At 56.3% G+C, this 120,324-nt stretch overlaps 6 protein-coding genes and 3 long non-coding RNA genes across 26 annotated transcripts; 5 read left to right on the top strand and 4 right to left on the bottom strand.

The window, feature by feature from the left end:
- Positions 1-2,061: 2,061 nt before the first annotated feature.
- On the bottom strand, positions 2,062-11,009 carry LOC120615434 (uncharacterized). 2 transcript variants are annotated; one of them, XR_005656271.1, is made up of 3 exons: positions 10,831-11,009; positions 8,666-9,022; positions 2,062-7,948 (listed from the first exon to the last, which is right to left on the bottom strand). It is a non-coding gene; the product is annotated as an uncharacterized LOC120615434 (long non-coding RNA). The 2 variants fall into 2 exon arrangements; XR_005656270.1 differs by having other exon boundaries at positions 2,062-3,299; positions 8,757-9,022; positions 10,831-11,005.
- A 113-nt stretch (positions 11,010-11,122) lies between these two features.
- RANBP3 (RAN binding protein 3) lies at positions 11,123-63,966 on the top strand. 11 transcript variants are annotated; one of them, XM_039878472.1, is made up of 19 exons: positions 11,123-11,279; positions 29,627-29,682; positions 34,993-35,181; positions 43,209-43,245; positions 43,340-43,426; positions 45,310-45,381; positions 50,489-50,554; positions 51,431-51,523; positions 52,463-52,581; positions 53,705-53,824; positions 55,686-55,789; positions 56,213-56,291; positions 57,286-57,388; positions 57,879-58,003; positions 59,563-59,683; positions 60,300-60,464; positions 61,731-61,873; positions 62,267-62,450; positions 62,579-63,966. In XM_039878472.1, the coding sequence occupies exons 1-19, from the start codon at positions 11,258-11,260 to the stop codon at positions 62,620-62,622; spliced, it is 1,929 nt and encodes a 642-aa protein (XP_039734406.1). In that variant the 5' UTR covers positions 11,123-11,257; the 3' UTR covers positions 62,623-63,966. The 11 variants fall into 11 exon arrangements, with proteins under 11 accessions (XP_039734406.1, XP_039734408.1, XP_039734407.1 ...); XM_039878473.1 differs by having other exon boundaries at positions 11,124-11,279; positions 57,894-58,003; XM_039878474.1 differs by lacking the exon at positions 45,310-45,381.
- LOC120615436 (uncharacterized) lies at positions 12,779-22,116 on the top strand. The gene is made up of 2 exons (XR_005656273.1): positions 12,779-21,087; positions 21,491-22,116. It is a non-coding gene; the product is annotated as an uncharacterized LOC120615436 (long non-coding RNA).
- Positions 63,967-64,357: 391 nt separating the features above from the next.
- LOC120615432 (calcyphosin) lies at positions 64,358-71,233 on the bottom strand. 5 transcript variants are annotated; one of them, XM_039878487.1, is made up of 5 exons: positions 70,160-71,233; positions 65,395-65,499; positions 65,143-65,320; positions 64,747-64,950; positions 64,358-64,673 (listed from the first exon to the last, which is right to left on the bottom strand). In XM_039878487.1, exons 1-5 carry the CDS (start codon positions 70,348-70,350, stop codon positions 64,572-64,574), a joined length of 780 nt encoding a protein of 259 aa, XP_039734421.1. In that variant the 5' UTR covers positions 70,351-71,233; the 3' UTR covers positions 64,358-64,571. The 5 variants fall into 5 exon arrangements, with proteins under 5 accessions (XP_039734421.1, XP_039734418.1, XP_039734420.1 ...); XM_039878484.1 differs by having other exon boundaries at positions 64,358-65,320; XM_039878486.1 differs by lacking the exon at positions 70,160-71,233 and adding an exon at positions 65,574-68,639 and having other exon boundaries at positions 64,358-65,320; positions 65,395-65,527.
- A 98-nt stretch (positions 71,234-71,331) lies between these two features.
- Positions 71,332-77,491, top strand: NDUFA11 (NADH:ubiquinone oxidoreductase subunit A11). Its single transcript, XM_039878490.1, has 4 exons — positions 71,332-71,514; positions 75,788-75,880; positions 75,992-76,114; positions 77,310-77,491. The coding sequence occupies exons 1-4, from the start codon at positions 71,418-71,420 to the stop codon at positions 77,420-77,422; spliced, it is 426 nt and encodes a 141-aa protein (XP_039734424.1). The 5' UTR covers positions 71,332-71,417; the 3' UTR covers positions 77,423-77,491.
- Positions 71,812-75,787, top strand: LOC120615435 (uncharacterized). Its single transcript, XR_005656272.1, has 2 exons — positions 71,812-73,296; positions 74,238-75,787. It is a non-coding gene; the product is annotated as an uncharacterized LOC120615435 (long non-coding RNA).
- Positions 77,492-93,937: 16,446 nt separating the features above from the next.
- On the bottom strand, positions 93,938-95,331 carry LOC120615468 (neurturin-like). Its single transcript, XM_039878552.1, has 2 exons — positions 95,256-95,331; positions 93,938-94,431 (listed from the first exon to the last, which is right to left on the bottom strand). Exons 1-2 carry the CDS (start codon positions 95,329-95,331, stop codon positions 94,007-94,009), a joined length of 501 nt encoding a protein of 166 aa, XP_039734486.1. The 3' UTR covers positions 93,938-94,006.
- Positions 95,332-98,999: 3,668 nt separating this feature from the next.
- On the top strand, positions 99,000-100,442 carry LOC120615429 (3-galactosyl-N-acetylglucosaminide 4-alpha-L-fucosyltransferase FUT3-like). The gene has a single exon (XM_039878467.1). It carries the CDS (start codon positions 99,000-99,002, stop codon positions 100,140-100,142), a length of 1,143 nt encoding a protein of 380 aa, XP_039734401.1. The 3' UTR covers positions 100,143-100,442.
- A 2,372-nt stretch (positions 100,443-102,814) lies between these two features.
- NRTN (neurturin) lies at positions 102,815-115,155 on the bottom strand. 3 transcript variants are annotated; one of them, XM_039878470.1, is made up of 3 exons: positions 115,045-115,155; positions 106,193-106,400; positions 102,815-103,416 (listed from the first exon to the last, which is right to left on the bottom strand). In XM_039878470.1, the coding sequence occupies exons 2-3, from the start codon at positions 106,359-106,361 to the stop codon at positions 102,992-102,994; spliced, it is 594 nt and encodes a 197-aa protein (XP_039734404.1). In that variant the 5' UTR covers positions 106,362-106,400; positions 115,045-115,155; the 3' UTR covers positions 102,815-102,991. The 3 variants fall into 3 exon arrangements, with proteins under 3 accessions (XP_039734404.1, XP_039734405.1, XP_039734403.1); XM_039878471.1 differs by having other exon boundaries at positions 106,193-106,433; positions 115,045-115,105; XM_039878469.1 differs by lacking the exon at positions 115,045-115,155 and having other exon boundaries at positions 106,193-114,805.
- Between the last annotated feature and the right edge of the window lie 5,169 nt (positions 115,156-120,324).

Below are 120,324 nucleotides of genomic sequence, written 5' to 3'. Positions count from 1 at the left end.
GCTCAGTTCTCAGAGCTGAGCCCAGGCTCAGGCGAACCTCGGACTTGTCTCCTGGTGAGCCAAGGAGAAAGCAGGCAGCAGAGGGGCCGATCAGCAGTAAACCATTTGGATCCCTCCATCTCTCACTTCCAATCCTTGTACTAGGAAAAACTCCAAACTCCTCACCATGGCTTACGAGGCCCTGCCCTCTCGTCCTTGACCTCGCCTCCTCACTCTGCCCTGGCCACACCAGACTCCCGACTGCTCCTCCAGCTCGCCAACCTGGTTCCTGCCCCAGGACCTTTGCACTCACTGTTGTGTCTAGAATGTTTCTCGTACAGATCGTCTACTAAAATGTCGCCCTGACCGACAAATCTAAAGTATCCCCTTTCTGTCACTGTCACAATATGCTGTTTTATTTTCTTTGTAGCACTAGTCACTATCTCAAATTAGTTTGCTTACCTATTGGCAGTCTCCCCACAGAAGAATGCAAAGCCCCGGAAGGCCGTCTCATTTCCTGGGCCCCAACGTGCAAAGCAGGGCCTGATTAGTAGGAGGTCTGCTGGATCTATGTTTACATGTATCCAACTTCGTGAGCCATAACAGCAGCCCCCATGTGATTTCTCTCATGGCTGGATTTGTGGTCTGTTTCAGCTTCCTTACAGCATGGCGGTGGGACTGCTTGCATGGTAGCTGAAGGCTTTAAGAGCGAATGTTCCAGCAAAGCAGGTGGAAGTTACATCCTCCGTCCCTGGTATGACCTCGCCTTGTTAGAGTCATTTCTGCTGGACTCCGTCGATGGGCCGGTTAACAAGCTCAACCCTATCCACGGGAAGGGCAGAGACCTCACCTCTTGTTGGGAGGACGGTTAAAGAATTTGGGGCCAGATTTTAAAATCACCACAGGTGATCAACAGATTTTTTAATAAATATTGACGTTAATTTGTTGGAGGAAACCTGATAAAGAAAGCAAAGGTATGCCCAAGGGGCACCAAGGTAGCAGCCACCAGCACTCTCGATAATTGTGAAACTGGTGGAAATTCAGCTGGCCTGTCGGCTGACAGGTTAGCATCTCTCACACGCCTTGAAAAACCACAGCGTGTTATATTTAGCAAGCGATGACATGTTGCTGGGAGTTTCCCAAAGTGTGGGATAAACGTGGTGTATGAAATGACTTTAGGGGACATGTAGACATGGCATTAAATGACACCAAATCACATGGGTTACACTTAGGCCATTTTCAGTTCTCTTTCACGCCTCCTCCTCTCATCCAGGAGAAAGTTCGGATGAGTGATAACACACCTTTAATCCTCCCTAATACTTTGCTAATCTCTCTTCACATCAAAGAAAAGGCAGGCAGGGGCTCAGCGCCTTGGCGCCTTGGCGGATAACAGTATCTACCCAGAATTTTAAAACCTTGTTTTGTTTTTCTCTTTGTTTACAATGATCTATTCATGGCTTTGTGGTTTTCTATTTTTTTGTGTGGTTTTCCATTTTAAATGGGGATACACAGTATCTAGTTAATGTAAATTTCAACCAATACAAAGGCAGAGAAAGAAAAGTATTAAGTCCATCAAAGGTCATGAAATATAAGGGCTACAATGAAACCAACCAGCTAGACATGAGGAAATCTAAGTCTACACACTGAGGGCCACGAGATGGACTTGAGAACCCCCAGGGGCCTCTCCAGCACTGACATTCTAGCTGTTCCTGGAGAATTTCTAACTCAAGGCCTGTGGCCTATACCTCTAGCCCGGTGGCAAAATCCAGAGTAGCGGAACCCAAGTGTCTATTAAATAAAGTTGGGGGAAATTTTTAATATTATTAAATATACCCCACTCCATCAAAAAATAAAAGTTCATTTAAGAGTTCCTGAACAGTACACCCCAAGATCTAGGGTGCATAAGAAGACCCTGGGTCGCTCATTAAAATACAGATTCTAACTCAGGATTCTGTATTTCTAACAAGCTTCCAGGTGACATGGATGCTGCTGGTTTGGGGACCACCAAGCAGCAGCAAGCTCTAGGAAAACACCTACTGTGCTGCTGCTGCGGGGTTCTCAAACAGTGATGAGACACCGGCGTTATAAGCAGGAAGAGCGTTTATTGATGCCGGCACCGGCTCAGCGGATTCTCATCCAAAGGCTGAGGCTCGATTGTAACATGGCGGGCAGTTTTACGGTCTCGTACTTCCGCTCCCCTACACAGCTACAGATATTTCACATAAGGAAGGAGAACATAAGAACATTGATTGGTTGCCAAGCCGGAGAGTCTTGGGGGGGCAGGGGTGCAGCAGGGGACAATCAGGAACAAACTCGTTGGAGCAGGAAATGGCCAGGCAGGGTCAGGCTGCCACATTCCCCTTTGATGCTCAGACCCAGGACGGGGTCAGAGAGCGTCATCTCCTTCTAATTTTTGGTTTAGAGGCTGCTACCTCCACAGCAAAGAGGGCTTTTGCTGCGTTTTTCTTTCTACTACAGCCTCTAAGAGGGAGGTGGTTGACTGGATAATAAGAGGCAACAGGCACGTGGGTGGGGGGCGGAAGCAGGTACCAAGGGGGAGGGGTACACCCCAACTAAAGTATTAAAGCCACCGAAAGTGGAGCATCAGCCTCCAAAGAGGTTCTTCCGCAGGATCGGGGGGTCTAGGTTTGGGCCCAAGGCAGCCTTTAGCTGATCATATATTTGTGGGCTCTAGGGCCCAGGAGACGGTGTAGGCTCAGGTGTGGTTGGATTACGCAGCCATTGGACAATTTCTCCGACTGCTGGCCCCTCTGCGTGGTTATGGACATTTCCCCCGCTTGAGGTCCACCGCCAACACGCCCAAGTTTCCCCTAATTTTTCAGGCTCTTGGCAGGATTGGCCGCTCTCGGATCTAACCTTTATGTACCCCATCCAGTACCGGAATCCCCAGTGAGCGCAGAGCGTGGCGTTTAGGGCACAGCCTCCGGGTAGGCCGGTAACGGAAGTGAAGCCGGTGGCAGTGTTGGACCCCACCCTGAACCTTCGCATGCAATGGGTACAAGGGGAAGAAGAAGGGGGCAGACTGGTGCCACACACGTGGCAGAGGAGGAGAAGGAAAAGAGTCTTCAGGGCTGCCATCCTCACGGGACGTCGTCCTCAGGCTTCTGCCGCGGAGACTGGTCAGCTTCCGGTGTGACCAAAGTGGGGCCGACGTCTCCCCTTGGTCTGTAGGCGCAGTCGGTGTTTTCTTCCGGAGGGTGCCCTCGAGGGGCCCAGAAGAGTCTGGAACTCACTCTCACTCTGCAGCTGTTGGTTTAGTCTGCTGTGATGGATCCAGGGTGTTATTTCAGCGACCTTAACTGCAGTGCGGGTAGACAAAATGACAGTAAAGGGGCCTCTCCACAGGGGCTTTAGGGGCTGAATGTCCCACGCTTTTACCCAATCTCCTGGCTTGAAGGACGAACTCAGTGGTTAAACTGACAGGGAGCCTTTCCCTAACCCATTGGTTGAGGTCTGGAAGGTGGTCCCTAGCGCCTGAAGCTGTTGTCTCAGAGTCAAGTCGCCTATTTCCTTGAGGTCTCCTCGTAGTCCCTTGATGAGTGGCGGTGGCCGCCCATACAGGATCTCGTAGGAGGAGAACTCAGTCTTCTTGGTTGGGGCTGACTCGCTTCTTAATAGTGCCATGGGGAGGACTTCGTCCCAATGTAGATGTGTCTCCTGACATAGTTTGCTGAGTCCTAAGGGTCCTATTCATGTGTTCCATTTGTCCTGAACTCTGTGGTTGATGGGTGGTACACAATTTCTGCTTAATATTTAAATTCTTGGCCAGTAGCTGCACTATTTCTGCTACCAGGGCTGGCCCGTTATCCGAGCCAGTGGTAATTGGTAGGCCAAATCGTGGAACAATTTCTCGGAAGAGTAGTCTGGCTGCTTCTCGAGCCTTCTCGGTCCAGGTGGGGTAAGCCTCTACCTGACCGGAATAGGTGCATACAAAGACCAAGAGATCCCAGAGGCCCCGTGATCGAGGCATTTCAGTGAAGTCTACTTGGAGTCCTCAGGGGGGGTGCCACCGACACTTTGGACCCCCGGTGGGGCACACGGCCCTTGCCTGGGGTTGTTGTGGGCACAGCCTTCGCACCATTCACACCCCGCTCGGGAGATGCTAGAGAGCCGGGGGACGGAGCAGTACCGGCCCAGAGTGGTTTCTAGGGCAGTGCGACTGAGGTGAGTCCTTTGGTGAAACTTCTTGACAAAAGCTGGGGCGAGGGTCCTGGGAACCGCCATTCACCTGTCCCTGAACTTCTACCATCCACTGGGGAGAAGGCTCCCCTCTTCAGTCTTAAACCAGGCTTCTTCTTGAGGCGAGTACTTGGGGTCCCATTCGGCTAAGGGACTAGGAAAGATGGAAGCAGCTAGAGCCGTAGGGCTGGCCATCTCCTCGGCCGCTGCCGGTTTGGCAACATGGTCTGCCCTGCGGTTGCCCCGGGCCGTTATGGTGTCTCCTTTTTGATGTTCTCTGCAGTGCCTGACTGCTCCTTTCTTGGGGGCCCATAAAGCATTTACGAGTTCTAGAATTTCCTTTCCGTATTTTATGTCTTTTCCCCCTGAACTGATTACACTCTCCTCATTGTACAGGGCTCCGTGTACACAGTGAGTGGTGAACACATACTCAGAGTGAGTATATATGTTAGGACACACTCCTACTGCCAGCTGAAGGGTGTGGGTCAAGGTGATGAGCTCTGCCTTTTGTGCTGAGGTTCCCCTTGGCAGAGGTTTTGCCTCAGTGGTGGAATGTAGGGTCAGCACAGCATATCCTGCAAGACATTCTCCTCCCCTCACAAAGCTGGTACCATCGCTGTAATATTCTACATCAGGGTCTTTGAGGGGCTGGTCCGTCAAGTCAGGTCGGCTGGAAAACACTTCATCCATGACTTCGATGCAATCGTGGTCTGGCTGGCCGGGCCCAACGGGTAGCAAAGTGGCTGGATTCAAGGTTCGTACTACCTGTAGGCGGAGGCGTGGATTCTCGCACAGCATTCCTTGGTGTCTGACCATCCGGGCTTTAGTTAGCCAATATTGTCCCTTGTACTCCAGTCATGTTACTACTGAATGTGGTACTCGAACCGTCAGTTCTTGCCCCATAGTCAGTTTGTTGGCCTCTGACACAAGGAGGGCCATGGCTGAGAGTGCTCACAAGCAGGGTGGCCAGCCCTGGGCGACAGAGTCAAGCTGTTTGGAGAAAAAAGCCACGGGACAGTGCCAAGATCCTAGCAGTTGGGTTAAGACCCCCTACTGTGACGCCCATGCGCTCGTGTACGTACAGAGAGATTTGGTTAAGTCTGGGAGTCCTAGTCTGGGGGTGCGAGTGCCCGTTTGATTTCTTCAAAGGCCTTCTGGTGTGTAGATTCCCAGAGGAGGGGCTCCCATTCTCCCCCGTTTGTGGCTTCACAGAGGGGTTTGGCCAGGATGGAGAAATTAGGTATCCAGATTCTGCAGAAGCCAGCTGCTCCGAGGGATTTGCAGACTTGTCATCAGGTGGTAGGGATGGGAATCGAGCAGACTGTTTTTTTCCTTCCTGGGCCGAGTTGGCGTTGTCCCTGCAACAGGTGGAAGCCGAAGTATTTGACTCTTTCTTGACAGATTTGAGCCTTTCTTTTAAAGACCTTGTGACCTGCTTCCCAGAGGAGACTGAGTAGATGTGTTCCTTCCACGCATTCCTCATAGGTGTTTCCTGCTAAGAGGCGGTCATCCACATATGGAGTATCATACGGCTATGTAGTTCTGCCAGCAAGGCTTTTAAATCCGAGGCTAGAGCGGTCCAAAAGATGTTTGGGGAGTTTTGGGACCCCTCGGGCAGTCATGTCCATGCCAACTGGCCCTTGTCTCCGCTTTCAGGGCTTTCTCATTGGAAGGCAAAGATTCGCTGACTCTGAGGAGCCAAGCGGATGCAGAAGAAAGCATCCTGGAGGTCCAGACAGGTGAAATAGGCAGCCTCAGCAGGGATGAGGCCTAGGAGGGTATTTAAGTTGGGGACAACAGGGTGCAGGGTGACCGTTGCCTGGTTGACTGCTCGTAAATCTTGGACCGGCCAGTATTCATCGGTCCCTAGCTTCTGAACCAATAGGAGAGGCATAGTCCAGGACAACTGGCAGAGACAGAGAATTCCATACTTCAGAAGTCTCTCTAAACGCTTTTGGACACCACTTGTGCCTTATGGGGGATGAAATACTGTTTCTAGCGGGCTGACTCAACTCCTGGTTTTAATGCCATCACCACTGGAGGACTATGTTGGGCCAGTCCTGGAGGGCTGTCTTCAGCCCGCACTCCGGGCGCTTTGAAGGGGAGCTCGGGTTCCTGTTGGGACCCTCTTATGAGACTATACAGGTGCCACTCTTCTCAGGGAACCGTGAGCGACCTGATCCTTGCTTCTGGCCTCCCCAGGGTTAGGGCTGCTTGGCCACGTGAGTCAAAGGTAATCTGAGCCTGGAGTTTTCCTAAAAGTTCTCGTCCCATCAGTGCCACGGGCAGTCGGCAGATATAGGAACTCATGGACGACTTCTCGTCCTCCTAGGTTGCACTGGCGGGGCTGCGAGGAGAAGGACTCATCCCCCAGTGGCTCCCATAATGGTAGCTTGTCTTTGAGAAAGGGGGCCCATGGGCTGAGTTACACTGAGTGTTCAGCTCCGGCGTCAACCATAAAGTCAAGAAGTCGGCCCCTGACTTTCATTTGGACCATAGGCTCCTTGGGGCCTAGCAGAATGGAGCCCGGTCTGGTCTAGTCATCTCTGAACGCTTCCAGGGTGGCAAGGCCAACATCACTAGAAGAATCTGGTGATGGGCAAGTCGGCTAATAGCGCCCTTGTACGACTTGGCCATGTCTTCGGGGGCCAGGAGCCGCTGATGGCTCACCCGGTTGTTGGGGACATTCGTTTTTCCAGTGGCCTCGCTGGTGGCAGTATGCACAGTGGTCTTTTCCCAGTCTCATTTTCATGGCTGACTTCTCTGCTGGTTTTGTCCCCAACCTCATGGGGCACTTCTTCTAGGGGGTCTGGACGGCTCTACCAGTGCAGCCACAAGTAGATCGACTTTCTTCTTCATCTTTCGGTCAGCCTCTCAGCGAGCCTCTTGGTCTCAATGGATGAAGACCTTAGTCATGACTTCAAGGAGTTGGCTGACGTTCATGCCGGACAAGCCTTCCAGTTTTTGCAGTTTGCGCCGAATGTCTCCTTGGGCCTGCCCGACAAATGCCACATTGACCATCCTCCGGTTTTCCGCGGCTTCTGGGTCAAAGTGGGTGTAGAGGCAGAATGCCTCACAAAGCTTCTCAAAGAACTGGCTTGGACTCTCTTCTGGTCCCTGGAGGACCTCTGAAGTCTTGCTCTTATCCATGGCCATCTTCCCATCTTCCTTTAGACCACCTATGAGAGCCTCCTGGTATCATTCTAGCATCTGAAGTCCCCTGTCATCATTAGGTTCCCACTGGGGGTCCCCCGCAGGAAACTGATTCTGGGTGTAGGTTTGCACGTTCACGGTTCCTTCCAGGTCATGTTTCGCTAGTTATTTCGAGGCAGCCTAGGAGACGCGCAGGCGCTCTTCAGTATTGAAGAGGGTCAGGAAGAGTCATTGGCATCAGCCAAGTGGGTTTGTGAGTCTGGATGATCGATTGGAGGAGGTCAATCGTGCCCTGAGTCTTCTCAATGAAAGAGGGGGGATGATTCCTCTACTTCAAGAGATCAGTAGTGGGGAAGGGTTGATAGGTGAAGGTGCGCCAGCCTCCCTGAATCTGACCGTCCTGATCGTAATAGATGGGGCCTCAGGTTTGCCACAAGGGCAACAGAAGTGCTTCCCCCCTGACTGGAGACACCTTGGGCCGGACTCCAACGGGGCTGTAGGGGGTCAAGGCAGGAGGTGGTGGCAAGTCGATGGAGGCTGGCGTGGATGGGGTCTCAAGAGAAGTCGAAAGGTCCAGGGTGGACGGCTCAGAAGGAGAAGTCGGCTGTTTGGGAGCCTTCAGAAGGGGCGGATGAATGTGTGCATAAGGCAGTGGGACCCCTTCTGCATCTTCTCGATTTGCTGACAACACAGGCATCTTTTTCTTCAACTGACCTCAGGAGGGTGCTAAGGCTCGGGCTAGGAGGACCCTACAGTTCTCCTCTAGGTGACTCTCAACCAAGGGGGTCGGGTGTGAACTATCGCCTCCCAAGAACTGATATAAGGGAATTGGTCTGGGTGGCCAGGTTGACTGGTAATGACTTGAGAGACCTTTGCAATGATTTCCCTATTGAGAAACCCTTCTGCTGGCCACCCAGCACCAAAGGAGGGCCAGTCGATCTCACAAAAGGTGCGGAGTTTCTGTGGAGTGAGTTTGACTCCATAATCTCCTGAAGAACCCTTTTTGAAATTCTTAAGCAAACACCTAAAAGTGTCTGTTTACTCTGTTTTCCACCCGTCGATGTCACACACGCACTCATTCACTTTGCCGGTCTCCGGCCGCTCCCCTCACGGGGACCTTTCAGGCGCCTCTTAGCCATTGGTGGGTCGGTATAAACCCCTGACTCGGATCACTGGAGTAGACTCCTCACGGAGATCCAGTGACACCACCCTAAGCTGTATGAGGTTCGCCACGGACATGCATATAGGGGCTCAACTCTCGCTTCGTAGCAAGGCCACATTTCAGTCACACACAAGCACACACCAAACACACTCCACCCTCCTCCCTATATACCTGAGAGGTCGCGGTTTCCTCTAACAGATGTTGATCACGCTCCACTTCTGTACTCTAATGAACAGGCTGTTCCTGGGACCCGGGTCCTTACCACTCAATCGGGCGGTGCTCCTGGGCTGGTTCCTGCGCCTCTCCAGATTCCGTTGTGTTCTTGGGGCCACCACTCCAGTCCGCTGGAAGAATCGTCTTCTCCTACAGACAACAGGTCTGCTGGTGTGCCAGGTGAAGTCTGCTTTTCCCAGTGTTCTGGGGTCCAGACCCCGAAGATGAGGGAGGCGAAAAACCGCAGTCTCCAGATCCTGGACGAACCCCCAGAAATGTTGCAGGATTCTCGAACAGAGAGACGGGTTACTGAGGCTATAAGCAGGAAGAGCATTTATTGATGCCGGCACCGGCTCAGCGGATTGTCATTCAAAGGCTGAGCCCCGATTGTAACATAACGGGGAGTTTTATACAGTCTCGTACTTTCACGTGCCTACACAGCTACAGATATTTCAATATAAAGAAGGAGAACTTAAGGAGACCATTGATGGGTTGCCAACCCAGAGAGTCCTGGAGGCGAGGGAGCAATCAGGAATTAACTTGTTAGAGCAGGGGATGGTCAGGCAGGGTCAGGCTGCCACACTACTATGCATCTCTTCCCAACTCTGAGCTGAGTGACTTTCACATTACAAGCTTGAAGTCAGCCGTGAACTATTTCTACCAAGAAAATCGGCATTACAAGCCATGGTTCAATTTATCGTTTTATTGTCTTCTAGATTTAAGAAAGTGATAGGAAAATATCAGTAATAATAATTTACAATAAACTATACACATATAAACACATATATACACATGCCCACCTGCACACACATTCTACCCCAGAGAAGCAGTGGTCAGACATTTACCACACCCCATTGGTCGCACGGTTCTGTATGGGACAACACTGTAGATACATGTGTCCTGGATTAGAGGTTGGCAAACTTTTATAAAGACCCCAACAGTAAATATTTTAAGTGCTGTTGGCCAGACAGTGTCTGTTAAAAGGACCGAGCTCTGCTGCAGCAGCTGGAAAGCAGCCATAGACAATATGTAAATGTGTTAAGTGTAGCTGTTCTAACAAAACTTGATTTATAGATGTTGCAATTGAAATTTCATATAACTTTAACATGTCATGAGATATTAATCTCCTTTTTTTCCAACAATTAAAAATGTGAAACCATTCTTGGCTCGCCAGCCAGATGTGGCCCACAAGCTATTGGACCTCCTCATTTAGATCTCTGGAGGAGGAGGCATGGAACTAGGACTCAGACCTAGAGAAGACACAGGACACGAAGTCCCAAGCAGAGGAATCAACCAATTCAAAAGTCCTGAGCTGAAAAGAGCCTGGAAGCCGTGCTCCAAGGATGAAAAGACCAGGTGGCTGAACTGTGGGCTGTAGAAGCCCAAATAAGAGGTTTAGAATTCGTTCCAGTTCAGCGGAAAGCCCCTTGGAAGTGTTAAGGAAAGATGTACCTGCGATCTAATTTATATTTTTAAAGGAGTCCTCTGCGTGCTGCTGTGTGCGGAACAGAGCCTGGAGCTCTGGAAGAACGAAAGGAAGGAAAGCAGAGAGGAGGCCGTCCAGTCTTCCCGGAGAAAACGAAGATGGTCTGGCATAGGGTGGTGACCGCCCAACTGGTGAGAAAGGGTGGATCTGTGCTGGATTTTGGCGACAGGCAGAGCCCTCAAGCTGAGCAGGTGAACTGAGAAGGAGTCCAGGGTGTCCACATTCTCACATCGGCCTGTGGCCTTGATCAGCCCATTTTACAGATGAAACTCAAGGTCCAGCTCCATGCCAGGCGCTGTTCCCTTCAGATCATCGGGGTCTGGCCATCCTGGAACTCTCATTCTGGTGGCTCAGGGAGATCAAGTTCCTTGCGCTGGGTCCCCCAGCCAACAACCTTGCCCCTCTTCCACTGATACACACCCCTTCGGCCAATGATGTTTAACCTCTGACCTCTGCTTCCTCCCAACCACCCCTACCTCTCCCTGTGGCCTCAAGAAAGTGTCTGCCCAGTTTCCCCTTAGAAAGGGAAACTGAAGCCTGAGGTGACAGGTCACCAAACCCCTCCAGCAGTCCTCCCCCTCTGGCCTTGGGCCTGCACGTGTGGAAAGCCCCCCTCTGCCAAGACCCAGGGATTTACCTAGAGGAAGGCCTCGATCGCAGCGCCCTGATGGCTCACTCTCCCATCACCGGGATCCCCCGGAAAACTAGCAGAAAGCACGGGCGTCGACCCGCAGCGCCCGCCGAGGCGCCTCACATAAATTTGGTTCTGTGTAACCCGCGAGGCGCGCAAGGACCACTGCGCATGCGCCCTGCCCTGTCCACGCCCCCCCCCTAGATCGGCGGGAAAAAGACGTGGGGGCGGTTAGTGCGCAGGCGCGTGCTCTGAGCTTGGCCGGGCGGGGACGGCGATCTGGAGCGCGACTCCGCACCGGGCTCAGCGCGCAGGCGCGAGCTGTCCGCCTCGCTCTGAGTCGGCTTGGGAAGTGCGCACGCGCAGGTTTCTGGCCGAAAGCAGGCGAGCCTGGGCCGGCGCGGGGCCTTGTGGGAGGGCTTAAGGAAGTAAAATGGCGGACCTGGCGAACGAAGGTAGGGGAGGCGCTGTCGGGGGCCGGCTGGCGGCCAGGGAATGGGCGGTGGGAGGTCCAGGGGCCAGAGGACGGAGGGGTGAGTACCCGGGGGTGCTGAGGGCCCATTTGCTACGTGATAGAGGCTCAGCGGGCCCCGCAGACGCCCCCTATTGCGTCCCCTCAGGCCCGACTCACCGGCCCGGCCCATCACTCGCTGCAGCCCCGACCCTGTCGCGGTCTGGCCGGAGGGCCGGGGAGGCCGCTGGAGCCGCGGCCCCGAGACCCTTCCGCCTGGCGGACCGGTCCTGGGGCTGAAGCGGGTGGGAGGCGCGGCCCCGGTGCGTCGGCCTCGGGTGTAAATAGACCTGTGGGCCTGATGGTGGGCCCAGCGCGCCACGCTCCCTCCCTGTCCCCTCGGGGACCCGGGTTTCCCCTCCTGCCCGGCCTGGCTGCCAGGCCAGCCCACTCTCTAGTCCTGTGGGGTTCTCCTCTTCCGCAGCCCTGCCCCACTCCGGGGACGGAGGACGCCGGGTCTGTTTTCATCCCCACCCCAAACTCGGCCCCCAGTTCCCGCCAGTTCCCCTGGATCCTTCGTGGTAGCCTGAGAGTCGCGCCTCGTCTCCCCCGCATTCAGGCTCGGCCTCGGGATGCGGGCCGCTGAAAGCCCTGGCTTCTCTTTGGCCCTTTTTTCCTGCACTCACAGAGAGAGACAGTCTGTCTGCCTCCCTCCTCTGTGGAGCGCTGACATCCCGCCTGAGCGTTTTCGACAAGGTTACAGTTACAAATCCCCCAGAGAAAGCGCTCCATAAGCCGATGTCTGCTTAAATGAACAGTGGTGTTATCGCTGTAGCTTCCGGACCTCCGAGGCCTATTTTTAGCTCCCTCCGTTTCTAGGTGCACAACTGCAGGCGCCCTACCTCCCTGCCTCGCCCCGACTCGCTGTACCATGCTCCGTGCTGTGAAACAGTCAGTGGCCTGAGGTTTCCATACTGAACTGCACGATGCACTAATGATAAGTGCTCACCCTGATGGAGCATTTGGGATGGTACCAAGTACTGGTCAAAATCTTAATCACCGTATATTATTTTGGGTAATAAATACTCCTCACAAAAGCTCCTTAAAACAGGTAGTGTAGCCCCCTGTTCTTGGAGAGGAAACTGAGTTAGAGCGATTAAGTGACTTGTCCAAGGCAGGTCATACGGCTAGTAAGGAGCAAGAATGTTAATCAACTAGGTCTGGCTTCAGAACCCCGTCCCCCCACCACCACCACCACACCATTTTATGCCCTATGTCTTTTATAAGATTAAGGAGCCCATAGAGAGTTGGACTTTCCATTTATAAGATTCATTTAAAGGCGGATGAGTGACTGGACAAATGGGAATATGACATACTTTATGTATTTACGTCTTTGGTCCATTCAGTTTCTTGCTTTCAAGACTCATATCCAGCTTCCCATTTGACAGCTCCATTTGGATGTCTAATAGGCTGACCAAACAAAATCCTTATCTTCCCCCCAAACCTTTCTGTCCCACAGCCTTTCCCGCATTGTAGTCAATGGCGAGTCCATCATTTGAGTCAGGCCAAAGCCTCGAAGTCACCCTTGACTCCTCTCTCTCATATGTCACGGCAGATCCTGTCCGTTCTATCTTAATATTTCCAGAGGGTGACCACTTCTCGCTACAAATACTGCCGCCCTTTGGGCTTCCTTTCTACCTTGAGCCATCTAACAACTGCTCAACCCACAAGCAGGAGTGGCCCCCTGATACTTCACTGTCCTCTCCCACCACTCTCTCCCCAACTCTGGCTTTCTCACTGTTTTCCCTTGAATGGTCCACATACTCCCTCTCTAATGCCCTTGGACTTGCTGGTTCCTCTGCCTGCATCAGTCTTCCCCCAGATATCCCCCTGGCCTACTCCTTCACCTCCTTCAGTTTCTCACTCCAATATCACTTTATTATTGAGGCTTTCTCTGACCACCTGTATAAATGATATCCACATTCCCTTTTCCCTTCGCCCTGCTTTTTCACCATCTGGCATGCTAGGTGGACTTGTTTTACCTTTCCATTAAAATATAAGCTCCATACGGGCAAGACATGCCATCTGTCATGATCACTGATGGATTCCTTATATCTAGAACAGTGCCTGGCACAGAGTAGGTATCCAAGAGACGTTTGTCGAATGAATGAATGAATTCATTAGTGAGGTACTTCATTGTGAGATATACCTTTGAGCATAAAGGGAAAATTACAGATTCCTATTTTCTGAAGATACCATTTCTAACATATATGACCATTTTTAGCACATACACTGACACTTGAGGGATCGATTGTAAATGGCATAGTTGAACGAGTAAGTATAAAATAGAAAATGGAATGTTTCATACTGAAAGTTTTTGCCTGATAAATGCCACACTCACCTAGTACTTTGCTTCTGACACTAGTTCTGGCATACATGTCCTCGGGAAATAAGCTCTCAGTGGCTTTTTATTCCTCACATATCCCTGCCATCCTTTAAGTGGTCATTATGTGTTTCTCAACTCCGTTTCTGGATTTGGCTTGGATGTTCACTTTCTTATCCACTGCATAAACTAAGACTTCTTTGCCTGCGCATGTTGAAGTCTCTACTGCCCCATCTGTGTTCTTTCTCTCTTGCTATTTAAGCTCTAGACAGTCTCTTGGCTTCTGTCTTTCCAGACTAGGACCCTAAGCTGGTCCATCCCCATACCCCCTATCTCTCTTCTACAGGCCATTGCCACCTCTGTGTGAGTCTGAGGCAGTGGCCAGCTACCTGGGCTGGGCATCAGGATCACTGGAGGAGCTTTCTTAAAACTACCAGTGTTCGGTCCCCACACCCCAGCCATTTCATCTGTGAGGCATCGGGTGGGCCCCGGGCATCTGTACAGCTAGAAAGCAGCACAGGTGTCCCTGATACGCATCCAGGCTTGACAACCACTGGTTCTAGTGGGACAGGTTAGGAGTGCTGTGCTTGTGCACAGAAAAGCATTTCCAGTGGTGTATCGGTAGGGCATCTTGTTGGCCCTCTGCGATGGTGAGCACTTCAGGGAAGGTGACTGCAACTCCCACAGCCCTTCCTTGGTGGTCCTGTAGTCCGTGGCTTTTCAGGTCCAGTCGGAATGCTTCTCTGGAGTGCGTGTGTGTGTTTTACACTTGTGTTTCTTGGGATATTCTCTTCTGCTTGACGCTTTGCTATTAATACATCCCAAATTCATGAATCCTGTCTCTGGAGTTATTCTGCCTTGTAGACCGACATCAGGATTTAAAGGCAGTGTTTTGACCTTGATAAAGGTAAAGAAGATGCCAGTAGTACACAGTCTCCTCTGCACCCCACCCGGGGGGCGTTACAACTAAAAACATCTTTGGACATCGCGAAATGTCCCGGGGCAGGGGGTGAGGAGAACCACCCAGCATTGTGATCCACCGATATAAAGTGATTGTGGGACACAGGCTTTGCCTTAGAAACTGGATTTCTGTTACGTCTCTGCCTTGTACTCTCCGAGTGACTTTGGGAAAATTCTTAATCCTTTTGAACCTCAGTTTTCTCACCAGTAAAATAGGAAGAATGATGATAATATCTAATTCGTGGTTGCTGTGAGCTTTGGATGAATTAATGCATATAGGTTATTAGCACCTGTCTCCACACACATTAATGAACAGTAAGTGGTATCTGTTCTCACCACAGTGGACTCACGTTGTAGACACATGTAGCTTAAGTGTTCAGCAGAGAAAGAGTTGAGAAAAGAGTCTGAATAGCATGGGTGAATCTACCCCACCGCATGAGATGGCCCTGGGGTGAGCCCGTGATGGGAGGCTGGCGGGAGCTGGGCTAGTAGTCCTCCCTAGTTTTCTGTCCTGCCTTTCAGTGTGCAGTCATCTGGCCCTGGGTTCTTAGCCTCAGCACTGTAGACATCTGGAACCAGATCATTCTTTGTCGTGGGGCTGCCCTGTGCATTGTAGGATGTTGATCAGCTTCCCTGGTCCCAACCCACTGCATGCCAATAGCACCCTCCCCACTCCCCCAGTTATGACAACCAGGAATGTGTGCAGACATTGCCCAGTGTCTGGAGAGGCAGGAGGACACAGTTGCCCCAGTTGAGAACCACTGATGTAGCCTGACCAAGTGTCAGGGATTTTCAAGGATGGTTCGGATTTTCACAGTTTTCACCTTGTTGACAAATCTAATCCCTGAGAGGATGAGTTGCAGCTGAATTGTTATTGAGGAGCCAGAACTCAGTTGGAATCCTCAGTTCACTCGATTCTCACCACTCCATTTCCCTACCCTAAACTTAATTTTTAGGATAAGCGAGAAACAACCGTTTTAAAACTTTTCATGATGTTATGATAAACATTAACTCTGGGATTTGTCCTGAGATCAGAGCGTGTATATGTGACGCTCACGTCTATAGCAGATGAGGCCTGGTAGTAGCTGAGAGGTGTCATGCTACCTCAGAGGCTGCAAAATCTTTCTACACTTTGAAGAAATTTTCAGTTTTGCCCAGGACCTTGTATATAGATGGAAAAGCTTGTAGTTCTGCAAATTTAAAACTTTTCAATCACATCTTCAGCCTGCCTCTCAGTTAACTGGAAAATGGAATTACCCCAGCGGTCCTATCGCCCTCACACACTCATCGGGTGTTAGGGCTAGTCAGGATCTGGTGTGCACCTAGAGTGGAGTTGGAGTGCTTGGAGGCGGTAGGAATTAGATGAGGTTAGAATGGCGATTGGAGGAGGGACAGTGTTTGGGGTAGGCAAAGGGGGCGTTTTAAGTGCCAGCTGAATTCAGGCCTAGTAAGTGAATTCAGGCAGAGAGTAGTCTAGGGTAGTGTGGGAGATGAGGGCCGTTCCAGGATCAGTGGGATTCATTCCAGTGCCCTGAGGAGGGTCTTTCTCATATACACGAGAAAGACAGATGGCAGAGGTAGCTGGTATTGAACTTGGCCGAGCCTCGGTAGCTCTCCATGGTACTTTGAAGCAGTCAAGAGGCAGAAGGGTTTGCATCATTATCTATTCAGGACCTGGTGGTAGTGTAGGCAGCAAGCAGCAGGGTTCTTTGTTTTATTTGAACAGGATTTATTTTTGCCACCTCTGCTCAGTAACCTCCCTGTGGTCCAATGGAGTCCTGTTCGGTGTGACTGTGCATTCCTACTTCGTAGCACCGGGCCTCAGAACACAGCCCTGCGTGTGCACAGTTTGCTTGGTCGTCTTGGCACTTGCTGCTGTCGCATAGCACTCACTGTGAATGTTAACCCAGGTTGCGTGTCACACTTGTTTGGGGAGGTGTGGAGGAAAACAGAAACTGATGCCTGGGCTGCACCATCAGATTGTTGCAGGAGCTCCAGGGGGATCTGTAGTTTTTAAAAGCCCCACATATGTTTTACGACATGAAGCCAGAGTCGAAAGCCATAGGCGGAAGTTGCGAAATTACTTCAGGGGCAAGCAGACGTGTTTAATTTGGCCCATTTAGGTTTTTCTTTGTTTTTAATTAGGAGCCAAAACTTAAGAATTCTGTGGTTTCTGGGGAAAAAATAATCCTGGTTTCTGATTTCTCTTGAAAAATGGAAGCCAGCCTCGGCCTGCGTTCCTGCACAGTATGATTCGCCAGGACTGAGGGCAGCTGCTGCCCTTGAGATAGACTGTGTGCCCTCCCAGACACCACAGTCTCCGCTGAGTGGTTTGGGGCCGGGCCCACTTCCTCCTTTTCCAGTGCCTGCCTGACCCGGGTTGGCATTTGGGTTTCCACTCGGTCGTACCCCTCTTAGACGCAGCATTCTTCCCACTCTGCTTTTCTCCAGAGAACCTGAGCAGAAACCTCCTGACGGTCCACAGTTGATTCAGGACGCAGTGTCCTCGAGTGCTAGTACTCGGAGAGCAGCATGTGGCAGTGGTTCTCCAAGATGATCCAGGGGCCCCTGGGAGTCCCCCAGACCCGTTCAAGGGGACTGCAATTCAAATCTATTTTCATGACAATACAGAGACATCATTTGCCCTTTTCACTCTCATTCTCTCATGAATGGACAGTGGAGTTTTTTCCCAGAGGTTATAGTAGCGACGGATGGAATGCACAAGCAAATAGAATCTAGCTGTTTTCTGTTAGGCCAGACATTAGACTGAGTTGTCAGAATGTCAACTAATGCCCCTTTTCTCACTAGTTTTTTATTTTTTCAAAAATTGTTATTTTTTCATAAAAAAAAGTATTCAGATAAACCTTTACTGACTTATTATCCTAAATAAATTAATACTTTGACATTTTTAATGTGGTGAGTATCAGTAGCTATACCCACATTTACAAAAGCTGTTGAGGATCCTCAGTAGTTTACAGGTATGGAAAGGGGTCCCGAGACCAAAAGTTTGAGAACTGCTGGCGCATGATAGTGGAGCCCCAGTGAGAAGGGCCTGAGTGGTGCCTGTTGGGAGATCCGCATGGGTTTCTCCCCTGTCTCTCCTGCCCCGGGGGAATTTTAAACTGGGACCGAACAGCAGGCTCAGGCAGATCACTTGTGGCACAGTCGAAGCGCCTGGATTGACTGTCCTCTGTGTCTTGCTTCTGCCACTCACTTGCGCAGGACCTTGGGCAAGTTGTTCGACTTCAGTTCCTGCATCTGTGGAGTGGGAATGATGCTAATCAAGTTCAAAGGTCATTGTGCGGGAACGTGGGTCATTGAGCCACTCGCCTGTGTGGGTACATGTCAGTTATAACTGGCTGTTGCTCCTCTGAGTAGATGCCTGGGTAGAGAAAAAGCTTCTTTGAGGTTAGAGCTGTGTCTCTGCACCTCAGCATCATGGAGAGTGGGGCCAGTGGGGGCCACTCCGTGCGTCATAGGGTGTTCAGCAGGATTCTTGACTTCAACCCACGTGATGCCAGTGGCACCCACCTACCCCCAGTCATGACGAGGAAAAATGTCTCTAGACATTATCAGATGTCCCTTTGGGGGCAGACTCACCCCCATTCGAGACCTTTCCCAGGTTAGGGGATTTCACTGACCCCCCTAAGAGACTCTGATCTATTAAAGTCCTAGTCCAGCACATATTTATGTTCACACACTCAGTGGGGGTGGGGGTAGGTACCTCACCCTGGTTCATACTGTCTGGCGCCTCGGTACGTGTGCTGGTGTGTAATGGGAATTAAGGGACTTAACTCAGTCTTTCTCTAAATAATTGATGCAGGGTTTCTCAACCTCGGCACAGTTGACTTTTGGGATTGGGTCATTCTTTGTGACTGGGGGACCGTCCTGTGATCCATGGGATGTCGAATAGCATCCCTGGTCTCCACTTGCTGGATGGCATTAGCAGTTCCTTCCCATCATGATAACCAAAAATGTCTCCAGGCATTGTCCATTGTCCCCAGGAAGGACAGAGTCACCACTAGTGAGAACTCCTGGGTTATAAGAGTAAGTAAAACTATCCAGGAATAAATTATTTGCCAACTAGAGTTTAGGGCTCACCTTCCCAACCATTTTCCATTGTGGCCTTTGGCAGCTAAGTAGGCGTCGTGGACCTCGCTACCCTGTTAACAAAGAGGAACCATTTTTTCCATGACCTTTCAGATCAAAGTAAGGACCTGACAGGATGTCAGAGCTGGAAAGGGCCTTCATAGATGCTCTGGGTCCAGGCCGTTCCTATCAGGGGCTGAAGCCTAAGGTGTGTGAGCAGAGAGAGCTGGCCGGTGCCAGTGTGCCGCCCTCCAGCCACTGAGTCGAAGAGCCCATGGTCATCCTTTCCAATGGACCAGTACCGTCACCTTAATAGGCACTTGTCCTCCCCAAAATTGCCCCACGTGGGGCACTACATTTGCTCTCACTATCAGAGGAAAATAAGAACTTGCAGAGAAGGTGGTAGTTACTCCATGCACATGTTTAGAAGGTAAGACTTGCTTCGGCGGTGAGTTTAAAATGCCTTGGCTAAGTTAACCTCCCCCAGGTTCGCCACACAGAAACTTGGGGCTTTTGGGACCCAGATTAATGCCTGTGTCGCAGTAGCAGCAGCGCGGGAGTGAGGAAAACAGTTCTTGAGAATCTGGCTTTCTGGGGGGGTGAGAGTGAGAAAACAGGCTCCCCTCTGCTCAGAGAAAGGCTGTTGTGCAGCACTGGGGGCAGTGGCGTCTGGGGGTCTAAGAGTGTGGGGCCTGGGTGAGTTGTCATCACTGCCATTGAGAGCAGGGGCACCCTGACAGGTCTCCTTGTCAGAGGAGCAAGAGTTCTTTCAGCTGCCAGCATCTGCCACTGAGAGAGCAAGACATGCCTTCACAGCCTCGTTACAGTCATCCCGGTCCCCACACCTAAGGGACCAGTAGGCTCTGTCTCCAAAATACTCAACCATCCACTGTGCCCCGTCTCCAAGGCCACAAGACTAGCCTGAGTCGCCATTGCCACTGCCACTTCTCACCTGGACGATTCCTAGAGGCTCCTCACTGGTCCCTTGCATCTACTCCTGCATCCCTGCGATCTGTTCTTAGCGCTCCCAGGATGATCTTGCCAGCATTTTATTACAGGACTTTTCTAACATACAAAAAGGGGAAGAATTTCATCCACACTACTGCCAGGACGGGTCTTTTAAAAATATAAACCAGATGGTGTCACTTGCCTGCTTGGACTCCTCCACCGGCCTCCCTTTAGACTGGAGAAACCCAGACTCTTCACCACCCGCACCCGCACCCCCCAGCTCCCACCTTTCCCTGTGTGAACTCTCAGCTGTGCTGGCCTCCAGGTCCTTTCTGCCCTCAGGACTTGCATGCTTGGGGTTCCCTCTGCCCAGGATGTGCAGCCTGCATCCAGCTCACTCCTTTACATCTGAGTTTCAGATGATACCTCAGAGGCCCCACCCACCTGCTCACCCTACGGTCCCCTTTACCCACTCGCTCTTTCCCACCCCTTGCTTTGCTTTATCTTCCTTACAGCCCCTATCTCCAGAATTATCTCTCATGACTCAGTGCTTGATCGTTTTCTTTTCCCGCTGGAGAGCTGTGACCTCTTTTGCCTTTCATCTTGTCTGCAGTGCTGAGGTTGGTGCCTGGCACATAGCAGGTGCTCAGTAAATCATGCTGCTGGGAACAAGGCTTGGCCAGTTGACTCTCCAACAGGTCTCGCCTCAGAAGGGCTCAGAAGGGCTCGAGGGATTCTGAGCTACTGAGCATTTGAGGTGTCCTGGCACCCAGGGAGCTGTTGGAAGGCGCCAAACGCTCATTCAGACGTCAGGCATTTATCATGGTTGGAGGTCTGGGAGCTGGGGACACGCCTCGAATCCAAGACCTAGGCTTTAAGGTGGCATCAAAGTATTTGCAGTCTTCTCCATATAATAATGCCAGTGAGGAATTCATATTGCATGCCAGCCGCTTCCCAACCACTTTATATGCACCGTTTCGTTCAGTCCTTCCTGCAACTGCCTGGGCTGTAGGTACCATACCTGTTGGGCAAATGAGGACAGTGTACAGAGAAAGTTAACTTGCCCAAGTGATTGAGACTGATTTGAATGCACACAAAAACTAGAGCCTGCATTCCCAAATTTCATCAGTTTATGGGCTGCAGCCTCAGCAGAAGTTCTGTAGTTTTTAGATTTCCTTCCTGTGAGGGGATTTCCGTTGTCTCTACGGGAACTTTTATCCGATCTTCAGCCACTTCGACCTCACCTCAGCTGTGCTGGGAGCCATGCCATCTAGTGGCAGAATAGAAAAGTGCTGTCAAAGCTGGATCCCTGAATTTCTCAGTAGTCTTAGGTCGAGTTCCTGATTTTGTGTCATTTATTTAATAGGTTTATGGGGTTTCTCTTGGATTCAAGGCACAGAGGTGCCCAGAGTGCAGGGTCTTCCGCCAGCAGGTTGGTCTGGGGGGAGGGGCAGGGGTGGACGGTTTGGCTGCAGGACCGATCAGTAGAAGTGAAGAAGGCACACTGACTTGGCCCAGGGGAGTCAGTGGCGACTTGAGGCGCCCGACTCGGAAAGTCAGGCTTCGGGTTCTGGTCCCACCTCTCCACTTTCCAGCTTTGTGACTTTAGGCAAAGCACCCGTCTGTCCAAGGCCTTTCGATTTTGTTTCATGATTTGCAAATTAGGGATGATAAATAATATCTGTGCCATGGGGGTTGTGATGACATTAAATGAGACTGGGTGTGTGGGGCACCTGCCACCGGGTCCAGTAAAGGCCGTTCAGCAGACGTGCGTTGTTGGAAGGCTAGGGGTCCGGCAGTAAGATGAAAGCACTGAAATTTGCCTTGGCTTTCAGTAGGTGAAGGTAACGGCAGGATGAAGAGCATTCCAGAAAGAAGTGCATAAAAGATAGCGTCATCTCCCCAAACTGTGCCCCCCCGTGATGTCCGTGAGACCAGTTGAGAGTTGCCCGAGGAGAAATGTACTTGAACACCAAAAAAGAATTCAGGGGCGTGCCAGCCTCCACTGGGTGGGCTGAGCGGCCACTGAGTATGCGGCACTCGAACATCGAGAGGCGTCGCCTAGCAACAGCATGGCTGAGGTCAGTGTCATTCTTCACCAAAGAATGAGTTTGGGAACAGAGTTGACACATTAGTGACAAATTCACCCTTATGTTGCTGCACAGAACTGTTTATAATAATTCCTGAGAAAAGAAATGACTTGAAGGGCTGAGATGGTGTCGAAGGATTAAAGCAGTTGCCACGTATTAATGCTGTTATTTGTGTTGGCAAGATGCTTTCCGTGTTTTTTGCACAGATAAGAAGATTAAGACACATAACCCCAGGATTAAAGCTCGTTTTATACCAGTAGTTTGCTGACATTCTAGAAATTCTAAGTGGCTTTCCAGAAAAGGGGTGTTTCCTGGCAGGGGTTCGAGTCATTATTTAGGAGGCGAATAAACAGAACAAGAAAGATAGTCCAGATTCCCTTGTCTGTGTGTTTTTCTGGGTCTGCATATTTTTCTTTTATTTATTTTAACGGAGATCCTCAGAGACAAAGGTTGGAGGCAGCCACAGGAGGGTGCCAAAGCTTGTCACAGGCCAGGCCTGCCTTTGGTCTTGGTGTGTGTTGCTCCCTCCAGGTGAAGAAGGGGAGTTTGCGTGAAAGGGGGGAGTGGAGCGGGTCTGGAGTCCACTGGTGCCACCTTGACCTTCCATTTCCCCTGGTGCACCTTGCACTCTGCTGCCTCAGCTTAGATTCTGAGTGTGTGATCAAAACGTTATGTGATTGAACATTCGACAGGTGAAGGCAGCACTGTTTGTTTCACCGTCGAGTGTGCACCTCAGAGTGAGTCCAGATTCTTTCCTTGAGGATCTAGAGGATCAGCTTTTGGCTTAAGTGCATATTTGACCAAAGCAAATGGTCACATGACTTGTCAGAAGCCTCGGGGCCCATCCCGAAATCCTTCGCTTGCTCTGTAGTTTCGTTTGTACTCTTCCACAGATGTGTATCTAGACCGCTAACTGACGTTTGCTTTGTTCCTGATGTCGTTTCTCAAAAGAAAAGTGTGTCTCTTAGGTTCAAGGCCCACCCGAGCAGAAAAGATGGGAGGAAGCAAACTGGGGTCGTGACTTCTCCCTTTTGCACTTGGAGTGTGTAGAGAGCAGAGTAACTCAGGTACCTGGGCTTCAGAGTCAGGCCCACCTGGATTGGAGACCCAGCCCCACCTGAGATGTCCGTCTGAGTCTGCTTCCTGTTCTATGAAAACAGACATCCTGTTGACCTGCTCCCTAAGGTGGTTGCAAAGATTAGGACGATGTCAGAGCAGAGATGGTGCAGATAAAGTGCCGGGCACCTGCCTAGCCCATAAATACTGCAGGCTCTATGACTGCGCACGAAACCGACCTGGGGCTTTGGGGAAGCGCATTTGGGAATGTTCTTGCTGTGAATAACGTGGTAGAAGCTGGGAGAAGTCTAAAGACAATCCCAAACCTCTGTCATCCTGAAGTTGAGGAACACTCTTCTCCTCCAGGGCCACCTCGGGTCCAGCCAGCTCCCTGCTGTCCTTCCCTTGCTTGCAGCACGGGCTCCGCCTCCTTTCCTCACCCACCTTCTCCCTGAGGCCTCTTCTTCCTTCTTAGACTGGATTGGGGCAGGGTCCCTCTCCATCCCCCTTCCTTGCTACCTCTGAAATAGACTCACACCTCATTTTGCCTTAAGGGTTTTGCCACCAGTAAGTCTCTGAGGAGAAAAGACAGAAAACCCTCGAGCCCCGTGTCTGGCCTGCTGTACGGGTGGTACTGGGAAGCGCACTCTTTTCATTCCCTCAAGTGGGGCTGTTTCAAACTCCTCTTCTCCACCGTCCTTGCCCATATTGGAGGAGGCAGTTGAGGGGCCCTCTCCCTGACGACGGCGTGGCACTCCAAATGATGGGCATGCCGTCAGCGTGGGGCTTTTAGACCCTCCTGTGCTCGCACCCGAGCCAGTTGAGGCCTTTTCTAGGTCCCGGGGCCCCAGGTTGGTAGTTTCTGCTTAGAAGAAGGGACCGCCTCCTTGGAGACCACCCTCCCACTGAGAGACCTGCGCTTCCTCCGGGGAGAATGGTCTGTGTCTCGGGGGCCTTCTTTTGAGCCATCTTTGGCTCGTTACCTCAGGAAAAGAACTGCCTGAGTGCCATTGGTGCCGGCAACCTGGATCACTCAGGTATGAATGCACAGCCCTCAGACCCAGCCGAGGGAGGGGGTGCGCTCTACTCCTGTTGCCCCCGGCCAGAGCAATCTGTTTTCCCATCTGTCCTCAAGAGTCTGGAGTCCACTGGTGCCACCTTGACCTTCCAGTTCCCCCCAGTGCGCCTTGCACTCTGCTGCCTCATTCATATCTGTTCCTGGTCACCTGGTTAAATGCTGCTCATCTTGCCACTTAAGTCGCACTTCCTCCGAGAAGTTTGCCCCAGTTCACTCCTTTTCCGCGGGCTCTCCGGATCGAGTACCCCAGCTCTGTGCTCTGTGTCCCTTCCGTGCATCCGTTGTGTTGTAACATTCAACTAAAGCCTGATGTCGAGGCCTGGCAGGCAGGGGACAAGTCTCTGTGTCACCACCACGCCCTAGAAGCCAGTACCTTGCCTGGTCCTCAATGTGCACTTGGGTATATGGCATGGCTTAAAGGTGTGGTTGCCACGTGAATGTTATGATTGAGTATGAACGAAGCAACAGGTGCACCTGGGGGCATGGGTCCTGGGCTCAGCTGGCTGGACAGAGCACGTTGACAGTCACAGCCATGTCGGCAATGCCTCTGGGAGCAGGGCCCCTCAGCAGGGGTGATATGGCGTGTGTGCAGAGGGGACCCAGACTTCCAGCAGAGGTTTGACACGAGAGCAGATCTGCAGCTTTCCGCGCCCAGGCCTACCTGCCCGTGCTCATCACCAAGACTGCAAAGACCAGATCCAGGACACAGGCCTCGTCCTTGGGGATCACAGCCAGGCTGCCCTACTTTGTATCTGAACCTCAACAGTCCAGTGGATGGTGGCAGGGGACGGGAGGGGGCTGGCTCTGTGGGCCAGGACATCATCAGCTGCTCCTTCAGCTTCTGGCCAGTGTCTTACCCCACCCCCGCCACACGCATAGTTTGCACAGAGGGGCAGGAGAGCTGAGGAAGCTGGGACTTTTCCCAGCTAGGGTGTGTGATTGTCATCTGGCGTCACAGTTGGGTTTGGGCTGGGTGCTGTCCAGAGTGTGGGAATGAGGAGGGTTTGGATCGAGCAGTAGCCTTCTTGGATTTGGCATGTAGCACCTTGGAAAGCAGTGGTGAGGCCAGGCCAGAGCACTTGATGTGTCCCAGACAGTGCCACTGGGGGGGGGGCTGTTGGAGGTGACTTGGGGGCTCTGAATCCCAGCCACTTCACACACCATTGTGGGCCACAGTTACCCACAGAACACAATTCTCAGGCCTCATCACAGGTATTCTGGAGAGGAGGGTTCCCTGGTCAAATGACTTGGGGAACGTTTGGTTAACAGGCCCCTTTACTGCTGGTTTCCTTAACCCTTCCCGTGCTGATGTGTGGCGCCAGTGCTCATGCAGACTGTTCTTTTACAAACTAGTTTGATCAGGGAGCATTTCACAGGACAAAAAAACACCTGATTGGCAGAATCTGGGTCAAAATAGTCTGCCTTTGATTAACATTCAGGCAAGTCACAGAAGCCTCGTTGCTTCTGTCCCGTTTGTTCCCCAAACTTGGGTTTCAGTTAGCTGAACAAATGCTGCTTATTCGATGACAACCAGAAGACCATCTGTGGCTACTCTGAGTGCGGGGCCGTCCTACTCGGAAGGGGGTGCGCGTGCTGTCATTTTGTAATACGAATGCTAATTTGCAGTTCAGGGAAGTCTGGCCCTGCTGAGCTGAGTAGAAGTGAGATGTGTGTGATTCTGGTGCTTTGTGTTTTCAGTAGAGAACTGACAAGTTCATTGTTGTGTTTTAGTGCAGCATTTGGGTTTGTCACGACCACCAAACCTGCCCTCTGCGGGGGTCCCAGTGGGACCCGAGGTGGGCCGCCAGAGCCCTTGCCTCCCCGGTCGTAGCCTTTGCAGTATAGGACATTTCATTCGCTCTGTAACTGCTCGTAGACACGTTCCATGTGTGGCTCAACACGTGAATGAACACAACAGGCCTCGCCCTTGCTAAGCTTGTCCCAGGTGTAGATGCTGCCAGCGAGCAGATAAACAGCCCCACGACGAGCATCTATGCAAACCCACCCATCCTTTAATTAGATGTCATACCCTAAAGTTTTCTGCCCCCAGCTTCCTGTTCTTATTTTTCCCATGATGCCTTGCACAGAATAAGGGCTTAATAAATATTTACGTACTTACACAGCAGCTGGCGTTACACGTGTGAAGAAGTACGGAGGGAGTTTAGTTCAAACATTTATTGGATGATTCTTACATGGTGCGCACTAGGGAACAGGCTGGCCTCGCTGGCAGGTAGCCTCAGTGTGACCCATGCAGGATATAAGCCGTAGCATGTTTTCGGAGCCTAGTTCAAACTGGGGGCTTCCTGAAGGAGAAGGTATGTATACATGAATAAGTGTCGATCACAGAACAAGATGAGAGTGTGTTCTAGGCAGAGGGACTAAACCAGGCAGGAGTCCAGAAGTGTGACAAGCATGGATGTGCAGGAGACAGCCATAGTAATGGTCAGGTGGGAAGTGGCCTGTTGGAAGGAGCTCTGACCCTAGGGGAGGACATCGCGGAGTTTTAAGCATGTGTTTCACACCAGTGGTTCTGGCTGCTCTGCAGAAGCCGGACTTAGGGGCTGAGAGTGAGGCAGAGAGAGAAGGAAGGTCTGAAGTATGGTGGTGGCAGGGGCGGGCCGAGGAACAGGAGCTGGAAGTTAATAAGGGCGGCTCTGCTCAGATCTCACCCTGCATTCCCGTTCCTCGGGTTGCTGCTCTCAGAGTTCAGACCCCCACGTCCCTTCCGTCGCCTCCCTCTGCCCCTAGCTGAGCAGTGTGCCCAGTTGTCATGCAGAATTGTTCTTCCTTCAGATAGGACCTTGCCCACCTCATGCCCGGACCCTGGCACGTGGTCCTGTCTTGTCCTGCCCCAGGGGCCCATAGGCAGCCCAGGCCTCCCACGGTTGCCTGAATTGATGCAGCCCCTCCTGTGTGCCTGCAGATCAGACAGCTCTTCCTCTACCATCCAAATGCTTCTCTCTCCGTCTTGTCCGTCCTGCCTAGCCTGGCAGTCATTTTCTCCAATGCCCTTCCGCTTGTTCATCCCTCCATCAAATATTTGTTGAATCCCTGCAGGGCACCAAGTACTGACCTCAGAGCACAAGCAGCGAGGGGAACCAGGCAGTCTGCCATCTCCTGGAGTTGATGTCTTGGTCAGGGAGACAGGCCGTAAACCCGTAAATACATAGCTTATCAGGAGAGAAAGCAGCTCTGCTACCCTGTGAGGCCAGTCCAAGGTTTCTCCTAGGGAGTATAGTATAGTGTGTGTCCAATGACGTCTGCAGCGGCGAGGCCCTGCCTCTCAGACTGGAGGCTGTGGGAGACAACAGAAATTGAGTTCAGAGTGCCTTAAGCAAAAATCAGCATCTCGTCTGCACCCGTGCCACCCTGAACAAGCCCGATTCCCTCTGATCTCGGAAGCTAAGCAGGGTCGTGCCTGGTTAGTACTTGGATGGGAGACCACCTAGGGTACTGTAGGTGTTTAAAAAAAAAAAAATCAGCATCTCTTGCCTTATCTGAAAAGTCTTGGGGGTGGGGTTAGCTTAGGGCCTGCCAGACCCGGGGCCTCCAGCAGTGTCTCCAGCCCTGCTTCCCTCTAGATTTGGGCGGACTCTAGTCCAGGGTCCCTTGTGATGACACATGGCTGCTGGCAGCCCCAGGGTCACCTCCCACCAGCTCAGCTGCCCCATCAGAGAGAGAGCTCGCCTTCCCCAGTAGCTTCAGCAGAAGTCCTGGGCCCAAGATTCACTCACGGTCACTGGCCTCGCCTTACTCACATGCCACAGTGTCCCCTGGGGTTGGGGGTACGTAGTACTGTCCACCTCAGGCCGGAGCCAGGGCTAGACTCCATCTGAACCATGGAGGTGGGGGTGGGCTTGCCAAAACTCTGGCTCCTTCCGTGCACCTCAGCACCTGGCAGCTGGCCAGGAGTCAGCGCGGAGGTGAGGCTCGGGCCTGGACCCGCAGCCCCAGTGCTGGGCTCATGGAGTAAAGGGCCAGGCCAGAAGGTCTCGAGGTGCCCTGTGGCAGACATGGGTGGAGAAGCTGCTGCTGTCCCGAGTCTCTCCCGCGTTCCTCGGCTGTCCTTTATTCCCTGGCTTAGGCTCGTTCCTTCACTCGCTCACTCACTCCCTCACCCACCCTGGTTTGTCGGGCAGCAGTCACGCAGCTGCTTGGAGATGGCGGCTGCAGGAAGCAGGGCGGCCTCGCCGGCAGCCTTTCTGCTCTTCCGTCAGCCCTTCAGTCGTGCACGTCATTCACTGTGTTCGCCGCACGTGGTGAGGGCCATGGTGGTGAGCCTGGCCGGCTGTGGTGCGGCGCAGGGGATGGGCGCTGTCAGTGGGCCACTTGCATCACAGTCAGGACTGGCGACTGTCCTGCTTCTCCGAAGAGCGGGAGTTTTGGGGGGGTGGGTAGTGGGATAGGGTCCGTTGTTCACCTCAGTCTTGTCCCTTTTCTCCCTCAAACCTCATCTCCACCCCATCTTTATTATGGGTAATTACTGTTGCCTCCTAACCCGTCTCCCCGCATGGCCCCCGTCCACAAGCTAATGTATTTTTAAACCTAAACCAAGCACCGCGCTCCCCCTGCCCCTTTCACAGCTCGTCCCAAGTCCTCCACATGGCGACCATCACACGCAGGCTTCGTGCCTTCACTCCTGCCGCTCTCCCCGCGGGCTCTTGAGACTCAGCACAGTCACGCATTCTCAGGGACGTTTCCCTGACACCCAGAGCCGCTCCCCACCTGAGCCGTGAACTGTGCTCCCGCCCAGCGTAGCAGTCCTGCTGGGGCAGCACTGTGCGAGGCAGCTTCCTGGTTGATCATCCCCCAGTGAGTGGGTGCCCCCCGAATTCATGACTCCCCTGGCTTCCCATTCACTTTCTGCCCTTGAAGGCTGAAGGCGACCTCGCACACACCCCACAGGGCTCACGTGTGCGCCAAGAGCCGCCGTGCCCAGGCCCAGGGCAGTGCGGACCTCCCCGTGCGTCAGGGCGGCCCGCACCCAGAGTCTTCTGGCTGGCGGCAGGGGCCCCCCCGGGCTGCCCCTGGTTAGGAGACAGATGGTGTTGCCCACTAACAACAGGGGCATTGCCCTGGTCCCGTCACATGACAGGACATCCCAGTTTCTTCAGCAGCAGCAGCCATGCAAGATGAACTCTCAGACTTTGGCAGCTCCAGAAGTTCTTTTTTCATTCACAGAGCTCACTAGCGGCGGTGGGGAGTGTTGGGCTCACTCATCCAGGGTGAGCTCTCCAAAGAGCATGAGCTGTGTGGCCAGAGGTTGCAAGCTGGTGGCCCTCTGGCCTCAAGTGGCCTGCAGATTTGAAAAAGATAAAAAGCCTAAACTGGTCTCCAACATTTGAAATTGGAGAGATGCCACATAAAGATCTGACTTCTCTGTGCCGAGTTTCTACAAAGCCACAGTTAGTGGGCACTGAATAGCAGCCACCTCGGATGCCCTCCCCACCACTCTCCCTTGATCAGTGACATGGCCTGTTCTAAGTGAATCTTGAAGCCTTTTTATTGATGCGTAAATGCACACAGAAGAGCACACGTACCCAACTGTTGCGTGTCGCATTGTCACAAACTGAACACCTCACGCCTCCACGTCATGAAACTGTTTTGTGAGCACTTTGATATTCGTTGGAGTTACTATTTTCATATTGGGTTTGTTTTTTGTTTTTAACTTATTACAAACAAATATAGCTTTGTTTACTGCATGAATGTAGTGTTGGGGGAAAAAACACCAATTTTTCTTTTTGCAGAAAAGCCTGCCATTGCTCCACCTGTCTTTGTGTTTCAGAAGGATAAAGGACAAAAGGTAAGGGGCCCGTGCGTTCTCTCGTCACATTCGTTTTCTCCCTGGGGTCTCCCCGGGTCACATGGCCAAGGATGCGTCTGCCCTTTAAGCCTTACGTTGAGCTTGGAGGAAAAAGGGCCGATGGCTTCCGGTTCCCGTGGTGAGAGGTTGAGATGGGTGTGTATGGAAAAGGCTCAGAGACCCTGCTTTAAAAACCGGTGGTAGAAAGCTTCCTTCTGATTGCCGATGATTCTATCTAGCAATGCTGCTGTACCTTGGGAAAACTGGTAGGACAGAAGAGTGCGAGAGAAAAGGGAGGAGGGAGAGGAGGGGAGGAGGAGGGACAGGGAGAGAGGAGAGGAAAGTGAACAGTGGTGGTTGGGGTGGGGGACAGCACCTTTAATGAAAGATTTTAGGGGAATTTTGGGGGGCCCCAACCAACTGGGCACAAATGCGTTTAGAGTAATTATTAGTTGGCTTGCGTCGCGTCTTTGCTGGTCGCTTCCCCCTTTTGGATTTGAGATATCCCGATCACACTCTCGTTGGAAATATCTTGCCTGCTGCACAGCGGTGAGCTGGCAGCCTGTCAGATGCCTGACTGGTGCCACAGCAGCTTTTCGACGTCGCGTGTTGTTTATCTTAAAGTCGCTGGTTCTGAACCCCTCTCCAACAAGGCAAGGTGGAAGGCTGGGGTCGTGTCCAAAGGCAGTTGATGTTCTGTGGCGACGCCTCCCAAGCTTGAGTGGGACTCACTCTATTATGTGGTTCCTTCCAACCCGTGCCCCAGGACAGCAGGTGTAATTTAATGCCCACGGCAAGATTTCAGAGTGACGAAGTGCTGCCGGTAGGTGTGCTGTGCAGTCCATTTGCAATCATGTTGATAAGAACAGCATTTGAGAGTCCGCTCAGGGCGGCCCCGCAGGCCAGGTACTCTGGTGGGTCCTCGGGCCCCCTGCAGGGTGGCCTGCTCAGAGGTTGGGGGCTGCGATTTGGGACTCTTGGCAGCCCAGTCACTGCTTCTGTGTGGCCCAGTTTTCCTGGGCAGCGCTCAAGTGCTGTGCCAGGAAGAGAGCATGCGAGTGGGGGGCGGAGGGGAGAAGCCGCTGCCCAGAAAATGCCACCCACACCCTCTCGCGGGGCGTCTTCTTGGTGGCAAGGCTCATTTATCAGGCTTGTTCGCCCATTAAACTTTCCCATCGTTAGCTCTTTGCTGGAGAAACAATCACAAAACCTGAGGAAATGTTCTTCTCATTTTGTTTTGGTTTTCCAGGTGGTATTTTTAAGATACCTCAGCCTCTGCTGTCTCCTCTCCCCAAGGCCCTGACACACACAGGCAGCCATCCCAATCCCTCCTTTGGAGGGTCAGTCGCTGTGAAGGGCTGATGCGTCTCCTCTAGCTTTTAGAAATGGCTGTATTTGATTTCTTTTAGATGTAAAAGTCATTTCTCTTCTCAGATTATTCGTTAAATCGAGATCATCTTTTGAACCACTTTAGTTTAAAGCAGGGGTGAGCGACCGAAGGCCCGCCACCACCGCCTGTTTTTGTAAATAAAGTTTTATTGATGCACAGCTACACCCATCCCTTTCGCTGTAGCCGAGGCCACCTGCAGGGTGTAACAGCAGAGTGAAGTCATTTGGCCGAGTCGGTATGGCCCACAGAGTCAAAAATAGTATCTGGCTTTTTACAGAAAAAGTTTGCCAACCCCAGATTTAAAAGGAGTAAAAGAAATTAATAATTATTTATGCCTGATGACGTTCAGACAAGCAGCAGGATGAAAAACTAAAATATAATATTCAGCTGAATTTCAAATGCTTTGAAAATGACTAACTCCTGTTTCAGTACTGTTTTCACAGTCGAGGTGGTTCCGTTTGTTTGCAGTCTGAGGGCTGACTTATGTGTGTGACGTTGATGCGAATTACGTGAACGGCGAGGTTTGGACCAGAAGAGTGGCTGGGAACGTGCAGGTGTGGTCCGTATCAAAATGCTGGCTCAGAGCCCACTCTAAGTCGGCTTCCAAAGATAACCGACCTCCAGCCCTTCGAAGTTCAGCTCTCCACCTCTGCCACACTCTGTCGTGAGATCACCGAAAAGGTGCGGGAAACCACACAACACAGCAGAAGCCGGAGGAGCCTTTGCGACTGTCCTTTAGGACCGCTTTCTGAGCTGTCAGGTGGATAGTGGCCAAATAGACATGGAATCTTTCTTTCTCTCTTGTTTATGACAGCTCAAGAGTGAGGAGGGAGTAAGCAGTAGCTCAGACAGCTCGCTTTGTTTCCCCCTGCGTGGCTTCTCGTTTCGAGGAAGACGGGAGGGCAGATCCTCAGGAAGCAGACCCCCACGATGTTCCTGACAGAGTTTGAGACCTAGTTTCATTCTATCAGCCCGTCCCTTTCTCACACTGCAGAAGTGGACTTGGGAAAAGGTTGTTTGGGCTGCCGTCGTTTTTTTCCGCACGAACTTTTTTCCCTCCTTTTCTCCTCCACTTTTTATTTTGAAATTTTCAAATCCTTGGAAAAGTTAGAAGCCTGGTACTGCGGACGCTTGGGGTATCCTTACCCGGCTTCACCGTTAATATTTTTGTCGTAAATGCTGGAAGTGCTCGACTGTAGGTTGTGCCCTTCCGATGTTTGTCTCTGAATAACTCCACAGGTGTCTCCCAGGAATAGGGTCGTTCCTCTGCATGGCCCCAGTGCCACTGTCACCCCCAAGAAAATGATCATTCATTCAGAAGTTTCCTCCAATATATAATCCATGTTTAAATTGTCCTGATTGTCACCAAAATGGCCTTTATAGCTCTTTTTGAGCCACTTCTGTATCCACAGATTAGGAAGTCCCAGTGCCGCTGTGGGGCCGTTAATTTCCTGGTCAGTAAATGGTCTCCAACCCTCCGTGGGGTGTGCTTCAAAGGATCTGCGTCCCCCGCAGAGGAGAGCGCACCACAGGCCCAGCTGTTACTACTGAATCGTGGTTGACATGACAGATTTGAAATGGAAAAGAAAAAAATTAAGCTGCCAGCCGAGGCGTTTTTCGTTTTCGTTTGGCGGTGAAGCCACACAGCATTTTCCGTCAACCCCATTGTCGGTCTGCGCTTCTGCAGCAGACAGCATATCGGTGGTGTGGCGTTCTTGCTTGCCTGTGGCATCACTTGTCTCAGGACTGGTTGTCAGTCCTCTTGTCCCATGTTCATGAAGATGTCAGGCAGTCTGAACTCCTGTCCTAAGGCCTAAACTGACAGCTAAGGAACTGTCTTTACTTCTTTCCGTGTCCCCAGGCTCCCTCAAGGTGGCGCTCTTTGTGAAATGCTTGCCTTTACATGCATTTGTTTTAGAGGCAAAAACGAAACCTTTTTACTAACTGTATTGAATGGAGATGGTTTGTTTTTTTTTAATGGAAAGAGAAGTTGAATCACCTTCTGTAGGTCGTCTTATTGTTTACGATGACCAAATGTTTCTTTCAGTTAGTTTATCTCCCAGATTTATTAATCTGTGGGAGGATAGCTTTGAGGTTGCATTGGCAAGATAATGCCAGTTTAGTAAAAAGAAAGCAGTTACAGAAACGGCGATGAGCAGAAAGTCTGGTGATGCCGAAAACATTGTATAACATGTTTAGACTTCGAAGCTTACTGTAACAAATATATCCTGCGTGCCTGTTTTTGTTTTGTTTTATTTGTTTGTTTGTTTGTTTGTTTGTATCAGCCACATATATTTTAGGCTGATGTCAAAGGCTGTTAAAATCTTGATGTCTGGTTTTAACTAACATGATGAAAAATGACAGGCCATACCTTGTTTTTTAGAGCTTACTTTTCTTGTCCAGCAGAAATATTTGGACACAAGTAGAAAATGCCGGAACAGCATTTGTATCTCTTTTCTGACCTCCAATTTAGGCTTCATCTTGAGTCCGCCATGCCACAGGGGCATTCGAACGTTTATGTTGTAAAAGCAGGGATTTTTAAAACATCCACATGGTTCCAATTAGAGAGAGAAGCGGTTTCCCACAGCGTTCTGGGTTTAATTTTCTCTGGTCGGGTGTTGAATCCCTAGCCATAAAGTAGCAGCAGGCTGCTCTGTGGGCCGGCCTCGGTGCCCTGGACAGGTTTGAGGGCCAGCCTGGAAAGGAAGGCGTTTGCGTCTGTGGGTCGCCCCTGGATAGGAAAAGCCCATTTCGGCAACTCTTTAGATGTACGGGTGAGTTAATGTGCTGCTTTTGCTTTCCTAAGGATGTTTGGAAGTTCTCCTAAATCTTCTTTATGCAGTTCCTTTCATCCGACAGGCGCACACGGTTAAGAGCCCCCACCCCTATTAAAGAGGTCTCAGTCACTTCACACTCAGAAGAAACGCAGCCGCCTCTGCGGGGAGGCGGGGTAGCCCCGTGGTCATTTAGTTCACAAAGTGAGAGAAACGGCTCCATGTCGTGGATGGTGCCAAGCCAGAGGTTTGGGGACCGGAGCCCATCTGTTCCAGGACACCAGCCTTGTAACCTATTTCTCAAGAAAAGAGTTGGCCTCAGAGCTCTCAGCCCATGGGAGGCCCCGTCCCCAGAAGCCCAAGAACCACCTCAAGGAATGCCTTTCAAGGACAAGGACTTCCGGAGCAAGCTCTGACCCTAGTGGTTTTCCAAATAAGCCCCTGCCCGAGGAGCTTGGGGTGAGCCTGGGAACATCCTAGGCCAAGGGGCTCCCTCCTCCAGCCGAACTCCCACCTGCCCGCCCAGTAATAGAAAACCAGCTCTTCGGTGCCTCTGCCAGCTCGTCAGGTCACCCCACATTTGACTCACTGAGATGAGAAAGGGCTTCCTTCGTCTCAGATTTAAGCAGAACAAGTTGAAATGCTGGAAGAGAGCCAGAGGGAGAAGCCTTTGACCCTGGGCACCCATTCTGCAGCTCGTAGTCCCAGGCCTGCTTCCCTGCCTCTCCTAGCGGCCAGGAATGGTGCGCAGGCAGCTCCCCTCATCAGCACCTTCGAGAAGATGTGTTAGTAACCTGATTTGCCGTAATTGTCCCTGTTCCTCCCTGATCGAGGCACTATGCCCCTTTGGCCACCAGGAGCGATTTTCCCCACTGAGCGGCCCCTAAGCAGAGTTGCTCCATTGTAGGCTGCCTTGTAGTTTTGAAAACGAAGGTCCAGACTTCCTGCACACCTCAGAGCTCCCTGCAGAGCCAAACAGCAGCAAGTCCATGTTCGTTTCCCTTTGCACAGGTCTTCTTGGCCCATCGTCCTGGGCAGCTGCTGCTGAAGGTTGAGCTGTCGCTAGCCCTTCGGTCCCCGCCCGTCCCCTGCCCCATGTTGCAGCCTTTATTTACATTGAAGGAAAATTGTCTTTTTTGCTCCCAGTCCTCTGCAGAGCAAAAAGACTTGTCGGATTCGGGAGAGGAACCTCAGGGGGAGGCTGAGGCCCCCCACCATGGCACAGGTCACCCCGAGTCAGCTGGTGAGCATGCCCTAGAGCCTCCTGCCCCCGCTAGCGCTTCAGCCAGCGCTCCTGAAGCCCAGCTTCCTCCTTTTCCGCAAGAACTGGCAGGGGTAAGTCCGCCTCCACCCAGCATTCCAGGCCGGGAGTCCCAGCCCAGACCGGCCCCTTTCCCTCTGGGTCCCTCAGACCCAGACCCGAGGTCATGAGCAGCTGATGATAACTGAAAAGGAGACCAGGATCTCTTTAGCATTCCTGCTGCCAAAGAGTCAGGGAAGATGAGGGCCCCTTTTACATCGAGACTTCTCCAGCTGCGGGAATATTTCCCCATGCAAGAAGCTAATCTTGTTTCCTGAGAGAGACACAAGGGGTCAAAGAGGAATTGAGGAATGGGTAGGACCTTCCAAGTCAGATTCGACCTCTTTTTCTTCCTTCTGTTTTTTCTTTCTTCCCTCCCTGAATCTGAGCCTTCAAGTTCATTGTCTTAGAAAAACAAGGAGCTCTGACTTCCTTAATCTGTAGGAAGAGAAGGTGTCCAATGCCAGTTGCTTTGCAAGCCGGTTGTGTCTGGACTGTGGTTAGGCTGTGAACTGCTTGTCTTCAGTCAAAGCAGGAGGAAGAGGAGACTCTTCTTTGACTCCAGAGGGAACCCCTGAGCCCTTTCTCTTTGTGTTAAGAAGGCTTTTGAAGACAATAGGTGGAGAAGATTGTGAACTTCTGAGGACGAGGAATGTCCTGAGTGTTTGGAGTTTGATAAATTGGGAAAGGTAAACATCATCATACATTCAGGATTGAAAACTCCGCCCTCTATGTACCTCGTGACAGGGTCCCCCATCCTCATGACAGGGAACAATGACTCTTTGCAAGAAAACAGAGGACCCCACCCTGCCGTGCGGAACACCAGGCAGCCTTCCAGGGCGTCACAATCCCAGACCTTTAGTGATTCCTTGTGTCACATCACCAGTACCCTGAGTTCTTCAGAAAGCCATTAACATTCAGTTAGAGCCACCAAACCCTGGGATACAAGGAGGAGGTCGTGCTCAGCCGAGATGAGGTCAAAGTCACGGTTTAACAAGGGAGGAATTGGTGTGCGGTGGAGAACGTCTTTACCGTGGGGTTGGATGGGGGGGCAGTCCTTCCTTGCGTAGAAGTGGGTTTGGGGTAAGGTAATGTATTCAGAAGTACAATAAAGAGTCCAGCCAGGAAGCACGTATTCTAGAGTGTTCTGGCAGCACAGCCCTCACATGAGAGCCGACACAGCAAGAATTAGGAGGTGATCACTGTTTTGGTTAGGGGCGGAGCAGCTCCTGGAACCTTCTCGTGAGTCAGGTGTTGTGAGTTATTGTGCCTTCGGCCTTCACGCACACGGGACAAGGTGTTCTCAGTGCCCTGAGGATAGGTGACTGTCGTGCGGATCTATCCAAGAGGTCATGTGGCCTTCTGCTGCTGCCTGATGTGAAAACAAAACTTACAGAGGCGTCTCTGATTGGGGAATGTGAGAGTTTTTAACTGAGACGGCTAGATGTCAGAGCTCGTGGCACAGCACCTACTCTCCCAGAGGCACGTGGCTGTTTTGGGGCCCTCTTACTCCTAATGCCCACTTGGTGAGACGGGTGGGTCCCCACCTCACAAGAGGCGTGTGCAGGAAGTGCCCTGGGGGCTCTCACCTTCCACCTGCGAGCAGTCTAGATGTTGGTCTCTGAGGCCCGGCCTCTCCGTTCTTGTGTACTTTGGGTTGGAGGCTCTAATCCTGAGAAATTCAATCAGTCCCCAGATTGGCAAATGTGAGGTTAAGTGTTCTGGCAGGGAACCTGAGATGGGTTGTGAAGTCACCGTGGGAAAGAGCCAGGACTCGGAGGAGCAGTTTATGAATGTAACAGCACAGTGGCAAAGGCCATCCATGTGACATACACACATGAATTGTTTAATTTCAGCATTCGTAACGATAGGAATGCCCAGTTCTGTCAGAAGTCCCAGCAGGCGCCACTGTCGGCATCGGTTGGGGACAGCTCTAAGGGCTCACCCAGGGCTCACTCCATGGGGCTCTCAGCAGAGAAAACCCTGGCTGGTTGCTAATGGCTCCCATCAGTAGTTGGCTTTCTCTGCTGATCGGGCATGTTCAAGGCAAAGTACACTTTGGTTTTTAGGTCAATTAGGGCATAAATCAAGGCGAATAGAACCCGACCCCAGCTTCTCGGGCTGAGATTTTTCCTTGGTTAACTCATTGCTTTTGCATCAGAACAGACTTGGATCTCGTTCTGTACGACACTGGAGTTCAGGAAACCGCCCACATGTAACTCAGCAGGTCTCATCCATCACGTCCAGTCTCTTCTCTGCCACATTCTGATCCCTCGGGGGATTGTAAGCGCCAGCTCCTCATAATAAATAGTGGCTCACTGAATCATTTCTTATAAAGGGCCCTGATCATCTTTCAGTCTCATCAGCTCTCTGGCCATCGAAGACTCAGTAACAGGAAAAAGTCTCTATATATCAGACTTCCTGGCTTTCAGAAGGCAGTTTGCAGAAGACCAAACCACATTCAGATTTAGTTCTCCGATCCAGAGAAAGCGAGCAGCTTAGTGCTTACCCTGAGCCTGGCTGAAGTCTGCTGGACTGAAGCTCCGAGCCAGGACGCTGACGAGCCTAAAATCTGTTTATGAGACCCACCAGGAAGCTTAGAAAGATTCTGGAACGAGCCCCCTGGCTGGACAGCTTCCCTCATCCCCCAGCTCCTGACGGGCTCTGACCCTCATTCCACCCCCGCCCAACTTCACATCTTTGGGGGCCACCTCTGCTGTTCTTCTCTCAGTTTGTGCCTTTTTGGTGAGAATCTCTGAGCTAGTTGCCTCAGTCACAGAATAAACAGCATCAGATTGGCCCACAGTCTATATGAAAACAAGGACGCGTCGGCAGGTCCCGCTCTTAATTGATTTTTCAGCTCACAGCGGCCAGACTGTAACTGGTCGGCGCAGACTGGAGTCGCTGAGGCCTAGGCAGGCCCAGTGGTGTCCCGTGTGTCCTGGAAGGAATTTACCTGACTCAGTCTTGCTTTCTGGTCTTTTCCAGGAGGTCAGGAAGGCAGCGGCCTTCACTCCTGCATACTACCTGTGTGTCTGTCGGTGTCAGCTTCTGAGACAGTCTCCAACTCCATCCCCTGCCCTGGACTGGCACCTTTGTCCCCCTCGAGGCCACACTAGGCAGCCTTACAAGAGCTATGTGTTTTTTTGGAGGAAGATGATCTTTAATAAATGTAACAATCGTAATTTTCACCATTTCTTCCTTTATACGAAGAACAGAAGCTTCCCACCCCTGTAGTCCCATCCTGGGTTAGACATCACCTCCAATTTTGTACTTGGCGATGGGGACTGACACGCCTCCTAGAGCGAGCTGCTTCCCCCGGGAGTCCAGCGGCTTCTCTGGGGAGAGGACGGCTGCCTCCTGCCCCTGCCCCTGCCCGGCCACAGGGCTGCAGGGCTGCCCCCGACGCATGCAGTGAGCGGCTCCTTCCATTCTTGCAGGCCGGCCTGCTTCCCAGGCTGCAGCGGGCGCGCATGCGCACACGCACACACGCACAGAGCTAGGAAGACTTCCATCTTTTATGAACCTGTTTCATTCGTTCACACTGTCCCGATGCCAGAGAAACCAGTCAAAAGGTTATCTTTGTTCTTTTTCATTGCCTCCTTATGTCAGAGTTAGTTGGGGATCCTTTTGTCATTGAGTCCCAAATGGGTGCTGACCCCAGCGTCCCCTAGCTGTCATCCTCACAGAGGTGCATTCCAGTGTGGGAAGAGGCGGAGGAGGAAATGGGGCTTCTGCACTCGGCTTTTGTCCTCGCTCCCCGCACTCCCCCCCCCCTCCGGGAAGCACAGGTCCCGAAAGCCTGTGTGTAGACCCCTCCTCCCACGAGGCCTCGTAGGGGTCGTCCTGAGCCTTGGGTTGCAGGCCTCAGGTCTGAGGAGTTCAAGTCCCAGGCATTGTTCTAGACTGACCCCTGAGTAGCTGCTCCCTTAGCCCCCAGACGGCTTTGACACGGAAGAGGTCCTGGCCACCAAGCTGCTGTATCCAAGGAAAGTGTTGGTGGAGCCAGCATTGGCCTTGTGTGGGTTGGGGCAGTGGGGCTCGAAGGGGGATTACTGCACCCCAGACCTTTTCCCGCTTTGGGGGACGACAGCATGAGGCAGCTGGACAGCAAACTCAGCCCTTCTCCAGCGGGATGTGGGGGGCAGAGCACACCTCACATGGGCATCTGTTGAGGATTTCTAGAAGAGTCAGCATATTCAAAGGCACACAGAAATGACTTCGCCTTACATTCTGTCCTACTGCTTGCTCACACTAGTTTCTTCTGAGGAGAGTTGTCAGCATCAGTTTTCTCATGGCTCTGAGTCAGCTGTTTCAGACCCAGCACGAGGGTCTAGCAGTTTCTGGAAAGTTCTCTGGGTGAGGGTGTCTTCCTGTGTCGTCCTTCCCAAGCCCCGGCCTCCCAGCTTTTCCAGGACTAAGAGGCTTACCGCATGCCTGTGGGATTGTTTTTAGAAGAGACTGAAGGCGAGGATTTGAGGGTATGGGGTCTAGGAGTTTCTGAATCTTTCCTAGCCAGGCACCCTTTCTTCTCCAGGTCACCAAAGGGGTTACAGTGGAAGACGCGGGCTCCAGGACTCGTCAGGCATCTTTTTGCACCGTGTCCGGGGTGTGAGCTGTGAGCAGGACAGACAGAGCGGGGCCCCGCAGCAGGAGAGAGGCACCAGACAGGCACATTAGATCATTTCTGACCGTGACACGCAAAGCAGTGTAGAGGCCCAAGAGAGGCCGGAGGGTGGAGAACTGCTCCCGCTCTGGCAGCAAAGTAGGCAGGGGCGGGGCCCTGGTTCACCTTGGAGGAGGATGGGGGGGCCCCGCGAAGTGGACCTGCAGGGGAAGCTTTCTAGGCCTTGGGACTAGCACATGGAGAGGTAGCCCTGAGGTGGGAATAGTGCTGACGTGCACAGGAAACAGGAAGGAGACAGGCTGGAGTGTGACAGCAAGGACAGGTGGTGCGAGATGGACCAGGCGTCCTGGTTAGCAGTCCCGGACCCTGAGAGGTGGAGTGAAGGCCCAGAGGCCCCATCTCCTGGTCTGGGGAGAGGGTCCTTAAGCATCAAATGCTTAAGGTAATCCGAGTACCTGAGGTTTTGGATTATCATTAGCAGGGGTAAGGAGATTGGGTGTGGTTAAGAGAGCCCCAAAATACATGAAGCAAACCTGGCAGAACTGAAGGGAGAAGCAGACAGTTCAGTCAGGACAGTCGGAGACCTCAGTGCCACACTTTCGGTTGTCGGTAGGACACCCAGACGGATGGGGACGTCGACTCGAACAGCACAGACCCAGGCCGCCCCGGCGTGTCTGCAGAGCGCTCCACCCGGCAGCCGCAGAGTAGACGCTCCCCTCACGGACACGCGGGACGTTCTCCAGGGTGGACCACTTGCTAGGCCGCAGAACCAGTCTCCGAATCTCAAAGGATTGAAATCATACAGTCTTCTCCGACCATTGCAGAAGGAGCCCTGGAAGAGTCACACACGGAAACGAACTGCGCGGCCAGCAGGGCAGAGGAAAGCTGGGCGAGGCGGCCTCTGCGGCAGCTGAGGAAACACAAGGAAACATGGGCCGTTGCTCTGCCGCAGCCTGGGGGACGTGGGCTTCCACGGCTGCTCCACGGCCCCTTATTGAGCCGATGCCGAGCAGGCTCCTGCTGTGTGGGGCCGCGGGCCAGTCCCCCGGGAACTTGGAGGCTGGCGGGGACCCTGCCACAGTCAGAGTGAGAGGGCTGCCAGAGGACCAAGGGCTTCGTTCTCACACGGGATGTCAAGGGGAAGGAGGGCATCGGTGGATGAGGGAGCAGTGTCTCCAGAGTCCAGAGACGGTGGCCGTTTCCAGGTCCCAGAGTCAGTTTAGGAAGTGGCAGATCCCACAGGACCTGCAGAGTCACAGGACTTGAGGATAGGGGCAGAGGTGGGCCTGGGATGGGGGCCCCGCCGCAAAGGAGTTGGAGGGAGGCCGGAGCCTGCACCCTCATAATGCTACTCAGGGACGGGCGTCATCCCGAGAGAGAAGGCCTGACGCGGCCGTGACAGCTCTGTGCTGCCGGATGTCATGCTGGACCCTGGCCTGCAGACTCACGGTGCTGCGGGAGTGCATCTCAGCCCCCATGCTAAGTCCCGTGCTCCAGACCTTCCTCTTATTCTCTCTGAGGGTCCCCAGACCTGGCCCCTCAACTCCCATCTGCCCCCAGAACATTGCTCCGCATCCAGCTCTCCAGTTCAGGCCTAAGCTCTGAGCTCTGAAGCCCCGCCCAAGAGTGAAGGTCCAGCAGACTGGAGCCTGCTGGGAGAGGGTGGCCACGCCAGGTGTGTGGGGCCACAAACGCGACGGTTACAAGGCCAGGTGCTGGGCTGAGCAGGCATCACCTACTTATCCTGTTGACCCCTTGCCACCTCCCTGTGGGGGAGATGTCAGCACCCCCTTGTCCAAGGGAGCTACTTTGCCAAGGTTTCTTGTTTGGGCAGTGGCAGAGCTGGGGGAAACTGCCTGGGTCTACAAGCCTTCAAGGGGATGTCGAGCAGTTCACGCTCTTTGTGGTCCCCGTAGTTAGTTCACAGCTGCCCCGGAGACTGTTGAACCCATTATCCCAAGGGTTTACATTCTCCAAGCACTTGGATGGATGGTCCTCTCTGAGCCTCCCAGTCCGCCAGGTCACACTTGGAGACAGTGTCATTCTCACCTTCACAGACACTTCTAGGGAGCTCTTAGGACACGGACTTGGAGCAAGAAGCCCAGGCGGGCTTTTCTGGCTCAAACTCGACTCATCAGCTCACACAGGAGAGGTGTCCAGCTTAGGACCCTTCGCTCACTGTCCAGGCTCTCACCATCCTACAGGACACGGATCCACACGCTCCGGATCCAAACACCACCACAAGCTTTTTAAAAGATTGTAAAAACAAAAACAATATATAACATGGCCCACGAAGCTGGAAATGCTTTCTGGACCTTTATGAAAAAGTGTGCTACCCCCAGCTTTAGGAGATTCTCACCAGTGCAGAATCTGAGGTCCCTGCCTTCAGACGGATGGAGAGAGAACGCCAGGTCACCAGAGTCCAGCTGCCCGGCTTTAGGAGGTCCCCCGGGCTCCCTTGTCAGCAGGGAGCGGGTTACTGCTCCACGCCGTTCGGGCTTCACGTGCGCCGTCTGGGTTCATTCCTCACAGCTCCCCCAGGCAGCTGGTCATCATTTAGCTGAACTTGAGTCCTAGAGGCTTTTCTGGAAAACTGGCTTCTCTGCTGGCCCTTAAACAGTGCCCCAGGAGGAAAGGTGTCCACCCTCCTTGGTTGGCTTTGGCTGCTGAGTTCTCGAGAAGCACAGGTCCCTGAGAATGGATGGTCGTGCGAGTCGTGTGTTGTCCCGGATTGGGAGGGGACTCATTTTAAGGCATCTTAATCGCTAGTTGTTCACATTCTGAAACTAAAGGTGGTTACGGAGATTCTCCAGCCACCTTCCCTCCCAGCAGGCGTTCATTCCGTGGGTTCTGTACTCTGCTAAACTGTTGACCGCACTCGACGGTCCTGTTCCCAGTGCTTTGCAGCAGACTCTGGTCCACGGCGTCAGGGCTCCGAGTTGCCCTGGAAACAGCAGTCTACCTTGAAATTATTCTTACCGCCTGTTGGATGTGCCAGGGCAAGGCATGGAGACCACCACAATCCTCTGTTGTGCGACCGTTTTAAACAGTCCCGCTGCCCATCAGAGTGGAGAGAAGGTCACTCTCCAGCTCTCAGCGAAACGAGTTTTGGCCAGATAGTTTCTCTGTGTTTGAATTGGGGGGTGGCACGCCCGGTAGCTGTAACCTGTGGAAAGACGAACTGATCCTCGTGCCGTGTATGTGCTCTCTGTCATTCAGAGGGCTCCCTGGCGTGTGGCCAGCTCAGCCAGGTGCAGAAGGTTCATGGGGGAGGTTTTGAGTGTTAGGCTGAAAGTCTGTGACGGGTGGGTGGCCGAGCTCGGGGAGTTCCCCCTCAGCGCCGGTTTTCGGGACCTGCGCATCATGGAACTCGCACTGGTAGGCGAGAGGGCAGCCTGGCCCCCTCTTCCACCCTGAAATGTGCTCTCGTTTCAGAGGTCAGCGGGAGGCTCCAGCCCCGAAGGTGGAGAAGGTGAGGAAACCTCTAAATCATTTCACCATCTTCGATTATAAAAGCGGAAGCACCTTGATTTTTTTCCTCCTCCTCTTCTCATTACTTTCTGTAGATTCTGACCGAGAAGATGGAAGTTACTGCCCTCCCGTCAAACGAGAAAGGACGTCCTCTTTAACCCAGTTCCCGCCTTCGCAGTCAGGTAACAGTTGCAGACTTTTATTGAATGGTGAAAGCATCCATGTTTATAAGCCCACCGAGCCCTTCCAACGTCTCATGCCATCATCCGTCTCCTGTCCAGATCCAGTTAGAATCAGTGAGACTTGGTCTCTGTCACAGTAAGATTAGAGCTTGCCTGGGATGCAGCACCAGGTCCCCCAGCCTGGGATCGGTGACACTTATGGAGGCATGTGACCTAGTGGACTGATAAGGAAGATGCCCAAGAAAAATGACCCCTCTGAAATGGAGGGTGAGGACTGTCAGCGCTGTTGGGGGCTCTGACCGCTAATTACATGTCCACCTTCCAGAGGCTGCTGGCTGTGTCCATAAACTGAAGGTGTGGGAAGTGACCCTGTGCCATGTACCAACAGCTTGGTCCAGTTGAGAATCGCATGTGCGTGTGCACACACACACACATGGTGCATAGTGAGCTGAGTGGCTTCAACAGACACTTTGGTCGTGGAATGCCATGAGCTCCCAGAGGGGGCTTGGTGGAGCCTTGAAGAGTGGGCCAGGCTGGGGCCCTGCAGAGGTGGCTGGACGGGGCACAGTCTGAGCACACGCACGAAGGCCAGTAGACGAGCAAGGCTTGTTCAAAGGTTGGTGCAGGAGAGGGACAGGCTCCATGGTAGAGAGGCGCTAGGGCGACTTAGTGGATGCTTTGTGACCCTGTGGACGCCCCTGCTCATTGGAGGCTGAACGCTGTCGCAAGCTGCTCCTCTCGTCCCCGTCTCATCTGGACTTGGTCCACCCTTAGACTGTCCCGTGTTCCCTCTCTTGGCCTCCGTGGCGCTGACTTAGAGGCACACATGTATTGGGAGAGTATCTCCAGTTACGCAAGTTAAAGTTTATTCTGGTGTGTTTATATAAAACATTCTATAACCATGAACTTTAAGGATACCATTTTAAGGGAAAAAAGTCACTCTTGGAAGCTTTGTTTCTGCTTATAAAAGTAATGCACACCTTACAGAAACGGTAGTGCAGAAAGTGCGCACCCTTTCAAGGTTGTCGCTGTAACACACTTGATTTGCTACCTGTTTACCTTAATGCTTTTTTTTGGACGTTGCCATTTCCTTTTTCACTACTGCTTAAGACCCCCGTGCATGGGTATGCTGTCACTCGCTGACCAGGCACCGTCTGGACAGTCTGCAGTCCAGGCTACAGTGGATATCCCTTTTTAAGGGTCACTACTGCTCGTTACATAGGTGTTCCTATGAAATGAGGGGGCTCCTGCTCCCTGGCTGTGATTGTGTTCCTTCCGTTTACAGCCTACTGCTAAACCCCACTCTGCATCCAGAAGGTGCAGCAGAGACGAGACCAGGTGATTTGTGCTGCGGCCCTAGGCCGCAGGGGCAGAGGGCCCCAGACAGCCCCGCTCCTCTGGTGTGTTGGTCCAGGAAATTCTCGGCTCCCGGTTGTCAGGGGAAGCAGATGTATGGTGCCAGAAAGATCCTAAACAGGTGACAGGATGGGGTACAGCCAACTTTTCGAGCCCCAACTGGTGACAAGGAGCTATGACTGAGGCTCGGCCCCAGGTAAGACTCGGAACATCTAGCTTGTTCCGCTTACCTCCTGGCTGCCCCTACAGGGTGCCAGGGTATAGACAGGGGCACAAAGACAAGAGGTGGCCACAGTAGACCAGAGTCAACTGCTAGACTCCAGCTAGAGGTCCTGGCTGGAGAGCCCCCGTCTTGCTGCAGACAGTGTTGGGTGTCCAAAGGCCTCGGTCATAATGCCGACCCCACCTCCTGCTCCTCAGTGGGGCTTGGGGAACGACCCCTCGGGGGAGAGGTAGCACATCTGCCCTGCCGACTCACTCTGTTTTTCCTCTTGTTCCCTCCCCTGTCTGCACCTCCTTGCTGACAGTATCAAAAAACAATGTTTTTATGCCATCAACCTTCTGCGAGCCATCTGCAGGCAATTCTGACTCAGAACCAGGTGAGAACTCACTTCCCTTTGCCTTTCACAGCCAGTCACTGGGGGTTTTCCTGGGATGAAAAGCAGTTGCTATTGTAAAATAACATCTTAACAGGAGTGGGCAGTTGGAAATCGGGGTTCTTTTTCAGTTTCCAAATGTGTTCCCAACATTTCAGTTTGTGCATTTGGAATCTGGTGTGAGACACGCTTCGTATTTCTGCTTCTGCAAGCAAGGCCTAGTTACAAGGAGTTTTACATCTTTTTTGGTGGGGGAAAAAAGGGAAAGGAAGCACAAAAAGAAGGAAAGAAAGAGATATATTGCTCATTTTTCACAATTTTACACGAGTAATACGTTCGTGTTTTTAAAAGGCAGATTGGAAACTCACAGACTTGAAGAGTCTGCCTGCCCCTTTGCTACTCTCTCTGCCATCCCAGAGGTAACTAATGTGAAATGTAATTCCCCAGACCTCTTTTCTGTGTGTTAAAGCCTCACATTAATTAGTATTGCTTAGATGTGTTGAGGTAAATAAACTTAATCACAGCTTTAAAATCTTGAGGAAAACAGCTCATTCCCCTCTGAAGAATACGGGGCTGCCTTTTTTGGTCTTTCGCGGGAGAACCAGCTCTAATATTTCCTGAAAGTTTCTCCTCATAAAGATTTAATGAGCAAGTTTAACCACCCGAATTCTGTAACCCAACCTGCCTTATATAAATTCATTGCTGACTTCAAAGGCGTTGCGAGATAAGTCATTCTCTGGCATGAGAGCGGTGTCAAGGGAACAGGCAAGTTTTTGTAACTTTGAGGATTGATGTGACAGCACCGTTTCAAACAATTGAACTCGTTCTGACTCTAAAAGCAAACCATTTGGCCCTGACCCCCTCCCCAGTTCTGAAGGTCTTTGCTTGTACCTGGGCGCTGGCTTTAGCAAGTCGCGTTATGGTGAGCCTGTTCTGGCCTAGGGGTGAGTCACCAAAGCCTCATGTCTTGACCCCTTTATGCCATTGAGTTCCATTATGAGTCTCATGATCACCTCTGAGGTCTATGAGCAATGGCCTCACTCCCCTCTGCCCCCAAAACCTTTATCCAGCAGCATTTGCGAGCAGGGCAGCCTTGAGAATGGAGGGCAGGCAATCTGGTCCCGCCCCAGAGGCCCTGATACAGCCCACTCCGTGGGCCCAGGTCCCCAGTGCAGCATGCAGCCGTATTAGACTTGCACATCGGCTCTGCAGAGTGAACCTCATATCCTCGCCTGTTACCCTGTCTTATTTTTTAGCTTTAATTTTGAAACTTAAAACTTACAGAAAATTTTTAGGAAGCAGTTCTCTGTCCCTGTGCCTAGGGGCCCCGTGCAGTTTTCCCCAGTTGTCCCAATGATGGATGGCCTTCAGAGCAAAGTCATCCGGTCCCAGCCACATATCCCGTGTCTCTTTCTATCTTCAGTTTTTCCTTGACTTTTATGACCTTGAAAATTACAGGCCAGTTATTTTGGAGAAGTCCTGTGATGGAGGTGTGTCCGGCATTTCCTGGTGCCTCCACCCACCCAGGCTGTGCATTGGAGCTGGACCACCCAGGTGCAGCTGTGCTCTTCCCAGGGGGGGCACCCAGTGTGTGCTGTGTGGGCAGGGTTAACTGATCTGTCATTTGGGGTGGACCTGCCTGGTTTCTCCACTGTAAAGTTATTTCTTCCCTTTTGTGATTAATATTTTCCGGAGAGATACTTTGAGGCATGACTACATCTCATTCCCCTCTCACTGTGCCCTCCTGTGTTAGCATCCACTGATATTTTCTTGCTTGAATTACTCGTGACTGTGATGATGGCCGGATAGAGATATTCTGCGCTGTCTCTGCTCCTGTATCTACTGACTGGCATTTACTGTAAGGAACAACTCTCTCCTTCCCACTTAATTTAGTCATTTATATCAATATGGACTTACAGATTCCTCTTTTAGTCAGTGGGTTATAATCTGTTGTTCTCAGTACTTATTTTAATATTCGCGTTTCATTTCAAACATCAGTTTATTTTCATCGTCCCAGATTTGGCTAATGGGCCCCATCAAGCCAGATTCCTTTTGGCAGGTCCCTGTCATTCTTTTAGGCACTTTCTTTACTTTCTGTCATAACGAGGTTCCAGGCTCATCATCTCTCCCCTTTTCTCAAAGGGGTTCTGGTTCTTCTTAGTGGAGAATGGTCTCGAAAAACCCAGATCTGCTCACCGCCATTGGGCTGTCACTGCTCCCAGGCCCTCTCAGTGCCCAGAGCTGGGAACATACCTACACAACCAGAAACATACACATATATTTGTGTGCAGACATATGCTTACATTTGCATGTATTTCTGTATCTCTTTCTGCAGATGTGGGTAACCTCAGGTTCACGTGGGTACTTCCACTTCAGCACCAACAGGGTTCATCTTGGCCTTCCCCTTCGAATTTCTACCTCTCTTTTCTAACTGTAAGAAACCTGGCTCCCTTCGTCCTCAGGACATTCAGTCATCACTCTACCCCCGCCCCGTAGGCGGCTGAGCGCCCTTCCCACCCTCCCCCAGCCCCAGCCTTGCCCTGGCCCCAGGCCCCACCAGGCCACTTCCTGTTGGATTTCTTTCTACCTCTAGTATATATCAGGTTCAATTCGGATACGGTTTCCCGGTTAAATCTGGAGTCCCTGTGCGCGAGCATTGCTCCCTCAGACATCTCGGACTCTCTCTGAGGCCGGGCAGGACGCACCGTCAGAGGAGCTCGCTTGCTTCAGACACAATTCGAAAGAGGGTAGGTGCTGCCCCAGAGGGAATGGCCTCTCCCGCAGCGAGCTCACAGGGGCATGCATGCGCCCTCAAGAACACACCAGGACAGCCACCTATGCACCCTGGTGACCCTGGCAGGGAGGGGCTCTACCCTGACCACGTTGCAGGAAAAGTGAGCTTCTGGAGGCCGTGAGAAGAAACCACATTTGTTTTAGTAAAAACGGGGCCTGTGACAGGGCCCTCCAGGGTTCGACTGTCCTGTGATCACACCTCCCTACTGCTTTAGGCTCCTTCTCTTCTGAGTCCCAGCTGCCTTAAAAGTGTGGCGTGCCTGGTCTGTCTGGCCATCCGCTCATTCAGTGTGGATTTCCGGTGCGTCTGCGGGGTGGGCCTGGCACTGGGCCCAGTGCTGGGGCTTGGTCAGTGGCCACAGTTATCTGGGCCTGCTGACACCTGGTCAACCTCGGCTGGCCCCAGGGGTCCTGCCTATTAGCGTTGCCTCTGCACAGAGCACAGGGTGGACATCAGTCTGTAGCCACAATGTGAGCATTGCAGAGCCAGCTCTAAGGGCTTTCAAAAATGACCTAAATGGTGAATTTCATCTCAATTTCTTAAATGTTGTTAAATGCTAGTCATCTTCTGAATAATCTCGAGCTTTGGAAATGTAATTCGGTACTTTCCTTCTGAGGAGGGACATCTGGCGGGGTGTGTCCCCTGCACCCGTGGTGTCGGGTTCCTCCCGAGGGCGGTTTCCACCAGCCCTCTAAGGCGGCTTGCAGACTCCCCGCAGGCTCAGCCCGTTTTCACTGACCAGCAGTGGGACTTTCTGTCATCCTGTCTTTGCCCAAGGAGAGCAGTTGGGCTCGCCAGCATGGAGACAGCGGGGAAGGGCCCCTGTTCATCCAGAAATGTGACTCGATTCTGTTTTCCTGCCTGAAAGTTTGTTCTGACAGAGCATTTGTGTTTGTCATTTCAGTGAACGACTGGTGGAGTTTTAACATATCCAGAGTTATACAGCCATTACCGTAATTCACTGTCTAACGTCTTCATCAACCCAAAAAGAAACCCTATACCCTTTAGCAGTCACTCTCCATTCCGTCCGTCCCAGCCCCTGACAACCACAAACCCACTTTCTGTCTCTGGATTTGCCTGTTCTGGACATTTCATATAAATGGAATCATACACACTATGTGACCCTTTGAGGTATCTTTCCATTTAAGTCTTTAGATTTTTCCAAAAACATTTTATAGTTTGCATTTGTTAAATTTATCCCCAGGTATGTTATTCTCATTTGTGCTGTTGTAAATGGAGTTTTTTTCTTGACTTTTGGGTCGTTCGTTTCTAGAGTGTAGAAACACACAACTGATTTTTGTGTAGTGATCTTGTTCCCTGCCACCTGACGAGGGTTTTTTCCAGTAGATTGGACCTTAGCACAAAAACAAGGCTGTCTCTGAGAGCCCCAAATTCTGCTGTCCCTGTGCTTCCCCGGGGACAGACCTGACCTGTCGGAGTCACAAGGCTTTTTATGCTGATCCTTCCCACCAAGGATGGCATTAGACCATCCTCCCCACCCCCGCCCCCTTCTGAGATGGACAGTCGCCAAGATGCACAGTTTAAGGGAGCTGTGTGGACCAGTGGCTGAGCTGAAAGCAAGTTTTGAATGTCCCCGGAGCCCCTGTATTTGTCAGCCGGGGAGGCCCCGCCTCCTCACGTGTGGCCAGGACAAACAGCTCTGCTTCCTCCTCCCGGGCCTTCCGGTACTCTCATTAAGTGATGAGGCACAGCTCTCTGGTCACATCTGGAGAGAGAGAGAGCCTGCTGTCTGCCACCCTTGATCTTGCCACAGAAAACATGTCTCATTTCCCAGACATCTGCCGGTAGTACGGAGGCTCTTTCTTCCTGATCACAGACGCATCCCGGACAAGTTGTCTAGGAAAGGGAGCTGAGTCCTGGGGACCTTTATGCGGTGGCCCCCTAACATTCTCCATGGCCTGCGAGTGCAGCACGGCGTCCAAGCTCCCGGCAGGCCTCTGGGTGAGGTGGCTCAGGGGCTGGCCAGCCTTGCACTCACCCTCCAGTTGGAAGGGCTCCTTGGTGGAGTGCTCACCCTCATTCTGTCTCACATTCAGTGCCCTGGGGTCTTCACCGTCAGCACTTTGCCCCAGAGCCTGCACTTCCCGAAGCCCCTGCCTCCGCCTCACGTGGGCTGCTTCACAGCCTTGGTGGTTGAGGGGCTTCTGCGTTTCCGTTTATGTCTGGAAACATTGCCCTGGTTCTCCTTACCCACAGCTGCCAGGGCCCGCCCCGGCCCACAGTCTCTCCTGGCCCTGCCATCCTCACCAGCCCACCCAGGCAGGCTTGCTTTTAGCTTTTCTCTTGTACTTGCAGAGGAAAAGAGCAGTGGGTTCCGGTTAAAGCCACCAACGCTAATCCACGGCCAGGCACCTAGCGCAGGTAAGTGCCCACTTTCGGGGAGGCAGGGGGACTTCCTCACAGCCTTCCAGGCCTCTGCACGCCCCACCAGTGCTCTCCAGGCTCAGTCACCTGACACGTGAGCCCTGGGAAGCTGCTTTAGAGAGCCCGTCAGACCTGGGAGGTTCTCCTACCTGTGAGCTCTCCAGCGCCGTAAGATGCCTTGGAGTGGGACATCTGGGCTCTATGCCCAGCGATAACTCAGTTGGTTCGGGCTGGCTCACTCTCCAGCGTGTTCTGGCCCCAGCATGCCACGGCATTCACCCTGATTAGCAGAGTGGCTTCAATCCAGTGGCACGCTGCTAGTGAGCAGGGCCCAGTGATGGCCCTGTCCAGACCTGTCGGGTCCAACAGGAGTGCCCGGGCAGGGCCAGAAGTATTCTCTCGGAGTTCTTGCCTGAGTTGTGTTTGGCAGGGGGATTTTCTCAATGTGGTATTTTAAAAAGATGCACCGAGTGCCTTTCTGTAGCTCAAGCAGCATCCTAAAGTCTGGAGGGTCTCCTGTGGCTTCCCTGCTTCCCCTCACATCTGTGCTTGACCCTCGAGCTCTCTTTTGGCTCCCCTGTAGCATTACTGCGCTCACTGGATTAAGTCAGAGATGCGATCGGTTACATGGAAATGTCATTTAATCACATATAAAAAGAACGGTAGCCGGATTCTGCATGTCTAGCTATAAAGAAAATATCTTGGGATTTTTTGGGGGGGCGGGGGGACGGGCTTCCCTACAGTGTCTAGCCTGTGAGAAACATCACACGGGTTCCTGGGGTCACTTTGTCTGGGAAGCACCTGAGAGCCTGAGCTGTCTTACTTCTGCTAGCAAGGTCTGAGGGCCCCAGGCAAACCGACCTCTGTTCCCAGGTCTGCCAAGCCAGAAGCCCAAGGAGCAGCAGCGGAGCGTGCTTCGCCCAGCCGTGTTACAAGCGCCACAGCCGAAAGCACTCTCGCAGACAGGTGAGAAACGCTCGGCCGCGTAGAGCATTTCTGAAGTTGCGCCTGGGACAGCCATGTCTCCACACAGGTGGCTTTGGCCGTATCTGCCAAATGCACTCAGAAATAAAGAGCGCGCTGGGAAAATGGCCCCTGGCGGCCCTGGCGAGCCCAGGGAAGACGGGAGGCCGGACCTGACTGCTGGTGCGCACACTCTGTGCACACCCAGCTTCTAAGCGCTGCCCCCCTCCCTGAGGGGTTCAGATTCGTCTCTACGTGTTCGTGGGCGAAACTCAGCCCTGTGTGTCTCGTAGGAGTGCATTTTCATCCTGTTCCCCAACCCAAAGATATAACTCTCAAACCCTATTTCCATTACGTCCATACAGGCGTGGTTTTCGGTTCATTCTTAACTTTTTTAGTCCTCATGAGCTTTTCTTGTCTTCCTCTTGATCTTTCCCTGTAATTCAAGAAGCAACGCAACATCGTACACGAGGGAAATAATTAATATTTCTGAAGAGTTTTTAATTTCATGGGAAATTTTTTATTGTAATGCTGAACAGCCAAAGCCAGATTCAAAGCAGTACATGTCATGTAATCTCAACTATTTATAGGAAAAAAAAATGCATAACATAAAGATGTTATTCATAAAACTTGTTTTTTAAAACTCATAATTGTTCCCCAATATTTATTTTTCCTCTTAATTAGAAGTATTGCTCCTAAATACAGTAAAAATTCACACAGTTCTTTGTGGAGTAAGAAATAGGATAGTCTCTTTTCTGTGTGGTTTTAGTTTTGGTCTCGGGTTTTTTTTCTAAGAATCCGGGACTTATAGCATGACACCAGATCCTTCCTTTCTTAAAAAAGGAGAAATTATACTGTTGGTCCAGACGGTGGCAGCGGGGAGCGCTAGAGGTGGTCCAGCACTAAACCTCTCATTTCCCCACTGTCTTTTTGTCTCCACAGTCCCAAGCAGCGGCACCAACGGGCTCAGTGTCCCAGCAGACTGTGCAGGGGCCACGACCTCGACATTGCCCGACAGCCCCGCACGGAGAAGGACCTCCGATGAGGCACCAGCACCTGAGGTCCGTCTGCCCAGGCAGGGAGCACAGTGTGCGGGAGACTTCTCAGGCTTCACTGAGCACGCAGACTGTCACCTGCTCTGAGCAGTGTCAGCCTTGGTCTGGATTCAGACTTCCTGGGTTTGCTCAGCTGCGTCAGGGCAGAAGCACAGCCGACGAATTGCAAGGAGGTCTCTCTCCATGGCTGTGAGGGAAGGGTGCCACAAGCAGAGCTCTGCCATGGGGTCCTGCATTGCCCGAGTCTAGCGTGTCATTGCCGCATGGCCTGGGGTGGCGTTCCTCCAGCAGGCACCCTGACCATTGAGTCCTGGGAGGAATGGCTTTCATGGGCGAGGGCCTTGCACCGTTTACGTGGAGAAACGTCCTGCCTCTGTTTCCACACCCAGCGACTCCTGGGGATGCGTACACATGTGCCCTTTCCACTGTGAGTCAGCCCAGAAACCATTTGTTTTTCTTTAAAAGCAGCAGTCCTCGGGGTTCTGGAATCACGTAGGCCAGAGCACGTGTTTTCCAGTGGTGTTGCAGAGCCCCTGCAAAACAAGGGCCACTGAACGCAGAGCTAGCTCTTGCGGTCGGCGGGGACAGGTGTGGGGTCCGAGTCGCAGTAACGCATCAGGCTTCACACACAGCCAGACTGCATCTGTGTCTCCGCTTCGGCAGAGAAGGTGCTGCCAGAGGTTCTCCACCCTCTGCCTCCCCCACAGCCCCCGCTGTGTGTTCAGGCTCACACGGTGACAACGACCGTGTACAACTCCGTTTCAAACCCTCCTGGGCCCCTACCTTCCAACCTGTTGGCGGAAGTGGAGCCGGAACTCGTTACTGCAGCACATGCTTCTTGGACACTGTGATGGTGGGGTCTCGGGCGGCCAGTCAGGTGCGCAGCTCTGCGCCGGAGGAGACTCAGGAGCAACCCAGCCGTCTGTCCTCCCTCCGTGTCCCCAGCTGCCTCATCCGGTCCCGGGGTCTGCCTGCGTCGCTCTTCCTATTGGTGCTAGCCCCTCCTCAGATGACCCTCAGCCTAGGGACCCTCACCACAGGAGACGCAGTGAGCAAACGACGTGCAGGGAGGTGGTTCAGCTCGCTCAGCGCTAATACGCCCCTTTTCGGTTGTCGTTTTGTTAACTAGGAGAAAGAGCCCCAGAAAACCGAGTCTAGTAACACTTCCGAGGAGGACAGCTGTGAGGAAAAAGAGCCAGTCCCACAGCAGGCGTTTGTGTTTGGGCAGAACTTGAGGGACAGAGTCAAGGTACGTGCCCAGGGGCCGGGTGAGCTGTGGGCCAGGGACTCGATCTTTGCGTGCCTCCCCCAGGTTCAGCAACAGGAGCCTGCCGCTTAAGGGCAAGAGGCGGGCGCTGTTGTTCATGGGTGGTCCAGTGGCTCATGGCTCGGCCACGGCCATGGTCAGCACCGCTGCTTGTGCATACCTCCCTTACTGTGCTGCTCGGCCCTGGTACACGCCTCACTGGCCGCCAGCACTGCCTGCCACCCCGAGTGTGGGACTTGGCAGTGGCCACTGGCGGCAGGGGACAGGGAGGCATCCGGTGAGAAACTTTTGTTTCCTTCAGGGTTTTCTGTCAGCGCTAGCAGCATTCAGACCGGATCGTGCTTAGTTACTGGAGGCCCTACCTGCACACTGTGGGGTGCTGGGCAGCATCCCTGGCCCCCACCCTCTAGATACCAGGAACACGCCCAGTTGTGACAACCACACATCCCCAAATAGTGCTGATTGTTCCCCGTGGGGCCAGAGTACTCCAGACTGAGAACCGTCACCTGATTTTTCAAAAATAGGGCCAGCAGAAAGATAGTTTTCTCTTTCATAGGGGCAACAGCATGTGGTACCTCCTGGCTGCCTCCCAGGCAGGTGGGTCCAGGCTGGGGACTTTGAATCAGGTGGGAGGTATGTGCAGGTGGCAGAGGGTCTCAGCCCCGCACCCCCTGTGCTGGCGCTCTGAGATCAGAGTAGGCAGCACTGCCTTTGGCAGCCACAGGGACTGTCTTTCTGTGCCATTTCTAGCAGCTCATCTAGCAGGAAGCGCCTTTAGAGGCCTGAGAGGCAGCATCAGTGGCCATGTCTGGGGACATCTGTGGTCATCACACTGTGGGATAGGTACTGCTGGCATCAAATCAGTATGGGCCAAGGATGCTGCTCACCACCCCGCAGTGCCCAGGACGATCTGGCCCTAATGTGAGTGATGCTCAGGGTGAGAAACACTAAAGTAAGGAAACAAAAGTTTCTCAGCATAGAGAAAACAGCAGGTCGTGCTGTCTGCACTCTCCTGTGGTGTCGCTGTCCAAGAAAAGCACAGATGCCCCAAGAGATGAAAAATAGGTGTTGATGCTGCATGACTTCAGCCAATATAATGAGGCCCTTGGGGGCCGCTCCCTCCATGAAGGAGGATGCAAGCAGAGGGAGGGCCTTGAAATCCATCTGCGGCGGGGGCAGGGCCTGGCCTGGCCTGGCCATCAGGTTGGGGGAACGGTGCCTTGACATTGGGGTGGGGCAGTGTCTCCTGGAGGTCCAAGGCTCTTATGATCTCTGAGGTCTCAGTCGCATCCCAGCCTCTCTGCGAAGGGCAGCTCCAGGCCGTGGTCCCCTAGCCCCTCTGGGCCTGCAATTCCCGCTCACGGGACCAGGCCCATCATTCCCACCTTTCAGTTTTCGGCAGCAGTGCGTTAGTTCATATATGTAATGGAACAGGCACGGCAATTGGCATTAGAGAAGCCCTCAAGAAATGATGCTTTTATTATAAACCCCTTAAAACACCAGATTTGTAAGCGTTCTGGGATCTCGGTGTAGAAACATTGATGAAAACACCAACAAGGTGCCAGCCTGACTGCATTTTTGTTAAACAAGGTCGAAAAAGCTCCCTAATCACTTATGAATTATTTTTGTACCCTAACCATTAAAAGCAAAAAGTTGTGGAGTTGATTACAGCGCCCAGCGCGCGTGCACACACGCACACATACACACACACTCGAGCGCATGGCGATGATAGGATTTGCACGTTGGAGCTGTGCAGCACGGCGGAGGGCTCGTGCAGCCAGGCCAAGCTTAGAGGTCCCGAGTGTGCAGCTCTGGAGTGTAAGGATTCCCCCGCTGTTCCCAGTTAATCAGCGAGAACACCGAAGCAGCTGACGTGGAGAACGCCGGGCACCCCAGTTCAGAAACGCCGCCCGCGACCAACTACTTCCTCCAGTACATCAGCTCCAGGTGTGTGTCGGCCTGGGGCCCAGGTGCGCGTGGGAGAGCCTCAGCCTTAGAGGGACCTGGCCATCCATCGGCCCTGACTCGGGCCCGGACAGGAGGCAGCACCTGCGCCAGAAGCCAGCCCGGTCCTTCCTCAGGGGCAGGATGGTGGGGACGGGGCAGAAGCCTCCAGAATCTCGGTCATCCTCCAGCCTCTCCGTTCTTTCCCACTCTGGGCACACCTATGGAGAGGTCAGGACGGTGGACTTTGGTGGACACCTGAGGCAGAACCCAAGTTCTGTGGGGTTGTTTATTCTGGCTCCCAGAGTGACCTCTGTCACCCAGACTTCATGTCCAGAGCAGAACCCAGTGGGCCAGCAGTGGCTTGACTGCCTCCTGTCACACACCAGGTTCTGTCCCTGCGCTCACAGCCCATCTTCTCCTCAGTCTAGAGAACTCGACCAGTAATGCCGACGCCCCCAGCAACAAGTTCGTGTTTGGCCAGAACATGAGCGAGCGCGTGCTGGTGAGTGGCCCCTGTGGGGCCTGTTCTTCCGTGGGCCCAGAAGGGTTTTGGAGCTCCTGCCCCTCTTCCAGGTCAAAGGGACGTGGTGTGGCTGCCACACTGTCTCCTATAAAATTAGGATGCTTTCAGTTGCAAGTAAGAGAAAGAAGACCCAGCTTGGACTCAGCTTAAAGCCAGGGCAGGGCTGCCCGCTTTCCATGAGCCGGCGTTCCGCTTCCTGTCTCCCCGCCGTAAGGCATCCCTTGAGTCACAAGCCGTGCTCCTCCTGGCCAAGGTGCTGCTGGAACCCCCAGAGCCATCTCAAGTCAGCCCCACTTGACCACAAGGCTGCCGCACGGAGTGGGGGTGGGTGCCATGACCTCAGAGGGAACCCTGTGTCCCCTGTACTGACACACACCACAGCCAAGTCACTCGGGTGCCCTTGGGCCGTCTCAGTCCTGGAGAGCCTGGCCAGCCAGGGCGGGGTTCTGGATTTGTTTATCGGCTCTCTCGCTTGCATTCCTTTTCTTTCCCACTCAATAGTTGCAGTCAGTAGTTCTTTTTCTGTTACACTGAGCAAGTCAAAAGAACTGCCTCACACAGACAAAGGTGAACGCTGCGGCCCGAGGTGCTGTCAGGTGGTGGCACATGTCTCCCAGTGAAACCACAAGAGGCCCCATTTGGGGGCTCCAGGGGCAATTTACGTGTGACACATGAGGGCAGATCTATGAGGACACTTTTTTGTTAGGTTTTAACACCAGATGGTACTTGAGAATCGGTGTGTGGAGATGGTGGGGGCTGGCTGGGACCTGCCCCGTGGAGAAGGGCTGTCAGTCATGACTGCCAGGGCTGGACGGGCCCACGAAGCTTTGAAGAAGCCATCGGCAGAAAGCAGCCCTCTGCCCAGCAGAGAGGTGCCGAGGGCCACCTCGGCTGAGCAGCTGTCCGCTCCACAGCAGTCGGCCGGCCAGGACCGCCCAGACACTCCCCTCCTGAGTGCTTCATTTCCCTGCAGAGCCCACCCAAGTTAAACGAGGTCAGCTCAGACGCCAACAGGGAAAACTCAGCTGCTGAGTCCGGGTCCGAGTCCTCGTCCCAGGAGGCCACCCCCGAGAAAGGTACGTGGCTGTCCTGCTGCCTCTTGGGAGGGGGTACCAAGTGACGTCCATCCACACCCCTGCCTGGGAGGGTTGTGGGGACCAACTCAACACAGCAGTAATAACCTTGTGAACCAGCCACTGGGACAGCCAGAAAGCCGTGGGCACTGGTTTTCAGTGAGCAGGAAGGAGACACGTTCATCTAAAACCAGCCAGGCCCATGGCACTGTGTGGTGCAGTGGCTGTCACCCTCTTCCTTCACGCCTGGAGGCAGCAGAGGGAGTTTCTCTTTGGTGTCCTTTTGGAGGTCTGTCCTCTGCCGAATGGGAAATGGCAGATCCGGAGCGTTGCCCACAGCTCCCAGCAGGTCTGCCTGCAGATTCCACACTCACTTGGCATGTTTCTGGGTCCGCTCCAAATCCCGAGCATGGGGTGGCTGGCACCCTTGAGGCCTTTTACCCCCTGTTAGGTACACACTCCCCGCACCAAGTAAATTGTCAACGTTGTTTAGCTAATGACATTGCAGAGTCCCTGGCCGAATCAGCAGCTGCCTACACCAAGGCAACAGCACGGAAATGTTTGTTGGAAAAAGTGGAAGTCATCACCGGGGAGGAGGCGGAGAGCAACGTGTTACAGGTGAGGTGGCGTGAAGGTGGGCCTCTTGGCCCTCACATGGAGGTGTGAGGGCCATCAGCAGCCCGAAGCTTCTCTGCAGCTGGGGGTCCAGCCCCTAAAGGCTCGACCCACACCCTCCAGGCACTCGGACTTCCCTTGGAAGTGATAGAGGGGCCCGCGTCCCCACCTTAAGGACCTTGTTGGTGGGGCTTTTGTTGAGAGCTCAGGGCTCGGGGACTTCTTATAGTGCTTTGTTTTCCAACGAAAGGATCTGTTTTGAGACATAGTTCAGGGAATTACAAAGACCATTGTAACAAACGCCTCCTACCACCCAGAGTTAAGAGCTGTGGTTATTTTGTCACTCCGGCACCTCATTGTTGTTTTATTAGGTGAAAAAAATCACAGATGCAGCGCAGACTTCGCCCCACTCTTTACTGTCCCCATCTCTCTCCCCATCTTGGGGCAACACATCCAGTTCCGTGTGCCCGTTCATCTGCTTTTCATTCTTTGACACTTAGTGTGGCTCTGTAAACCACATTTATATAACATAGGGGAGTTTTTAGTGCAGGGTTTTCGTGGTACTTCTCTCAACGTTGCTTTTTAATCTATCCGCGTTAAGAAATACTGACAAACATTTGCAAACTTTTTTTTTGTAAAGGACCACATATGATCTCTGTTGGTTATTCTTTATTTAAAAAATAACATAAGCGTTATTGAAATATAATACACTTATGAAATTTGCCCTTTTAGAGCCTACGATTCAGTAGTTTTTAGTAGCGATGTGCAGCTGTCACTACTAATTTAGAACGTGTTTGTCCACCAAAAAGAAACTTTGTGCCCATTATCAGTCCCCCCCCAATCCTTCTCACCAGCCCCTGACACCCACTCTCTGTCTCCATGGACGCGCCTGTGCTGGACACTGCACATCAGTGGAGTCACACACCGGTGGCCTTGTGCATGTGGCTTCTCACCGAGCGCCCTGTGTTCAGTGTCCATCCGCTCTGCAGCGGGTGTCAGCACTTTACTCCATTTCGTGGCCAAGTGATATTCCAGTGTGTGGACGGACAGTTGGGTGGTTTCCACTTTTTAGCTATTACGAACCACGCCGCTGTGAACGTTTGTGCACAGGTTTTTGTGTGAACTCCGATTTCGGTTCTCTTGGGTGGATACCTAGGAGTGGCATTGCTGGGCCATGTAGTCACTTCATGTTTGACATTTTGAGGAACTGCTTTCCGCAGTGGCCACCGGCAGTGTGAGGCTTCTGATTTCTCCACATCCTCTCCAGTACCTGTTATCTATCTTTTGGTTGCAGCCATCCTAGTGGGTGTGAGATGGTATCTCATCATGGTTTTGATTTGCATTTCCTTAATTTTTTAAATATTCCTCTAAAAAAGTGTAAAATCCATTCTAGTTCGAGAGCAAGATGGGAAATTGGCGAAGGGCCAGATGTGGACCCCAGGCCATAGTTTGCTGACCCTGGTAGATCATGGGAGTTAGAGGGAGACTCCCAGGGAGCCTTTCACAGTGGCAGCCACCCGGCCAGGGTCCCTGCTCACCCAGAGGGCCACCTTGTATTCCAGATCCAGTGTAAGCTGTTTGTCTTTGACAAGACCTCACAGTCGTGGGTGGAGAGAGGCCGGGGGCTGCTCAGACTCAACGACATGGCGTCGACTGACGACGGGACATTACAGTCCCGACTAGGTGAGCTGCAGGGGGCCCTGTGCAGAGGGTGCAGAGATCCCAAGGCAGTGAAGGGTGAGGTCCCGACTCAGGCCCTCCACCCAAGGAGAAGAGAAGCGGGTCCCCACAGGAAGTTCCCCAGCACCCCTTGGCTGCCCCAGAGGCTCCAGCTGCCAGCCCTTCCACAACTTCCCTCTTTCTAAGTGTGAAAATAGATAAGAGCACTTGGCAACTTTTGAACTAAGTTTATGCCCGCTGCGGGTAGAACTGGTGGTGTCACATGCACGTCCAGAGAGGGAAGGTCTGTGCCCAGTTTTGCTCCGCCATATAAAGTGCCAGTTAATTTTGGTAGAAAGGGGAAAAGCAGAAATCAGACATCAATTGTAGTCTCTTTATAAAGAGAGAAATCTCTGCTAATAACATTTTGGAGGTCCCTGTCTGTTCTGTGGGTTCTTTTTAAAGGAAATGGGGTGACGTTTTATCCTGCTCTTTTCACTCACTATTTTGTGAGCATGTTCCTGTGTCAGATTTTTCTTAGAAACACAACTGTTTTGGGAAGAAGTTTTATAATAATATTCTGTTGACAATGAATGTATGTCACCATTTCTCTCTTGATGGACATGTAAGTTGTTCCTAGGTTTTTGGACTATTATAAATGATGCTCCTGGGCCATCTAGATATGAATCTTACTCCCAGAAGTATGCCGGCCACAAAAACGGATGTATGTGTGGTGCGTGTGTATGTACAACACGTACATGTTTGAAGAAAATCAGCATGTACCTGTGTCTATACTGTGAAACACGTACGTTCACTTTTTTTTTTTATCTTCCCAAAGTAAAATTGGCCTCTGGCCTTTACAGAAACAGCAGTTCCTGGCTCAGTAATAGCTCACGTTGCATCTTGAGATTGGAACAGAGAGGGAAAGGGTCCTTCTGAGGGGCATCGTTCCTTTTCCCCATGGACACCCCCTCGATCGCTTCCGTTTTTTTCTCATGGAAATGTTCAAGCGTATGTGGACGGAGAGAGCACAGTGTCCCCAGCCCCCCAGCTTATCGTCCTCGTCCCCAGTCAGAAGCAGAGCAGGCCTCGTCGCATTTCACACCCCTCCCTCGCCGAGATCCGTCCCAGGCACCCTTTCCCTTCACCCACCCAGCCTTTGGTCCTTGTCACAGGCCTTCCCTCCAAGCCCGTGCGAGCTCTCTACCACTTCAGAGGTGAGCACACTGAGCTCAGAGGACTCTGGGAGATCTGGCTGGTTGGGGTCCAGGACCCCGCAGGCCTCCCCAAGCTGCTCCCCGTTCTTTGTAGCCATCTGGGGCCCTGGGTTAGGGCGACACCTTCTAACACTGTCCAGGCCTATCCCAGTGGGGAGAGCTGGGCTGGAAGGCAGGCGAGAGGTCACCCATGTCCACATGGTTGGGGCACAGGCGGATTGCGTGGGCTGTGATAGATCAGGCAGGCTGACTGTGGCCTTGGGCCCGCTGCGGGTAGCACTGGGGGTGTCACGTGCACGTCCAGAGAGGGAAAATCTGTGCCCAGTTTTTCTCCGCCATATGCCTCCCCCAGTCTGTCTTTGTCTCTCTCTTGATGGAAGCTCTGAGCACAGGTTGGGCTTGGCCCCTTTTCTAAGAAGACCACAGAGCAGGGGCTGGGGCTTGGCCTGTGAGTGGGGGACAGACGGGGTATTGACTTCATGTGACATTCATCACATAAAGGGAAAGTGTCCCCTTTGTGCAGCCCATGGGTGTCCCTGTCTGGCCCCACCTCATAGTCTGCCTCCTGCTCCACCTAATCCCCTCCCTCCCCAGGGGAGCCGCCATGCTGCGGGCATCAACAAGACCCCCTACTGTGTGGCCTCTGACCCCACCAGTGGCCTTGGGGATCCTGGGCTGGGGAAGGTGCATGGTGCCAGGCTGGCCCCAGCGTGTGGGCAACTGTTGCCCAGCAGACCGTGAAAGAGTCGTGGGTTTTGCCCTTCGGGTTCGCTTTCCTGCCAGGTGTGTCTGTTCTCCCAGCTGGCTGTTAGGTGGGGTCGGGGACCAGGGCTGAGTGGCCTCATTGGTTGCAGTGATGCGGACCCAGGGCAGTCTGCGGCTGATCCTCAACACCAAGCTGTGGGCCCAGATGCAGATCGACAAGGCCAGTGAGAAAAGCATCCGCATCACGGCCATGGACACTGAGGACCAGGGCGTGAAGGTCTTCCTGATATCGGTGAGCAGCCCCAGGGACTGCCTGAACAGCCCCCCAGGCCAGGGCAGCACCCCCAAAGTCACCACAGGGGGAGGCTCCTTGGCACACCCAGCCAGGCACTGGGCACTCTGCACTGAGAGCATGGGCTGAGAAAGGGCAGAGAGGCCTCTAGGCAGGCACATCCCCCAAACGAGAGAGACAGCGGTGCCACTGGGGGCCGGCCCAGCTACTGGCTCCGGGAACCCCTTGGGGAGTCCGGGCCCTGGTGTGCGGTCCCCAGGTTGGCCAGGAGAGCAGAGCACGTTCCCCAGTCGGAGGTTGTGGCATCCCATCGCGGCATGGGCAGTAGCCACACCACCCGGGGGTGGTCTCCCCATGAGGCCTTGGAACCAGCACGTCCTCTGCCTCCCCCAGGCCAGTTCCAAGGACACGGGCCAGCTGTACGCGGCCCTGCACCACCGCATCTTGGCCCTGCGCAGCCGCGTGGAGCAGGAACAGGAGGCCAAGACGCCTGCCCCCGAGCCTGGGGCAGCCCCGTCCAACGAGGACTACAGCGATGACGACGACGTCCTGGCTCCATCAGGGGCTGCCGCGGGCGGTGAGCCAGTGGTCCCTGCCCTCGGGGTGCGGGGGGGCTGGTTTGCTGCCTATGGCCCAAGGCTGACCTCAGGGGGTGGGGTGCTGTCCAGGGTGGGGACCTGACAGCGAGGCCACTCCTTCCCACAGGCGCTGGCGACGAAGGGGACGGGCAGACGGCCGGGAGCACATAGCGCCGGGAGCCGGCTGCCCGCGAGCCTGCTGCTTTGTCCGTCTGTCCGCCCGCCCACCCGCCCTCCCCGGCAGTGTCGAGGCTCCGGGCTCGGGAACCACACTCCCCGCTGGGTTGGCCGCAGTCCGGATCCACACGGCCCGTTCAGAAGCAGACTCGGGAACTGCTTGAATGTGGTTTGGGACACGAGACCTCATCATATTGATGAGCAAAACAAAAAGAACATTTCGTTCCTCTCCCCTTTGAATTGAAATGGCACATTAAGACTTGTCACGGCTTCTCACTGGGACTGGGACGCCTGGTTTCTTCACCCCTCTGTCCTCATGTCGCCGACCACCGCTGCCGCTGCCCCCCGCCCCATGGCGCTGCCCCCCTGTGGGTTCCCACCGTCTCCCCAGGCCACCAGGTCTGTCCCCACAAGTGTACACACTGGGCCTACTGGACGTTCTGCTAACTGCTATCTTTGTCCATTTCCCACACTCTGACTCGGGGTGTGCGCTTTTAGGTTGTTTTCTTCCCAAGGCTTTGTCTTTGTTTCCTGAGGCTGAGACACTCCTGTGTGCTGAGCAGGCACAGGTCCAGCGTCCTCATTTTCCCTGTGGGCCTGGCCGCTGTGCCGAGGCCTTACTGGAGGGCTGGGGGTGCTCCAAGGGCCACTGGGGGCAGGCCCCCACTTGCTCCCCACCTGGGGTTCCTAGGGCCAAGTCATGGGGTGTTGAGGGGTGGGCCCCACGCCTGGGGAGAGCTTATCTAGAAAAGGGTCACTGGATGTGGGAGGGTCCCCATTGCCCTTCTGCTTGTCCCTGTCACATGGGTCATCTGTCTTCAGGCACCCAGGTGCAAACCTGTTGGCAATTCCTTGCCCAGTCCTGGACGTCACCGTCCCCTGAGACCATCCAGGGCAGGGGCCTCCGTGAGAGGCAGAGGGGGAGCTTAGCGGGGACTTGAAGGAGGGGGCAGGGGACTGGTTCCAGACAACAGGTCATCCCAAAACTCGCAGCACGCACAGGAGCAGGCGCCGTGCCCACCCCACCCCAGAGCAGGGTCAAGGGCCGTCCCACCTGCAAAGGAGGTCCCTGTACCAGGGCTCGAGGGGTCGGGGAGATGCCCAGCCCCACCCTCGCAGGGGAGGACAAGGCCTGGTCTTCGCAGCTGTGCCGCGCAGCCCGAGCCTGAGCCGCGGGAAGACACCAGAGGCCCCGGCAGATCCGGTCACACTTCTCTGCTTTACGCCTTAGCCAACTAGTGACAAGTAAAACCCGATAATGCCCATGTGTTTTGGAACATTTATGTAAGATTGTCATATGAAATGTATTTGGGAACTACATTAAAACTTTTAACTAAACCCTGGCCTCCTGCGTGCCCCAGGGGCCTCAGGAAGCCCGAGGGCCTGGCCAGGCATGGCCTCTGCCTCCCAGGACGGGCTCCTCACACAGCCTGGCCGGCCTGCTGCCCTGGGCCCCAGCCCCACAGTCCACACCTGGACTGGCCACCAAACTTGGCTCTCTTCCAAGACCTGCCACCTCCAAGCTCAGAGCCTGGCCTCACAGAAAGCCGTTTGCTCACACATGCACCCCCAACCCCCGCCCCACGGGCCTCCTGGCTTCTCCAGGACCACTGAGAGAAGGTTGGGGTTGGGGTGCTGGCAGGACCAGGATCCTGGAGCAAAACGGGGGAGGCAGAGGGGGAGGGGGGACATCTGCAGTGGTTTCATGAGGCCTGGGGTCAGCACAGGGTGGACAAGTAGAGCTTTATTCCCTGGGGTCCCGTGTCCCACTTGGGCCTGGTGGCCAAGCAAGGTCCTTTGAGACCTGGTCTAACTGGTTCTGCAGCCTAAATCCTCCTGCGCTCCCCTCCAGCGCCCCCCTCCGCCCCAGGACGGCACAGCTGCAAGTCCAGGTGAGAGGGACGCCGGCTTGGGGATGCCGGGGCAGGGACCTGGGGCGGCGCTCACAGCCTCCAGGCGCTGGTCATCATGGCCACGAACTCCTCATCCGAGTCCACGGAGGCGCTCACGCCACTGTAGTAGTCCTGGAATTCGGCCAGCGTGACCTGGGGGCAGACGGGCTCTAAGTGGGGACCAGAGGCCGGGCAGGAGCGAGGGATGCACCCCACGGGGACCCACCTGCCCGTCCTGAGAGGAGTCAAAGTTGTCCAGGAAGCGGCGGAGCACCTCCTCCTCGGTCCACTGCCCACTCTGCACCTTAGGGTGAGTGCGGCCGCTGTACACCCCCCGGAGGTCCCCCACGGTTACCACGCCGTCCCCGCTTCGGTCCAGCTTGGCGAACGCTGCTGCAATGATCGCCTCCCGGGCCTGGGACATGGGAGGCTGAAGAAGAGGGGGAGTGGTGACTGGGGCCCCAGCCCGTCCGGGCGTAGACCGCAGAGTGCAGGGGACCCCTAAGCAGGCACCTCGTAGTGATGAGGGTCCAGTGTCTCCATGCTGACACGTTAGCCCACGAGAGCCCAGCACCCCCCACGCAGCGGGGTGAAGGGGCTCCCCCACAGTCAGCAGACCTACCCTCAGCGCCCTCAGGAACTCTTCCAGGTCCAGCACCCCATTGCCGTCGCGGTCCCAGCGCCTGCACACGCCCTCTGCCTCGGCCATGTCCAGCACCATCCCCAGCTCAGCCAGGCCCCGCTGGAGCTCCCCTGCATCCAAGGACAGGCTCCTGTCCCTGTCCAGGCGGCGGAAAAACCTGGGGGACAGGGGCACAGTTGGAGAGTGGTCCCTGGGGCTAAGTGGTCAGGAATGTGTGAGGGTACAGCTCACCTGGCCAGGCCCTGGATGCCCGAGGCCCCTCGGGACAGGCACTGTGCCCGGAGCTTCTCCACAGTGGCGTCCACTGCGTCCATGCCGGGTTGGGACTCTGGGCAGCTAGATGGGAGAGAGGTCACGGGGGGTTCTGCTTAGCCAGCCAAGCTACAGCCTGGGTGTCCCCACTCACTCACCTGGTTGTTGCCCGTCCTGGGTCTTCCAGACAGCCACTCCGCTGGCTCCTGCCGGCTCTGTCCAGTGTTGGCAGTGCGTTCTTCCTGGCAGGACTGTTGCTAAGGGACGATGGCTCTGGAGACTGGGAGGGGCCCCAGCTGTAACCCTGACTGTGCTAGGTGGCAGGGCCAAATGGAACAGGGCAATTCTGTCACTGGCACCACCACCCAGCCACCATCCTGTTCACTCACTCGGCCCTGCAATGCCCAAGCCTGGGGTAGAGCCAGGCCCAGATCTGGGTTGGGATTGGAGGTCCCTTCCTGGTCACAAGGAGGAGGGGTGGGCCGCAGCCCTGCAGTGACCACAGTGTCCTAGATGGAGGGAGATAAGACTGTAGCCAAGGGACGCAAGGCCCAATTCCTGTGAGACCTGAGGCAGATCCCCTCCTCTCTGGGTTTCCCTGGCACAGGACAGCAGCCACAGTTGCTGAGGGATTTAAGTTCCAAAAGGCTAGAAGTGGCCCAGTCCACATCCACTGGGAGGTCCTGGGACCAGTGCCAGCCAAGCCAGGACACAGCAGATTCCTACAGATCTTTCTTTCCATGCTAACTCAGACAAAGCAGTTCTTGGTAGTTATTTAGGGGCTAGCTGTGGTGTTTTTGTCACATGGGTCTTTTGGTGGTTGGTTTTCAGTTCTCATTCATCATTTGATGGGTTCGCTTGTGACAAGCTGGTAAGCCAGGATGTTGCAGTACAGAACAGAGCAGCAGCCCTGACCCCTGACACAATCCAAGAGGCACCGAGGCCACTGTCACAGAAGGCCTTCAATCAAGACCTTTCTATCTTTGCTAGCTGAGAGCATGATGCCAAACAGCAGGATCAAAAAGGACACTGGGTTTCCCAGTCTTAAAATGGGCCTCGTTTGGGGACCCCCCACTTGCATATACCAAGATTGTCAGAGGTTTTTCAAAGCCTGAGCTTGCACACAGCACATGGTGTAGTCAGGGGGCACTGCTGCTGCCAGAAACCAATCCGTGGATTACGAGTGACCGGGCAATGATTCAGGCCAAAGCTGATGTCGTACCGTCAGCTTGGAGAAACCACAGTGACATTCTGCTGCACAAAGCCTGATGGCTTGCTGCAGTCCAAAATTCTCTGGGTAGGCAGAGAAATACTCTGTTGTTTTTTATGGGTGTTACAACATATTTTTTTTTTTCCTATAGCAAATGTAGAAGCTAACCACAATCGTAGTTCTGTTTGGCATCTCCTCAAGAGAATCAGAATTTCAACAGTAACTTCTCTAAAACTTGGTAGTGGCCCAGGCCCTCCCGACCCTCTCGGCGTCACTTTCCCAGCTGCGAAATGGGGCAAGCCTGTGTCCGCAGGGAGCTGTGAACACTAGACACAGTCACGTGTACGGAGTGCCTGGCACAAGCCCGTGTCTAACGTGTATCTCCCTGCCCAGCAGGGCCCCCCACCCCCCGGACCGGGAGCAGCACAGGGGCCAGTTCTCCAGCCCCCCCACCCAGAAGAAAGGAGGGACCAAGACCAAGAAATTATCCAGTTTATTCTTGAGCTTAGGCCCCAGCCTGCCTTCCCTCTTACAAACAGCACCCCCATCCCTCCCCACCATCCATCCAGAAGAGTAAATGGGGTTATTACCACACTGGGGGGCACTGTTGGACACCGGGTGGACAAGCGGCACCGCCCTGAGGGTTAGGGGCAGGCGCCAATCTTTCCAGGCTGAACTGGGCCCTGCCCCTCGGTTCCTGGTGTGACAATTCCCTGAGTGAGGAAGCCGGGAGACGGCTGCCATGGTACTGGGCTGGGCACTTCAACTGGGCAGGAAAGGGCACAGGGTTCCCTGGTTTGATTTTAAAAAGCAAAGTGCCTTGAACGTCTTGGGCCAAGAAGTGCAGTGTAAAAATAAGGAGTTAAAAAATAGATTCTCTAGGAAATATAAAAAAGGAGCCAGCTGCTTACTACAAAAGCCGGACTAGGGGACGGCCTCATCAAAAGTGCTGGGGACCTCTGGCTTTCTGCAGGGTCCACAGACCCATCCTGTTCCTCCTGGGGTCTCCGGATGTGCCACGGACTGGTGACAGAACAAGAAGCCTGCCCTCGTGGACCTTACATCCTGATGGGAAGAAGTTCCATAGAGGAAAAATAAAATACACAGCGTAATGATGGGGGCTAGGGAGGAGTGACTTCAGATAAGGTGGTCAGGAGAGGCCTCTCTGAGGTGACATTTGAGCAAAGACCTGAGTGACAAGGAATCAGTCCTGTGACATCTGGAGGAAGAGCATTCGAGGCAGAGGAATACCCACTGTAAAGGCCCCGAGGCAGGACATTAAATCAAGAAAAGGTCAAGGGATGCCGGAGCTCTCCTGGGCGGCAGTGTGGCTGCCAGCACCCCAGCATGTCCCACGTGCATACCCTTCCTTCCGGGTTAAAGGTTGAGGGAGGAGTCAGGAAAAAAGTACCTAGAATTAAAAGTTGTTTTCAAATAACCAACGCAAAATGGCATGAAGCTTGAAGCTCAATTCTAGCTTGGGTAAAAGAGTAAAAAAAGCATTAGTCTGGGAGGAGCGAAACCAAGGCAAGGGAAAAAGGGAGAAAAATTCAAATAATATTGAACTCGATGTCATCTGCCTCCACCAGAGAAAGAGAGGTGTCAAATTCGGATGTTTCGGGGGCCAGACATCTGGCCCTAAGAGAGATGAGGAGGCTAATTAAAACTCACACTCTGCCTAAATTGGGTATCCTGGCTCAGATCCAGGCAGGCTGGCCAAGTCTGAAGCTAGAAATCCAGATTTTTGTGTGTAAATGTTGCCAATTTTTCAGCAAGGGTGATTGATGCAAAGTTTCGTTTTAAAAAAATCCTGTCTGGGCTAAACATCTTCATTTGGCCTGCAGGCTACCCATTTAAAACCTATGACTTTCTAGCAGGTTCTCGTGCTTAGAAAGGATTATGGCTCTGCGCAGGGTCCCCTCTGGGACACTGCTGACCCTCTCCCCCTGCTGAGGACACCAGCAATGGAAAAAATCCCCGCAGGGACCCTCTGTCTCCATTCTGAAATCTGTGCTCCGGGGCTCACACGGTGGTCCCAAACACGGCTGGTTGGAGGTGGTCCCTGTCCCCCTCCGCCTCAGTGCTGTTGGCAAGAGGTGAACTTGGCCCACCAGTGAGTGGATGGCCAGGGTCACTGGCTGGCAAGGGCCCCAGGCGCTCGGCCTCAGCTAGGGTGGCCAGCAGCCCAGCCAGGGGTGGCCGGCGGCGGCAGATGTCCTGCAGCAGCTCGGCCCGGGGCTGCAACTGCCCGATGAGCTTGTCCCTCTGGTGCACAGCAGACTGCAGGCTGTGGACAGTGGCCTCGGAGGTCAGCAGCTGTTCCTGGAGAGCAGCAATCTCGCTGGCAGGGAGGCAAGACATGGCAGTTACGGTACTGGAGCGCCAGAGTTTCTCCTGTGCCTGCTCCCGACCTCCAAGGCTGCCTCACCGTCAGGGTGAAGGCCATGTTCCTCACCACTGCCTCAAGACCTCCCCTAGTTATGGACCGAATGTTGTTGCCTCCCAAATTCATATGTCGGATACCTATGTCCCAGTGTGATATTTGAAGGTGGGGCCTTCGCGAGGTAAGGTTAGTTGAGGTCATGAGGGTGGCGTCCTCATGATGGGGTTAGTGCCCTTATGAGAAGAGACCAGAGAGCTCTCTGCCCTATGAGGACACGGTGAGAAGGTAACCATCTGCAAACCAGAAGGAGTCCTCACCAGGAACTGAATCCACCAGTAGTACCTTGATCTTGGACTTCCAGCCTCCGGAATAGTGAGACGTACATGTCTGTTGTTTAAGCCACCCAGGCTGTGGTATTTTGTCTCGGCAGCCTGAGCAGACTCCCCCTGGCTCTTCCTGCAGTTCCTTTTTCCCCTACATCTTTTTTTATTTGTCGTTCAGCTTAAACGGCTCTCCTCCTCCAGGAAGCCTTCCCTCTGGGTCCCCTTAGAACCCTATGTGCACCTCCATCACAACTCTGATCACCCCATATTGTAAATGCCTGGTGATGTGTCTGCCTAAGGGCAGGGCTGCATAGATCTTACCGATGTACCTTAGTTCCCAGCACAGTGCCTGGCACATAGTAAGTCCTCAGTAAAGATGAATGAATGAATCCAAGCAGCCAACCAGTTCTGAATTAATTGTTTGCCACCTGGGCCCCAGCACCTCCGTGGGCACTCGTCTCATCCCTTTAAATTCTTAGCTGCTAGAGGGACACTTCAAAACCGCTGATAGAGTCCATCCTCCTCTGCTCAAGAACCTGCCATGGCTCCCAGTATGTACACCAGGAGGTCGGTGGTCCTTGCACCAATCAGTAGCAGCTGATTTTGCCTTGTGGGAAACTTTTAAGTTAAAAATCCACACTTGTGTGATATCTCTTAACTTTATGTGCTGATGATTAATTCAAGTTTTTTGGTGTTTGTTTTTCAATCCCTCCAGTAGTCCAGCCTCCACGTGAACGCATTCGGTCCCCCCTGCTAGTGCTCCCTTTATAATCTCGGCTCCGCCTCTGCCCACCTCCGAGAAGTCCACCTTGTGGGCCCGGGCCTCACCGGTCCTTGGTGCGGCCCAGCTCGTCCAGCGCGGCGCGCAGCTGCTGATCGTGGCGAGCCAAGCGCTCGGCCTGGGCGCGCACCGTGCGCTCCGCGGCGTCCAGCCGCGCCTCCAGCTCTGCGACGCGCCGGTGCACTGCTACCAGGTGTGCGTTCGCCTCGCGGATCTGCAGGGGCGGCGGCGCGGACATGGTCCCGACCGCGGCCCAGGACCGGGCCCGGCCACGCCCCCAAAGGCCCGCTCAGGACTTCCGCGCGATTGGCCGCAGCCGACTAGGTCGCGCCCTCATCTAACTCAAACACGCTGACTGATTCCGGCACCTCGAAACTCCGCCCCTGAGCCCTGACTCGTTCTCCGGCGGCACGCCGGGTCCAGGCTCTGGCAACGGGATGGGCTTCTCGGAGACGGGCCCCGCCCCGCCCAGAAGCGAGCCCCAGGATTAGTCCGGATCCCGCGACCCAACAGAACTGGTCACGCCCCCGGAACCCGCAGCCTTCTCTCAGACCCACACGATTGGCCACGCCGGCATCTCCTGGGCAACCATGCGGTTCCGGATTGGTCCAGTCCGGGCTCTGTCCGGTTCTGGCCACGCCCCCAAGCGTAGGGCTTGAACAAGCCGCAAATTGGGCACAGGCCATAGACCTCTAAGATTTTAGCACTAGAATTGGGCACTTTGCCGTGAAACCCCGCCCCTGAGCCTGGCCCCGCCTCAAAATAGTCGCACGCGGTTTAGACTCCTGCTTCGGGACTGGCCACAGCGAGTGACCACGCCCCCACACGGATTCTGACGCTGAAGGGGCCATATCCCCGCTATGCCCAGCCCTGTAATTACGTCCTGCTCCTCTCAAGTGCAGTTACGCCCCGCCCGCGCCCTACTCTGTGCATGCGGATAGGCCTAGTACCTATTTCAGTCCCGCCCCTAGATTAGGCCGCACCTCCGGGTGTCAACCCATTCTTAAGACCTTCTGAGCTGGAACTAGTGAGATCTGCCTTCGCTAACCCTGGCTGGCCTCAGTTTCCCCCTCCAGAAATCGCCGGGGGTGCACGCGTCCTTCCCTTGCGCCAGTCCAGACCTCAGCGCGTGCGCGCAACCCGTGTCCGTGTTCGCGGGGCTTAATAAAGTTGCACGCTTGTTGCCGGCCCGTCCGCACAGCAAGCTGCGCGCACCGCCCAGAATTCTCGCGATAGCAAGCGGCGGCTGCCCTTGGGCGCGGCGGGCCGGCGGTCTGTGCAGTGCGGGGTCCGGGGTGTTCAGCCATGGTGCGGAAGCTTCTTAACCGGTACTGGGACATCCCCGACGGCACCGAGTGTCACCGCAAGACCTACGCCAGCACCACTATCAGTGGTGCCGTTGGTGAGCGCCGACCGGGGGCTGAGACTGCAGGGAGGTCATAGGGTCACTGGGGATGTCCTAAGGTGTCCTGGGGCTGGGGAATCTCGCGGGTGGCATATGGTTGTCGTCGGGGGCGTCGGGTGATCGGGGATGCTGTGGTTTTTTTTTTCTGAGATAGACTTTGTGGGATGTCGGACTAATTCAGAGTGACGGAGGAGGTCATAGGTCATTTTTTTGAAATGGGGAGATGTCCGAGGGGGTCATGGGGGCGGGGAGTCTCGCGGGTGGTGACGGCTGCTGCCCGCGTCTCATGGTGTCTGGGGAAGCCGTGGAGTGAGACGGGGCCATTATAGGGATCAGAGGGGCTGGGGTGATGAGACTTTCCAATCGGGTAACTTGAGATTACTTGGGGATCTTACTTGGGGATCACGGGTTATTATTGGGGTACCTGAGGGGGATACAGAAGCTTGAGAAAGTTCCAGAGTAGGATGAGGCCTTTTTAGGGTCCAGAAGAGTTGGGTGGTCAGGGACATCTGAAGTTTATATTGGGGCTACCAGAGAACCCCTAGGGGTGCTGCAGAGATCGTAGGTGAAGTGAGTCGGGGTGCTATAAGGATAGCCTCGGGGCTGTGTGAAGGAACCCAGAGCCCTGACATTCCCTTGCAGGGGAGACCCCAGACTCTTGTCCCTTCCAGACTCCTTTCATTCCGTCTCCCTGAGAAGCAGGTGTGCTGGTTTTGGCCACCTCCCTACCTCCAGCTTCTGAAACAGGGTCTGGCAGAAGCCGAGTCTGCACTGGGCAGCATCCGCGTTAGGTAGACCTAGTAATCATGGCCGTTATCTCCATACTTAGAAGGGTCAGTAGTTGTCACCTCCACTTCTCAGAGGTGGAAAATGAAGGTCCGAGAGGCTTATTAACTGCCCCAGGTCTTTTGAAATGGGGCTGCAGATCCACATCTACTGAGCTGCTCCTGGGAGTGCTGGGGACAAGGAACATGCACACAGGGTTCCTAATGGGAGGGTCTTCTGGAGAAAGGGCCGACGGGGCAGTCCTAGGGGATGCATTATGTAGAGTCTGCAGGAGTGGCAAGTTGTTGGGACAGTGCAGGGCCTGTGGTAGGACCTTTTGGGGGGATACTTACCCCAGGAGGGCTGGTGCAGTGTGAAGTCGGATCACTGTAGAGGAAATTGATTCTGGTGGATTCTTATGGGGGAGATACTGACATTCGCAAATGCCTAGAGAGTCATGGCTGTGTCTGATATGAAAGCAGGAGGAGTCGCCTGAGGGGCCTTCAGGGAAAGAATTTGGAGGAGTGGAGGCTTTGGGGATTTTGAGGCTGAGAAAGGCATTAACGGTGGTGTCTGTGAGTGGGGGCGTGCGTGTGTGCTCACAGATGCACTTCACCCTGGGACTGAAGTCTCAGATTTTGGGGAGACCACACACATCTCAGGATTAGGGTGCTGATGAGTGAGGAGCCTCGGGGTGGGGGGCTTTCTAGAGGGTGTTCGAGGGGATGTGGGTGGGACACTTTGACAGAGGTGCCATGTCAGGCAGTCCCTGAGAGACTCAGATGGGTGATGATCTCTGGCATCTGTGAGCTGTCCAGACCACCCAGGGGTCTCGAGGGTGTCATCGTATGTGCTGGCCTCTTTGCCCACCTGTGTTTCCTCACTGACCAGCACCATTCTACGTACAGCGCTTGGTTGACACGTGTCCGTCAGTCCTGTCTCCTCCCTGCTGCTTCATTCCCTGACCACCCTCTGCCCTGGCCCGAGGGTTTAATGTTTGGCTTCCCTGAGCTGGTGAGCCCCTGGAGGGCGGGTAGCCCTACGCCCGCAGAGCCCAGCACCTTGTAGGCACAGCTGTCTGTGAAGGGAGGGAGGAGACGTTAACCGTGAATGAATGAATGAGTCAGGGCACGCAGTAACTGAATGGGTGGATGGATGGGTCTGGGTTCACGGTAACTGAGTGAATGAACCAGAGCGGGTGAGGTGACTGACTAGTGAATGAATGAATGATGTGCGCCTGTCTGGAGGTCTCTATGGGAGGCTTAACAGGGAGCCAGGGGCAGACTGAGGGCTTGAGGAGGGAGTGATGGGAGGCTCTGGACCGATGCGAGTGAGTAGCGATCTTGTGTGCTGGGGGTCTGCTGGATCGCAACGTCTGGGGAGCCAGGCGGGCCCCTGGAAGGCGAGCTGTGGCGGTCCCCATACTGGATGACTACTGGGGGGGAGTTGGTCAGGCAGTCTTGACCCTGAGATAATCGTGGGGCTCCTGGATCATCTGCACCCAGTTCAAGGACTTCTGGGGTACATAGGGTGGTGGAAGCACTCTGGCTGGCATGGCCAGGACCGCAGGCATATGGTGGGGTTGACAGGGTGCCCCCCAGGGTTCACTGCCTGATTAGGTTTGGGGGCAGCACTGAATCTAGTCCGTGGTCCTCCTTCAGGGGGTCCTAAGACCCTTGTTCCTGGCCCAGCTCCAGAGATCAAGACTCATCCGGGCTGGGCAGGGCTGGGAACCCCTCTGATTGAGTGCGCACAGGAGAAGGGAGCACGTGAGAGTGAGTGCTGGGGGCAGAGCTCCTTGCTGGGCCCCAGGCCCCTTCCCCAGCCTGCAGCCTCTCAGGGGTCAAGCGGGGATACCAGAGTGCGTTGTGGGATCGGGAGAAGTAAGATCAGGAGGGCGCGCAGACCAGGGCCTTGCACACTGGAGCCCTCGGTCATTTTTTTTTTTTTTTTAGTGGATAAATTTGACATGTAACATTGTGTGAGTTGAAGGTGTACTAGAATCCTCTTTATATGTGAGTGTCTCTCTTCTCCTCATCCCTGGGCCTCGTTTTACCCATCTGGGACATGAGAGGGCAGTCTCGGCTGTCCTCACAGCTGCTCTGAAGCTTAACCCCACTGTCCAGTGTGACAAGCCCCCATGACAGCTCCACTGAGCAGAATCAGAGCCCGGGCTGAGGTAGGAGGCACTGCTCAACCTGGAGGCCCCATGGCTGGGTCCAGGAAGCTAGAGGCTTGGGGACTGGAGTGCAGCCCACTCCAGTGTTGGACAGTTCTGGTGACAGGAGGCTGCAGTGTGGGGCAGAGCGTGGCCTTTGGGTCAGACCCACCTGGCTTCCAGACAGCTCTGCTGGGTGACCTCAGGCAAGTCACTCTGCCTCTCTGAGGTCCCCTCCCTTCCCATGAAGGAAGCAACGGATATAAGGGGACTGAGCCCCTTGGGCCCTGAGGAAGATGTCTGGGGCAGTGGCTGCACCTGCCACCTGGCCGATGGCAATTCTGTTTTGTCTGGGATAGAATGGTCTGGCCCCGGGACATCCCTGCTAGCTACTAGGCCATGCAGGGGGTCTTTGGGGAAGAGGGTGCATTGTCACCCTGAGCAGGGTCAGCTGCAGGATGAGGAGCCCCGTGTTGGGCAGTTCTGGTGACAGGAAGCCAATTAGGTGGGCCCTGGTCTACCCACCCACTGAGGAGGGCCTGGTGGGCAAGGCTGCCCGAGGATCTGCCCCAGCCTTGCCCCAGGCCCACACGCCGGCCCAGGTCAGCACTCGCTCAGGGGTGCTCCAGGATAGAACCTCGGTCCTCACCACCGACCTGGCACATGGCTTCAAGCCCATCCCCACCATGGCCCCTCATGCATAAAAGCCAATGTCAGGGGCAGAGTGGCCACACTGATGGCAGAGATGGAAAAGCTGAGCTCAGTGGCAAGGCCCAGCCAGCTGCCCAGCCACCAGGTGTGAGGGACGGGCCCAGACCGGAACCACCATTGGCAAGGGGTCCCTGGGTGGCGGTGAGGAGGTGTTGACAGCCCTGGGAGCTAAGCCTCTGCCAAGGAGGATTAGGTTAGGGAGCCCAGGGCCCCCCAGGAGAATGGAGCCTTTGATGAGAGTGGGGTCCAGGTGCCAGGACCTCTGGGGGCGCAGCTGTGGTGTCTATGCCCACACTCAAGGCCAGGGAGCAGCCTGGCCACTGAGGCTCCAGGTGCATCTCCGAGCCTGCTGTGTACAGGGCTGCTGCCCTGGGTGGGGCTCCCGGAGGTGACGGGGACACAGGCAGGCCTTCTGTGGGGCCGGCTTTGTCAGGCCTTAGGAGGGAGGCTTGGGGGCTGCAGGTGGCGGGGGACCCAGGCTTTGGAGCAGCAGGCCCAGCTGCACACTTCAACTGCGCTACCTTGGGGTCACTAGGGGGACAAAAGGAGAGAGAGATTAACAGGCGTGGCCCCAGCCAGGGCCACTCGGCACCAAGGCACAAGTCTGAGCCACCTAGTACCCCTGTCATCCCACAGGCCTGATCACCTCTGCCTACAGCGTCGCACTCAATCCCCCAGACTCCTTCCTGGAGGGAGTGGCCAGGACAGGACGATACACATTTACCGCAGGTGAGCCAGCCTGGAGGACATCTTACTTCTCAGGTCCCTTCTGGGACTGGCCTGGCTGTCAGAGCTCTCTGGGCCCCTGACTCAGGCCCCCCGCCCCGTCTGCCCCCACAGCCGCCGTCGGTGCCATATTCGGCATCACCTCCTGCATCAGTGCCCAGGTCCGAGAGAAGCCTGACGACCCCATCAACTACTTCCTCGGAGGCTGTGCCGGAGGCCTGACCCTGGGAGCACGCAGTGAGTGAGCCCCACAGCCCGCCCTCCCCCGCTGCTCGCCCGCGCGCTGTGCGGGATGCTCTCTGCAGCCTGGCGGTCACATGAAAGCCCCTGGTGCTGCCGAACCTCGGCCACCGCCAGTTCAGGACCAGGAGCAGCTGCACCTGCGGCACTCCACGTCACCAAGCCCTCCCCTCCCCCCACCCCCCGCTCACTGGCTCCCACCGCATGGGCCGCCTCGCTGCTCCTGCAGCACGCCAGGTACCACCCTGCCTCAGGGCCTTTGCACAGGCCGTGCCCTCTGTGCGTCGTTTCCTCAGATGTCAGCACAGCTTCGTCTCACCAGCCCCGCTATGTACGATGTAGGACGCCCGCCGCCCTCGCTCCTTATCCCCCTCTGTCCGCCGTGCTTTCTCAAAGAATTTGAGGTCACTGCCCGTTCCACCACCGGCCCGTGTGCACGGAGAGGGTAGTGCTGGGTCTTGCAGTGCCTCCCTCCCCCAGCACCCAGATCCCGGGCTGGCTGGACACACAGTCCTGTGGGGTGCCGCTCTCACCTTTCCCACTTCACAGGTATAGCATAGAGCTCAGAGTGGCGGCTGAGGTGGCCCGAGGTCACCCGGGACCCAGCAGAGCATGCCTGTCTGGTGGGAGGGGGCTGCGCCTGCGCCAGCCTGGCACAGGGAGCAGACGCTGCTCTGCCCGCCTCCCACAGCCTCGGGGACTGGGGGGGGAGGCGGCCACACACAGCTAAACCGCCCTGGCCCGTGGCCCGGCAGGCAGAGAGGTAGGGCTCCGTGGAGGAGGGCCGCACTTTGAGGTGTTGGGTGAGGTCTGGGTTTGACAGATGCCCTGAGCCCGTGACAGAGGCATGAGCCCCACACACAGCAGGCAGACCCCATCCTGCACGGCAGGTGATGGGGCACAGTCTCGGGCTCCTTGGTTTGCCGACCACGAGGCAGTTGCAAGGCCGGTACCCGTGACCAGGGCACAGGCTGAGACTCCCCAGCACGTCATCTGCTCTGCAGCTTTAGTGTCCTGCCACCCGAGCCCCAGGCCCAGCTGCCTCTGCCTCAGTTTCCACACACGTCTGCAAAGGAGAGGGCCAGGGACTCTGCCCCTTGAGGGAGGGGCACCATCTCAGAGTGGCAGACCGCCATCCGGGGTGGGCGCGGGGAGCCTCCCGTGCCTGACCCTGCCCTCCCCACCCTCACAGCTCACAACTACGGGATAGGAGCCGCCGCCTGCGTGTACATGGGCATGACGGCCGCCCTGGTCAAGATGGGCCAGCTGGAGGGCTGGAAGGTGTTTGCGGAGCCCAAGGTGTGAGCGCCAGCGCCTCCCGCAACCTCAGGCAGGTGCAGATGCGCCTAAAAATAAACTCCGTCTATATTTGTGCATTTGTCTCCCTTTTCTCCTCCCCTGCTCTCCAGGTGACGGTGACAGGCCAGGCCAGTGCCAATGAGGGAGGCCCAGGGCAGTTTTGGGAGGGAGCAGGAGATAAAGCGTCTGGGTTTGTTCCCGTCCGAGCCCGAGGCGCCAGATGGGCCTTGCGGCACAGAGAGGGTGGTGGGCCCGGGAGCCTGCCAGTGGCTGGCCGGTGAGTGGTAGCCCACAGCCCTTCCTGCCGCCCCCCGCAGGTCACGGGCCGTCCTCCGTCTGGGCCTCCTCGCAGAGCCAGCAGCATGTGGGAAACACACCCAGGGCCCACGCACAGCTGGACTCCGGACTCCCGGCCATTGGAGTGGAGAGCTTCAGATGGCCTGGTCCGGAGCCTTGTCCCTGTCTGACAGGCCACCAGGAGCTTGCAGGGCAGGGGCCCATGCAGCAGCAAGAGGAGAGACTCGCGGTCCTCACCCGCTGCCGTCTGTCGGGCGCAGGGAGTTAGGCGGCCCCGGAATGCTGGCCTCCCGGCCCCCGGCTCTGCAGAACTGGCTCGTGCTCCCAGGCAGACGGAGAGGAAGGCTCGGCTCGCCCCAGCACGCCACGAGGGGCCATAAATTAGGGCTCTCCGGGCCCTACCCTGGGGAGCAGGGTTGTGCCCTGAGGAGTCTGGCTCTGCAGGTGGCCCTGGGGCAGCAGGAGTGGGCCGGGCTGGTCGTGGCCCTCATGCCCCCGCTGGGCCTGTCTCCACCCGGCCGTTCCGCTTCCCCTCGCGCCCACCCCCGGGCCTGGATTTGGTCGAAAGCCAGACTCGCAGCCTTGCTTTCCTCCCTGTCTGCCCCGGTCATAACTCAGCCGCTGCCGAGCGGCTAAAATTAAACCCGTGCAGAGCACAGAGCCCAGGCCCTACTGTTGTCACCGGGTTGGCCGCCACTGCTGCATTTTTTTATTGTCCACATAGGCAACCCCAGGTCTCTTCCAGCTCTGCCCTCCCCTCTGCCCCCACCCACTATGCTGACCCGGGACCCCTGCCAGGAATACCCTCCCTGGGTTCCCGAACCCGAACTTAGGGTTCCCTGCTCGTGGACTGGGAGGGGAGGGCCACAGAGGCCCGGCCCAGCCCGGAGGGTGCCAGGCTCCCAGGCCTGCATTCCAGCCCCAGACAGTTCCTTCCTGGCTCTGTCCTCAGTTTCCCCACTGGGCAAGTGGGGGTGAAGGGTTAGTCAGAGATGTTAGGCAAGGCGGGCACATGAGTATACCCCAGGGGACAGAGCCCTTCCCCCGCCTCGGGGAGGGTGGGGCGGGGGACCAGGTCCGTCTCCTCCTGCAACAGCCTGGTCTGTCCCTGCGGCGGCCGGCAGGGGGCAGAGCCCACCATGCTCAGCCAGAGGGCTGACTTCCCCCCAGGACCCTGTCCCTGCCTCCCTATCCAAGCCACTGTCCACTCCCTCCCTCCCCTCGCCATCCTGCCTGAGGCAGCAGGGCGACAGATTCTAAGAGTAGGGAGGGCCTGTGATCATCGAGAACACCTCCGGCTGGAGCAGGCGGGGACCTGCTCACAGACCCGCACCTGGTCACTTCTCAGCCCCCGATCCCCAGCGTCTTCCAGAACCGGACCAGCCCTCACTGCCACGCCTGCATAACCCTCCCCGGCCTTCGCACTGCCTCTGCGAAGCCCAAACCCTGTGCCCGGCAGAAAGGCGGGGAGCTCACAGCCAGCCAGTCCCTTCCTACCTCCCAGCCTCGGTTTCCCCTTTGGTCAGCTCAGCCCAGGGACTGTGCTCACCGCCCACCCAGACCTCTCCGGGCTGGCTGCCAGGGTTGGAACAGATCTGCCAGCCCCCCCAGAGCAGCTGCCTGACAGGCTCCAGGGAGCCCTAAACCCCAGACCCCCTTGCCCATAAACATTTACTAGGCTGTGAGGAGGGGCTGACATCATCCCCACCCACACACAGGCCCGTGTCCAGAGCGCCCAGTCCCTCTACCCCTTTGCCTGGAACCCCACCTCCAGCCCTAGCGGCTCCCCACATGAGGCAGTAGAGGGTCCCCCCAGAGCTCCCCTCACCCCCATGTGGGGATGTGCTTGAGGGGCAGGCGGTGAGCCAGAGGACAAGGCAAGCTCACTGGCCCTGTGTCGGGGGGAGAGGGCACCGCAGTGGGGGGGGCCCTCCCATCCCCACCCCCGCAGGCGCTCGCTAAGGACCCCAGCCTCGGAGACATACTTCCCAGTGGGGACAAGGGCTGTTCGGCCAGAGGGTCTCTGAGCTCTGTGAGCCAAACAGAGAAACGCCCAACCTTTCCCACCTGCCAGCTGTGAGGAAACTGAGGCCCAGGGAGGTGACTTCAGAGGGCTGGGCTCACGGGGGCGCTCAACACTGTCCCTTTGTTATTATTAGCTGTATCGGGACATAGCATGTAAATTGTCTCGGAAAGACTTTACGATGGTCGTGGTAATTGGAACAAAAGCCAACCAGATGGACAAGGTCATCTAAAAGCAGAATTGCACCCCCGCGCATCCCTTCACAAGGTTGTTGGCTGTGGCCCGAGTGCCCATTGGTGCAGCAGGGACACATCAGGCCCCTGGGCTGGCACTGCCCCCGTCGCCAGGCCCTTCGGCCCTCTTGCAGTCTGAGCCCTGTGCGCCAGGGCCTGACCCAGCTGTGCCCACTCCTCGCCCAATATGTAGTCGCACCCAAGTCCAGGCCCTATGGCCACCCACCTGGCCCGGCACACTCGCCTCTACCCTGATCCCTGGCTGCCACCTTTGCTCCCTCAATGGCCAGAAGGCATCTGTGAGCAAGAGTCGGTTCCTTCCCGCCTCTGCCCACAGCCCACCAGGGCTCCCGCCTCCCTCAGGGCAAAGCCCAAGCCCTCCCCGTGGCCCACGAGTCCCCACACAGCCTGTGCTCGTCATCTAGTCTGCCCCACGCTCACACTGCTCCAGCACACGGGCCTCCTCGCTGTCCCTCCAGCACCAGCCACAGCCCTGCCCCAGGGCCTTGGCACGGGCTGTGCCCCTGATGGGCTGCTCTTCCCCAGATGTCCCCACAGCTACCCCCCTCACCTCCGGTTCTCAGCTCGGATGTCACCCCCTCGTGGAGGCCTCCCTGACGCCCCACCGACATGCCGCCCCACACCGCCTTTACCCTCTTCCGCTTTTGCCCATGGCATTTATCAGCTTCTAAATCCCGTGTCACCATCATGCAGTGTTTAGTGGGACATGCGTCTCCTTGAGGACCAAGAAATGTCCTGGCCGTTACACCCTTGGGACAGCAGCCAGCCTAGGAACACAGCAGGGCTCTGTAAATGTGTATTCCTCCTCAGTCCACCCCACTAGATGAGGGCTGCGAGGAGGGTCGGGGGAGAGAAGCCACCCGAACCCAAGTCTCGAAAGTCACGACTTGAAACTCACTAACATGTGTTTACTGAGCACCTACCTCTGTAAGGCACAGGCTCTGGCCTGGGGTCACCTCAGCCAGTAAGGTCCCCACCTTCCCAGAGCTCAAAGTCTGGTATGGAGGGCGAAATAGTAAAACAGACAATTGAAAAATGAGCAGACCCACAAACAAGCGAAGAGTGTTTCACGCAGGGCCATGCTTGAGAGAAACCACGTGACCTGCTGGAGTGTAGTAGAGGGTCCCCAGCCGGCGGCGCTCGGGTGGGGACCGGAAGGAGCCGCCTTGGGCGCAGTCCTGGTAGGCTGGTCCAGGCAGAGGGGACCTAGGGGACAGAGGCCTCGGGCTGGGACGAGCGGCCTGCGCCCCCAGTAACAGGTAGGAGGCCCTGTCGGGGGCGGGTGGACTGTGGGGTGCGAGCAGAGGGCAAGTCAGGGCAGACTAGCTGCCGTGGGGGGCGCTGGCCGCCAGGCTCCACGAAATCCAGCTCGCTTCCACCGTAATGCTTGTCCTGGCAAACACCCCCTGGAGCAGTGCCAGCCACCTGGGCACCCTCAAAAGGGCTGTTCCGGGAGGGGCCAGGCCCGAATGCCCTGGAGGCAGATATCGCCACAGCTCCAGAGTCCCCATCCTAGAGGGGACGTGGAGGTCTGAGGAAAGGAAGAACCGAGGGGGTCTTCTGGCTGGATTCCGGGGGGTGGGGGCTGGCCCATTCTCCCACCTGACCCTCGAAGCCTAAAGCTAGGCTAGTAGTCACTTTAGGGGTCTAGAAGTGGGGACCTGAGCCTTGCCCCACTCCCCATCTGACTTGACATCTAGAGCTCAGAACCCAGTGGGCCTCCGGTTCCCTGGATGCAAGTCATCTCGGGCATCCCCAGCTAGTGAGGACTTTGCTTGTTGGGAAACAGGCACAGCAGGTCCCCCCGGTGTCCCCTCCAGTTACCCTCCCCCCTCCCCTAAGTCCTTGGGTTTGGGCGAAGTGCTAAGCCTGGCTCGGCCCCCAAGCCTATATTGGTGCTCACAGGTCCCTCCTTGGAGCCCACTAACACTCCCAGTGGCTTCCCGGAGTGCTGGGTGGTCGTGAGCCATGAGGGACTCAGTCAGGCCTGGCCCTGGCCCAGCCCGTGTCTCACGTCAAGGGGCCTCGCTGGGCCTTGAACGTTCGCTGAACCATAGCAAGGAAGGTGTGAGCCAGGCGGGGGCAGGGCCGGGGCCGTGGGAGGGCTTTGGGCCCACCGGAGGGGCTGCAGGCAGACCCACGCCCAGCCTAAACACCCCCTCCTTCTCTTAAAACCTGTGCAGACGCTTTCATTTTGACCTTTTTTTTTTTCCCCACAGCCGCCTTTCTAAAATATATTGTACAGTTAATTATTTTTCAATAGGTAAAACAGATTCAGGCCACAGAATCTAAAATATACCAAAGAGTATTCAAAAAAAGCCTCAGCCACCTGCCCTCCCCAGGCACCCTCACCCTGCAGCACCCCCAGAGGCTGCACCCCCATGCACCTCTCACCTGCAGCCCCCAGAGGTCTGCCCCCCAGATATTTCCCCACCCTGCAGCTCCCCCTGAGGCTGCCCCCTCAGATACCCCCCACCCTGCAGCCCCCCAGAAGCCGCAGGCCGGATTTCTTGCTTGCCCTTCCGGTGACACTCCGTGCGGGACAAACACGTCTGTATTTCCTCCTCCGCCTGCAGAAGCGAGTCACACTGTCCCCCCCGGTTCGCAGCCCTCACTCTGGTTTCCTCATAACAGAACCTCCCAGATCTCTTCCCATAAAGAACGTTCTCTTGCTTTTTAACAGGCGCGTAATATTCTATTCTGTAGCAGGATTGTTTTCCCCATTAACGTGCATTCCCTTATCTCCAGTTTTTGCCGCTATAAATAGTGTGGCAACCCTCCTGAAAAATATTTTAATTAATAAGCTACTCTTTAGAGCAGTTTTAGATTTACAGAAAAACTAGGGAGAATGTGGAAGGTTCCCATACACCAGCTCGCCCCTCCCCAGACACACTCACAGTTTCCCCTATTACTGCATTAAGAGCTTGCATTATGGCTCCTTTTGTTACAGCTGATGAACCAATATTGATACATTGTTATTAACTAAAGTCATGGACATCAGGGTTCGCTCTTGGTGTCCTGCATCCTACGGGTTTGGACGGATGTGTAATGACACGTGTCACTAGTACAGCGTCATGCAGAGTAGTTTCGCCACCCTAAACACCCTCCGTGGCCCCCATTCACCCCGCCTCCCTCCTGGAAGCCCTGACAGCCACCAATTGGTCCTTTTGCTGTCCCCGTAGTTCGCCTTTTCCAGAATGTCACGGAGCTGGAATTGTGCAGCTTGCAGCCTTTCCAGATGGGCTTCTTTCGCTTAATAACACACATTCCAGTTTCCCGACTGGATAGCTCACTCCTTTTTAGCACCGAATAGCATTCCATTGTCTGGGTCCCACCGTTTCTGTGTCCATCACCTCCTGAGGCACATCTGGGTTGCTTCCAGGTTTGTGCAATTGTGAGGAAAGCTGCCATAAACCTTTAAGTGCAGGTTTTCGTGCGTACTTAAGCTTTTCACTCCGTCGGGTAAATCCCAGGGAGCGCGGATTCTGCATCGCACGGGAAGAGTACGCTTAGTTTTCGAAGAAACCGCCCAACTGTCTCCAAAGTGGCTGCGCCAGTCTGCGTTCCCACCAGCAACGGGGGAGCGTTCCGGTGCTCCACAGCCTCGCCAGCGTTCGGTGTTGTCGGAGTTCTTGGCTTGGGCCGGTCCACCAGGTGTGCAGTGATGGCTCGCTGTGGCTTTAATTAATGTGCCCAAATGTTTAAATATTTGAGCCTCTACCCAGGAGCCAATCATGGTTCCAACATCTTTAGTACAATGTGATTTCTTTGCAATTTCTTCAGGCTAGGAAGGAGGTACTAGGACCCCATGTTACCGATGGAGAAACGAAGGTCCAGAGAGGGATAGCTACTTGCCCAGGGTCACACAGCAAACAGGGTAGAGCCAGGGCCCTGTGACCGACTCCAGAACACTTTTATCCGCAGTGTCCTAGGCCCTGTGCTGGGCGTTGGGGACACCGTGGTGACCAAGACAGCCCCAGCCCACCCTCTCAAGACTCACAGTCCAGTGGAAGAGACAGACATATGGCCAGGCAGTTACAGCGCGGGCTGACCAGGGCAGCAGTGAGGTCACACAGACAGAGGGTGACGCAAAGGAGGCCCCTGACCTGGCTTGGGGGCCCAGGGAGCTCTTCTGAAGAAGGGGGTGCTGACGCATGCGTAGGCGCTTTCTAGGGGAAGGACAAGAGTGACCCAGGCAGGAGGAACAGCAAGGAGGATGGCTCAGAGGTAAGAGCACAGCATGGCCAAAAGTCCCACCTCTGCCACTGGCGGCGAGTCAGGCCTTCCCTGTGCCTCGGTTTCCACGCCTCCGTGTGGCTGTGAGGCCTGAGTAAAATCCTGAGAGCAAGCTGCTTGGCCCAAGGCCGGATTGCGTGGAGAGGCAGAAGGCAGAGGGAAACTGGAGTGGTAGAGCAGCCCCTCGCCCTCGCCCCTGGGACTCATGCCCAGGAGGACCAGGCACAGGAAGACGAATGACAGCACCCAGAGAGTCGGTCCCTGAAAGGAAGTGGCCGGTGCGGGTGGGGGTCTCCCTGCCCCTACCCCAAACTGGACACTTCCTGCCCTGGGGGGCACTCTGGTGGGCTGGGAACGCCCTCCTGCCCCGGACCCCCCTCATTCGCTCACCCCCATCAGGGAGGCCGCCTGCTGTGGGAGCTTCAGTCCTAGGTGTCCCTGCCCACACTCTGGCCCAGTGACCACCATTGAAAACGAATAATGAGCCAGAGCAGGCAGGACCCGGAGGGGCTGGGGTGGGGACAGAGGGGCCCTCAGCCCCCACTCCGGCCCCTGGGGAGCTCCCCAGGAGTCACCTGGCTGGCAGGCTGTCATAGCCTGCCTGCCGTCCCAGGGACACCCCAGCTAAGGTGGTCAGATGAAGCAAATAAAAATAGAGACAACCAGTGACATCTGAACTTCAGAGGAACAAGGAACCACGTTCTAGCACGTGTCCCACCCAGCACGTGGGACAGACGTAAGCTAGGACATGACTCGTCGTGTATCTGAAGTCCAGTCTCGGTGGGGCTCAACCTCCTCTCCGCCTGTGCGGATGGACACAGGCCTCAGCTGTCCTTCCTGCGTGGTGGGTGAACGGCCAGATGCCGACTGACATTAACCCCTGGGGGACCCTGCCCCCGCAGAATGCTGGGGCCTTCCTGTCAACTGTGTCTCGCTTAGGTGCTTAGGTGCTAGCCCTTGGGGTTCCTGCGGGGCCCAGGAAGGCACCCTGGGGAGGTCGAGGCCGCATCTATCTGCCAGCGGCTGTGGACATATTTTAATCTGGTGCTGGAGCCGTGGCTCTGGACAGGTCCTTGGGGGAGAGAAAAGGCGGGGCCATGTGCTGCCTCCGCTGCATGAATCCTGGGTTCAAATCCTGTCCCTGGTGTGATTTTGAGTTAAATTCTTTCCTTGCACCTCGGTTTCCTCGCCTGTAAAATGGGGTAGCGCCACTACTACGGGTGCAGCCTGACTGTGGGGGCCATTGAGGATCGCATGCATTATTATATTCGAGAAGCTTGGCCTGGCACTTAGGCGATGGCCATCCTTCCGACCCCACTCCCAGTCCTGGAGGAGGGGCTGAGCGGGAATCGGAGGCTAATTTTAGCCCTGATGACACCCCCTGGCCGCCTGCCTTGTCCGAACATCCTCAGCCAAGCACGAGGTTCGAGGCGTCCCCCACCCCCCAACCTCTGACATCCAAGGAGCCTGTTTATTCATTCCTGTGCTGGAGCGTTCCTCGCCTGCCTGTGCCTGCCATGCCCCTCTGGACGAGCACCCCTATTCCCTCTTCACCTCCCACCCCATCGCCTGCCCTGTGTGGCCCAGGATCAGGACACCTCACACGTAAGCCCCTAGAAGACAGCCCCTGACGGGGGCCGTCAGCATCGGGACCAGGTGGAGGATGGAGGATGGAGGAGGTGACCGCTGCCCCAGAGTCTTTGTTTATAATTCTCTGGGTAAGATTCCCAACTTCTGTCATTTGGTATCTGTTTACTGAGCGCCTACTGGGTTCCAGGTCCTACGGGGGACCCAAGTCTGCTCCGTGGGGCTCCCTGTCTTGGAGGAAGGCAATGACAAGCTGGGAGACAGGAGAATTTTTCAGCGGGCTTGGTACTGTTCATTTATCTGTTCGTTCATTCGTTCACTCATTCAAGGTGTGGTTCTTGAGCTGCTCCTGCGTGTCAGGCACTGTTGGAGGTACTCGAGGCTCGGCAGGGGACAAAGCAGACCAAGGCCCCTTGTAGAGCTGACGTTCTGGTGGAGGACAGAGGCAAGAGACAATAAACGATGCAAAGAAGTGAAGTATATGTCCAGTTAAATGAGAGCAATTGCTATGGAGAAAAACAAAGTGGGGGAGGGGCCGGGGATTGCTAGCTGGAGGGGGACGATGAGCTGTTTGAGGGAGCGGTGTGGGTATCAGGAGGAGCGAGTTCCAGGCAGCGGGAACCGCACGTGCAAAGGTCCTGGGGCATGAACAGTGAGAAGGCGCATGGGAGACACAGAAGCACCCGTGGGCTCTGCCTCTGAGATTGATGGGGGGTCTGGGCGGGTCTCGGGTGCGATGTGGCCTGACGTTCTCCCGTCTGGCTCTCCCCTGTTCCAAGGTCAATCCCCGGAACTGTCACTCTTCAAGCGGAAGAGTGACAGGGGCTGCAGCTGGGCCAGGAACCTGAGTGGCTGCAGGTGGATTCGACTGTAAGAAGGACTCTGGGAAAATCACTGCTTCCTGGAGAAGGCCAGTGAGGATGGCGGGGGACAGAATCTGGGCACCAAATCTTCTGCACGTGGCATCGCCACACGCTCCCTGCAGGGCAGGCCAGCGCCCAGCTCGACCACATTCCTGGCTCCAGTTTTTGCCAGTGGAGGGACAGGTGTCTCAGAAAACTGGAGAGCACCCTCCGAAAACAAACCAGCCAAACCTCTGCTTTTTGTCTCCTTGTCCCAACAGATCTCTGATCAGTTTTCCTTCTTGCAAAATACCTTCTCTGGCTTTTCCGATTGCAAAGCCGCCACACGCGGACCCACAGAACCTCCCCAGAGACAGAGAAAGGGCCCTTTGTTCCCGGCCCTGGGCTCCCTGGGCCTCTTTTGTCTCCCGGCATCGGCCACGCACCTCGACGCCGTGTTGTTTTTCACACACGGTTTTGCAATGGGCTTTTTTCCACTCGACAATAGATGGCCCCACAGCTTTTATTTCCAGAAACTGAAAAATGAAGCGTGTCCAGCCCCCGCCTCCTCACCCTCTGAGGGCTGAAATTTAAGCCATGTGAACCGGGCCAGGCTGGGGTGCCAGGGGCGGGCAGACCCCAACTTGCCAGGTGCCTGGGGTGAGGAAAGGTGGGGGACGGGCAGCGCAGGGTGCCAGGTCTCTGTCATCTACCGCTTCCCCCGCGCCCTCTCTACGCGGCAGCCCCAGCACCATCTCCTTCTTTAAAACGCCATAGGAGGCCAGAGAGGGTCAGGGGCCCAGGCCTTGGGTCCCCAGCCTCTGCCCACGGTTCTGTCCCACAGAGACTGCAGATATCCCGGAGGGTTCCGAGAGGGTCGTCCTGATGTCCTGGGTCCGTGCCAGCGTTGGCTGCATTTTGCAGACAAAATTCCGCAGATGCCCAGAGAAGTGACATAACTCACCAAAGGTCACACAGCTGCCAGAGGTCAAAGTCCATTTTCATAACCTCTTGTGATCAAGAGCTGTGAGGTCAGACAGGCCCAGGTTCCAGGCCAACTCCACCATTTAGGGGCTGCAGGTGGATTCTGACATTAAAGGAGGACTTCCGGAACATTCCAGAGCATTCTGGAGTTGGGAGAAATTGCTGCTCTCTGGAGAATGTCAAGGGAGACTGAGTGGGACTGGTGGTGAGCACCAGCGCTCTCTGAGCCTCGGTTTCCCTGTCTGCACAGTAGACACGAGTGGCCTCTGAGGTGCCTTTGACGGAGACTGGGCCGAGGGTGGAGGCAGCCCCAGAGGCTGAGGGTGTAGGGGACCCGTCCCAGGCCGCTGTGGCCTCGGGCCTGAGCCCGCCCCGCTGGGCCCATCGCTGGCCTGCCACCCACACCACGCACCTGGGGCGCCTAATCCACCGGCCGGCCACAAGCCAGGGGCCTCGGGTGCTGGCAGGGGTCCCCGGGAGGCCAGGCCAGGGCTTCCTTGTGGAGGGGGCAAGGTCTGTCCCCGGATAGGGGGAACGGGGCGGGGCCTGGGGTCACCACCTCCAACCAGACGGTGTGACAGCTGAGCCTCTCGCGCCTTCTCCCTCTTTAATTCCCTCTTTCTCGGAGTTTCTCCAAGGCTCAGAGGGGAATGGGGCCCCTCCTCGAGCCCCAGCCACCTGCGTTGACATCGGGAGATTTCCGGTGTCCCCCTCTATGCCCCCATCGCCGGCCCACACGCCCCACATCACACCCATCCTAGGCCGGGGCCCCGCCCTCTCCCTCAGCCGCCAGCCACCCTGGGCCCCAGCAGGCTGGCTGCTCTGTTGCCCACCCAGCTCTGGCCGAACGAGGCTCTGGGGGTCCGATGTAGGCAGAGACCCCAGCTGGGGGACACAGAGGGCCCCACTTCACCCTGCATGCTGCTCCCAGCTTCTCCCCAGCCTGAGGGTGGACGTCACCAGCTCTGGGGCCAGCCCCTTCCCGGGAGGTCCAGCTTGGCATCGCTGGGCGAGCCTTGCCCAGGGAGAGTCAGGGAATCTCTTGGGGCACACAGCCAATTCGAGCTGAGCACCAGCTCCCTCCGGCGTTGAGCAGGGGGTCCCGTGACCCCCAAAGGGAGACCCCAGAGGCTGGCGGTTGGTCCAGCTGCACATCCTGAGGCCCAAGAGGCCTCGGTTCAAGTCCCAGAGCCCCACCCCCACCTTCTCATTCCCCAGCTGTGCGACCCGGACAATGAGGTACCACTGTGGGTGGTGTGAGGCCACGAAATGGGAGGACCATAGCAGAAGGCTGCCTGGAGGAGGCGGTGCTCGGAGGGAGGGGCTGGGGCAGGGGAGGGGCTCTGGGTGGAGAGAGTGAAGCGCCAGGGCTGGAGTGGAGCGGTCTGGGTGTGGAGGGGGAGGCCTGACCTCCTAATGCCTGCCACACACGCGGTCCCGCTTCCAGTCCCTGTGGACAGACAGGACTTGCTAGGAGGGGCCTGGGTGGATAGAATTACATATTCGGAAGCCCAGGGACCCAGACCCCCAACTGGCCCTCCTCGGTAGCGGGGGCCTCAGCTGAGATTGGGCTCCACCGGGGCTGGGGGCTCGCTGGGGGTGAGGGCTCAGCCTGGCTGCAGTTACCAACACCAGGAGAACCGACCCCGAGCTACCGGGTCCCCCAGCCCCACGTTGCCCTGTTACAGGCCCAGATTGGGGATCGGTGCATGGAAAATCCCCATCGGCGTCCCCCACCTGGCTGCTCCTGCCCCAGCCCACACCCCACCCATGGCCTTGTGACAGATGGCTAGAGCTCCCAGAGACCACAGGGGATTTGGGGTCCTGAGGTGCAGTCGTGTGCGGTGACCCCCTGTGGTCAGCACCACCCACCTGGCCACACGGCGACAAGTGGACCTGAGCCAGAGGGCCAGAAGCAGGCAGGAGACGGTCAGCACCGAGGCCTCCGTCTGGCTGCAGTCCTCGCCTTCCGGGCGCCGTCAGGGCCTCCTGGGACCTCCCTGGCCCAGCACCAGGGCCGATGAAGCCCCTCTTGGCTCCTCTAGGGCATCTCAAAATGGTGTTGAACAAGATTCCTGCAAAGCAGAGCCATCCTGCTTGAATCCTCCCCTTGACGGGAAGCTCACTCCTTATGAAGACAGAAACAGCGATGCTGCCACAAGCCCAGTGTTCCACGTCGGAGGAGCCGAGGCTCTGAGAAGGGCAGGCCTCAGCCTCAGATCCCTCGGAACAAAGCGGGACCAGAGTCCCAACCCAACACGCTGCAGCCAGCCAAACTTTGATCACAAATGTGGATCAGGCAGAGTCCATGGCCCCACACTAGAAAACTGCTTCAAGGTTTGAAATCCTTGGACACACTCTCATTTCTTACTCTCTTTTCCTGGCTCTCCTGCTCTTCCAGCTTTTCTGTCCTCAAGGAGCTGCCAGCCCAGCAGGGGATGCGACAGAGTGTGGCCTAAGCTGTGATAGGGGACGCACCGTGGGAGCTGGAGGAGGGATCTGACTGCTGGGAGGGTAGGGGAGGCCCGGGGGGGTGAGGGGTCTGCACTGAGCCCTGAAGGATGGCTGGGAATTAGCAAGGGGCAGGGTGCTCCTGGCAGAACAGCTCGTGTTGCTGGAGACCCCGTAGTGCATATGAAGCTCCAAGTGACATGTGGCAAGGACCCCTCTCCCTGGACCTTGGTTTCCATGTCAGCAGGTGGCTGGGGGAAGGCTGAAGTCATGGCCAGGCATCTAGGACACGGTGAAATGAAGACTGACAGCTCCGCAAGTTATATTTTAATAAGATGATTCCACCTGCCAAAGCCTGAACTGTGAAGAGACTTGAGTCAGCATCTTCTGTGGAGCGCTCTGCCCTGGAAGATCCCAGTCTCCTGGGACCTCAGCCAGTCTGGGACTTGCTGGACGCACAGATGGTGGCACTCCAGGCAGGGTGAAGCAGCCCCACAGAAACAGTCGCCTACCTGGGAACAGGGATGTGGCTTCCTGGGAGCCAGAGCCCGGCCTCAGCCCACTTGCAGCAGCCTCTCCCAAGCCCGGACTCCCGCCTCTGAGCGGCTCCCAGGGGACTGCCCTGTTTGAAGCTTCGCCTGGTCCTGATCGCCCTTGTTCTGAGTGCTCCGGATGCGGCTCCTGTGGCCTGGGCTCGTGCTGGTTCCAACCTCACCTCCGGCGCATGGACAGCCATCCCTGCCGAACTCCCTCCATCCTAAATTCCTCGCTGCCTCAGGGCCTTCGCACAGGCGGATCCCTGCCTGGAATGGTCCTCCCTCCTTTTTACTTTGAGAACTCTGTGGGGCTTTGGCTCACAGATCACATATGTCCATGAAGTCCAGACCAGGTGACGCTCTCATCACCTTATGCTAATTGTAATTTTATCTCACACGTTCCGAACGTGTTGTCTGTCTCACCTCCTTGCTCCCTACATATCCCTGGGCCTGACATGTAGCTTGGACTCAAGGAATGTTTGTTAAATGAACCAGGGGGTGGGATCTGGCGAAAGTGAAGGTGGAGAAGCTTGAAATTCAGCTCACGTGCCCCCTGTACGAGGAAGCCCTGGGAACCCCACACCCAGACCCCCTTTGAGACCAGTGGCTTGCGTTATTAGCCTTTCCACATGTGAATGAGTCAGTCGTATCCTAAAAGCCACATAAGACTCACGACGGTGACTCCATCACGAACGTTCGGCACCATCCCGCGGAATGTTACAGCAGTGATGTGGGCAAAGTTTGGTATTGCTTGATGGACAGACTCCAGGAACAGGACATCCTGGGTCACCTGAGGCCAGGTTGAGGGCTGGACTGAGCTGTGCTGAAATGAAGCTAGAGGTATACTTCCTTCTCCCTGGTACCCCGTCGTGCACACCCTGGGAGACCGGCCGAGCTCGGTCCTAAACCTCTTGGTCCCCGTTCGGCCCCGCACGCTGCCCCCAGGTAGGCTCCAGGGGTAAAGGTATCTGCCCCTTGGGAAGAATCTCCTGGCCATACCATGGGGATCTTCCTGGGTCCAAGATGGAGTGGGTTGGAGTAGGGTGTCAGAAGTCTTGATTGATTTGCCAAACTAGAGGGGACAGAGGGTCGGTCTGTCTGGCCGAGTTCTGGACTAGGAACCTACTGCACCCTGCCCCAACATGCGCCCTAGACCCTCACCCTTCCCAAGTTCAGGTTCCATGTACCCCTGCCCGGTGGGAAAAGAGGACTTGGGAGGCAGTGGGTAGGGCAAGGTTCTGAGGGGCTGCAGAGTGGGGTCCAGGCTGTCTTGGGGTCGTCGTGGGGCAGGGCTGGCACAAGGGGACCGCCTACACAGCGCAAGGAGAGGGGAAGGGCAGGGACCGCCCCGGGAAGGAGGACGCGGGGGGAGCGCTGAGTGTCTGTGACAGGTGACGATCACGTGGGGCGTGGAGCCGGCAGCGTGTGTGTGCGTGGACGTGTGACAGAATGCGAGAGCCAGTGTTGTTTTTTCAGAAGACCGGTGACTTCGGGTGCCCTTGAGTGTGCAGTTCCAGCGTGAATGACACATGAGCGTGTGAGCATGCGGGCTGTGGGTTTATGTGATGCTGTCCAGCCCCATGGGCAGCAGTCTCTGTGCCGTGTCTGTGTGTGTGTGTGTGTGTGTGTGTGTGTGTGTGGGGTGGCGTGCATATCCTGGGGGACCTTGGGGGCCTGTGGGGACAGCTCTGTTTATGCTTCAGTTCTTTGGTGGGCTAAGCCAGAGCCCTGTGGTTGGGATGTTAAATCTGGGGAAGGCCTCGCGGGGATACACAGACACACGCACACACACGCACTCACACACAGAAAAGCATGTGCATGCGCACACTCATACACATGCACTCACAGATATGCACGTGCATGCGCGCACTCATACACGCGCACTTACAGATAGGCGCACGCACGCACACGCACACACTCTGAGTCAGCTCAAACAGTGGAGGCCTCCACCACCCCCATCTCAGAGTCAGAATACTGTGGGGGCAGGAGGGGGACCCAAGCCAGCCTTGGTCCTGAAACTACCCTCCAAGCAGAGCACCCACGGGCTGGGGCCTGCTCTCAGGGGTCCCAGGAAGTCCCACCTCTTGGCTGCCTTGAGTTACTCTAGCTGCAACCTGGGGCCTGGGGAGCAAGGAGCTGGGAGATGGTCCTGCCTGGCTAGGTGATTCTGCCCGGGGGGAGCTTCCGATTCGAGCCCTCCAGCTTCCGGACAAGGGTTGGGTCTGGAAAGGATGTGGTGGTTAGAGCGTGGTGCTGGACTCAGATGCGTGGGAAAGGGGAGGAGGCCGGTTCAGGGGAACAGTGAAGGAGGGAAGGGGAGGCTCCCTTGGGAGCCCCTAGTCGGCGGGCCAGGACGGGAGGGGTACACGCCCTCTGGCCTTTCATTCGGGTGCCAGCCCTGGGCTCGCAGCGCCCGCCCACTTCCCCGCCCCTCCTCGGACCGCGGGGACCAGCCCATTCCTGCCTGGGCTCTGGGCACTCAGCGGCCCACACCGTCCTGGGCCTGCCAAGCATCAAGGTGTCACCGCGAGCAAATCTAAACACTGCGCGGAATTTTCCATCCCCCGTGGGGGATCGTCGTAAATCGTTCGTAGAGCTCCCGCCAGGGCCGTATGCTCGCCCCTGCCCCGGACCTAAACCCCTAAGGACGGGCTCTGCCTGGCAGGCGCCGGTTCCGGGCTGGAGGGGCCTGGCGCCCGCCCCGGACCTGTCCCCTCAGGGAGATGGGCAGCGCGCATGTATTCTTGGCTAGTGAAAGGAGACAGCGGCCCAGCGTTCACTCCGGCGGGGGCTGAGCAGGCTTGAGGATGCCCGTGGCGTGAGGTCGGGGCCCACCTGGCCCTCAGTCTCCTCCTCTGCAGAGTGACCGCACCTTCCTTTCCTGCCTCCGTTCTCACACTTCTGTCCCCTGAATCACACGCTGCGTGGAGGGGGGACGGGGACACGCTGGGAATGAGCACAGGGCCCTGCACGGAGGCGACGATGGGCAGCGCCCCCGTTCATCCACTTTCCTTTCGGTACCCCGGAAGCGGGACCCTCGTCGCACCGCTTTCCTTTTCCCCGAAAGCGCGCGGGGGCGTCGCGCCATCCTGCAGGCGGAACCCGCACGCATGCCGCCTTTCCCGCCGGAGATGGCGCCACCTGGCCACGCGCCCTCGTGCCCCGCGACAGGCGGACAGCCGGGCGCAGAATCACCAGCGGAGCGACGTTCCACACTTTATTTCCGTACAGTTATCGCGAGAGTGCCGAAGCCTCGCCGGCGTGTCCCGCGCAAGGGCAGTCTGTCGCAGTGTGCCAGGCAGTACGGTGAGTGTCGTCGGGCGGGGCTTTCGCGGGCGGGGAGGGAATGGCCGCCGTCTGGCCGGCCCTGTGAGGTAGGGTCACACACAGGCGCACTCGCGCGCCGACAGCTCGTGCACCGTGTGGTAGCGGCTGTGCGAGTCCAGGAAGGACACTTCGTCCTCGTAGGCCGTCGGGCGGCAGCAGGGCTGCGCGCGCACGCGCTCTCGCCGCACGCGCCGCCGCTGGCGCAGGCGCCGCAGGCCCAGGTCGTAGACACGTGCGGCCGCCTCGCACGCGCCTGCGCAGTAGCGGAACAGCACTGTCTCGTCCGACGCGTAGCCCAGGCCCAGCTCGCTCACGCGCACCTCGAGCTCGCGCAGCCCACACGGCCGCGTCCCTGACCGCGCACGCGCGCGCCGCCGCCGTGGCCCTGCCCGACGGCGCGGGCCCGGGGACCGCCCGGCCCAGGGCGTCAGCTCGCGCAGCTCTACCGCGTCCGGGGCGCCCTGCAGCAGGGCACGGTCTGCGAGGGCGGGGGAGAGAAGGCGTTGGGGGTCAGTGCGGGGGAGGGACCGAGCCACCTCCCCTCGCTGTTCCCTTGCCCAAAATGACAGCTGCGGGGCCGCTGGGACACTAGCGCATCTCCCACGTTCCCGCCCATGCACTCTCTCTGGGTGGTGTTGCTCGGGTGAATATCCAGACCCCCACCCTGGGCCCTCAAGGCTACCAACACCTCTGTCTGGACCCTGCTCGCACGTTGGGCTGCTCCGAGCCGGCTCACCCTCTCTGACCAGTGTTGGAGGGATGCTTCCTACACTTGTGCTTGCGGTGTCCGGCTGGAGCTGGGCTGGGGCTGTGATGGGGTTGTGGTTGGGGCTAGTCTAGGGTGGGGCTGGATGGGGTGGAGCAGGCGCTGGAGCTGGGGCTGGGAGGGTTTTGAGTGGGAGGCACCTGAGCAAGCTGTTCTTGAAGCCCAGGGACAGAGCTGGGAATGCCAGCAATGGCTGCTCTGAGGTTCGGTTCCAGCCTAGCTCGGTTCTAGTGCCTTAAATTCCAGCATTTAGTGTGCCCACCCCAAAGATGTCCATCTAGAGACTTATTCGGGAGGCTTCTGATGAAATACTGATGCGCAGATAAATTTGAATTTCAGATACGCAGGGAAGGATCTTTTAGTGGCTCTGTCCCTGCCTTCCTCCAGCAGGCTCAGTCGCATGCACTGGGTCTGGATGCAAAGTGAATACATGTGCTCCCGCCTGTTGTTATCAGATCTGAAAGTGGTGATTAGGGGAGCCCACAGCGTGCTTTTGGTTGATGACCTGGCACCTAGAACAGGACACCGTGGGTCACCTGAGGCCAGGTTGAGGGCTGGCCTGAGCTGTGCTGCAGCTAGAGGTGTACTTCCTTCTCCCTGGTGCCCCGTCATGCACACCCTGGGAGACCGGCCGAGCTCAGTCCTAAACCTCTCGGTTCCCGCTCGCCCCCGCACGCTGCCCCCAGGTAGGCTCCAGGGTTAAAGATATCAGATGCCCCTGGGAAGAATCTCCTGGCCTACCACGGGGGTCTTCTTGGGTCCAAGATGGAGCGAGTTGGAGTGGGGTGTCGGAAGTCCTGATTGATTTGCCAAACCAGGGGAAATGGAGGGTCCGTCTGGCCGAGTTCTGGATTAGGAACCCACTGCACCCCGCCCCCACACGCGCCCTAGACCCTCACTCTTCCTAAGTTCAAGTTCCCTGTAGCCCTGCCCGGTGGGAAAAGAGGACTTGGGAGGCAGTGGGGCTTTTGTTTTGCTTTTCGGGTTTTCTTTCCTGATCTTGTGGTGACCCGGCTCCGTGGCATCTTACAGTCCTTTTCTAGAAGCAAATGTTTGGGGTTCGACTTGAGTGGGACCTCCGCACTGGCCTCCCACCACACCCCTCCCAGTCTGTGCTCCTCAAGGTCACTGCCAAGGGCTTCTGTCTCCTAGGAGGGGCTGCCATAAACCCTGGGCCCCTACTGAAGAGGAGAAACTACATTCATTTGAATGACATTTGTATGTGCACAGCCCAAAAGCCTGACCGTACACGGTGGCCGATGGTCAGAGTTCAGCCTTCTCCCCCTTCCTGCCTCCGGCTGTCTCCCCGAAGGCCTGTTTTTTGGCTTTCTTTCCAGAAACGTTGGCATGAACATGTAAGTCCACACTCTGCTCCCTGTTGGTCACAGAGGGCCACCTGCCTGGCCCCCCGCTAGGCCTTTGGAGGTGTGTGCCCACTCTGCCCAAAGGGAGGAGCCCGCCGGCCTCCGACACCAGGTTTTGAAACAGCTTCTTTGGGATATAACCCACATCCCGTACGGTCCACCCATTTAAAGCGTACAGTTCAGGAGTTCTTGCCAGGTTACGTTACTTTTTAAAATGTGGTCAAATATCTATGACATAAACTTTGCCGTTTTAACCCTTTTTAAGTGTGCGGTCCCGTGGCTTAAGTACATTCACAGCTGTGCTGTTTCCAAAACTGTTTATTGCCCCAGGCAGAAGCACTCTGCTCAGTAAGCAAGAACTCCATATTCTCCTTTCAACCCTCCCAAGCCCCTGGTAACCTGTGATCTACTTCCTGTCCCTGTGAATTTACCCATTCTGGATATTTCATAGAAGAGGAATCATGCAGTATTTGTCCCTCTGTGTCCAGCTACTTCACCGAGCATCACGTCCTCAGGGTTCACCCGTATTGTAGGGTGTCAGAAGCTCCTTCCTTTTTCGGGCTGAATACTATTCCATCGTCTGACTGGACCACATTGTATTTATCCATCATCTGTCGATGGACGGTTGGGGCGTTAGCAGCTTTGGGCCGTTGGGAACATTGCTGCTATGAGCGCAGGTGTGCGCATGTCTGGTCCAGTCCCTGCTCCCGTCCCGCTGGGTGGATACCTAGGAGTGGGACTGCTGCGTGGTGTGGGCGTTCAGGGGTTGGCTATGCTATTTTCTGCCACGTAATGTAGTTTGCGATTTTCTAGCAGCCACGCTGAAAAGAATAGAAAGATTCCAGTAAAATTAGTGTTCGTGATATTTTATTTTATTTCACCCCATGCATCCAAAGCATTATCTCCATACGTAACCAACATAGAAAGTTATCAAGGAGATGTTTTACATTCTTGCTGTCGCACGAAGTCGCAGCGATGCAGAGTACATTCCATGCTTTACGCACATCCCTGTTTGGATGCTAAATTATCCACATCCGCAGTGAAATGGGTTTCTCCTCAAGCGGTAGAGCTGCACTCCATAAAAATGCTTTATTTGGTTCAGCTTTTATGCACATGTGAGATGTGACAACATTTGCACTTCAGTTCCCCTGTCGTATTAGCCACGCGACAAATGACAGTAGCCGCGCACGGCCAGGGACTCCCGTGTCGGACTGCGGAAGTTGAGACTCAACCACGTCGCGCGCCGCTTAACCACAGGGCACGTCCTGAGTGTCAGTGCATTTAAATTACACTCCTCGCTCAGTCCCTGCTTAGGCATTCTGGAGCCACACACGGCGCCCCATAGAGATGCCATCGAGCCACGTGGATGCACAACACGCTCCCAGTAGCCACGTTTTTTAAATGTAAGACACAGGTAAACAATTTAAATAACGTACTTTCTTTAACCCAGTAGGTCCAGACTAGTGTTATTTCGGTGTGATCGGTGTAGAAATCACTGATATTTTGCATTCTCCTTTTCACTCTGAGTCCTGGGGCTCCGGCGCCCGCTTCTGGCAGCACAGCTAACGCGGACACTTAGTTTTCCTCAGAGACACTGGGTCTGTACTTAGACCGCAACACACACAGAGCAAGCGGCAGACGTGAACACTCACGGTGTTCCAAGTGTATGCAGGCATTTGCCAGTCCCTGAGTTGAGAAGCAGACGTCGTTTGGGTTCGATTTCGTTTCGAAGCTGTTTCTGACCTATCGGAGAGGGTTCTGGTTTTGACATTAAATGAGCATCACCAAGTCCGCTCCTCAGACACAACAGCTACATCGCAAGGGCTCAGTAGCCGAACCGGGCTGGTGGCCACAGATTGGGATGGTGCAGACGTAGAAGCCTTCCCTGGTCGCAGAAAGTTCTACGGGATGGTGCCGGGCTGGCGACTGCGCTCTACCAGCCACATGGGGGAGAATTTAGCCGTCACGTTAACAGGGAGAGTTGAAGTTCGGGATCCCGATGCTCTCGCTCTGCGTACTGAGGCAGGAGGCACACACGTGTCTGGGCCTCAGTTTTCTCATCTGTGAAACGGGCCACTCCAGGGCAGCAGGAAGTGGAGCGGGGCAGAGCCAAGGTCGTAGATTGCTGCTCAGTGGTGTGGTCTGGGGTCTGGGAGGACTATATGGCCGCCTGCGGGGACAGGAAGGACCAGGAATGCAGAGAAATCACCCAGACCTCAGAATACCCAGGATCACCCAGCACAGAGCCCGAGCGGCTGTCTTTAAGCACTTAGTGAGCGGCAACGCCCGGGAAATGTAAAATCAAGTTCACATTGGCACCCCTAAGCACTTCCTTTGCTCCCCCTGCAAACAGGCCAGGCTCTCTCAGCTCTAGGCCTTCGCACCGCCTGTTTGTCCTGCCAGGAACACCCTTCCCCCCAGCTCCTGCTGTCCCTGGTGCGCTACTACACTGCCCTCAAAGCCCAATCCCATTGTACCCTTCTCAGCGAAGCTGCAAACTTATGCCTCAACAAGGCACTGGGAGCCCCTGTAACCCACTCTGTCTTCTCCCCAGACTGGGGAAGGGTCTGGAGATATTAGGAAAGGGCAGGGTCAAGGTGGGACCCTGGAGCTGTTGCGCCTCTCCCACCTCCCCTGGGCACCCCTCCCAAGGCCGTGCCTCCCGGCTGGGAGGAAGCGGGCTCCGGGTCGGACTGTTTCTGCTGGAATTCCAGCTGTGCCGTGTCCTCGTGTCCTCATGTCCTCGCTCTGAGTGCCCTGGCCTCGGTGTTCTCCTCTGTAACATGGGGATTGTGACCGTGCCACCTGTGGACTCAATATTAACTTTGCTGAGCCACGTGTGCACCCAGGCGTGAGTTATCACATTTGTAATCGGTGCTGCTTTCTCCACTCTCCCTCCTCCAGCTGTTCTCACCCATGGATCCACTCGGCTGGGCCAAGATACGATGTCCCTGGCGCTATTATCTCCCCAGGCTGCTGTTGCAGCTGTTTTTGGCCCTGTGTTTCTTCTCCTACCTGCGTGTGTCCCACGACGAGAACCCTAAGTCGGAGGCCACTGCAGTAGGCCCTTCCCCCACGGCTCCCAGTGGGTGTGCTGGGTGGGTGTCCTCCGGGGAGGGCCCCTGCCAGGCCACCACGGGGCCCCCGACACGCTCGCCTCTGCTTCTCCTGCTGTGGACGTGGCCATTTAACACCCCCGTGGCTCTGTCCCGCTGCTCAGACCTGTGGCCCGGCACGGCCGACTGCCAGCTGACCGCCAACCGCAGCGTGTACCCTCAGGCGGACGCGGTCCTCGTGCATCACCGGGAGGTCAGCTATCGGCCAGAGGAGCTGCTCCCACCGTCCCCGAGGCCACCGGGCCAGCGCTGGGTCTGGTTCAACATGGAATCGCCTGTCCACTCCCCTCAACTGAAGGCCCTGGACGGACACTTCAACCTCACCATGTCCTACCGCAGAGACTCAGACATCTTCACGCCATACGGCTGGCTCGAGCCGTGGCCAGGCCCTCCGGCCAGTGCCCCAGTCAACCTCTCGGCCAAGACCCAGCTGGTGGCCTGGGTGGTGTCCAACTGGAGGCACGACTCAGAGCGGGTACGCTACTACCAGCAGCTCCGCGTGCATCTCCACGTGGACGTGTACGGCCGCTTCCACCGGCCGCTCCCCCGGGCGCTCATGACCGAGCAGCTGTCCCAGTACAAGTTTTACCTGGCTTTCGAGAACTCCTTGCACCCCGACTACATCACAGAGAAGCTGTGGAAGAACGCCCTGCAGGCCTGTGCCGTGCCCGTGGTGATGGGCCCCGGGCGCAGGAACTACGAACAGTTCTTGCCGCCCGACGCCTTCATCCATGTCGACGACTTCCAGAGCCCCAAGGAGCTGGCCCAGTACCTGCTGGCGCTGGACAGGGACCACGCCCGCTACCTGACCTACTTCCGCTGGCGGGAGACGCTGCGGCCTCGATCCTTCAGCTGGGACCTCATGTTCTGCAAGGCCTGCTGGCGGCTGCAAGAGGAAGTCAGGTACCAGACGGTTCCCAGCATCGCCTCTTGGTTCACGTGAGCCGGCAGCCCGGGGCCTCGCCTGCCAGCCAGCTCTGCGTTCAGGAATCTCACCTGCTGGGGACTCTGGTTGCTGGAGAGCTCACTGACCTGGGACTTCATCTCCTGGGCACCTTCATCGGCAGGAATCTGGGCTCCAGGGCCTCACCTGCCAGGGGCCTCACTTGCTGGGGGATCTTGGCCAGCGGGAACCTCATCCACCAAGGACACACCGCTCGGGAACTGGCCTCGGGGTCCGCCACATGGGCGACGGTTCTGCTGGGTTCGTTTGCGATGGGGATTGCTGGTGTAGCTGCGCTTGGAGCAGGCAGGAAGGAATAAGGCCCCACTTCCCGACTGGGGATGCTGTGACAAAGACTGATGTGTCCTCCCTGATCTTAGAACAGCAGTTCCCACTCCAGATGACTCTGCTCCCCAGGGTACACTTGGCGATCTCTGGGGACACGTGCGGCTGTCACAACTGGGGGTGGGCTGACGGCTTCGAGTGGGCGGGGTCAGGGATGCGGCTCAACAGCCTGAGGTGCCCAGGACGCCCCCAAACCCCAGTGGAAGACCCCTCGAGGTCAAGCCCCTCAGGCCGACCAGTAGGGCAAGGTTCTGAGGGGCTGCGGAGTGGGGTCCAGGCTGTCTTGGGGTCGTCGTGGGGCAGGGCTGGCACAAAGGGACCGCCTACACAGCGCAAGGAGAGGGGAAGGGCAGGGACCGCCCCGGGAAGGAGGGCGCGGGGGGAGCGCTGAGTGTCTGTGACAGGTGACGATCACGTGGGGCGTGGAGCCGGCAGCGTGTGTGTGCGTGGACGTGTGACAGAATGCGAGAGCCAGTGTTGTGTTTTTTCAGAAGACCGGTGACTTCGGGTGCCTTTGAGTGTGCAGTTCCAGCGTGAATGACACATGAGCGTGTGAGCATGCGGGCTGTGGGTTTGCGTGTGATGCTGTCTGCTAAGCCCCATGTGGGTGGCAGTCTCTGTGCCGTGTGTGTGTGTGTGTGGTGCGTGCTGCTGAGAACCCCAGCCCCGGGGGCCTGTGGGGACAGCTCTGTTTATGCTTCAGTTCTTTGGTGGGCTAAGCCAGAGCCCTGTGGTTGGGATGTTAAATCTGGGGAATGCCTCACGGGGATACACAGACACACACACACACACACTCACACACAGAAAAGCATGTGCATGCGCACACTCATACACACGCACTCACAGATAGGCACACGCACGCACGCACACACACTCTGAGGCAGCCAAACATCAGGGACCATAAACCCACGCTCCAAGGCCAATTTTCCCACCATGGGTCCTGGGCTCAGTAACTTCCCTCTTAGAGGCTCAGGGCCATCTAAGATGGAGAAACTGAGGCTCGGCTTCTGCCGCATCTGGACACTCTGTCCTTTGTGCCACCCTGAGTCAGCTCAAACAGTGGAGACCTCCACCACCCCCATCTCAGAGTCAGAATACTGTGGGGGCGGGAGGGGGACCCAAGCCAGCTTTGATCCCGAAACTGCCTTCCAAGCAGAGCACCCACAGGCTGGGGCCTGCTCTCAGGGGTCCCAGGAAGTCCCACCTCTTGGCTGCCTTGAGTTACTCTAGCTGCAACCTGGGGCCCGGGGAGCAAGGAGCTGGGGGATGGTCCTGCCTGGCTAGGTGATTCTGCCCCTGGCAGCTTCCGATTCGAGCCCTCCAGCTTCCGGACAAGGGTTGGGTCTGGAAAGGATGTGGTGGTTAGAGCGTGGTGCTGGACTCAGATGCGTGGGAAAGGGGAGGAGGCCGGTTCAGGGGAACAGTGAAGGAGGGAAGGGGAGGCTCCCTTGGGAGCCCCTAGTCGGAGGGCCAGGACGGGAGGGGTACACGCCCTCTGGCCTTTCATTCGGGTGCCAGCCCTGGGCTCGCAGCTACCGCCCACTTCCCCGCCCCTCCTCGGACCGCGGGGACCAGCCCATTCCTGCCTGGGCTCTGGGCACTCAGCGGCCCACACCGTCCCGGGCCTGCCAAGCATCAAGGTGTCACCGCGAGCAAATCTAAACACTGCGCGGAATTTTCCATCCCCCGTGGGGGATCGTCGTAAATCGTTCGTAGAGCTCCTGCCAGGGCCGTATGCTCGCCCCTGCCCCGGACCTAAACCCCTAGGGACGGGCTCTGCCTGGCAGGCGCCGGTTCCGGGCTGGAGGGGCCTGGCGCCCGCCCCGGACCTGTCCCCTCAGGGAGATGGGCAGCGCGCATGTATTCTTGGCTAGTGAAAGGAGACAGCGGCCCGGCGTTCACTCCGGCGGGGGCTGAGCCGGCCTGAGGATGCCGCCGTGTCGTGAGATCAGGGCCCACCTGGCCCTCTGCCTCCTCATCTGCAGAGTGACCGCACCTTCCTTTCCTGCCTCCGTTCTCACACTTCTGTCCCCTGAATCACACGTTGCGTGGAGGGGGAACGGGGACACGCTGGGAATGAGCACAGGGCCCTGCACGGAGGCGACGATGGGCAGCGCCCCCGTTCACCCACTTTCCTTTCGGTACCCCGGAAGCGGGAGCCTGGTCGCACCGCTTTCCTTTTCCCCGAAAGCGCGCGGGGGCGTCGCGCCATCCTGCAGGCGGAACCCGCACGCATGCCGCCTTTCCCGCCGGAGATGGCGCCACCTGGCCACGCGCCCTCGTGCCCCGCGACAGGCGGACAGCCGGGCGCAGAACCACCAGCGGAGCGACGTTCCACACTTTATTTCCGTACAGTTATCGCGAGAGTGCCGAAGCCTCGCCGGCGTGTCCCGCGCAAGGGCAGTCTGTCGCGGTGTGCCAGGCAGCACGGTGAGTGTCGTCGGGCGGGGCTTTCGCGGGCGGGGAGGGAATGGCCGCCGTCTGGCCGGCCCTGTGAGGTAGGGTCACACACAGGCGCACTCGCGCGCCGACAGCTCGTGCACCGTGTGGTAGCGGCTGTGCGAGTCCAGGAAGGACACTTCGTCCTCGTAGGCCGTCGGGCGGCAGCAGGGCTGCGCGCGCACGCGCTCTCGCCGCACGCGCCGCCGCTGGCGCAGGCGCCGCAGGCCCAGGTCGTAGACACGTGCGGCCGCCTCGCACGCGCCTGCGCAGTAGCGGAACAGCACCGTCTCGTCCGACGCGTAGCCCAGGCCCAGCTCGCTCACGCGCACCTCGAGCTCGCGCAGCCCACACGGCCGCGTCCCCGACCGCGCACGCGCGCGCCGCCGCCGTGGCCCTGCCCGACGGCGCGGGCCCGGGGACCGCCCGGCCCAGGGCGTCAGCTCGCGCAGCTCCACCGCGTCCGGGGCGCCCTGCAGCAGGGCACGGTCTGCGAGGGCGGGGGAGAGAAGGCGTTGGGGGTCAGTGCGGGGGAGGGACCGAGCCACCTCCCCTCGCTGTTCCCTTGCCAAAATGACAGCTGCGGGGCCGCTGGGGCACTAGCGCATCTCCCACGTTCCCGCCCATGCCCTCTCTCTGGGTGGTGTTGCTCGGGTGAATATCCAGACCCCCACCCTGGGCCCTCAAGGCTACCAACAGCCTGTCTGGACCCTGCTCGCATGTTGGGCTGCTCGGAGCCGGCTCACTCTCTCTGACCAGCGTTGGAGGGCTTCTTCCTACGCCCCTAACCCTTCACCCTTCCCTGAGCTGTACGGGTCTCTAACTCACTCTTTAGGTTCCCCACCCAAAGCTCCCACGTTTTCTCTGAGCCGCAGGGCTGTTCACAACCTCCAACCTACACCCCTACCATGTTCCTGCTGCTCCACTGAGTATTGGGCCTTGGTTTCTTCATCCAGAAGCCCGTGGTGTTCCAGCTTCTCAAAACACACAGAGGAACAGCAGGCACTGAGGACTGCGTTTGGGGACCCCAGCACATGATGTGGCAGCAGCTATTGTTACAGCGGTCCCCATGCTACAGATAAGGAATCTGGGCACCCAAAGGAGCAGAGACTTGGCCAAGGCCACAACCACTGACAGGTGGCAGCGAGAGAGAGAGACAGAGAGAGACAGAGAGAGACAGACAGAGAGACAAACCCAGACAGCATCCTTCCCGCTTCCATCGAGTGCCTAGGTTTGGCCCAAGTCCAGCCCTCTCCTCGCACAGCTGCCGGGAGGTGCCCTCAGTCCCAGACTCCCAGGGCCCGGTAGCCTAAGTTTATTTCCCAGGGGCTGGCCCTGCCCCAGTACAGTAAGTCCTCACTTAACACTATCAATAGGTTCTTGGGACTGTGGCGAAACAACGAGTAACAAAACCAATTCTACCAAAGGCTAATCGATATAAATAAGAGTTCCGTTCTTACGGCATCCCATCGACTTTATAACAAAATTATTTTCAAGGAAATGACTTTATTCGAGGACCTGTTTTTCACCGCAGTCCCAGGAGAGAAGTGCAGACTTTGGAGTGGCAGGCAGGGGGTTCCCAGCCCCTGACAAGTTGCTGTCACACTTGTAGCTGGGAGAGGAAATCCTGAGTTTAGCCCCGCCTACCGTCAAGGCTGGCACACCTGGCTGTCAAAAGAAATAGCTTATGGGAGGCCCGAGGGGGAGGGGCTGTCTGTCACCTTGGGGGGGTGTTTGTTCCCCAGAGGGTCTCAGAAAGCAGAGATCTGCCACTGTCGGTCTTGTGCAGCTTCAGGTGGGTGATGGCCCTGCTCTGTGGCTCAGTTTCCGTGTCTCCTCAGTGTGCTTGCAGAGTCCAGCCGGGGCTGGGATGGGATGGGGTAGGGAAGGGGCTGGGGTTGGGCTGGGCTGGGCTGCGGCAGGAGCTGGAGCTGGAGCTGGGACTTGGAGGGTGCAGAGTGGGAGGCACCTGAACAACTTGTTCTTAGTTCTTGTAGCCCAGGGGCAGCGCTGGGAATGCCAGCAATGGCTGCTCGGAGGTTGGATTCCAGACTAGCTCAGTTCTGGTGCCTAAAATTCTAGCATTTAGTGTGCCCACCCCAAAGATGTCCATCTAGAGAGTTATTCTGGGGGTTTCCAGATGAAATACTGATGCCCAAATAAGTTTGAATTTCAGATAAACAGCAAATGATCTTTTAGTGTCTCTGTCCCTGCCTCCCTCCAGTAGGCTCGGCCATGTCCACCAGTTCTGGACGCAAGATGAATAGATCTGCTCCCCGCCCTTCCTTCCTAAGCCTGAAATTCCACCATCAGTTCATATCCCAGGGCCTAGAACATTAGGCATTTGGTAATCGGCGGCCACTCCTGTTCATCAGTACCGCTGGGCCCAGGGACACGATCAGGACTGACCAGCACCCGCTACGGGCCAAGAGCCTCCTTGGTGGTGGATGCTTCGCCTTCAGGTCCTGGATTGCTGGCTTTTGAAGCTCTACCCGGGTCTCTGGGACCCAGTGTCTTGGGAAGGACTTTGCCACCTTTTAGGTAAAGCATGGGGGTGGAGGTGAAGCCCTGCCATAGGCCACCCTTTTCCATTGCGAAGCCAAGACAGGGTTATGTGGACTGGAATGGCACATGGGGATCCCTGCTGCTCGCACTTGCTGTACATGTGGACATGGGCACACACACGAGGTCAAGGCCCACGAGGTCAGAAGCTGCAGAGGGCAGGAGCCAGGGGCGAGTGGGGAGTTGGGCCAGGTGGCCATTCTCCATGGGTGGCCATTTCCATTTCTCTGCCTCCCTGCCTTTTCATGTCTGTCTCTCCCGCCCTGTCTCTCTGTTTCTGTGTCTCTCTCTCTCTGTCTCCTTCCCCATGTGTAGGTCCCTAACTGTTTCTAGGTCTCCCTCTCTTTCCCCCATCCCTTGGTCTCTGTCCAGCCGGGTAGGTCACTGGGCTTTGGTTCCAGCCTCCCTCTCACCCCACACCCTGCTGCACTGCAGGGGCCACCCAGGCCAGGTTCCCAAGTCTAATCTCCATCTGGTCCTCTGGTCTCTGAGGGCCAGAGCTTAATTCCTTATGACAGCTGAGCTGAAAGACCCCAGTTCCCAGGAGCCATCCCCCCTCCCTGCCAGACCGTTGAGGGGATTTGCACCCTCCCTTCGCCCCATCTAAAAAAAGCCTCTGTGGCCCAGCTCCAATGCCTGAAATTCCCCTAGTATGGCTGCCCCAGTGTCAGAGGTATCTGACCCAAGACTGGGGCAAAGCTTACACTGGGCCAGGCGAGCGATCCGGGCATCCAGGGTTCGAGGTGGCCGGCGCAGTGGGGCTAATGCAGGTCCAAGGCCATGGCTGAGGAGCAGGCCTTCTCGACACATCCAGATGGAGAGCACGGAGCTGCAGAACATTGAGGCCAAGGCCGCCGCCTTCCAGCGCTGCATCCTCAGCCTGCGGGCACGGGGTGGTCAGACGGCCTCCGTCTGTCAGGCAAGAAATGGGCACAGGGCCAGGCACTGGGGACACAGTGGGGCCCCTGATTTTGAACCACTTCTGCTTAATGATCAATAACAGACATAATTCATCAAGGAACTACTGAACACGATTGTGACGAACACTACCAAGGAGGGGGTGGGCGCTCTGCCAGGAGTACAGGGAATTGCCCCCAACTAGAGGTCCCAGAGTGTTTACCTGAAAGTTGAGGAAAGTTGAGAATTGAATTTGAGACTTAAACAAAGATAGGAGTTGACCAGGCAGAAGAGAGTGGCATCTCAAGCATAGAGAACAGCCCGTGCAAAGGTACTGGGGCTGAACCAAGCTTGGCCAATCCAGCCAGGAGGCTAGGGTGGCTGGAGCCCAGTGACTTTAGGGGAAGAATGAAAGAGGAGAGCATTCCCAGCAGGGGGCACTGTGGGACAAGAGTGGCAAGGAGAGCTGGTGCTTAGAATAGTCTGGGAGGCAGGAACTATGGGGCTGAGGCTTTGTTCCCCACATACAGATGTCCTTTGGAGTGACTTCCTGCCCCTCTCAGCCTGTGTTTTCTTTCCAAACAGATAAACTGATGACCAGACATCGGCAGCGATAAAGCAAAACGGTGCTCAGCTCACTTCCAGGGCTTTGCACACGCGCCCTTCCACCCCAAACACTCTCCTCTCTCCCTATTCCCATTTCCCTTTCAGTTTCCCTTCCGACAGGGCCTCCGCCATAAAGCCTCCCCCGACAGCCCCCCACCCCGGGCCCTGAGCATCCCCCACTACACACGCCATGCCATGACTGCCCGGGAGCATCGTGATTCGTGCATACAGTAGGTGTCTAGCAACCCACGTGCACCAACCCCCCTCCTTAACCGTGACCTAGCAGCTCCATGCCACCCAGCAGGCCCGCAGCCCGCGTTTACATTCCCCCACCCGGCTGCCTGGTGTCGGCCTGCGCGGGGTCTGGCAACTGGCCCGGTGTAAACATTTACACGCAGAGCTGAAAGCCAGGCTGGGCGCAGGTCAGCGCCAGGACTGGGCCGCGGGGTGCCGGGCGCCCCCACGCGCGCACCTCGGGTAGTGCAGGCTGCTTGCGGGTGGGCAGAGCGGTTTGACTGAGGTTTGCGTGATTTGCATGTCATTTGCATAGGCTGAGCCCTGCCTGTGGTTACGCGCAGCGCCTCTCCAGCCCCATGGATGTGACAGCAAAGGACCTACACCCACCGGACAGTAACACTGGGCATTTATTAAGCACTTGCTGTCTGCCAGACCTAGTGCTGAGCCCACAAGGGAAGCTATTATCTCCATTTTACAGCTAGGGAAACCGAGGCACAAAACAGATAGGGAGAGGCTTGTTCAAGGGCACTTAGCTCTGACACAGCACATACCGCACAGGCTGTGCTTGCTTGGGAGCAAATGCCATGGAGTACCCCCTAGGACTTGCCACTAGTTGATATCACAGCTTTTGTTACTGTTGGTGGTGGGAAGGAAAAAGCCCCCAGACATGAGGGGGTGTGAATATATCCTGGGCCAGCCTGGAGATCTGAGGGCCCAGCATGACCAAGGCCCTGGGCAGGGCCAGGCCTGGCGTGTTGAAGGGACAGGGAGCCCACTCATGTGCACAGGGAACAGAGGGCAAAGGGGAGGGCAAGGAGGGGACGGGGCGGGTCGTGAGACTATGTCATTCTTAAGGTCGTGCAGCAAGCAGAGGTCAGCCTTTGCATTTGTCAGGTGCCCACCCCTAATGAGCGCCGACTTTATGCCAGATCCCATCTTATGAACAACATAGTCATTTCAACCTCAGGATTCCTTATCCCCATTTCACAGATGGGGAAACTGAGGCCTAGAGTGTTGTGACTTGCCCAAGGTAACAAAGCTGAGATTGGAACTCTGGTGGCCTCAGCCCCGGGGAGGGGCAGATGGGCAGGGAAACCCACCCAGGCTCAAGACGCAGCTGGGCATGGCTTCCTCTGGACCCCAGCACCCTGCCTGCCCCACAGCCAAGTCTTGGAGTAGTGTGCCTCGGTCTCCCTCTTAGGCTGGAACGAGGCCTCTGCATAGCACCAGGCCTTGGTCCTGTCTCTGCTAAAGGCTTACGAGGAGACTGAAAGGGGCACGAGACACCACGCCAGAGATGGCCCGGCCACAGGAGCCCCCAGTGGCCTTGGAGTGGCAGACCCCCCCAGAGCTGTGATGGGGGGCAGGGAAGTGTAGGGGGCTGACGGTGGAGGGGCCCAGCAAACCGACTGATAAGCGTCAGTTAACAATGGGCCTTTCTGTAAGGGGGTCACCCAACTGGTTTGTCTCTGGCACGGACCTGACCGGGAGGGGTGGTGCGGGTGTGGCAGGGGGCACGGGGGAGGAGCCAGGTGTGTGTGTATCACGGAGGCCTCGACCTGGGGGCGGGTTCCCTCAGAGCACACCTGGGGCTCACAGCCACTCACACCCAGCGTTCTCGTTCTTGCATACACCGTATACCACTTACACGCCCAGTGTTTTCATAGTCATTCATTTGGACATTTTCACACACATGGAAACCTCACATTCACACACTTGAACACTATCACACATACTTGGAATTCTCACACTTACTCTCAAACATGATCACACTCAACCTTACACCCACATACTCGGACATTTCCACACTCACTAGTGTTTTGCACTCACACGCTTGGGCATTTTTCCATTCATATGTTATGACAGACTTGAACACTACTGTGTGTAGATGCTCTTGTGTTTCACACTCCTACACTAGGGTGTTTTATACTACACTCAAATACGATCACACTTGAACACAACCATGTTCACACACTAGTGCGACTCCCACATTCCGGCTACAGGCTCACATGCACAGGGGCACACACGTAAACGCACCCCCAGTGCTCTTGGGCCCTCGGCTGCAGTCCCGGGGAAACGCTGAGTGGCACTGACACAGTGGGCTGACAGTGAAGCGTGTGCAAGCAGAGGACGCAGAATGACCCGCACTGACCACTGGTACCCGTCCCACACTGCCCAGACAGGGCCTGGCTGGTGGGCCCTTCCCCGCCCTCAGACAGTGTCCAGAGCCCAGAGTCCTCACTGCCAAGGGAAGGGCACCCCTTTCCTTCTTGGAGGCCACACTGATCTCAGCTGCAGCAAGAGGGGTCGAGGCTAGACCTCCACCTCTAGCTGGAGGCCACAGAATCCCCAAGACTAGGGCGGGGAGGAAGGGGAAACTGAGGCTCAGAGAGTGGCAATGAGCAGCCCGAAGACACCCAGCCAGGCAGGCCCTTCCAATCGTCCAAGGTGCAGACAGTCACGGTGAGGGGGTGTGGGTGTTTCTGGCAGCCTCCTCTGTGGTGCCAGGAAACGCTGCTCATTATCCTGGTACCCAGGCAACACCTTGGGGCTACGCCTTTCCACAGAGCTTCCCAGGGAACACTCGCCAGGCATACCTGTTCCCAGGGTTAGCAGCCTCGGTTCTGCAAAGCTCCAGGCCTCCGCGAGGCACCTGCATCGTGCTTGTTCTCAGGGAGAGGAAGGACGAGATGGGACCCACCCTCCAGCCACTCATCCCTCTGGTCTGGGGGAGGCCTGGTATCGGGGCCTGTCCCCATTGGGCAAACACCTCATCCTTCAAAGCTGTAGCTCCTAAAGCCCCTCCTCCAGGAAGCCTTCCCTGCTTCCTATCCTGGCATCCTGGCCGCAGGTCCCTCCCTCCCGCCCAGCCCTGAAGCATGGTGTGATGTCCACCTCTGTCTTTTCCGGACTGGGGGTTTCTGGAGGGGCAGGCTGGGCTGGATTATCTCAACAATTCTGTTCACAAAGGCGTGAGCTGGCTGCGGCTCCCCAGTCTCCATGCTTGTGCTGTGTGCTGTCCCCTCCATGTGCACTCCCTTTCCACCTCAGTCCTGGCCATGTCCTGGCCCTGTAACTTGGTTTCCTCGTCTTCAGAGAGTGTCTGAAGGGGGCCACCCAGCATTATGGGAAGGCCAGGGAGGGCCTGGGAGAGCTTGACTGAGTGGACGGTGGGGCTGTCGTCACTCCCACAGGCAGAGCGAGCAAAGCTGTGAAGCCACGTGGGCGGACGTAGGGGTGGCCCGCATACTCAAGGGTGAGTGTCTGTGGGCGCGACACGTGGGCTCCAGGCAACCGAGTTCGGATCCCTGCTCTGCCTCTTCTGGGCTGGGTGACCTACGCTCCTCCCCGCCTATGGGCCTCAGTTTCCCCATCTGTACAACAGACTGCCCAGAACAACCTCCCTCAATTGGAGGGCCACTTAATTCAATGAAGTCCTGCAGACGCGGCTGATGATAGCCACTGGGCCCAGCCCTCAGACACACATACTTGCATGCCTGTGCCTCTGTTTCCCCCTCAGTGCTGATAGCTCCAGGGCTGACAGCTGGGCAGTGCTGCTTGTCTCCTTCCCCCTAGATGGCCCCTGGGGGTTCCCTGGGGTTCCGCTGATAGGGAAACTGAGGCCTCGTGACAGTTGGGACTTGGGTCTCTCTCAAGGCAAGACTCAATGGTTATGCAAGACAAGAAACAAATTCCACAGCCCACAGAAATGTGCCCCCTCCCTCAGAGGGCCCCAGGGCCAGGCCCCACCCCATGGTGGGGACTGGGAGGCCAGGGCAGCTGCGAGCTGGCGACACACATCTGGGGGTAAACCAGGAACATCTGGCTAGCACAGCTGGTTCTGATGTCGCATCTGCAGGGGCCAGGGGCCAGGGGCCAGCCTGTGGGACGGCCTTATGGCAGGGTGCAGTCGCAGACACCCGTAGCTGACCCTTCCAGGCCTGGCCAGAGGCGGGGGCCTAGCCTCCCCTCCTCTTCCCCAACCCAGAATTGCCTGCTGCCCAGCCACTAGCACTATCGATGGCTCCCTGCTACTCTGAGGATCAAGTCTCGGCTCCTGAGCTTGTCTCCAGGGGCTCTGGGTCTGTCTTCACGGAAGTGCAGCCGAAGGACGTGCAGAGTGACTTCTGGGGAGGACTGCGTTGGTTGTGATAGCAGTAAAGGAACAAGCGCTAACACTGACCCGCGTGAACAACACTGCTGGTGTAAGCACTTTATGCCTCACGACTCGCAGCCAGGTGTGGGCTGTCTTATCCCCATTTTGTAGATGGGAATACTGAGGCCCAGAAAGTGAAGTAGCTTGTCCAGGGTCAAACGGCCCATAAATGGGCAAGCCGAAATTTGAACACAAGTGGTTAGGTAAACTCCTACTCATGCCTCAAAACCCAGCCCCAACAGCCCGTCCCCGCTGCATGGCCACGGCACCAGACGGCCTCTCCAGCAACAACAGAGAGCTGAACGCGGCACTGCTGGCCATCCCATTCATCCGGTGCCGGGCACCTGCTTCGTGCTCGCCACGTGTTGGCTCCTCCCTGCAGTCCCTGGAAGAGATGTTGTTAGCCCCGTTTCCCACGCCGGAAAACGGAGGCTCAGAGAGGCAGAGTGACTTGCTCAGATAAGTGGCTGAGCTGTGGCTGAACCCGGGTCCGACTCCAGACTTGTTCTCCCAGTGCCCTTACAACTGCTGAGCTCTGGGTAAGAGGGGTAGCAGAAGGGGAGGGGACGGGAGGGGGTGCTGGGCCCTGCTGTCTGGGGGAAGGTGGCACTGAGTTCCAGGGGAGTGACAGGTTTCCTCAAAGACACACAGCAGAGCAGAGCTAGCAAGTAAATACAGGAGCCACATGGCAGAAAGCCCGGACTGCCAGCCTGGGCTCTGCCCCCAACACGTTAAACCAGCAAATGCTTTCTGAGCTCCTGCTGTGTGCTGAGCCAGGCAGGGAACTCAGGACGACCGAGGCCACCCTGGGCCCCATCCTTGCCAACTTGCTGTCCAATCAGGGCAACGGATGGTAAATAAATAAATATGGTTATTTAGATGTTGACGGTGTAAAAACAAAAATAAAACGAGGTGAAGCCATAGTGGCTTGGGGTGCTTCGAGATTGGGTGGTCATGGAGTGCTTCTCAGAGGAGGCAGCATTTGAACTAAGACCAGGTGAAGATCTGGAGAGCATCCTGGGTGGAGGGGACTGCAGAAGCAAAGGCTGGGAGCGGGGACTGACCACAGCAACGGGGCCAGGGACTATGCAAGGCTGCAAGGTCAGGGAGGTCAGACCTCCATCCCCACCAGCGCCTGGGGCTGTGGTCTTGGTCGTGGGTCTCTGCCGCACAGGGCAGACTCAGGGAGGCTGGGGCGAGGAGTGTGGGTGGGTGGGCTGTAAAATTCCCACTGTGACCACCCTGGCTGGTCTGGGGCTGGCCCCGCAGGCATCTGGGGCGAGTGGGAGGGGGCTCCCTGGGGTGCAATAACGGGAGCAGCCTGAGGAGGCCTGGCACAGCTGAGCAGCTGGCGTGGGGCCCAGCGGGTGGCCTGAGGGGTGCGGACCCTCCGGGATTAGCCAGGACGACATGATGCAGAGCTCACCATCTGACAGAAGGGGAAACCAAGGCACAGACCCTAGGCACAGCTCAAACCCTAACACTGGTTTCCTGGGAAACAGGATACCTGAGTCACCTTTTCCATCTCCCCAAGTTCCAATGCCGCCTTGGGCCTCCAACACGTGAAGCTATGTAGGAAGCAATGGTGCCCTCTGGGCTTGTTTCCCCAACTGGAAAGGGAGATGCCCCTGCTGCCAGCGGGGGCTCCTCCTCTAACTTCTTCCTGCCCGGGTCCCTGTGACCCACCCTTCGAGACCAGGAAAGATATATCTGCAGAGGAATCTCACAGCCCCTCAGCAGAGATGGCCCAGCCCAGGGATGCCAGATGCACTAAAGACCCGTTCCTCTCTACTCCGTATTTCCAGCCCCCACCTCCAGGAATCTGCCCTTGAATGCCTCTCTGCTCCCTCCGCCAATCTTTCAGAACAGGCTCTCCTTCCTCCACTCACCCCGGCACCCTGGATTTGCCACAAACAGCCATCCTCGTCTTTCATGCCTCCAGATCTTTGCCTGTGCAGTTTCCACCACCTGGAATGCTCTGTTCCCACTTAGAAAACTCCTACTCATCTTTCACAGCCCTAGCTCCAATGCCCCTCCTCCAGGAAGTCTTCCTTGACAGCCCTACCCTAAGGTAGAGCCTTTGTTCCTCACCCTGGGCTCACCGCGGGTCTAAGTCTGTCCCCCTTGAAGGACAGGGTTCAAGAGCTCTGACATCAAACAGCTGTACCACTACCGTCCAACAAACACTTGTTGAAACAATCTCTTGTGTCCTTGTGCCTCACTGCAAACTATTTGGTTCCTTCTCCTGCCCTAGACGCTTTACATCCTCTGCTCCTCCCTGAAAACTGAGGCCTGAAATTTGAGGGGCAAGCACAGGTGGTGAGATTTCAGACAGTGTGCCCAGCTGCAGAGGGGCGATGTTTGCTTTTCTTCTTTGCACCCCCAGAACTAGCTCTGTGCAGCTCAGTGGGGGTGGGCTAGAAGGCCTAGGAGTGGCTTTGGAACCCCGAACCTCAGAAGTCCTGGGATTGGGAGGGGTGTCTGAAGGGCCCCAAGGCGGTGGGCTGGGGGTGGGGAGATGCTGGCAAAGCTGGGAGTCTTCCCTTCACTGACATCCGCCTAGACCAGTCACGCCCCATTGGGGCTTCCTCAGCCTGGGGCACTTGAAAACAGACAAAGAGTGTCATGGAACACAGAGAGAAGGCTGTTGGGCAGGGAGAGGGCAGGGCGGGCAGGCAGGAGTGAGGGAAGCCAGGGGTCTGGCCTCCTGAGCCCCCTCCCAGGGCCCTGGCCCTGCTCCTCAGATCTGGGCTGGCAGCCTAGGGTTGCAGGTAACCACAGGCCTGCTGAGCAGGGCCAGTGGCACCAGGATGCATCCTAGTGCTTGCTGGGGAGGGGGCAGTGGTGACAGCACCCTCCGGGAGGGGCCGCCTCTCTCTCCAGTCCCACCTCAATCTGCCTACTGTTTGCAGACCTCTTGCTTGGCCTGTGACTCCTAACCCCTAAACCACATCTCCTGGGAGAATCTGAGACTACCCTGAGCGAGAGAATGCCTCTTTTAAAGAGTGAGAAAGGGAGGCACAGCCCCCTCTCCTTCAAAACCGGTTTTTGCCCTTAAGGGACCCCCCCCTCCCAAAAAAAGGGGTTTCGCGCCCTCTTGTGGCTGAACAGGCGGCTCCAGGAGCCAAGAGAGCCAGGCCCTTACCGGAGGACACCGTGTCCCCGGCGGCGGCGGCGGCGGCGCGCAGGGAACGCGGCCGGAACGCGCCGCTGACAGATGTTTACTTCTGCGCGCAGCTGGGCCGCGACGGCAGCCCCCTGCGCAGGGGCTGCGGGATCCGGGTGCCCCCACGGCCCCTCGTGGACCACAAGGCAGAAGGGGTGTCGGGGGCTCGTCCTCTTGCAGGCTGCCCCCGCTCCCACCCCTCTTCAGACGTACACATGGGGGTCGGAGGAGACGGAGGCGCGCCCGCCCCGTCGGACAGAGAACACCCCGCCAGATCCTGCCATGGAGAAGCGCTTAAGATTGCCCTCCCCACCCCGACCCACCACGCGCGGACCTGTTGCCCCTTGGCCCCACCCTCACGCGCAGGTTCTCGGCTCGACGAGGTAAACTACTGGTCTACCCCTAGCCCCTGAAAGCCCCCCAAACTCCTGTTCATGGGGCTGGTCCTTCCCCCACTCCGATCCCCTGTGGGCCCCCAGCTCGCGCTTGCTTACCTGCTGGGACGCCCGACTGCCCGTCAGTGGCGACCGAGCCTGCCACCCGCGCCGGCCCCAGCCCCTGCCGCTGCCGCCGCGACCGCCATCCGGGCCGCCTGGGCCCGCGGCGCCCGGGGGAGCCCGGGTCGGAGGGGGCGGCCGCGGGGGGGGCGCGGCGCGGGCCGGCCCATGGGGCCCCCCCGGGCTCGCTCAGCGGCGGGCTGCGGCCATCCCGGTGCGGCGGGGGCTGGGGCTGGGGGTGCCCTGGACGGCCCGCGGCTCAGAGGGCAACGGACCGCGCGGGCGACCGCGGTGCGCGGCGCGAGGCTCCGGGGCGGCGGCGCGAGGGGCCCGGGCGCTCGGAGCGGCTCCACGGCGCGCTCTCCCGCCGCCTCCGCCGCTCCCGCCGCGGACAGCTCGGCCGGCGCGGGGCCGGGGGCGGGGCCGGGGGCGGGGCCACGGGCGGTGGCTCGGGTTTCCCGGGACGGGAGCCGCCCCCGCCCCGCCTCCGCCCGAGGGGGCCCGAGGAGCGCAGGTGACAGGAGTTCGGGAGCCACAGCATCCCCTAGACGGCTATCTCCCCGGGCCCCGGAAAGCCCAGCGGCTCTCCAATGGGAAAGCGGGGACCCTTCCCCAAGATAAGAGCCACAGCGCCCCGACGCCAGTGCCCGCGGCTCTCAGCGTCTCCCACTGCACTGAGGAGCTGGCCTTAGTGTCAGATCCCCGGGGCCGGTCTGCTCCCCTTTCGGAAAGCAAGGCCCCAAGAAGTCCCCTCAGGAGGAAGCCCCTCAAAGGAACTCCCAGAGCAGCGCCCTCTCAATTAGCTGTTTCCCACCCCCATTCCAGGGACCCAGACAGCACATCGTGCGTAAATCCAGGCCCCCAAGACGCCCTCTAGGTCCCCCTCCAAGCAATTAAGAGTCACCGCACTCCCCCCGACGGCGGTGACCGCGGCCCACAATTACCCTACCCCCTGAGGGCTGTGGGGCCCCCGATCCCGCCCTACGTCCGCTTTCCAGAAAGCTAATGAAGCCCCTTCTCAGAAAGCCATTCTAGAGAACTGAGACCCAAACATTTTCCCTAAGATAGTAAGTGATGCTCTAAGACTAAACACGATACCCGCTGTCCACAGCGCCCCCATCAAATGGCAGTTTCCTGCAGTCTGGCCTCGGAGCCCTGCGGAGGATCCCTTTCCCGCCCACGGCTCCCGAGGGCGCCCTCCCGGGCGTCACGACCCCGCTCTACTCCCTAACAGCCAGCGAGCCCAAACCCTCGGGGACCCCTCCCCACGGCTCTGCGTTCTCAAAGCGCCCCCTGGCGGCCCGATCTGACTCGGGGGGCGACGGAGGGGCGGGGCGGGCGGGGCTGGAACCACGGTAGCCCCGCCCACCCCGGCCTAGTTACCGGGAAACACCGCCCTGCAGCCCCGCCCCCAGCACCCGCACTCAGGCTCCTCCCCGCGCGGTCCCGGTCACAGCCTGCGTTCCTGAGGCCGGGCGCTTGGGTTTCTCACCTCTGCTGCTTAATTTCTTGGGGCCCCCCTTGCTCTAGCCTGGGCCGCCTGCATTCCTCTGCGCCTAGCAGCCCAGGGGTCTGTGTGAGCATTAGGGCCGTCTTGAATCCACTCCCACTCCCAACACACACACACCCCCGGGGCCTTGCACTACTGCGCAGTGTACGCGGTGATGGGGGACAATCGGGCAGCCTCACCTGCCGTAAGCGGGCTCATGCGGGTACGGGACGCATGGGTGTGCGCAGAGTGCAGTACACATGCAAGCGGGGTGTAGGCGGAAATGTGACTTTGGGGACGCTGTGAGGTTAGCGTGGGTCAGAAAAGTGGCGGTGCCCTGGCTGCCGGGTCCCAGCCCAGCATGGATAGGACGGAAGCCTGTGCTCTGTGTGGCTTTGGGCGAGTACGTCTCTCTGTGCCTCAGTTTCCCCATCTATATTATTAGCAGATCCTCAAGGGTTGTAGGAAGGACTGAGTAAGTATAAGGACCCGTGCCAGGCGCGTGGTGAGCAATGTCCAAGTGTCCTTCATTATTGGTGTTAAGTGCTCACTCCCAACGACACGCACACCCGCTCCAGGAGGGAAGGGCGTGGCCCCATTGGCCACTCACACAAACAGATCTCCAAACCTTTTCAGGCAGGGTCACAGCCCCCGCCACAGCTCCCACATGTACCGGGACACCCTTATGAGAACAGCGCCATTCTCAAACACACGCACACCGCGGTCACACACACACACACTCATGCCAGGGCCCTTACTTCACCCTCGTTCAGACATTACTCATCCACACAGACACGAAGCTCACACTGCCCCTAACACGCACACACACGCACTTCCCCTAGAGACACAGACACACCGCATTTGCACACTGGCCCTTACGGTAGCTGCAGGCAGTGGAGTAGGGTTTCTGGTGCACACACACACCTGGCACACTGTTACATACTCCCATGCTGCCTAGTGCCGGGACACACACTAGCACACACACAGCATGCACACACGCTGTCACACTAAAACCCGTGACACTCACACGCTATCCCAAGCACCACAGCCACACATGCACAGGGATCACGGAGACACTGTCGCATGTGCACACACACTGAGCCGATCTGAGAGGCACAGCCCCCCTGCACACACGAAGCCCTGCCAGAAGCCCACCCCCACCGGGTCAGCCACATTAAGCTGTCACCAGGGGCCCCTCGGCTGCCTCCCGCTCACCCCACACCGCCTGTGCCCCCCCACAGCTGGGGGCCTTGGGGCGGGGGGGCGTGCAGACACATGGGGAGCGGCACATGCACATGTGCCCACCATGTGGATGCTCGTAAAACAGTTGCCCTGGCAACAGTGACTTGAAAGACTTAGTTCTTCCTCTAGGGTGGGGAGGACGGCAGACAGGAGGTGGAGACACCAGGATCCCCACCCACTTCCACCATGGGCCTGTGTGTGTCACACTCCAGGCTACATACTGATTTAAACACGTGTGGAGGACATCCCATCACATTCAGGTCCCCAGACACCTGGCCCTGCTCAGGGCCAGCCCCACTTGATCACATGAGGCACAGGTGTGACGCTCTCGCACGCCACTATGTCACCTCACACGACCCAGCACCCCTGGCCACTCTGTTACCAACCCACACACTTTGTCACCCCGTGGACAGGCGATGACAGACAGACACCCCATCACACTGGCTGACTCACACTGCAGCATGGAACTGGGGCACACATGGGCACCGCCACCCGCCAGCCTCCAACCCCCTCAAGGAAGCTGTCTGTCTGGGCCCGGCTGCCCGGGAGGCTGAGGGACTCGGGGGCTGGCTCTATTGCAGGAAACACGGATATTTACAATGCTTTATTTTTAAACCTTCCTTGTCCCACACTGGGGCTTCTGTGAGGCAGGATGGGTGGAACAGAGCCTTGAACCTCCCACATTAAAAATGCAGCTTCATGGGTCAGGACTGTGATCTCTCCAGGGCACATATGTGTGGGAAACGAGGCTCGGCCAGGAGTATGGGATACCCACAGGCACCTGGCTCCTGTGGCTGATTTGAGCTTGCTGGCTCCGGAGTCAGGGTCGAGGCAGAGGTGAGACCAGTGCAGGGGCTGCCGGAACCCAGACGCTGCCACCTTCCCCTGGCGTTTGCACAGCAATTAGTTCCGCTCCTTCATGGCCTCCCGGGATGGCTGCCCCCAGGTAACTCCAGGCAACGCCTCCCCTCCCCAGCCTGCTCTGTGCCTGCTTGGCAGTTGTGAAACCCAAGGATCTGGACATCAAGATGTGGCTCAAGGTCACACAATAAGGAAGAGGCTCAAACCTGGGGCTGGATGACTCTAAAACTTTTAGCCACTGCCCCAGGCCACTCCTCCGCCCCTGTCCCCCAGGGCTGGCCCCCTGCCCTCTCTGGGCAGTCACTGCTCCCAAGGGGAGTGTCGGAGGTTGTGGGAGGCCAGCAGCCGCTGGCCAAGACATAGACTTGGCTGGTGGAGAAGTTTCCATCTTAGTGCCAGGAGCTGGTCCAGGACCCACAGGCCCAGGGCTGCACCCCAGGACGCCCAGGGGCCAGCCCTGTGGGGGTGGAGGTGGCCCGGCACCCTCTATGTCCTCTTCCCTCCAGCTGTCCCTAGCCGGAGCATCAGCCATCTCTACACACTGAACATTGCCACATCCCCCAACGTGACCAAGAGCATTGGGCCTCAGTTTCCCTATCTGTGAAATGGCTCCAACACAGGCCCTCGGCGGTGGGTGATATCACCAAGAGGCTCTCCAAAACTGGGCCTTGGGGCTTTCGATGTGACAAAGCCATTCTCGCCCTGAGCTGGACGATGCTAAGAGTGGGCAGAGAAGCCTCAAGGTGTTGACAGGGACACAGCTGGACACACACTCCTGGCTTGGGTCAGAGCAAGGGCCTCAGGGACCATAGAAAGAGCCGGATGGCCTCAGCCAGGACGGAGCCCTCGAGACTTGAGTGCAGCGGGAAGGAGCCGGCAGGTTCCAGGAGAGGATGGGAAAAGCAGGGCTGCTGGCCATCCCCACAGGGCCGTTCACAGCCACAGGCCACAGGTCAAGGGTCCTGTCCCTAGGGGCTCCAGGTCAGCAAGGCTGGGAAAGCTATCAGGCTGGGGGGAGGGAGCAGTGGGAAGGGCTGTCCTGGGGTTGTGCAGATACCTGTGAGGATGGGGGGAGGGGAAGGAGGAGCTCCCTGGCTTCACAGAGGCACAGACTCCCCCCACCACGAAAGCCACACAGACACAGACAAACGATAGACACAGACACACCCCAAAGCACGCGTACTCAGCAGTGACAGCTGTAAATGTGCGTACACCATCACACACTTCCAGACACACATACAAAAGCCACGAAAACAGTCACACACAGACATACAATAGACACACGGACATACAGTAGACACACAGACCCCCCCAAGTCATTCATACTCAGCAGCCAAAGCTGTAAATGTGTACACACAATCACACACACACACACACACAGCAGCCCCAAGCACCAAGGCTCAGCGGCCCTACATCACAGCCACCCTGGCACCGGGCACTGGGTCTCACCGCCCGCCCGCCCGCCCGCCCTGCCATCTCACGTCCTTGGCCCCGGGCTGCCCTAATCCCAGTCTCGTGTCCTGAAGCCAGAAGATAAGGGGCAGCTGCAGCCCCAGATAAAGAAGGCACAGCCACAAATCCGGGGCGGCCCTGGCAGCAGCGGGCACCAAGCCCGGGCTGCACCTGCCTTGCTGCTGCCAACCCCATTCCGCCTGGCAGAGAGGGATGGAGAGAGGGCCAGGGGA

Source organism: Pteropus medius, unplaced genomic scaffold (genome assembly GCF_902729225.1).
Source record: "Pteropus medius unplaced genomic scaffold, Ma_sr-lr_union100, whole genome shotgun sequence".
Lineage (NCBI taxonomy): Eukaryota > Metazoa > Chordata > Mammalia > Chiroptera > Pteropodidae > Pteropus > Pteropus medius.
The sequence above is the reverse complement of the archived record's forward strand: the minus strand, read 5'-3'. Positions and strand labels throughout refer to the sequence as shown.

Coding starts and splice junctions, on each gene's coding strand:
- LOC120615429 (XM_039878467.1), top strand. CDS start 99,000: ATGGATCCACTCGGCTGGGCCAAGATACGATGTCCCTGGCGCTATTAT.
- NDUFA11 (XM_039878490.1), top strand. CDS start 71,418: ATGGTGCGGAAGCTTCTTAACCGGTACTGGGACATCCCCGACGGCACC. Junction 75,881..75,991: donor ACGATACACATTTACCGCAG/GTGAGCCAGCCT, acceptor CTGCCCCCACAG/CCGCCGTCGGTGCCATATTC. Junction 76,115..77,309: donor CCTGACCCTGGGAGCACGCA/GTGAGTGAGCCC, acceptor CCACCCTCACAG/CTCACAACTACGGGATAGGA.
- LOC120615468 (XM_039878552.1), bottom strand. CDS start 95,331: ATGACGGGGCACCAGGGAGAAGGAAGTACACCTCTAGCTGCAGCACAG. Junction 94,432..95,255: donor AGCCCTCAACCTGGCCTCAG/GTGACCCACGGT, acceptor CCGCCCTCGCAG/ACCGTGCCCTGCTGCAGGGC.
- RANBP3 (XM_039878472.1), top strand. CDS start 11,258: ATGGCGGACCTGGCGAACGAAG. Junction 35,182..43,208: donor TTCCGCAAGAACTGGCAGGG/GTAAGTCCGCCT, acceptor CTCTCGTTTCAG/AGGTCAGCGGGAGGCTCCAG. Junction 55,790..56,212: donor CTCCAGTACATCAGCTCCAG/GTGTGTGTCGGC, acceptor TCTTCTCCTCAG/TCTAGAGAACTCGACCAGTA.
- LOC120615432 (XM_039878484.1), bottom strand. CDS start 70,350: ATGTCCGCGCCGCCGCCCCTGCAGATCCGCGAGGCGAACGCACACCTG. Junction 65,500..70,159: donor CTGGGCCGCACCAAGGACCG/GTGAGGCCCGGG, acceptor TCTCCCATCTAG/CTGCCCAGAGTCCCAACCCG. Junction 65,321..65,394: donor GGCATCCAGGGCCTGGCCAG/GTGAGCTGTACC, acceptor CCTGTCCCCCAG/GTTTTTCCGCCGCCTGGACA.
- NRTN (XM_039878470.1), bottom strand. CDS start 106,361: ATGCAGCGCTGGAAGGCGGCGGCCTTGGCCTCAATGTTCTGCAGCTCC. Junction 103,417..106,192: donor GATCGCTCGCCTGGCCCAGT/GTAAGCTTTGCC, acceptor CCGCCCTCGCAG/ACCGTGCCCTGCTGCAGGGC.